Source organism: Crotalus tigris, unplaced genomic scaffold, assembly GCF_016545835.1.
Source record: "Crotalus tigris isolate CLP2741 ecotype Arizona unplaced genomic scaffold, ASM1654583v1 scf7180000024366.1712601, whole genome shotgun sequence".
Lineage (NCBI taxonomy): Eukaryota > Metazoa > Chordata > Lepidosauria > Squamata > Viperidae > Crotalus > Crotalus tigris.
Window position 1 is genome coordinate 607,285 of NW_024100534.1, and position 144,179 is coordinate 751,463.

The 144,179-nt window shown below is 38.3% G+C and overlaps 4 protein-coding genes across 18 annotated transcripts; 2 read left to right on the plus strand and 2 right to left on the minus strand.

Annotated features, from left to right (window-relative positions):
* Positions 1–13,723: 13,723 nt before the first annotated feature.
* TGFBRAP1 (transforming growth factor beta receptor associated protein 1) lies at positions 13,724–44,070 on the minus strand. 4 transcript variants are annotated; one of them, XR_005554806.1, is made up of 13 exons: positions 41,011–41,695; positions 39,247–39,441; positions 38,177–38,331; positions 35,408–35,490; positions 33,221–33,562; positions 31,022–31,079; positions 30,064–30,207; positions 28,522–28,668; positions 27,168–27,327; positions 24,723–25,156; positions 23,794–24,197; positions 22,977–23,023; positions 13,724–15,963 (listed from the first exon to the last, which is right to left on the minus strand). XR_005554806.1 is itself a non-coding variant. In XM_039327698.1 (12 exons), the coding sequence occupies exons 2-12, from the start codon at positions 41,693–41,695 to the stop codon at positions 24,009–24,011; spliced, it is 2,592 nt and encodes an 863-aa protein (XP_039183632.1). In that variant the 5' UTR covers positions 41,696–41,715; positions 43,552–44,070; the 3' UTR covers positions 18,784–24,008. The 4 variants fall into 4 exon arrangements, 2 of the variants coding, with proteins under 2 accessions (XP_039183632.1, XP_039183634.1); XR_005554805.1 differs by lacking the exon at positions 13,724–15,963 and having other exon boundaries at positions 18,784–23,023; XM_039327698.1 differs by lacking the exon at positions 13,724–15,963 and adding an exon at positions 43,552–44,070 and having other exon boundaries at positions 18,784–24,197; positions 41,011–41,715.
* GPR45 (G protein-coupled receptor 45) lies at positions 15,955–18,276 on the plus strand. The gene is given in 5 exon segments (XM_039327701.1): positions 15,955–17,187; positions 17,189–17,271; positions 17,273–17,463; positions 17,466–17,743; positions 17,746–18,276. Coding segments are annotated over 5 exon segments (1,161 nt in total). The 5' UTR covers positions 15,955–16,659; the 3' UTR covers positions 17,827–18,276.
* A 10,794-nt stretch (positions 44,071–54,864) lies between the features above and the next one.
* CUNH2orf49 (chromosome unknown C2orf49 homolog) lies at positions 54,865–63,748 on the plus strand. 2 transcript variants are annotated; one of them, XM_039327731.1, is made up of 4 exons: positions 54,865–55,015; positions 56,092–56,258; positions 60,732–61,068; positions 62,240–63,748. In XM_039327731.1, the coding sequence occupies exons 1-4, from the start codon at positions 54,887–54,889 to the stop codon at positions 62,285–62,287; spliced, it is 681 nt and encodes a 226-aa protein (XP_039183665.1). In that variant the 5' UTR covers positions 54,865–54,886; the 3' UTR covers positions 62,288–63,748. The 2 variants fall into 2 exon arrangements, with proteins under 2 accessions (XP_039183665.1, XP_039183666.1); XM_039327732.1 differs by having other exon boundaries at positions 56,095–56,258.
* A 2,103-nt stretch (positions 63,749–65,851) lies between these two features.
* Positions 65,852–96,703, minus strand: FHL2 (four and a half LIM domains 2). Of its 11 annotated transcripts, none has more exons than XM_039327727.1 (8): positions 96,577–96,644; positions 86,054–86,131; positions 81,629–81,819; positions 78,487–78,666; positions 74,092–74,266; positions 72,897–73,066; positions 70,905–71,091; positions 65,852–67,288 (listed from the first exon to the last, which is right to left on the minus strand). In XM_039327727.1, exons 4-8 carry the CDS (start codon positions 78,640–78,642, stop codon positions 67,137–67,139), a joined length of 840 nt encoding a protein of 279 aa, XP_039183661.1. In that variant the 5' UTR covers positions 78,643–78,666; positions 81,629–81,819; positions 86,054–86,131; positions 96,577–96,644; the 3' UTR covers positions 65,852–67,136. The 11 variants fall into 11 exon arrangements, with proteins under 11 accessions (XP_039183661.1, XP_039183662.1, XP_039183659.1 ...); XM_039327728.1 differs by lacking the exon at positions 96,577–96,644 and adding an exon at positions 86,360–86,558 and having other exon boundaries at positions 86,054–86,128; XM_039327725.1 differs by lacking the exon at positions 96,577–96,644 and adding an exon at positions 86,360–86,558.
* Between the last annotated feature and the right edge of the window lie 47,476 nt (positions 96,704–144,179).

Sequence of the window (144,179 nt, forward strand, 5' to 3'; positions counted from 1 at the left end):
TCTATGTGTCATCTGCTCAGTATCAATTCTTAGCAACAAATAGTTGATTTTCTCCAGAATGATCTTTTCCCACCCTGGCCCTTCAGGTCTTCCAGCTGTAATTCAGCCCATCCACCAAGAAGCCCATCCACCAACAAGACAAATCTTATTGCATTCTTTGACCAAGTGACAAAATTAGTGGATCAGAGGAATGCTGTGGACATAATTTACTTGGACTTCAGTAAGGCATTTGATAAAGTAGATCACAACCTACTACTTGACAAGATAGAAAAATGTGGGGTAGACAGAACCACCACCAGATGGATCCGTAGCTGGCTGACCGGCCGTACTCAGCGAGTGGTCCTCAAGGAACTGCATCTATATGGAGGGAAGTGTGTAGTGGGGTGCCCCAGGGCTCTGTTCTGGGCCAGTACTCTTCAACATCTTCATCAACGATTTGGATGAAGGGATAGATGGGGAACTCATCAAATTTGCAGATGACACCAAGCTGGCAGGAATAGCCAACACTCCAGAAGACAGGTTTAAGATACAGAAGGATCTGGACAGACTTGAACACTGGGCACTAACTAACAAAATGAAATTCAATGGTGAAAAAAGCAAGGTTATACATTTAGGCAAGAAAAACCAAATGCACAAGTACAGCATAGGTGGCACTATGCTCAATAGTAGTAACTGTGAGAGGGACCTCGGAGTCCTAGTAGACAATCACCTAAATATGAGCCAGCAGTGTGCTGCAGCTGCCAAAAAGGCCAACACAGTGCTAGGCTGCATTAACAGAGGGATAGAATCAAGATCACGTGAAGTATTAATACCACTCTTCAATGCCTTGGTTAAGGCCACACTTGGAATACTGCATCCAGTTTTGGTCACCACGATGCAAAAAAGATGTTGAGACTCTAGAAAGAGTACAGAGAAGAGCAACAAAAATGATTAGGGGACTGGAGGCTAAAACATATAAGGAACGGTTGCTAGAATTGGGTATGTCTAGTTTAACGAAGAGAAGGACAAGGGGGGACATGATAGCAGTATTCCAATATCTCCGGGGCTGCCATAAAGAAGAGGGAATTAAGCTATTTTCCAAAGCACCTGAAGGCAGGACAAGAAGCAACCGGTGGAAACTAATCAAGGAGAGAAGCAACCTAGAACTAAGGAGAAACTTCCTGACAGTGAGAACAATTAATCAGTGGAACAGCCTGCCTCCCGAAGCAGTAAATGCTCCAACACTGGAAGTTTTTAAGAAGAGACTGGACAGCCATTTGTCCGAAATGGTGTAGGGTTTCCTGCCCGAGCAGGGGGTTGGACTAGATGACCTCCAAGGTCCCTTCCAACTTTACTACTATTACTATTACTATTACTATTACCTTGTTGATTATCCTTCTTTTCACCTTTCCCAGCATTACTGATTTCTCCAGAGAGCTAGGCTTTTTTTTTTTTTTTTTACAATGTGTCCAAAATAAGTTAATTTGAGCCTGGTCAGTTGTGCCTCATTTGAGAATTTTGGATTGATTGTTCAATAATCTGTTTTCTTGTCTAGCCACGGCATCCCTCGGAATCTGCTCCAGCATAAAAGTTCAGAAGTATCAATATTTATTCTGACCTGTTTCATTTCGATAGAGTATCACAGGGAAAATCATTTCCTTCACAGTTCTGATCTTTGTAGGTACAAATATATCTAGTATCTGAATATTTTTTCCTAATCTACAAGTACTAGTCTGCAGTGTATTTCTTATCTTTCCTGTTGATAGTTGATCTTAAAAGGCAGAAGCTATCTACCATTTCAGTATCTTCGTTGTCTTGGTGTACTGTTGTCATTAGTTTGCTCTTTATATTTGTATTTATCCAATTTATATGGCCAACCATCTAAGAAAATGGACAGTGAAAAAATGAAAATACAGAATTTCATTAAAACAAAAATAACAAAAAAACTTGCACTGGGGGTTAATAAAAATATGAAATTGATAGACATATATCATAATTCTCAGGCTAATAAAAGTTGGATGGCATAAAATTAATTCTTATCATCAGCATCAGCATCCTGACTTCAATTCTTGGATAAAAGCTAGGTCTTGTAAAAAAAAAAAAAAAAAATTAAAGGCTGTCCGTATTTTGGGGGGGAGAGCTTTTTTTTTTTTCTAATTCCATTTTTTCAACATGCTTAACTTTCAATAGTCAAAGTTTCAGACTGTTGCATTTTCGGTTAAGAGTTGTATCATCAAACAGTCCAGGTTATTGATGTTTCTTCTTCCTATTTAAAACAACTCATCTCCAAAAAAGCTAACCTCAATATATTTTCAGTTTATGAAAGGTCTATATTATTAACATTTAATGTGGAAGAGGACAAACATTCCTTGAAATATAACCCATTGTTAGATTAAAAACTACAAAATATTTCTCAACAACAAAATTAATATATTACATGAAAGATCTAGATCTCTATAAAATGTTTTTTCTAAGAGAATGATAAGTCATCATTATTATATAGAGTTTTAAGTAAACATGAACATAGCAATATTGTCATGTATGAAATATAATGGTATATTTTTATGACCTTCTATAAAAACTATTTTAAAAGTCATTTATGAAGTATTATCTGATTACTAGTATATATTTTGCCACAAGATGGAGCTGTTTACAACAACCAATATTAGCTTTCTGAAATGTAAAAGTAAGGAAAACTTGTAAAATTGCAATAAATCAGATTTATGTCGTTAATAAAGCATGTTTAAATGGTAGGGTTGGCTGTTATTAAAACCCAATCCAGAATTATTTACTGGCATTAGATTTTTAAAGTTTTTTGAGTTATGGATATAGATAATTCATTAGAAATATCCCTTTATACCATTTTGATAACTACAAAGGTGCCCCTATTTATTGGGCAGTAGATTTAATACAACTAGTTACAAAAGCAACAGGCACTATCTTCTAAGACAATGCATAGTTGAGGGAAGAATTATCAAACCAAAGAGTGATTTTTATTTTTTCCAATCCTATAAATGATGTAAGGCCTTGGAACTTCTGCTTGCAGAATAAATATCTAGGACAGTAGGATAGCAGATAAATGCAAACAAAAGCTTGACTTTGGAAATGGGCTAGGCTTGGGAAAAAAAACATTCCAGGAAAAAAAATGCTCCAACCTTTATTATAAGGGACACAGAATTTTCTTTTTTTTTGTAATATATTTTATTGTTTTTTTTAAAAAAAACATAAATCACTTAATAATTGGTGAACAGTGTGTTGTCTGGGTTACATTTGTAAAACAATCATTAACAATTAATTTCTATAATACATATTCCACATAATAATTTTAGTTGATTTCCTCTTTCTCCAAAATATCCTCTTCTGCAAACATTGAATTAATACAATTCTTATTATTTTGATAAATAACAATTGAACATATAATTTTTTCCAATATTCCTAAAATAATAATTATATCAGTATATTTCTTTTCTATTCAGTCATTCTGGTTGCCTTATCCTAGATCACAGGTCGGCAACCTGCGGCTCTGGAGCCGCATGCGGCTCTTTGAGTCTTTCCTTGTGGCTCCCAGCCTCCTCTGCCTCTGCAGAGAGAGACAGAGACAGAGAGAGGCAATTGCGCTTCCCTGCCTCTGTGTGTGTGTGTGTTTGTGTTTTTGTGTGTGTGTATGTGTAAAAGAGAGTGCACTCACAGTGTTCTCTGAGCAGCTGAAAAGCTTACTGAGCGGAGCTCCTCCCTTTGCTGCGTCTCTGCAGGAAGCAGGAAAGGCAGGAGAGAGCTAACTAGCCCAGCTAGGCTGACTCAGGAATTCTGGGAGTTGAAGTCCATGAGTCATAAAAGAGCCGAGGTTGCCTACTCCTGAGCTTGTGGACAACAGCTTGAAGCTTGCCAGGTGAGCAGCAGATAGGAGAGGGGGGGAGAGAAAGAGAGAGAGGGAGGGAGGGAGAGAGAGAGGAAAGAGAGAGAGAGAAAGAAAGAGTGGGGGAAGAGGAGTGGCAGACCAAGGGCAGATATAGAGGGAGGGAGAGAGAGAGACAGAGAGAGAGAGACCCTTTTGACATCTAAAATGAAGATAACACTGCGTATATCCTTCTTTTACCTGTGTGTGTGTGTGTGTGTGTGTGTGTGTGTGTATGTATGTGTGTGTGTATATATATATATATGTGTGTGTGTGTGTGTGTGTGTGTTTTCTGAGGTTTTCGCGGGTATTTGTATGTAGGTCTTTGGTTGTTCGGGTTTTCTCCCGCGTAAAATTGGAAGTGTCTTGGCAACGTTTCAACGAATGGGACTTCGTCGAAACGTCACCAAGACACTTCCAATTTTACGCGGGAGAAAACCCGAACAACCAAAGACCTACATACATACATACATACATACATACATACATACATACATACATTACATACATTACATACATACACACACACAAACACACACACCTATAATAAAGGTAAAAAAGGATATATGCAGTGTTATCTTCACTTTAGATATCAAAAGGGTTTTGCGGCTCCCGGTGTTTTGTTTTTGGTGGGAAATGGGTCCAAGTGGCTCTTTGAGTGTTTTGGGTTGCATACCCCTGTCCTAGATCCTGCAGTCCTTAGTTTATTTCTCCCATCAAATTCTAAATATTCTTAACTGGCGAAGATTTTCTCAAAAATTAATTACATTTACATTTACAAATTTAACTCTATTTTTTCCATATAAACCATATCACACTTTTACATTTCTTAAGAAATAGCTAAAACGATGAAAAGAAAAAGAAAGGAGAGCAAGAGTAAAGAAACATAAGAAATAATATATTACTTAAAATATATATCCCTCCTTGGCTAATATATATTTATTTCCTCAATTTCTTATTCTTTTTAACCATAATTAAGAATATATACTGCTCAAAAAAATAAAGGGAACACAAACATATAGGATCCTATAGGTTTGTGTTCCCTTTATTTTTTTGAGCAGTATATTTAATCTTTAATCTTTAAACATTCCATTCAATACCTCCAGTCATCTAGTCCTTTAACTCTTATTCAAAACAATTTTTTTCATAATTTTCTTAAATTCAGTCACATTTAAATATCTAAAACATTTCCTTTATTTAAATCATTTCAACTTTTTTTATTACTCATATCAAGAAAAGGACACAAAAGAGAAAAAAGCACACTATATTATTTAGAGAACTCATCCCTCTTAGAATAGCATATATGTTCCAAAGTTTTTCTATTTCGTTAACCATATTCAAACAGATGTTTCTTTTTTAAGTATTCTCTCTGATAAGTCCCATTGTCTATTTTCTTGATTTCCACCTTAGTCTTTTTCCTTTGTCCAGTATCTTTCTTGATTGATGTATTTTGCTGAATCAAAAGGTTTTTCCGTATGTTGTTGTAGATATAAAAAGTAAATCAGTATCTTTATTAAGGGCATTTACCCACTCATTTTTATTGGGAAACTTTTTCCTTTTTCTCTCTTCTTCTCTTGTCACTTTTTATCATTCCAGTTCTAGTGTCTTCTCTGGTATCTCTGTAATACATTTTATCCAGTCTTCTTTCTGGGACACAGAATTTTCCATTGATCCATCTTAAATCCCTCACCACTTTTGCCTCCTAGTCATGTGCCATAGAGATCATATGTGGCCCAACCAATGCACACATAGCATGATAGCAGAGCAGAAAGATAAGCACAGCATATGTGCCTGCCCCAATTAGTCTCAAGGAAAGAGGATGAACATACTTCATTATACAGAATAAAATAGAAATGTATCCAGTGGTCATTCTGGTGAAGATCAAAATTAATTTTCAGCAGCCGTGTTTTGCGTGCTGTTTCTGCCTTGATGTTCTGAATAATTTACTAATACATTATTAAATAAGTACATATATATTATGATTAATTACTAAGAATCATGCTATCTATTTTAGATCTTGGCAGAGTCTGGAAAGTCAAAACTAACTGGGAAGTCAAAACCATCTGGGAAGGTAGTAATAGCAAATCATTTCCATGTTGTCAAAAATAAATAAATTATATAGATACATTCATGAAGTCACTTAGGATCAAACTCAAGCAGAATGAAGACTTATAATTTTTACAAACAATTACTGCAAGAATGCAAACGATGTATGTATGTTAATGTGAAACACTTGCCAGGTTTGAAGCAATCATTGATTATTAAAAGGAAAGCCCAGCCAATCCAGACATCATTTATTTATTTAATTTGTATGCTGCCAAGTCATTACAGATTCACAGAAGTTTATAATGGATTAAAAACATTAAACTGTGGTAAATATAAGCAAGTAATTAATTATTTGTTGTTGCGAAATTGTGTCCAACCCATCGCAACCCCATGGACAACGTTCCTCCAGGCCTTCCTGTCCTCTACCATCTTCTGGAGTCCATTTAAGCTCACGCCTACTGCTTCAATGATTCCATCCAGCCACCTCATTCTCTGACGTGCCTTCTATTGCCCTCAATCTTTCCCAGCATTAGGCTCTTCTCCAGTGAGTCCTTCCTTCTCATTAGGTGGCCAAAGTACTTGAGTTTCAACTTAATCAAAATTGTAACCATTTTGCTAGATTAAATTATGATGGGAATGAAAACCAAAATAGATGATGAAGTCTCTCAATGTGCTAAACAACTTCTTGGAATGCTCTAAACATGTTCCATCTTCAGTAGCTTCAGGAAGCTGAGATAGAGCAAGCCTTAATTTTAAGGGTACCCCACAAACCCAAAGCAGCAGTAGCTGAGCAATAATGCCTTCTGGCCTCTGTTCCCCTTATTTCAAAAAAGTGGTGTATGACTAAAACTTTCTCAATTCTCCTTCCTTTCAACTCATAATATGTAATAAGGGGAGTTAGATGAAAGGTAGTGTCAGTGAAGCTCTTTACTCATTTGGAACTTTAAGAAATCAGTGATTGGTTGAAATAATACTTCAGTTAAAGAAGACTAGAAATAGTAACAGAATAATAATTAGGAATGGTTAAATTACTGGTAATCCTTGATTACAACCATTTGTTTAGTGACTAAGGTTATGAGAGCACTGAAAAAAAACATGACTTATGACTACTTCTCACAAGTATTAGAGTAGCAGCATTCCTATGATCAAAATTTGGTGTCTGGCAACCAGTATGTATTTACAACATTTACAATACACCCCCCACACCCCCATAATGTAATCAGAATTTGCAATCTTCCAAGGGGGCTTATGATGAGCAAAGTCAAGTGGGGGAAGCTGGATTTGAGAAATGATTGTGGCAAAATGGTTGTAAAATTGGGCACGACTCACTTAACAACTGCCTTACGTAGAAAATTTCCTGTCCCAATTGTGGTTGTAAGTCGAGGACTGCCAATACAATTAACAAGCTTGTGGGTAGAACAATGTTTCAGCTTGGAAGTACAGATTTTTCCTTCCCAGAAGTACAGTATCTGTTTTGTATTTCTTCAGGAATACATGTTAAATTTTTTTAGACATTTCTCTTTTGGGTAAACTAGCTACATATAGACCTGGACAACAATTGGAACCAGAACTTCCATTGCTAAGCAAGGCAATTGTTACATGAGTCACAGCTGCTTTTATTAAAGCAAAATCACTGGTGGTTAAATGAATCACATGGTGGTTAAGTGAATCTGGCTCCCCCCCACCCCGCTTTGCTTGTCAGAAGCTCTCTAGGAAGGTTGCAAATGGCAGTCATGTGACTCTAGGACTCTGCAACTGTCAAATACATGTCAATTGCCAAATGCCCATGTTTTTATTACATAACTGAGGAAGCTGTGGTGGCCAAAAGTGTGAGGATTGGGTTGTAAATCACTTTTAGTGCTGTTGTAACTTTGAATAATCACTAAGTGAATGGTCATAAATCAAGGACTACCTATCCTTCATATAATTTAGAGAAATGAATTTTACCACTTATGGTTCTACATCAAACTATTTTGTGTTTTTCCAAGCCCTTTGAGATTATCTAAAGTTTCCACAAGTTCCATTAAATCAAGTACCAGTAGTCCTCATCTTACAACAGTTGATTTAGTGACTGATCGAAATTACAAAGGCACTGAAAAAAGTGACTTACACCATTTTTCACACAACTGTTGCAGCATCTCTGTGGTCACATGATCAAAATCAAGCACTTGGCAACTGGCTCATATTTATGACGGTAGTAAAGACCTGGGGTCATGTGATTATCTTTTGCAACTTTCTGACAAGCAAAGTCAATGGGAAAGCCAGATTCATTTAACAACCATGTTACAAACTAAACTGTGGAAAGAAAGTCATAAAATGGGGCAAAATTAATGAATGTTGGGCTCAATTATAGTTGTAAGTCAAGGACTAACTGTAACTAAAAAAATTAAGTTCCCATGCTTTTGGTGCAGGCATGGCAAAAGATTCAGTTATATTGTTCTTTTACTATTACTGGTGTTTTGTAATATACTAGAAAGGTTTTATACTATTTCTAAATTTGTTTATGCAGGAGTGAGGGATTAAGTTTTTGCGGGCAAAGATCAGTCCCCTGAACCTCAAGGGACTTATCACACACGCTGGAAATTGTTCCCTCGATGGAGTCAGAGATACCCGGATTGCCACATGCTTTGCCATATAATTTTCAGATCATAAACCCAGGTTTACATCTGGACACTACCTCCTCACCTCCTTTGTTCCCTCCCACGACTCCAAAGATCGTGCACTTTACTGCTGGGGACCTGCTGGAAGGGAGCTTGGCCTCCTGCACATAGCAGAGCAATGTGCGGCTCTTTGCAGAAGCCGGTAAGTGATTGGGGAGGGCTGCGCGCCCTAACAGCCCCAGATTTTAGTGGAGCTTGCAGATGGGGCAGTAGAATTGGGGCATCTGTGTCGCCGGCATCTGCCTTGCTGGTCTCAAACCCAGCTCTGAGGCTGAGCTGCGGATCCATCCAGGCTCCAAAATCTCGGCGATGCAAAAAATGTAAGCCCTTGGCTGGCTTGGGTGAGTGGTGTTGTCGGGGTGAGGCATGGGCACGCTTGGCTCTGAGTGGGAACCATCATTTTTCTCTGTGGGGACTTCAGTGATCCACCTCTGGTGGACACTCTCGGGGCTGAGCCAGGGCAGGGTTAAATCAGCATGTGGGAATTTCCTTGAATTGCACCAAATTCTGTTAAGTTGCTGGCCAAATAATGCAGCAACGGATGAACCGGGAAGGAAGCCAGTTCTGTATTATATAATAATTGTTCTGTGGTCGTTTTCCTTTTGCCGTTACTTCATAAACTTCAGATTCTATTCTAGCACTTGATGCGGTGTGGGATATTCAAACCAAAGAGTAATGTTTTTGCTTTCTTATCAAGGTAGGATGTCTGATAGTCACCTTGATAAAGAAGGAACTTTCCTACAATTATCAATTTCCCTTGAGCTCTTGTTTTTCTACAAAATAATATAATAATAATAATCCTCAGGTCCAAACATTTTCACACACATATCCTAGATATAATTGGTGCAAAATCCTTGTTGTGATTATGGCATAAGTAACCTAACTCTACCATTGATCAATAACTCTAACCTAATCCTAATTTATAGAGGGTTTTTTTTGGGGGGGGGAGGAGAATATAAATGATTGGTGCACAAATTCCCTGGCAGGCAAAGAATTTTTGTGTGCAAAAAAAGAACAAAGACCCTCTAATAAAAAAATGATTGGTGGTCTGTGGAAAACCACTCTCTGCATTGTGATTATTATAACTACTTGGTTTCAAAAGCAAGCCAAGAGGGATAAATCCACCCCATCCACAATGCCCAAGGCCTTGTTCTTTCAATGACCTACTGTCAGTTTAATAACATCTCTGATCTCTGATAGATTTCAAAAGTGTGGATCTAGAATATTCTTCAGCAATTTCTGAGGAATGCATCAGGATAAGGGCCTTCTGTACCTTATTGTATAAGAGTGGAGCAGTTTACTTATGAAAGTTGTGGGTTCTCAAGTCTCTGGAGATTTGAATAGCTACTTCTCAGGATCGTTTAACTGATTTTCCTGAGATTGCAAAAGATAGTAATTCAGTTCTATGTGTGTGTGTGTGTATGTTCAATGTATGTTCAGAGAATATAGTAGGAACAACAAAACTGCTTTTTAGGGTGAAGAAATGTACAGGTGGAATGACTTACGCTTCATGTTCTACTATTAGGAACAGTTGTCAAAAAGCCAGTTTAATACCATAAGTAGGTCCTTGTTTTCAATGTTTCTTCATTCAGACTTCTGTGTAAAAGTTGGGTTGCTGTGGAGAAAGTTCAGTTTTCTTGCAAGAAGTTTGTTGTATGATCACCTCATGCCAATTCATATCTATTTCTTACTTGTGGAGATTTATTTATTGCTTTATTGACTCAGGCTTCTAAGCAGCTTTTATCATATGCTGAAAGGATTAAAACAACAAAAATCCAAAATCCTTTCCACAAGAAAAAAAAACTTTATTTCAGGAGAGGTATAGTCATGGAGCCAAGGGTAAGGGAGTTTCATGCCCTATAAACTGCACTAAATATAATAATAACAACAATAATAACAACAACAACAACAACCCTATACCATTTCAGGCAAGTGACTGTCCGGTCTCTTCTTAAAAACTTCCAGTGTTGGAGCATTCACCGCTTCTGGGGCAGGTTGTTCCACTGGTTAATTGTTCTGTCAGGAAATTTCTCTTAGTTCTAGGTTGCTTCTCTCCTTAATTAGTTTCCATCCATTGCTTCTTGTCCTGCCTTCAGGCGCTTTGGAGAATAGCTTGACTCCCTCTTCTTTGTGGCAGCCTCTGAGATATTGGAACACTGCTATCATGTCCCCACGCATCCTTCATTAAACTAGACATGTCCAATTCCAGCAACCGTTCCTTATATGTTTTAGCCTCCAGTACCATAATCATCTTTGTTGCTCTTCTCTGTACTCTTTTTAGAGTTTCAACATCTTTTTTACATAGTGGTGACCAAAACTGGATGCAGTATTCCAAGTGTGGCCTTACCAAGGCATTGTAAAGTGGTATTAATACTTCATGTGATTCTATCCCTCTATGTTGACTTTTTGGGCAGCTGCAGCATTCTGCTGGCTTTAAGTGATTGTCCATTAGGATTCCGAGATCCCCCTCACAGTTACTACTATTGAGTAAGGTGCCACCTATACTATTCCAGTACATTTGGTTTTTCTTGCCTAAATGTAGAACCTTACTTTTTTCACCATTGAATTTCATTTTGTTAGATAGTGCCCAGTGTTCAAGTCTGTCTAGATTCTCCTGTATCTTAATCCTATCTACTGGAGTGTTGGCTATTCCTGCCAGCTTGGTGTCATCTGCAAATTTGATGAGTTCCCCATCTATCCCCTTGTCCAAACTCTTGATAAAGATGTTGAAGAGCACTGGGCCTAGAACAGAGCCCTGGGGCATCCACTACAACTTCCCTCCATGTAGATGCAGTTCCATTGAGGACCACACACTGAGTACGGTTGGTCAGCCAGCTACGACTCCATCTGGTGGTGATGCTGTCTAACCTACATTTTTTTTTATCTTATCAAGTAATAGGTTGTGATCTACTTTATCAAATGCCTTACTGAAGTCCAAGTAAATTATGTCCACAGCATTCCTCTGGTCCACTAATTTTGTCACTTGGTCAAAGAATTCTCTATTTTTTTCTGTATGTATGAGTAGAAAAGCATTATTTGAAAAAGTGTTATTTTCTTAGTTTAATACTGGAAAAAAATCTCATGGGATTCATTTTGAAATATGTTTGGCTTCATGTCATATCAACAGCTCACTTTTTAAAGAATTTAAATATTCCTTATAGATGTGAAGTTTGACATGGGAATTCCAGGAGCAGATTATAATCAGGATTTTTTTCTTTTTAAAATATGACCTCTAGTGGCACAACTCTTATTAGCTAGAACTTCAGATTGCTGAAAATTATCCATTTGGAATTATTATAAGGATTTATTTCCCTCCCAGATTCCTTCATTTTTATTATAAACAAAAACACTGAATTCTTTCTTGGGCAACCTAAGCAGATGCAATACTTATTTTATTTCTTTTTTGATATGGCTTTTTATAAAATATTTTACAGCTCTGAGTCATTCCTTTAAAAATGGAATTAGTCCATCTTTTATTTGTGTTTTATTTATAAACAGATATTCTGATATATGAGAATCTGAATGACTTGCGATAAATTTAGCTTTTATGATAGAAGCAGAAGTAAAGATTTGAAATTTAATCTATTAAAGATCAAGCCCTTTGTGTTTGCCTAATTCATGAACTAAATAATCATGTATTATGTATAAATGGCAAAAAAAATCACAGCTAGTAGATTAATTTGTATACCTTGGCAGAACGTTTACTAAAGATGCCGAAGTGGATAAAATTTTTTAGAAGCTATGCAAATGCTGTAACCGCTGCTTAATAAGACTTCCCTAAGGTGTGTGTATTTATGTATATTTGTATCTGTCTGTGTCGGTGTCCCCCTTCAAGTCAGTTATTAATTACTGCCTGATCTAGTCCCTGCAATTTTCTTGGCAAGGTTTTTGGGATTTTTTTTTTAAACCTTCTTCCTGGGACTGTGAGTAACTGGCCAAGGTCACTCAGCAGGCTCTGTGCCAAAGGCAGGACTAGAACTGAGGGTTTCCTGGTATCTAGTCTGATGGCTTAACAACTGCCCCAATAGCCTCCCTAGACTTGTGGCAGCTGAAATCTGGATTAACCCCAAACAGCTGGATTTTGCTTCAGTTGGATTATGATTGGACTTGAATGTCCTAGTGACTAGTCAAATGCTGAACTATGGAGGAAGCACATTTTTTCTCTGAACATTCCTTGAGTGCCCAGAATAAAGAAAATATGATTATGTCTGGCTCATGTGAAGAAAATGGAGAAAGATTGACTCACAAAGCATACAAGAAAAGAGAATGGGTTGGGGGGAAAGTAGAACTGGGAAATTTTGTTGATGGTGATTTTGATGAAATCCTCAAAAACCACAAATTTGAAGAACAAAAAGGCGGAGTGAGGGCTCATATGGTAGCAGAGAAGTATGGAGATGTATAGTAGATGGTATTGATAGAAACCTGATTCTTTTTAGCCAATTCCTCTTCCTTATTATTAACTCTTTCTGCATTTTGCACGTTGCTTAACCTGGAAGGGACCAGCATGATAGACGTGTTTATATGTATTACATGATCCTACAAATTACTTTTCTTGAACATTATGGTTCCTCCTCTCTTCTTAAATTGATCTCCCAATTCCTTGGCACTGACCTAGTCACCCTTCTGGCTTTAATAAGTTGAGGGTGGGGTTTTGTTTTTTGTTTTGCTTTCTGCTTTCTCTATTCCCTTTCAACTATACATTTGCAAGGAAGGTCAAAATAATTAGTCACAATGATGTAATTGGTATGTGCATGTTAATGCATACTCAAAGAGAGCAGGACTTTGATTCCGTAGTCATGTTAGTCATCCTGCCTCTTAGACTCTTTTTCCCTGCAGGGACTCCTGCTACAGTAAGGAGACTGATGGTCCTCCAATACGCAAAATAATTTTTGCCTTACTTCTGATGCAACTTTCACCGCTGTTTGAAAAAAATGATCTAAATGAGCCGAGGTGGCGCAGCAGTTAGAGTGCAGTACTGCAGGCCACTTTAGCTGACTGTGTTCAGCAGGTCAGCGGTTCAAATCTCACCGGTCCCAGCTCAAGGTTGACTCAGCCTTCCATCCTTCCGGGGGAGGTAAAATGAGGACCCAGATTGTTGGGGGGCAATGTAAATATATATATACACTGCTTACTGGTGTACACCGCTTAGAGAGTGCTTGCACTTAAAGCGGTATATAAGTCTCATAAATAAATAAATATATAAATAAAGTGATATAAATTTCAGTGATAGCTGAAATCACTTTAGCTTGGAATGATTGGCTAAATTAAAGGAGCATAATAATTAAGAATTATGTTAAGAATAATTAACAAATATATCAACAGCTTCCTTACTTTTCAGTTGCCTCTATGTGTGTGAACTATGCAAAATTACCTTAAAATGAGAGTAGGAGTGTTTGATAGATTTTGCCCCATTTTCAACAACTCTTCTTTTGAATGGTGAACATTAGGGTGATGCTTGGAGAAAACACTCAAATCAAGTATTTACAGTTCAATTTTATGCAAGGTAACCGTGGAGCATCTGCCCTAACATTCACAAATTGCTTTGACATTTGAATGCAAAAGCAATTTGTCAACTCCACTAAAGACCTATCTGGATTTTAAAAAGCAAAAGAAAACACTCCAAGCCAGGTTTGCATATACATGTTGATTACTTCACTGCTCATCCAAATCATCATGAGATACCACATAGAGAAAATTCATACTACCATATATTAAGATAATATGGTTTTGCAATGAATTGATAAGCACATTCATTTGCAAATCAAGACAGAGAAATCAAATGGGGATGTATGTCTCAGGTAAACTAATGTCTAATTTAGGATAAATATCTCTCTGGCAAATAAATTCCATTGGTTTTTCAGTTATTAATTAAAAGTATTTTTAAAGAGGTAGAATAGGATTCAACAATAACAAAAATGGACAAGAAAATTAATAAGCATCAAAGGTAAATCAAAATACATGGTTGGAGGATATGTGGGACTGTCATTGTGACATGCACAACCATATGTTATTCGTTGCCTGACAGTTTCTGAGTGGCCTTGTGAATGAAGCCTAGCAGAGGCTTGTAGTGAACTATGCTGACTTGCACAATTGTCTTCTTTGCAGAGGTTTGCCATATTGGGATGTTCAGTTGATCAGAGATGGTCATTATTACAGGATATAAAATGAGTTTTGGTTTGGATTGTTTTAGAATGCATTAATAAGTTTTTCTTCTGTTTCAGAGGTTTATTTATTGGGGCAAGAATTTCCTGTGAGCCAGTAAAGCATTTTCGGTTTGTAGTCCCAACAACTGAAAGGCTTGGTATATATTGAAAAAACTAGACACACACATAGCAAATCTTCTTTATGGGTTATTGATTCTGGAAACAAAGCAGAAAAGATGAAAAAAAATGTAAATGGTTATTGGGTAAGCCTTCATTCTTGTTATGTGGGAGGCAAATGCTGTGGGAATGCCAACTTAGTCTGGTGGTTAAGGCACCTGGCTAGAAAACAGGAGACTATGAATTCTAGTTCTGCCTTAGCCATGAAAGCTGGTTTGGTGACTTTGAACCAGTTACTATCTTTCAACTCAACTCACCTCACAAGGTTGTTGTTGTGTGGAAAATAGGAGGAGGAAGGTATATTGGATATTGTACCTTGAGTTATTTCTAAAAATAATAAAGGGGCCGTATGAGTGCCAGGACGCTATGCTAGTCTTAGCTACAACTTTCTGATAAGCTGCCAAGCAGGCATAATATATCAGTTATGGCGTGCTGCAGTTCTAAAATTTATTTTACTTATTTGCTTATAGCCCGCCTTTATTGTTCTTACAAATAACTCAGGACAGCAAACATATACAACACACGTTCCTCCTATTTTTCCTGTAACAACAACCTTGTGAGGTGAGTTGGGCTGAGAGAGAGTGATTGGCCCAGCGGGTTTTTATGGCTAAAAGCTGATTCAGAGTTGTCCACAATTGCTACTAGTCATTGCCACATAGCTGTGCTGTGAAGGGGTTGATAGTTGATCAGACTTCCTGTTCTGTGCTTTGCTGTTTGAGGCCCCTAACCATAATGTTAAAATTCACGGATGTATAAAAGGAATGCCTGTGCCACCCTCCCCAAACAATAGATGCATATGTTCCCCTCAAGTGTAGTGCTGAAGAAGTCGGCTTGAGCCTTAAGGTGGGATTAGAACTCTCAGTTTCCCGCTTTCTAGCCTGGTGCCTTAACCACTAGACCTAAATGAGCAGATGAATTGTCGAAGAGCAGCATTTTTTGAATCACCTGATTTTGAGATTCAGTTTTCTATTGATGCATATTAACTAAGACCATTTTAAAGAGCGGTTGTTTAAATTCTTCGCAGATCTTCTGAAATAATGGATTCCCTCAGAATCTTCTTGTTCTGTGTGAAGAAATCAGGAATTGAATACAGTGGTCTTCCTGAGCATGTAGCTTCATGCAGTATGATATCAGAAGATGGAACCAGAGCAGATTGGTTGTTGGGTGAACAGAGTACAAGAAAATGGCAATACATTTAGGGAACCAACTCAGTTTGGAACTTTACTAGCAGCAGTGAAATGTCTAATTGTGCTCTCATTTGACCCCAGAGATACAGTAGGACTGATGGAAATTTTGTGTGAACTCAGGATCCTATTTCAAAAAATAAGCCATCTTTCAACAAATATGATACAAAATCAATGTGTACAATAAGTGTAGGGAAGGTTACATAAGGCTATGGGGTGTTTTCCAATCCTACATGCATGGTCTTTTATATTTATGAAGTGGAATATTTATACTTATGTTTTTTACTTTCTTACTGGGGGAGGGGAAAGAGCTTTAAAGATAGATATTGATTCCTAACAGTTGGTCACATTTTCTTGAATTTCAAACATTTTTTTGAATATTTTATCCAGTTTTCTATATCTGAAAGTCCCTGAAGAAAAGTTCTTGGCAGTGGCTTCCTTACTGTCTCTGTTCAGAAATGCAACAACTTATACAGTATGCTATGATCTGTCAGTGATTGCTGAAAATCTGTTCTACAGACATGCTGAGAGGGACTCAGTTTTGTTTAGAGTAGCGTGGCAAACACAATGGAGAAATGGCAGCAGTTGAACAGCTGGACAGAAGACTATGGTGGCCTTGCCTTTCTGATACTAGTATTTGGCTTAGAATGGCATGGAACAAGACACCTTCAGACATATTCTTTGCCTTTAATGCGACTACCCAATTCACCACCGCTGCTCATACATCCTTGCCAGTTTCACTCAGGATATTAATGGCTACAGTAATGCTCCTTATGATTGCCATTGGATTCTTAGGCAATACTATTGTCTGCTTGATTGTTTACCGGAAGCCAGCCATGTGTTCAGCAATAAATCTGCTTTTTGCTACACCGGCTTTCTCTGACATTATGTTGTCTTTACTCTGCATGCCATTTACTGCTGTCAGCATTATTACAGTAAACTAGAATTTTGGAGCTCACGTCTGCCGCATATCTGCTATGCTTTACTGGTTTTTTGTCTAGGAAGGCATCTCAATACTTTCAATCATTAGTGTGGATTAATTCCTCATCACTGTCCAGCACCAAGACAAGCTGAACCCTTGTCGTGCCAAAACCGTGATAGCTGGTTTCGTGGGTCTTCTTGTTCTGTATCTCTTTCCCTTCCATTGTCAGATGGACATTTGTGGAAGTGCCAAGCAGACTCCCCAGTGTGCCTTGGATACACTGAGTTCTCTGCAGACCGAGCTTATGCAGTGATGTTGCTTGTGGCCACTTTCTTTATCCCTTTTGGCAGTATGTTGTATTCTTACCTTTGCATCCTAAACACTGTCCGTCAGAACACAGTCCGGATCCACAACCACACTTAGAACATCTGCCTCAGCCAGGTGAGCAGGCTAAGTCTGGTGGACTGCAAAAGCCTTACCACGTTAACATAGACATGAGCTTCAAAACTAGGGCATTCACTACCATCTCTATTCTGTTTGTTGGCTTTTCCCTATGCTGGCTTCCTCACACAGTCTTCAGCCTGATGTCAGTCTTCAGCCAGTGGTTCTGTTACAGCCCCTCTTTCTATATAACTAGCACTTACATACTGTGCCTGAGTTATCTCAAGTCTGTTTTCAACCCCATCATCTGCTGCTGAAGGATCAAGAAATTCCATAAGACCTGTCTGGAATGCCAAAACACGCCAAAACATTTAAAATCTTTCCTGAAATGCCTGGATGGACAAAACAGAGAATAAGGCCAAGTACAATATATATCTAAGTTATTCCCCATCTGGAGTTTAGAGATAAACCCTGATCATTAATGTATTAGAAAGGAGAAACAACAGCCAATAGCAAGACAGGATTTGTGTGTCCAAACTCTGGAATGAATGAATTCAAGTTGTGGTTTAATGAACTCTAGGTAGTTCATCCTGGTAAAAGAAATCCTTGGTGAGTGGTTATCAGTTCTGAAATTAGAAATGTTTCTTAATACTGCCTTTAATACTGTTAATACTGTCTACAGTACTGTTGTATGTATTAGCTATGCATCATATTTGAGGTTTCTCCATCTTTCAAGTTAAATTACAGCACATTATTATGCTATGTTATCCTAATCTTACCCTCAGAATAAGAGAAAGTGTGGTTTTATCAAATATACTGCCAATAATAACACTGCCTTTGTAATTTTATTTTTTTCCAGTTAAAAGAATAAACATCAAATTTCAGTGTCTATCCTTTCTATCAAATTGGGTTGTCTTGCAAAAACAAGTATCAAATTGCTATCTGAATATCTTACAGAGAGAGCCATTTTTGCACAAGTACATTCTGACATTTTACAATTGAGGTTAGTTTAGATCTCTATCTTTTAAATAATGTAAGATAATCATGGTTCAAATTATAGAACATGGATGATTTAACCTTCTACCCCACTCCAGTCATTACCAAAATTGCTTCTCTTTGCACACAAAATCCATAACAAATTCCGTCAAATAAATATTGTGGTCATCAAGATTGTAACAGAAGGAAAACAAATCAATCTTTTACCTACACATATGCAGAACAGTTCTGATTGTAATTGTTCATCGCTGTGATTTCAAAGGAAAATATGCAACAACCATGACACAATTATTAAATTATTAAACACTGTTTAATACATGTACTCCCCGAGAGATGACAGGTCACTTAACAACCTTTTGAAGTTACAACAGGCCCTCCTCCCCCTGAAACTACATACTATCCTGTTTCAAAGTTACAAACAGCTGCAACACTCCTGCGGGTCATTCACTCTTAGGACTGACCATGGGGATGCTGCAGGGCCTCTCTGCCTCTTCCCTCATCCTACTCTGACAGGCCTGCTCCCCTGCCTCCTGGAGGGAGCCAATGTTTTCAGCACTCTCCGACAATATGAGTCAGAAATGGCAGCTGCTTTCAGAGCTTTCTGCCCTAACTGGCAGGCCATCAGGAGAATACAAACCTCTCCTGGCTTTGCTAGACTTTGGGAGACCAGACCAGGCACACTAAAGTAACATCTTCAGGACAAGCTTCCCAAAACCTTCCCTTTGCTTATCTCCCTCCCTCCCCCAGAAACCCACATTTCCTCAGGAAAGGGGGAGGGGGGAAAGCTGGCACTCCCTTTTAAAAACCTTGTTTGCTAAATTCACTGCATGCCTGGAAAAGGGTGACAAAAATTTCTAAGTTACTGACCTTGATTCCAGACTAAAGAGTAAGCAAAAAAAATATTTTTTGCAGCATGCCTGAAAATATCTAAAACACAAATGCAACAAATGGCTACAGCAGAAGCTGGGTCTTAAAGGCAGTCAGGCAGCAAAAAGCTTGGAAACCTGAAATCTATTTCCAAATTTAGCAAATAAGGTTTTTAAAGGGGATAGAGATTGGAGGACAGAGGCCTAGTTTAGTTTAGTTTAGTTTAGTTTAGTTTAGTTTAGTTTAGTTTAGTTTAGTTTAGTTTAGTTGGGTAGAGAAAGATTAATGAGCTTGTCCCTCCCAGGTTTTTTGGTTTTTTTTTCCTTTATTGAAGAAATAAAGGGGGAAGGAGGGGGGCTAAGCAAGGGAAAGGCTTTGGGGAGCTCATCCTGAAGCTGCTGCCTTTGCATAGCCATGGCTGATTTCCCCAAAGCCTGGCAAGAGTCAGCAGATGGCCAATTGATCAGACTGAAGGCCCAACTCATAAATGTGGCTTCACCTGCCAAGCACAGAGGCTTCCTTGGGAAGCCTCTCTGGTACTGGAACAGAGTGCTAAGCACTTATCTATCTAGGCTCTTCTCTCTGCTTTGCAAAGCTTTTTGCTGCTTGTCTGATTCATTATGGATACAGCTGTTATTTGGAAATTTCTCAGCTAGGCTCGTCAGGAGTGGATCTTCTCAAGAGGTCTTAATTGGAATAATGCTTTTCTAGGACAGGTTATGATAACAATAGGAAAGAAGACAGGTGACCAAATCCTATGTCCTGCTTGACCAATAGTTCTTGAAGTGCTTCATGTGCATTGTAGTCCTGTCTACATACTTCTCCATTGTAAAGACTGGGGTTTCTCCACATTAAAAATGATATTTTGGAGGGGAAATGGGAATGCTTTCTTTAGTCCCATCCTTTCTCCCAATTTCCCAGGATGAGAGGGAAGGCCATTGAAGGGTTTGCAATTAAAGTTGTACTGCTCACAATCTTATCATAGGAAGGCTAGGGATAGATGGGCATTGCCTGATTCTAGTTATTTTCATGCCTAAATCTCCCATAAAAGAATTTGAATCTGAATTATTATCTTTGCTTCAGGAAACTTCAAAATCATGAGATAGGCAATTTTCCCTCCAGCAGAGAAATGGAAGAATAGAAACCATCATGTTGGCCATAAGAAATGAGGCAGCAACATGAATTGCTATTATTGTTCTCCTGCTGCAGCCAAGCTGGTATGGAATGAACTCTCCAAAATTAGCAATGGTGTCTAATCTGAAACAGATTCTAAACTAAAACAAAAACTTATATCAAGGGTCTCTCCAATTCTGAAACTGGTCTTTTTTAAAACTAGAAGAAAGTGTTTACTACAATTAACTTTTATTTAATATGGACTACTAGTTCAAGAAATTAATTGCTGACAAATTAGCAATTCCCCTGCATTCTTTTCTGATTCTGCCAAGGAGACATGATTTGCCTTTGGCTTCCTACAAGCCTCATAGCCAAGAAGTAATTATGATTTCTCTTTTGAGCACATTCTTTCATCCCTGTGCGCTAACTCATTCTAATAGTGTTTACTGAATGAACAAATGATACACTTCACATATGCATAGTTTTGGAAGATGCTTAAAATACCACTTCCTTATGTTTCTTTCATTTGATCTCAGTCTACATCACACATAAACAAGGGGGATTTCCCCCCTCCCCCAAACTTAGCTAGGGCAACCTACCAAGCCTGAACTTAGAATGCAACATGCTAAGCCAAAAGTAAGCAAATCCAAAGATAACTTCTCAGCCAAATGTAAAAAAGAAAAAATTAACATGTACAAATGTTAATTCCAATAGACAAATCCGAGGGAATGGAATGGTGCAGCGGTCTTATCAAGCATAATAAAAAACAAAAGAACAGATTTAGACCTCAGTGAAGTTAAAAATATCACAAGTATTGAGGCTTTGTTGTGAAGCTGCATCTTCACAAGGATAGATTTTTATACACATTCATGTTATAGTACTGTTGTGAAGATTTTATTTATATGTATGTATGTATGTATGTATGTATGTATGTATGTAAAAGAAAGGGAAAAAAATCATATCCCTGCAATGCTCATTATCAAAACATTTAAAACTTCCTGGTTTAATTAAATAAAACACACATTAGGACACATACTGCAAAAATATATGAATGCTGTAAAACAGCAACACAGGTCCCCACAGACTGAGGGCACAGATAAACCTCCGTGGCCTCAACAACTCTCAGACCAGATGACTGCAAGGAATATAAATCCTTCCATTCTCTACCATTCAGTCAGAACTGAAGAATCTTTTTGGATGAGAAGAGAAATATCTTCAAGGAAAAAGAAAGTCCAATTGCCTTTTGAAAAAGCACCTTTGGAATATCAAACCTACACAACATATTTTCATTGCACAAAACCTCCCAATCCAATTGGATTTAGTTTAATTGAAGTAGATGGAAACTTGTTGTCTAGAAAACTACACAGACTTGTGCATGTTGTTACCAGGAGTCAAGAAGGACTTGAAGGAACAAGTATATATGTTAAATAATATCTTTCCTTAAACCAAGGTGATTAGTAACTTGAAGAATCCTTGGTGCTCTCTGAGCTTGTTTTCTTGCAGATTTGGATAATAAAATATCTGCAAGAAAACAAGCAAGCTCAGAGAGCACCAAGAACCCCTCATGTCAACCCTTAACTATAAATATTATCCTTTAGTAGTTATTAGTAATTGTTAGCCCTAGAAGCTGTATGAGGATATAGCTGGTGAGTTGCTTGCTAATATACATTCATAAGTATGCAGATAATACAAAGTTTATTCTTCCAAACTTTTAGTGGTACGGTGCTCATTTTCTAGACTTTAATAACCCTAATGTTCAATTAGTATGAAAATCAAAGTATCTGATTTCTAGCATCCACACTGAGCATCATCTATGGTTTCTGTTACAATGGCCTTTTAAGAAGTCAATCGTAAATGCAGATGGCCTAAAACGTCTAGCACTGGCAAAGGACCATATGTAGCTGAGGGGCCAGTTTCCTGTTCTGCTTTAAACATCTACCCAGTTTCATAAAATAACTTGCCAGTTTCTTTGGTTATGTGCCTAAGACAGCTATGAACAGCAGAGATGCTATTGTGTGCTTCTCTTTAAATAATTCTATTAAGCTGAAAAGCTGAACAGAAGAGATTCATTCTAAGACTTCCATGTGATATAGAAAATATGAAGCTGAGTGGAGAAACCTATACATTTAAGCAATAAAACAAAAGTTATGTTCAGAACTTGAAAAAAAAAATCTTATCTTAACCACCTGAATATTCTTTTCCTTTCTTCCCTATTAAGAGAACGGATTTCCTTACTACACTGTGAAGTGTGTGAACAACTCTCCACCTTAAAAGAGATAAATGGAATTCTAAAAGAAATTCCATTTGCTGAGCTTTCTGTAACTTTACCCTACTCTTGTCAGCAAAACCTGCTAAAAGACATCCTTGCTTTCAGTTGAAATGGGTCCCCAAGAATATGAGGAACAGCCTGTTCCAAATTTTAATAAAATAAATTGAAGCTGTAATTTGTAAACTAACCCAAGAACACAGTGCCTCCCTCTTTAACTTGAGTAGTAACACTGAACTGGAGAAGCAGGTATGAGTTTGGGGTATGAGAGAGAAAGAGAAGGGGAAATATAAATGAAAAAGCAACTTCACATCATCATATTTTTGATTTTGTACTTTTAAACTTACTTGCATATGTATTCAGAGTTGATTTTGACTGGATGGGCATATAATCTCTGCAGATTAAAAATGTAGAAGGCATTATAGATACCTGGCAAGTTTCAAAGAGTTTGGCACACTGTTTCAGAATCCATGAAGTAGTTTATTAACTGTTACCAAGCATACTCAGCACCTTTAGAAGTCACCTGTTGATTTGATTTTTTTCCCATTTTATTATCCCTTAGAATAAAAGTTTTCATGTCATTCCTGCAAAGGAGAGGCACTGGTTTCTTTGCTTGCAGGCAAGCTTAACAATGGCTCTTTGTAATGATAGGTACAGACTTTTAAACAAAACAAAAAACACTACCCAGGAATCGCTGATTAGTTATGTTGGTTCTAGAGAATGTTGAGATATAAAAAACCTTTTCATTCAACAGTATTTACATAACAATTGCATGGTAATAAATAAGTCATTACAATTACTACAGTCTGTTCCACCAGACCTCCCCCCAATCCCAAAGGTTATATGCTTCCCACATGAGAGACACACACATTTTGACTTATTCCTAAGGTTGGAAATAGTGAGTCAGTGGTCTTTGCATTGTCCTGCCTTGCTCATAACTAATGCAGGAATTACTAAGAGCTCAGTGCTTCCATCAGTATGTAATAGGTGAACATACAAGGCAGAGAAAGGAGGAGAACAAAGGCTCAAAAGTGCTTCAAATATTAACTGTATTGAGAGCACAGAACGTGATGCTGTCCTCTCTCATTTCAAGACCAGTTGATAACAAAGTTCAGTGCAAATTTTAATTAAAAAAAATAAGTTCTTCCATGCTGAACCACTCACCGTTCCTGTGAGGAAAGGATCCATTCTACATAAAGCCCTGTAATTTCTTGTGCCGTTACTTTTTAAAAATTCCAGTGGCTATGTTTCACATTGAGCTTGTTCCTTCCCATCTACGCCAAGCCAGCCTCTTCTTCTTGCTTTGTTCTTTTTCCAGCAGATTCTCTTTTGTGACTCCCAGGTATCCAACACTAGCACAGCCACTGACCCAATTCATTTCATGTCCGTCCACTGGAGCTGGATAAATGATGGTTTGTGTTGGAATTCATAAGTCTCTTTGTAGCACAGTGCATGTGGACCACAGTGTCATTGGGATAACGGACAAAGGCAGGTTCACTGAAAGGTTTCTGGCACACCTGGCAGAGTTTTTTGTCAGAAAGAAGGATTGGGCTTTCTCTTAGTTTCACCTAAAAGCAGCAACAACAAGAGAAACATCTGTAAGGTTGTTCGAATTTTATTTTTGCAAAAGCCACTATTGGTGAGATAGGAAGTTGACCACAGGAGGTTGAATGGCCATTTTCTTACACCAGCTTCCTGCATTCATTGAGACACAATTCTAACATTCCTTTAGGGAAATCATAATACTTAATGGGAATGATCACACTAGATCTTTGGCAGCATCCTGGAAGTGAGAGGAGACTTTGTATTTTTCTGAAAAGGCTTCTTTGAGGATTGGTTGGATCCTTGGAAAGCTTGGGAATCTAATTGCAGTGGAAGGGAGAAGCAAAGAAAAATCAAGAAAGGTAGACCCACCCACCCACTCCTGCTCACAGTTTTTAATACAGATGTAGCACAGGAAGAAGAGAGAGGAATCATAAATAAGTTGTCATGTACATATGAACCACAAAAATTAGAGTGTGTTGGTCTACGATGAATTAAAAAGGAGAAATTTGCAAGCAAAAATCCCTGTTGATTAAACCTTATAAACTTACCTTTTCATGCTTGTAAATAAGATTCTCAGCTTTTGCTAAGCTCAGTGCAATCTCAGCCATTCTTTGTGAATGGAGACTTTCCCTCATTGCACTCATCAGAAACGAGGAGAGAAGCTGTATGGACCAGCTGGCAGGAATAAACTGCAAAACCCATGCAGCATCAAATTCAGCTGCATGATTGTTCAGAAGGTCAACGGCTGCCATATTCAGTTCATGGTTGGGTGTGCTGGAATTGAAATATGTTGAGAGCAGCATATGAAAAAGCTTCTGTCTGTAGGGAAGACCCTTGCTCTCGGAATTCCATAGGCAGTAGTCCTCAGCGGCTGAGAAGTCCTTCAGTTCATGGACCAGAATACGTAGAGCTTTTTCATGCTCTTCTAACTTTCCATACAGTATTGCACACTCAGCATGAAGATCTGTGCCGGCAATTTTATCTGCCAAATGCAAATTTAAATATAAGCCTTGTGAAAAGAAGGGATGTTTATTTCTTTTGGGTTGGCCTACAATACATTTCATATCCAGATATTCTATCTCCCTCTTATTCTCCCTCCATAGATGCACAGCTCAAGATGCCTCTATACCTAGTGAAATTAATCACAGTCAATAAAATCTACAATCAATCTGTGAACTTTTAAGCTGATACAAGACTCTTGATTATTTTACACAATAAGAAGTCAACTGAAAAATACATTCAGAGCAAGATACCTACTAGACTTCTGACTTTTATAAAGCAAAAATGGGGGTGTGAATTCACATAGTTTTGTTCTGAAGATATGTGCAAAACATTACACATATAATATACATATAATTGTAGGGTATCGTGATTAGTCATCAGAAAACTCATAACACGAGCTAAAACAATATTTTTATCAGCCTTTTCAGTAGAAAGGTAAGTTGGACTGCTTGACTGAAACAAACACGAAGTACACAAACAAAATTATAGTCTACTTGCATTATGAAGATTATTTCTTTAATTTGAATCCAGGCTGATAATCTAAGAGATAATGCATCCTGATAGCAGTCATATTCACATGTCAGTGACTGCTCTTCTAGGATGATTCTTAGATGACTTCAAAATATTACTAATATGCAACACCTTAAATATTATAACAGCAATTTAAATTAAGTAATCAGCATGAACAGTATCTCTCTTACAATCTTGGTGACATGGAAGTAAGCAAAAGATTTATTATTACAATCTGCTTAACAATAAACTTCACCCAAACCTTTGCTACTTATAAATAAAAATTGTTAGGGTAAGGAAAATTCTTCCTGGCATATTTTCCCAACATGATCACAAATCATGTAGAAAAATGTAGGATTTCTTACAAGTAAGGCCCAATGCTGAAGAATTATCTACTCTATTTAATTTGAATCAACTGTTAAATCTTTTCTGATATAATAGGCAAATGGAGAACAACCTGTTTCTCTTCTAATTACACAGCTATGTCACTTCTTTAGAAACCAACTATATATTTTAGAAATGAATTTTTCAACCATATTAGTGTTTCTTCCATGGTTATCCCCCAAAATGGGAATAAGAAATGCTGACTGATGACTTTAACCTCAAAGTCTTTTCTATGTGGGAGAATAAAGCTGTCCAATTCCCAAATATTATAAACTCCGCAGATCTTTAAAACATGTAATAGATCAAATGGCACCCCCATTACACCTTCAGGGAAAGATTAGTTAAAATGGCAACACAGAATCTTGGTTTCATTTCAATTAAGGTTTAATACAACCCATTAACATTCATCCTGGAGCAGTATTCAAGTATTCTAGCTCTAATTAATGGAACCATGTTTAATGGAACAATTAATATACTCATCCTTTTCCCTTAAAAATTCAGTATTGTCTGTTTGCTAGAATTAAATTTCTCAGTATCAGATATTGTGGCAATGTACTGTATGTTTTCTAATAATTACTTGAACTGTTTCATATTGCATTTTAGCAGGGTTCAGATTTCAGTTTGTTGGATCAATTCTGAGTTATCCTGAAACCTAAGCTGACCATAAAGCAATAAAAATTGGTCTCAATACAAGATCTTAAATATAATCCCACAATAACGTAACTTCACATCACGTTGTGCCTTTCTTGGCATCATACCTTTGAGCCTCTATAATACATTTCAAACTGTAGATTCGAAAGTCTTCTGCAAGCAATCAGTTCTTATCTCTGGCAAAAGCAAACTGTTTCTTGGCAGTCCACCAGACAAGAGAAACAAAAGGAGATTTGAAATGTGTGTGTGTGTGTGTGTGTGTGTGTATGTGTGAGAGAGAGAGGGTGGGGGGGGGACATGGAGAAATAGTCTCAAACATTTTGGAGTCTGGCAGTACACATCAGCTCTGCCCAACACTGGACTCAAATGCAATAAATTAAACCCTGAAAAGAATACATTTCTTGATAGAAAAAAGCTTCTGATAAATATAGTTTGAAGTGTCTTACCTAAAATGAAATGAACTCGGTAAAGTTCAGATCTCTGCAGAAGACTGCGTAGTTTTGTCTGCATTTTGGTCAGCTTCTCCTGCCTCTCAGCACCCAGTGACTTCAGATGGAGCACATCATTGAGGTAAAGCACTGCTAGATGGGTGTGGAACTTTTCCTTCTATGAAAATAAAAGCAATCAAGCCAACATCAAAACAGTTTTCATACACCATTTTTATCAATTATTTCAATAAAACTCATATAAAGTATTAAGACACAATGTCAAAAGCTTCTATTTCTTAGGTGCGTTAAAAGTATAATACACAAACAACGAAGTCATAGTCAAAAGTAATTCTGGGAGAGCAACATTTTAATTTCTAAAGTTGTCCAAATATATACTTCTGCCAACAAAAGTGCGTATAGTCCAGGCCATGGTTTTCCCAGTTGCAATGTATAACTGTGAAAGTTGGACCATAAGAAAGGCTGAGCGCCAAAGAATTGAGGCCTTTGAACTATGGTGCTGGAGAAGACTCCTGCGAGTCCCTTGGAATGCAAGGCGTTCAAACCGGTCAGTCCTAGAAGAGATCAACCCCAACTGCTCTTTAGAAGGCCAGATCCTGAAGTTGAAACTCAAATACTTTGGCCACCTAATGAGAAGGAAGGACTCACTGGATAAGGGCCTAATGCTGGGAAAGATTGAGGGCAATAGAAGAAGGGGACGACAGAGAATGAGATGGCTGGATGGAGTCACTGAAGCAGTAGGTGTGAACTTAAATGGACTCCAGAAAATGGTAGAGGACAGGAAGACCTGGAGGAACATTGTCCATGGTCGCGATGGGTCGGACACGACTTCGCAATTAACAACAACAACAACACTTCTGAGATTAGAAGAAAATTAAAGATTCAGTCAAAATATTTATTTCATATCTGTGCTACAGTCCAGGACACAAGTACAGTATTATACACAGCTGAGAAGGATGTCTATTTTTCTGGCATTTCAGTTAGTTCTTTTTACACTTGAACTATAGCAACTAACTGAGGAAATAATGTAAAAAATAATTCTTTGTTTTTAGTTTAGCAAATGCACATAAGTACAAAAACATGTATAAAATGTGAATTTTATATCATTCCCACCATTCACTTTTACAACATCCAATTTCATTGGCAGTTCTACTTAGAATTTGAATAAACAAGGGGTGAGGATAGAGGGTTCAACCCCCAAGTTACTCTATAGAAGAGAATTAGGCAAGCATGCTGAATTCACTAAAACACAAAATGTAAATGCACAAGTACAGCTTGGAACACACAGACAAACACATTTATATAGTCCTTTTCAAAGCATTAATATTCTACAGAAGTCCTCACCCAAACTTACTTTTATTCTTTTTTCTAGAACTAAGTATTCCAAGTATTTTACTAGTGACACTGGATATTTTTTAAGGCATTTGATGACATCATCTGGGTTAAAGCTGTTTTTCTCTTGGTCTTCCACGGGCCTTTTAGTGAAAATGTATACACCAACCTAAAACAATATAACATTTAGAGATTCCAGAATTGTATAAGTACACGTGACAGTTCATAGGCCAGTTTCTGAAACGCTTTACTTTTTTCTTGCTTTATTCACATAGACATTGAAAAAAAAATATTAATTATTATTATTACTACTACTACTACCACCATTATTATGTTGGAAGGGACCTTGGAGGTCATCTAGTCCAACCCCCTGATCAGGCAGGAAACCCTATACCATTTCAGACAAATGGCTGTCCACTCTCTTCTTAAAAACTTCCAGTGTTGGAGCATTCACAGCTTCTGGAGGCAGGTTGTTCCACTAATTAACTGTTCTAACTGTCAGGAAATTTCTCCTTAGTTCTAGGTTGCTTTCCTCTTTGGTTAGTTTCCATCCATTGTTTCTTGTCCTGCCTTCAGGTGCTTTGGAGAATAGCTTGACTCCCTCTTCTCTGTGGCAGCCCCTGAAATATTGGAACACTGCTATCATGTCCCCCTCATCCTTCTGTTCATTAAATTAGACATACTGAATTCCAGCAACTGTTGCTTATATGTTTTCGCTTCCTGCCCCCTAATCATCTTTGTTGCTCTCCTCTGTATTCTTTCTAGAGTCTCAACATCTTTTTTACATCGTGGTGACCAAGTGTGGCCTTACCAAAGCATTGTAAAGTATTAATACTTCATGTGATTTTGATTCTATCCCTCTGTTAATGCAGCCTAGCACTGTGTTGGCTTTTTTGGCAGCTGCAGCATACTGCTAGCTCATATTTAAATGATTGCCCACTAGGACTCCGAGATCCCTCTCACAGTTACTACTATTGAGCAAGGTACCACCTATACTATAGCTGTGCATTTGGGTTTTCATCATTAAATTTCATCATTGTGTAGCAATGACAAAAAAACCAGGAATAAACTTATGTTACGTTTGCTAGGTATGTGTTTTTGGTTAGAAATTAGACACTGTATTACAAATGAATGTAGTGTTTGAAAAATCAAAACAAAACCTAACATATTTGCACTTCCCTCCTTAAAGTGAGGAATATAATTTAGACTTCATAAAAACTCTAACAAAAATACTGCATTTTCCAGGTATTAAATTCTATGCTCCAAATCAAGGAAAATAAACCCTGAGAAACACTGCCTTAAAAACAAGAGGAACAACAAAAATGAAGGCCCATGTTAGGCCTACACCCTGGTACCTACAACTATAATTGCACCTGAATGATAGTTTGATACTTGTTTCATAAACACCGTGACTTTTGCTTGGGAGTTATGATACTGGAATAACAAGGGAACAGAATGAAAGATTTCATGAATAAAACTCAATGTATAGGTCTAATTAATCTAGACAAGTTATCCAAGCAATAGCAATTTTTAAATCTTTTCACCAAAGGATTTAGCCACATACCTCCTCGTTATGTTCCAAGATCCATTCTGCGTACTTCCACACCAATTCATGGTCAGAACAGGAGGTTAGGAAGTCTACAATATAGTCATAAAGGTCTGTGCGTGTAGAATCCTGAATCTCCCCATTGACTATCTGTATCCATAACTAAAGTAAAGAAACAGAAGTTTCACTTCAATCTTTAAAAGGACAAATGCTATTTTTCTTAGGTTCTAGGCCAGGGGTATCAAACTCGCAACGTCACGTGACGCGACGTATTGCGACTTTTTTCCATTGCCAGCAATACGGTGGGTGCGGTTTCGCCATGACGCATCTGGCCTGCAGGCAGGCAGTTTGATACCCCTGCTCTAGGCCATCCTCCTGAAAGAACAGACCTTGAGGAATAGAGGAGAGCTTTTTAAAGCCATACATAAAAACTTAGGTCTATGCACTGTTTCACATTCAAAAGCAAGAAGAACACGGGGGTTGCCAGCAAACTACCTAGTTTCTTTCACAAGTTGCAGACAGGTTTACAAGAACAATTCCTCACTCCATATAAGAGTATCTTCTTCTTAATCCACAGGACAACTTTATATTCTCTATGTATTTATGTGCACACACTATCACACACATATACAAATTCGCTTTTATCTACCGTTATTTTAATTACACAGATCTTTCTTCCTCTCTTTGAATGTCTAAATCTTTATTTTATTATGTGTAGGTCTTAGTAAACACCCTCCATTCCTAATATTTTTGCCTCTGTCCAAAAATATATTAGAATGGCAATTATTTGTTGCAGAAACCGATGCTGATTAGGGAGGGACTGCCTTAAAGTCACTCAGCAGGCTTCCATGCCTAAGGTAGGAGTAGAACCTTTATTTCCCATCTGCAGGCTCAGGACCTAAGTCACTACACCACAAGTTTTGAACAGGCCAAAATGAGCTAAGAAAGAAAGAGCTAAGCCATTCTGCACACTAACCTGTAATGCTGCAGCATCTTGACCATTTGAGTGATACAGGAGCCCAAGTGCAAAAAATCTGTACAAGGAATATGAAATAGCAAGTGACTTAGGCAGTACAGCAGGAATAAGTATGTATTATTTTAGGGAGTTGGGACAAAGTTTGAAAGCCCTTGGTTTAGGTTTTCAATATATTCTTCCAGTTTCAGGCTAGCATAACTTTATTCCAAATTTGCCTTTATCATCTACTTCCACCACAGTAGGAGGCAAATGAGGGCTTAGCAATGAAAGTATGCAAGGAAACAAACTCTATCCACAAGATGGCCTGCTACCTGGATTTCATTTACATAGCAGAGATTTACTAGGAAGAAGTAATTTTGCTAGCTCAGCAAAATCACCCTCGACTCAGAACATGAGAGTCAGTCCTAAGCCACCACTCATGCAGTGGTTTACAGTCCTTTGAAAAATTAACTTGGGTATATCTTGAAAATCAGATTCTTTCTGATTTATGTTATCCCATCTTTATTTTTATAAATAATTCAAGGCAGCAAACATACATATTAGTTCTTTTTCCTCCTGCTTTCTCCTTAACAACAATGTGAGGTAAGTTGGGCTAAGGGAGAGTGACTGGCCCAAAATCACCAGCAGACTTCCATGCTAAGAATTCACAGACTCCTGGAATCTAGCTTGGTGCCTTAATCACTAGACCAAAGTGGCTCTTATGGTATTTATTTCTGTAAGACAGCTATATAATTTTTCTAATTCAATAAATAAATAATGACAATTCTAGCAGCAAAATAGTTTACATAAATTTTTGAATCCAGAGAATCTAGTTTGGAAACCTAAGATGATCTAATTTATGATTCTGACTCTTTGGAAACTGTGAAACATATAAATTTGAAGGAGAAGGAGGAGGAGATGAAGATGTATGTCTAAGGAGATTCTCAGTCATCCATGTCATGGTTGTCCCAAAGATGCTTTTTCAAAAGACAACTGGACTTTGTTTTTGAAGACATTTTGCTTCTCATCCAAGAAGGTTCTTCAATTCTGACTGAATGGTGGACAATGGAAGGATTTATATTCCTTGCAGGCATCTGGCCCAGTGCTTTTCAACTGGTGGTACGCGTACCACTGGTGGTACTTTAGCACCTGGCAGGTGATACACAACCCCTAGCCAAGTGTAGCTGGGGAGGGAACGATCTAAAGCACGCCATGCAGGCCTGGAGGAGATCAACTGGAGCTGCAGGGCTCGACAGAAGCCCCAAGATCTGCACATGCGGCTGCATGCTGATTGGAGCTTCCGGTACATCCGGAAGAGAAAAGGAGAAGTGTGGAGAGAGGAGAAGCTATAAAAGGAGATTTTCGCAGGAGAGGAGAGAGAAAACACACAGGAAGAAAAAGAGAGAAGAAGCTTTTGTTAGCGAAGCGATGAGGACAGAGCAAGCGAGGGGCCTTTGCGAGCGAAGGGTGAGCGAGTAAGAGAGCAAGCGAGCAGAGGGCTTTTGTGAGCAAAGTGAGTAAGAGAGAGGGGTGCTTTTATGAGCAAAGTGTGAGTGAGAGTGGAGGGGGGCTTTTGCAAGCAAAGTGTGACTGAGTGAGTGAGAGGCTTTTGAGAGCGAAGAGTGAGAAAAAAATGGAAAAGTGGGGGGGAGGAAGCATTAACATTGAACCTCAACTTTTTACTTTTCCGTAATATTATAAACTAGCCATTTCTATAGCAACAAATGAATCTAACCAGTAAAGCCCCAAATCCCCCCCCCCTTTATTTTTAGTCATCAAGTGTTTGATACCTTGCTAAGCACTGGTGATACTCGAATACTGTCATGTCTAAAAGTGGTACAATCTGTGAAAAGGCTGAAAAGCCCTGATCTGGTTGTTAGCAGTCTCTCTCTCTAAGAGTCGGAAGAACTGAAGAAGCATCTTGTATGAGAAGCAAAACGTCTTCAAGGAAAAACAAAGTCCATTTGCCTTTTGAAAAAGCACCTTTAGGAATAGTAGTAGTAGTAGCTACACAAAGGTAGTATTACAGTATCTGTTTGTAAAAGGATTATTTAAATCAATCAGTCAAATTATAACGAAAAAGGTTGCCACTGTGACTGGCTTATGTCAAAGAGTTACAGGCTTTTGGTTCAATATACCAAAAGGTGAGCGGCAAAGTTGACAGGGCTTTGGATTAGAGCTGTACAGAGCCTAGGATTATTTGGAGAATATTGTGCTTACTTTTTGTGCTTCTCCAACCATGCAGCACTGTCTGCCAGAAGGCAAGAATTCTCAGAGACCAGGAGATCCAGAAGACTTTCATGATTGGACTCTGCATAAAGTTTCAACAGGGCTGTATCAATATCCTCCTTGTAGCCATTTGTGACGTCAGTGCTGCGGACCTCACTCAGATAGGTCATGAGAAATTGCTTGCACTTGATCATTTTCTCCTGGTCCCCTTGTGTAAGTTGGTTTAAGTCAGCATATTCATGCAGAGGAGGGTGTGACCGCATGAATGAAGAGGAAGTAGGCAACAGTAAGGGGTAGAGACAAATCAACTCACGGACATCAAGCTGGCTGCTTCTGCAATTATAATATCAAATGAGATGTAATAAAAAGGAAGACAAGTATATAGAGGTGTGCACTCTTACACACACACACAATAACAACACTCATTCTTGATCATCTCTTGGTAAGATTACTGCAATGCACTCTACATGGGGCTACCCTTGAATAGTATTTGGAAGCTACAATTGGTATAGAATGTAGCAACACAGTCAGTTCTGGAAGCCCCTCAGTTGACACATATGACACTGTTGTTGCGTGAGCTACACTGGTTGCCAATTTGCTTCCAAGCCCTTTATGGACTGGTCCAGGGTATCTGAGAAACTATCTCATCCCAATGGGACTAGCCTACTCCACTCACTACAGCGGAAAAAGCTTACTTTGGATCCCGTCTGCCAAATAATTTTGACTGGCATGGTCCGGGAGAAAAGCTTTTTCTGGTGTGGTCCCTGCCCTCAGGAATATGCTCCTATTGGAGGTGAGGCCTGCCACCACATTCCTGGCCTTCTGGGAGAGCCTGAAAACTTAGCTTTGCTTCCTGGCCTGGGCCCAGAGAGAGGCTTGTTACATTGGGGTGGCTGATGAGGTAGAGAAGACACATGCCACACATTGTCTTGGTTTTTAGCTTTTCTATTTAACTCTCCTAATTTTAATTGCTTTGTACTACTTTTTTACTTATTATATTGTAAGCCATCTAGTCACTGTACAAGAGAAACAAATAAATAAAAACAACAAAAAGGATAGTACTTTCTAATTCAGAATTTCCACACTTTTGGGGGTTTTTTGTATACATCTACTGGGTGGCCATCTTTAGTCAAACTTAGTTTGTCTCAAGAAGTTATGTTTCAAAATCCTAATCCCACTGTAAACCAATATTTTAAAAAAAGAACATTATGAACAAAACAAGCTAGTTTGAAATTGTGCACACCCGCCATTTTTAACAAAATAGAAATTTGTTTTTTCCTGTTATGAACAGAACATTAAATTATCTATTTATAAATTAAAAATGCTTTCAACAAAACCAGGCAATAATTTCCTTTTTTTTTTTAGCCAAAGCAATTTAACAAAATAAATAAATCTGACAATGGCTGTAAAATACAACATATAATTGAAAAACCTGGACTGTATACATTTTAGGTTTCAGATCTAGCAAATAGTCATTTAAATAACATATTAATGTAACTGTTTCTTCTTTGAGAATAGCCTACAAAATAATTTCTGCCTGTTTTGATCCTGGCTTGCTTTTACTCTATATCTCATAAGTATGCAAAAACCTTGGACTGCAGAGCATGTAAACTTCCCAAAATTGTTATCAACCACATAACACTCAGTCCTACAGGATGTAATCTAGTTCAGTATCGGAATTTGCTTAGCCTAAATACTCTAAATCCAGCTCCCAGATTTCTCTCCCACATTCTTCCCACATATAATTATTAAGTATACACAATCTTATTTCAGTATTAACTCTCTATCCACTGTATCCAACAAGAAAAGCAAATGAATCCACTGGCAGATGAGAAAGGCAGAAACTTGGACCTGTCCCAAGCCCAATGTATATGAATCAAGATTAGTCTGTCCTTGGACATCACTTAAAGACCAGCTACAATTTCACTTGGTCCATTGACTAAATCTTGTGCTTTTTATATGTTTCAGGCCAATGTCCTAAAATTTTTAAAGCCAAATATATGAACCTAATCAAGCAATGGCGAGCTAGACCAACATTTCTCAATCTTGGTGACTTGAAAATAGGTGGATTGCAATTTCTATAATTCCCCAGGCAGCACCCACTCATTTTCAAGTCACCAAAGTGGAGAAACATTGAACTAGACTGCAAGAATATTTCTTACCCCATAGCAGCCTTACCTGAAGAGCTCTTTTGCTTCAAGGAATTGGAGCTGTGCAAACTGGATAAACCCTGCTTGCTGCAAAATTCGCTTGTACATTGTCTACAAAGGAAACAAAGAAAAAATAATTTAAGTCTAAAAGGCAACTGCTGCAAAGTGACTAATAACTTTCCTGGTTTCACTATAATAAGGAAGAAGAAAAAACTGGCCCAATTCAGAGGTCATTTGCACATTGTGTGCCTGAGATATAGAATGAAAGAGCTTGAAATGGATTGCCCTATCACCTTGGGACTGCACAACACAACAGTCAGGCACCAGCTAGTTCAAAGGGAACTCAAGTACGCTCCAAAAAATGTAGTTGCAATAGAAAGTTCTACAGGGCATTCAAATGATTTCTGTACTATAATCAAAAGTATCCTTTAAATTAAGATTCTCCTGGAGAATCACTCACATGGGAAATAGCACTAAAGTATTAGGTGCACTTACATATCTTAGAGCACTGTTTCTCAACACTGGCAACCTTAAGATGCATGGACTTCAGACCAGTGGTGGGATTCAGCCAGTTCATACCAGTTCAGAAGAACCAGTAGTTAATTTTTTGTTGCCCAGGCCCAGAATGGACTTCCAGAAGCGGCATCCAAACAGAGAACTGGTTGTTCACATATCTGAATCCCACCACTGCTTCAGACCCCAGAATTCCCCAAGCAATCTGCCAGCTGGAGAATTCTGGGAGTAGAAATCCATGCATCTTAAAGTTGCCAAGATTGAGAAACATGGAGAATGAACATGTGTTGGAAAAATTCATAGTTTCACACATGCAAAAAATGTGCATTTGCAATTTTAAGATCTGGAATGCATACTCTTCCTTATGTGAAAAGCTTGCCAAAAGTTCTATGCACTCAGAAACACACTTTATTAATGTAATCAATTCAATCAATTTATACCATCACCCATCTTTATTAATGGGAAATAGAAACAAATAATCTGAATTAAGAGCCAATATTTTAAGCTGTTCTAAGTATATTTTTGGCCATACAAAAACCATTTTCAATTATTTAGTCCTTTCACTAGTTCAAGCACAAGCTTGATTAATCCTACAAAAGATTCTTGATTCACAGCCCAGATATCCTCTACCAAATATAAAGGTAGTCAAACTATTGTAACTGAACATTTTTACACATTCAAAATGCAGACTTCCCATTTCTGGAAGAAGATAAGTGTGTTTACCTGGAACACACCAAAATTAAAGCCACAAAACTGCAATGGATATATCAAGACTTAAATTAAAATGACTAATGTCATTACAGGTAGTCCTCAACTTACAACAGTTATAATGGCACTGAAACAAGTGACTTATTACCATTTTTCACACTTATGGCCATTGCAGCATCTCCATGATCAGGTGATCAAAACTCAGATGCTTGACAATTGGTTCATATTTATGATGGTTGCAGTGTCCTGGGGTCATGTGATCATCTTTTGTGACCTGACAAGCAAAGCCAATGAGGAAACCAGATTCACTTAATAACCGGGTTACTAATTTATCAACCGCAGTAATTCACTTAACAACTGTGGCAAAAAAGGTTGTAAAATGAGGCAAAACTCACTTAATAAATGTCTCACTTAACAACAGAAATTTTGTGGTCACAAATCGAGGACTACCTGTATTTCTTTGCTGAATAGAATCTAATGTATATTTTGCCTTTTTTATCACTGTAATTATATTTGTCTAACCACGTGCACTACAAAATTGCATGCTAATTAAAAGTAATTTCTTAGTAATCATGTAGCAACTACATTATATTTAGTACTGCAGACCTACAGAATGATTTTATTAGTTCTGCTGAGATATTAACTCCATTGGGCACTTCCTCCTCAATTCCTTTAATTCAGGCTGGTTATCAGAAGAATTTCAGGAAAAACTGGTTCCCTAAGTTTGCTCGCCTCCAATTTCCATCCATTTCTCTTTTTGCATCTTTGAATTTGCAAGCTATTAGGCAGAGATCCTGTTCTTTGATTATGCTCAGGACAAAGGAGCATGATAAAATCACATACTGGAAGGCAAAGTAATTGGATGCCTTTAGCAATGCAGGAAAACCAGCTGGATATCAAAAATGTAATATCAAATATGTGAATTGTCTTTGATAAATACCTGGAGTTTTGTAAGTTTATTAAATGAATACACTACAGCGGTAAACAAGACTTGAAGTCAGTAAGTTGTCTTCAAGTAAATATATTTAAATCAAGGGTAAGGCATGCCACAAGATTTATTTTAACATTTGCTGAAATGTTCATTACACCTTACAATTCCTTAGGGTAGTTCATCACTCCTGACACAGCTAATTTAACCACAAAACTGTGGGATTCATTTGAGTGCATTCCCAGGATTACCACTGTGCAAAACATTTCAAATTTGAACCATTTAAATGTTCACAACAGTACCTCCCCCCTCATACACCCAAGCATAAAATAGTTTATGTCAAGGAGCAAAGAGACTGCTTCACACATAAAATATTTTAAAAATACTTTAAAAAACCCTTCTGAACTTGAAATAGAACTATTTGAACTCAAAGCAGGCTTGGAAGTACATATTGGAAGTATCCCATTTCATACTCAAATCAAAGTAATTTTTTTGCTTAAAACAAAAGATGCAAATTCAAAACATTTTGTAGGTCCTTACCTATATCTATCTCTTGAAGAAATAATAACAAATACACAGAAGTATATTTTTTAACTTCATAGTACAGTACAGAGTACAGTCAGAGACATTTTAAAATCAGAGGCAGACCTGAAATTTCTCCTTTGGAATATTCCTTTCGGCTCCCTTTGCTAACACTAGTGCTTCTTCAACTCTTTGGCTGCCCAAAAGGTCTTGAATTTGTCTTTCCAGAGGCAGTGGGACCAAGAAGTATACCCCTTTGGTAGTAGCTACAATTACTTTCCCTTAATTTAAAAACAAAACAAAATTTACAAAGCAAAGCATAAGAGAGAGAATAGATATACTATTTAAACCAGAGGTCCCCAACCTTTTGGGCACCAGGGACCGATTCTGTGGAGAAAAGTTTTTCTGTGGACAGGAGAGTGGGTGAGTTTGTGTGCTGCCTGTATCCCACAGATGGGGCTTTGCTTGTTTGTGTGGACCGGTTGCTGGCATGCCTCGGCCCACTACCGGTCCACGGACCAGGGTTTGGGGACCCCTGATTTAGAGGGAAAATAAATATTTCCAATACTATACAGTATGAACATACAAAAACACAACCATTTTTCTCAAATAGTGATGCAAATTGTAAAAATATAATTTCTGCTAGGGCTGAATAACTCTTTCTCTCACCATTTTCAAGAGAGAAATAGCGATCCCAGATATAAGTGCCAGCAGTTATTCAGAAGATCTTTATGGACACAACTGTTTGCTGATTTTTCATAAATAATTTTCCTTTCATCCATTTGGATGAGGAAATGAAACTCCAGTTTACAACAGCTCAGTTTTTGCTGAGGTTTTCCTATTATTTATATATGATTGCCAACAGGAACAGAAGCTTCATGCAGCAGTTAGCAAAAAGTACTTGTGATGTTTAGGGTCCTCTCAATCAAACAGTTTTGACTCCTGGAGACAAGTCCCTGCATTTTTCTGCAACATTTTTGGAAGTGACTTGCCATTATTATATTCCTAGGTCTGAGAGACAGGACTGGGCCACAGTCAACCAGCTGATTGGTTGGTTATTAAATTTATGTCACCCATTTCACTATCAAGCAACTCTGAACAGTTATTGTGCCCAAGGCAGGATAAAACTCAGTCTCCCACCTTTTAATCCAACACTTCAATCACTAGACCAGACTGATTCTCTCCCTCTTATGTACCTTCAAAATCCTGTAGGATATGCCCATCCTTAAAGGGCAAGGTTTGCTTCTGCTGCTGGTCCAGCATACTGTGCACAGTAATGAATTCTTCATCTAGAGCAATTACATACGGAAAATAGAGAGCAGCCCCAATCACCTTTTCTGACCAGCGAACAGGAGCCCGCTGGGAAATGCCATCCACTGTTGCAAACATACCTGCCAATGTATAAAGGGAAGAAATTATAACTTTTTCAGGCAATTGATGACCACCCTGAATTCCAAGCTGTTGTTCATATGAATGTATACATGCTGCAAAAGGTTACAAAGAGCATCGTGATAATTTCCAAGCACAACCCAAACATATTCTGCTATCTGAAGAAGTGCATCAAATATTCCTATTCCATTCGGTAATTTTAGGCTACAGAATTGTAGCATACTAATTATTTGAACACTGACACACAACTTTCCAAAATTATCTTGCTTCCTTGAAGGCAGGGTATTTAGGTTCCTTAAAGTATGGCTACCTCTACAGATTTATATGTTTAATGCAAGATTACAATGCAGAGACTCTATTGCCACAGTTCAATCAATTCCTCTGTGCTTTGGCTGTCCTTAATTCTTATTGCTAGAATTAAATTTCCCTTTCAAGCGCAGAGTTGGAAGGATTACTTGCTCATCCCCTGCTCAATGAAAGAATCGTGCAATTATATTATCCCTGGCAAATGGCCACCCAATTCAGCTATTAGCAATGAAGATATGCCTACATCTTCCTGAAGCAGTTCATTTCACCGTCAAAAAGATTTTTAACAACAGTTCTTACTGTCAGCATTATTTTGTCACTTAGTTTTTGTTCAGAAATAAGTGCCCTGGAGTTCACCAGTACTTACTTTTCAGGGGAACTACCGGTATTTAGCAATCAGTTAACGCAGAACTTCCTGCATCATATAAAAGACAGCAGAGCCAATAGCTATTGATAAAATCTAGGCAGTCCCATTTACCAACAGAAAGAGGACAATTGCAGATTCTCCTTTTTATAACATTATAACTATTCATCTGGTTAATACACAAGTTCACATATTTCATGTTCTAAAAATACACAAGTTTTTGCATACTTAAATAAAAAATTCATCCCAAGAATTCTTATTCAATTTATGAAGAACAGTTTCATAAAGATCGAACTGATTACCTTTCAGAAAATTCAAGCAAATCAGAAAAGATTATAAGCCAAAATTCTATTTTTAAATACCCATAGTAGAAATGCTACTGTTCTATGAAAAGAACATTAATAACATTTAGTGTTAACTTTTAGAAGATATTTAATAAAGCTTATCTATTTGTTTTTTTATATTTTACTCTATTTTACCATTGCTACCTTGATTCCTTTTTGCAGAATGCTTAGGATTTTAGATTCAGAAAATAACCAATTACAATTTAGAACTAACTACTTTATTGAATCCATTTCTTTTTTGGATGATCTTATTGTTAGAAGTCAATCGGAGAGGTGTACTTGTCACAGAAATGTGGAATGGGCACAAATAAAATCCTGCACAGGTTACTAATTCCACAGGGAGAGGTATTTCCCAAAATAAACAAACATTCACAACTAACTCTATGGATATTTTTAATGATAAGACAGCAATCCAGTTTAACATTCACCAGAATTTTGTGAATTTTGATTTTGTAATTTTTTGGGGGAAGAAGTCTTGCAAAATTATTATGCAGGCGAAGGAAGGGTTAAGAAAAGGTAGAGCAAAAATTCCCAAATAATGAGCTGAAGAAGCTTACCTAATCCCCCAGGTGCAGCCAACAGGAACTCTTCCCTGCCTATTCTTTTTACAATTGGTTGCCTCTGTTCACCAGTGTAAGGAAAGAGCTCCTGGGACGCTCCAGTATTGTAGTTCAGTATAATATATTGGTTAGTGAGAGCAAGGCATAAATAATAGCCATCCACAGCTACAGCACAAGGTTGTTCTTGAGTGCAACATTCCTTCAAAATCTGAACTTTGTCCTCATAGACCAAATATATTTGGATGGTCCTCCGTTTTACTGAAACAATACACACTTCTACACAGAATGGATCCCCATTCACAGGGTTCTCATTCAATGTGAACATCAGGGCTCCTTTGATTCTGGCCCCACTGGGGATGGGTTCCAAGGTGATCATGTTCATTAAAGTGATGGTATTGTCACAGAGCACCAGAAGTCTGTTAAGTGCAGAAGCTGCTTTCAACTCTCCCACTGCCTTCCGGCAACTGAGGTACTTATGCAACTGCTTGGAAATAGAAAAAGGTTTTTTTTCAGAAGGTGAATTTTTCTCTTCCAAGAGAAAATGGCAAATAGAACCCTCATTTGTTCCAATGTAGAGATTCCGTCCACAGCATTCCACACATTTGATATGGATTCGAGGTCTGTCACCCATCAGCATCTCCCATTTAACTGCGGGAACAAGCTTGAAGGCTTTGACACTCATTGTGCTTTCCAGATGGTCTACTAAATTAATAAATGAAAAGAAAAAATCTGGATTTCTGTACTTCTGGATTGAAAGCTACACTGTTTTTTCATCATTCAAAATGCCAGGCTTTCCGTCTCTTTAAAACTTTAATGGTATGAAATTGTCAATTTTCATAATACCTGTTCACCAAACTATTGAGAAATAAATTTCTGAAGATAACTATTTTAATATAATTGAACTCTTGCATCTGCAGCTTGCATGGCCATAGAAATTGAACCTGTAAATGTAAATAAATACATACATAAACTCTGCTCTAGAACACCAATCCCTCAAAATAATAATGCTGGAAAATAAGACAGACGTTAGTTTCATGAATGCTTAGCACCCAAAACTTTGGAGCATGCTTCCATCTTCTAAAGTCCCCAAAAAGTTATCATCATGAGACTTACCAAAACTCATGTCCAATCATAACAAGTGATTGATGTCCTATTGATGTGCTATTATTTTCATTCCAAATTTTTAGAAGCATGCTATAGGCCACTGCAAGCCAGATTATTTTTTCCCATCTCAGTTCTATTCAGATACGTATGTTCTATTTTCATGGTTGATAAATTTTGTAGAATTTAAGTTGCCAGTTTTCAGATAGAATATATTCTTGGTAATACTGTATTATTTATAAACAGTACAATCTAAGTATTCTTATTTAAAACTAACTCATCATACTAGACAGGCTCTAGTCCATTGGTGTCTGCAATTGTAAACACTGCAACAAAAAAACCATTTAGCCATTTTTCTTTTATAACAGATTTTACAAAACATGGTTATCGTCTAATTTACATTACATTTTGCAGGTACAGAATGCAAGACACTGACCCACTTTTCCTTGTATTTGAATGAAACCAACATTCTAATTAAACAAAATCTGTATGAATGTAAGTTTATACTGTATTTAGATCTAAAAACTCTAACAGATTCTAAATCACATTTGATTAAGTTGATTAACTTTACAATTTTGAATGATTGTACCTATTTTTTATTTTTTTTTAATTTACAATTTATATTTACTAACACAAATATATAAGTAACCAAAGTATGGGAAATTATGATTAAGACTATGATTAAAGAAATACATAATTTCATTCTATCTACAGATGAAGCTGACTTTCAGTCTCAGCCTCATGTACATAGGAAGAATACTGGTCTATTTTATGGGGATGTTGTAAGAATAACTAAAAATGTAAAGTGCATTTATAATCTGCATGCACTTAAATATTAATAAATCTGAAAGTAACCAATCTGCTATAATGCACAAAACAGAATAGTGGAACCATATGGAGTCCTAATAAACCTTTAAAGCAAGCATCATAATATAATTCAATTAGGAAAAATAAGGATATATGTTCAGAAATCCTGATAATCACAATGAAAGTACAGCATCTTCCTTAGGGATTCTATCATGCCTTTAAAATGACACTGCTCCACTAAGTGTTCAACACAGCCTGTCTTTAAAGCATCCCCCTCCCCCATTGGTGTCTGCTGGCCTTGCATGCGCTGAACTTCCCCTGCTATAATCAACACATCTGGAACAGATGTCCTTTTGAGCTTCTGCAGGAAAGGCAGAATATGAATCAGGCAAATAAATAAATCACCCCAAATTATTGTCATTTTTAAGAGCAACAGCCAGCCTTTGGTGGGCACAATACTTTCTCCCTCAAAAATGGAGCAATAACTCTTGCATCAACTGTCACTTCTGTTTTATTGTATCCGTGGAGGGCTTGGGCAGGCAAGAGATCATCTGCCAACTCTCATCTTCCACCTGAAGGAGATCTATCTATCTCGGCTCCCCTGGGTCTCACTGAGTGCTCCCTCCTTACCACGAGCGAAGCCTCAGCTCTTCTCCAAATCACTCTCCTTAATTCCTCCAGCCTCAAGCCAGCCTTGGCAAGGTCCCGTCCTTTCCTGTTACGGTAGTTCGCCCACGGAAGATGGGTGAGACGTGACGTTTTGCATCCTCCCGTTTTCAGCGGCACCAACCCTGGTCAGACCGGGTTTCTGCGTCCAGGCAGCGCCTCACAGCCACACGCCCCTTCCCAGGCTGGGTCCAGCGCCCAGGCGGGGGGTTGCTCCACCGGCGAGGGCCATGGGAAGAGACCAAGGCCAAGAGCGAGGAGAAGGGGAAGGCAAGCAGCAGGTCGGGCGCAGGAGTGGAAGTAGAAATGCAATCCGCCACCGCTCCTCCGCCTCTCCTACCAAGCTGTCCGCCGAGGCCTCCCCTTCGCTCAGGACAGGCCAGCCGGCGCCACAGCTTCCGCTCACACCGGATCCCCGGGAAATCCGCGGCTCCCCTGCCAGAGCAGCGCGATCCTGCAGAAGGCTCTTCCTCCGGGGGCGGCTCCCGGGCCCTTCCGGTCACAAGGCAGGCCTGATAGGCGGATTTTTTCCGCTGGCTGGTGCGGGGCGGGTTAGAGGTGGTGCGCTGGGCGGGTTTGACCGGCGCAAAGTTTCGTCAGAGTGCAATCCTGGGCTCAGTAACGGGGTGGTTCTTCGAGGCGGTGTTTGGGGTTGGCTTAGGTTGGAGGCGGGGTTTTTGCCCGTGGGAGCGCAGCTTTGGCTCCAGTGCGTCGTGAGCTGAAGTTGGTTCCTAATCCCCCGCTTTCTTGGGTGCAACTTGGAACGAGAACCCAGCCCGTAAATATTGACCTAATGCTTCTCTAATGTTGGATATAAAACTACGCTTATAATTATTTTAACAAAAGTGATCAGCATGCAAAAAAGAAAAGAAAGCCTGGAAATCCAAGAAAAGATCTGGAGAACTGTTCTCACAGTTAGTTTTGGCCCACCTCTGCTCGTACATTTAAAGGTCCAGGACAATGTCCATTATGACACGGATCTAGAGCTTGCTGTAGATGCACCACTCTATGAAGCAAACAGCAGCAGCAAAAACGAGTATATAAAAATAAGCAGTTGGCCGCCTTCCATCACAATTTGCATGCCCAAGTGAGGGTCCTCTGAAGAAAAACTAAATTATGTCAGGATCTGTCTTTGAGACATGGCTCTGCTAATCTTTCCCTTTCATATACTGTATATTGGCCCAAATGTTACCAGAAAATAAGAAATAATGTCTTTAGGCCTGTCACAGTGCAATCAAAAGAGTTAAGAGCATACAATTGAAGCTTTGCCTATTTTATGTGCAACACTTTGCTACTATCTTTTAAACTATAAGGCACAGATCCCCTGAAATCAGTCCAGATCATATCATGAGAGTATCCAGGAAAAAATCCTTGGTGATCTGGAATAGATCCATATGGTCCAAAGTTTTCCATATATGCCTCAGCCACTATAAGGAAAAACTATTCTGTTGTAATTTAGCGTGAGAAAGCAAAATGTGAATTTAAGGAATGTTTGGTTATGCCTGGCTATTGAGTCAAGGCCAAAAAGAAAAGGTGATATAAGAAGAAACATAAAGAAGGAGTAAATTTCACTTCCCATTGATCAGACATAAAAATTAAGAACAAAATTGGAAAAAGAATCCTAAAGATGAAATCCCTAAACAATTAAATACATTGATAACTTTAAATAACCTTTATGTTCTTGAAGTAACAATGGCAGTAATGTGTAAATCTCTTTATAAAAAATGAATATTTTCAATTTAAAAAATCAAGTGTTTGTTATTTTAAGTGCCTGCAGCTCTTAAGAACAATAAAAAGTATGAATAAAAGATAAATATGATAGCAGAATACCACACCTGGTGAAGGCCTAACTAAATGTTTGTCATCTTAATCTTACTCTAGTGCAGGGATCCTCAACCTTGGCAACTTTAAGACTTGTGGACTTCAACTCCCAGAAGCTGGCTGAGGAATTCTGGGAGTTGAAGTCCACAAGTCTTAAAGTTGCCAAGGTTGAGGATCCCTGCTCTAGTGGTAAATTTTAGCTCTTTCAAAGTCATTTCTGTAATTTTGACCCCATTCATTTATCTTACCTGACATCTTCTTCCTCCTCTACTTTCCTTAAACTCGCCTAGCACAGCAATTTGTAGTAAAATACTATCTGTATTACCATATAATAAGCACTTAATTACTACTATATGCAATTTATGATCATGTTTTTCTTGACATACATACATACACAGCTCCAACCTCCAGTGGGCTGGAAACAGGGAAACCAGGAGTTCTAGTGCTGCTTTAGGCACAAAGTCAGCTGTGTGACTATGGGCAAATCACTCTCGGACAAACTACTCATGAAAAATGATGGCAAGATGCATTTTTCCTGTCTAATACCTTGGAGATGGGAGCCTTTTGGTCCCTTGGGGACCAGACTGTAACTTAGGACTCACCGATTAGAAGACTTCTTTTCCTACATACTGTTCCCCATGTACCCAAGTAGCTGAGCTGTGGCAATGGGGCATCTTTAGAACAGCATCTCTGTTATACTGTTTAGATTGAATGAACTCCAGGAATTCAATTTGAATGGGATAAGCAAGATCAGAAAGCACAGCCAAATATTAACAACCAGTACATCAAGTTTGTAAGTTAATGATTTCTTTACGATATCTATTACATATCAAATATTCTAGATTTTGACATTGCACTATGAACATTCCAAAGGCCAGCATGAATTAGACTGATAAGCAACTGATTTTAGAGCCAGTGCTCTAAATTTAAGGGTAAACTCTTAATCAAAACAACATATTTCAATATTGCATCATTTCGAGCATTGTTCTGTGTCTCTTACTGTTAAGAAAAAAACCCCTGAAATATCTGTAGCTTTCAACAACTTTCTATATTCTGAAGCCAATCTAGAAATTATTTCTGCCAATCAGAAATATTCTAAAATTTAAAGTTCTGTTATTGTTTTTCACATATTTTCTGCTGTATATTGATCCATTTAAAGTTTTGTTATATTTAAAGAGAAAAATTGTGAAATGACTATGAGTGTTCCACACTGAATAAACTGTCTTGTTCATGGATTGTTCCATGCAGAATATGGACGAAATAAGGAGCATGCACGCAGCCAATTTTCTTTTTGCTTAGTTTTTTTTAATGAATGCACAAAAACAGCTTAAGTAAGGTAAACCCATAATTATGACACAATCTGTAAGGTTGGGTTTTATTATTTCTTTCCATGCCCTATTGGTATTGAAGAATATCTGCAACTGAGATGAAATTATTGATAACAAATTGGATTAATGGAATTAGAAGGTAGTCTAGGACAGGGCTTTTCAACTTTTCACCCATTGTACCACTTTTACGATATGGCAACATCCGAGTACCACCAGTCACCTAGCAAGGTGTCAAAAACTTGATGACCCAAAAAAAAAAAGGAAATAATTGATAAAGTACAGTCAGTCCTTGACTTACAACAGTTCGCTTAGTGACTGTTCAATGTTACAATGGTACTAAAAAAGTTCCCCCAAGCCACAGCCAAGCAAGACACCTGCCTGCCCGCCCGGCGGCACTCTTCCTCCTGTCCGAGGTTTTCATTGTTGTGAGCATTTCTGTTGAGGATTGGCAGTGGGTGGGGTGGGGTGGGGGGGGGTTGGTTTTTATTTCCCCCCCCACCTGTCTGCTGGGTGGTTGCAGCAGGTTTTGGTCATTTCACATGATCCTGGGACACTGTGACCATCATAAATATGAATTAGTTGCCAAGCATCTGAATGTAAATCACAAGACCCTGGAAATGCTGCAATATTCCAGCTGATCGGCGCTTCTTCTGGGCTCAGAAGAAGCACCAAGATCAGTGCTGCTTTCCAGCTGATTGGTGCTTCTTCAGGGCTCAGCAGAAGCACCAGGATCAGCGCCGAGCTCCAGCTGGATCCTGGCGCTTCCTGAGCCCTGACAGCCCCGAAAAAGCACCAATCAGCTGGAAAGTGGCACTGACAGCCCTGCAGCTCCAGCCAACTCTCACTCAGGCTTGTGCATTGCTGCCACCAGTTCAGCTCATTGCCCTGCCCTGCTACCACTTTTCTAGGATGGTCGCGTACCACCTGCCAGGTGTCAATGTACCACAAGTGGTACCCATACCACTGGTTGAAAAGCCTGGTCTAGGAGAAAACCAGGTCCAGATAAACTGAATGATCTTACCCTTAGAGAAGAGGGCTCCCATTGTCATGAACCCACATTTTAAAAGTGTGATTTGTAGGATACAGGTCAAAGTATCTTTAAATTGAGTTAGATTTCTGTTGACTTCAGAAACACATCCATGCAGATTTCCTGGCAACTGCATAAATGGTTTGCCATTGCCCTTTTGGGGATGTTTTTTTAAATACTGGTTTTCATATAAAGCCCCAGACTTTCTTGATGGTTTCCCAAACAATAACAAACAAAGACTGATTCTGTTTACTTTTTCAGGCTCAATGAGCCTCCTCCCCAAGATGGCTGCTGAACAGTAGGGAGATTTTTCTCTTCTGCTGAGGATCTGATGATTTTGCTACTAAAGCTGGTTCTTTGGCAGCCCTGCTCCCTGGATTTGAAACTGAATACTTAGGAGAGAGCCAGGATGGTTTTTGGACAACTATGGACACATCCGGGATGAGGAATCTTAAAGATTACTGTTTCTAGTGGGAGTGGCAGAAAACCAGGTCATCCATCTTTTTCCTTTTCTGTTCTCTTAAGCACATCTGGATTTCAACTACATTTTTTAAAAGTTTGTTTTGTTTCATTTCTTATGTCTAAAAATAGCAATAGCATTAAACTTATATTCTATTTCAATCCTTTACATCCCTCTCTAAGCAGTTTACAGAGTCAGCATATGGCCCCCAACAATCTGGTACTCATTTTACCAACTTCAGAAGTATGGAAGGCTGAGTCAGTGAGGATTGAACTGATAGCAGCTGGCAGAGTTAGCCTGCAATACTGCATTCTAACCAGTGCGCAACCACGATTCCTAAAAGTTGACTGTGCCACCACACTACCACGGCTCCTAAAAGTTGATTTATTTTAATTTCCTGCTGGATATAATCTGTTTCTTGTTGTTTTCCTTTGACCTTTTTGACTTTTTTGAATATCATATATCATAAGAAAAATATTGCATGCCTTGAAGTATTTGGACTTGATTTACATCTATTTTGGACTTTTACTACACTTTGAAGATTATTTTTTTAACTTGGACTGAGATATTCTTCCTGCTTCTCTATTTTGAAGAATATCCTCTCTGTCTCCAAGGAGATTTATCTCTCTTTACCAAGTTACACCAGAGTAACAGGACCTTTTGGTAATATGCAAATCCAACTTGAAAACTTTTTTTAAACAGTTTTGACAAAATAATAACGCTTCCCAAAAAACATCCAAATAAAAGTAATTGGAGTTAAATTAGATTCACAAAAGGAATTGGATTTGAAAGTGGTAGATTCGGTGAAGGTGATTAAAAGAGATACAGATGTTATAAACTTAGAACTACTGAGGGGATTATGCATGCCTTCCCGAAGTTCAGGCTTGCACTCTCTTACAACAGCAGAAAACTGACTGAATGGTCAAATGAAGGAAATTGGAGAATGGATTTATCATACTCACCGCGAAAACAATTTCAATTGGAGTTTTTGAGTGAAGATAAATCAACTTTGGTGAAGATAAATCAACTTTGGAGAATGAATCTAGTGTATATTTAACTGGACAACAATTAAAAAGAGATGGCATTAAGAAACAATCATGGATATTTAATCCAGGACAAATCAGAGCTAACCGTTGGGATGATTTGGGATAGATAAGAAGCTGTAATAAACTTCCTACAAGTTGAATATAATAAGAGTTTGTTAACAGAGGGTTCTGATATTTTACCATTGCCTTTTTTTTGTTTGTTCGCCAACTTGAGTTATTTGTAAAAATAATAAAGGCAGGAGATAAAGTAAATTAACATTATTTATAACATTTTTGGGATTACAGAGTTTGCAGATATTATGCAAGCAGTAATGAAAAAAATGAACCATTCAGTGATCCTTTAGTCAACTTTCTCGTATTGGTATTTTTCCAAGTATCACACATCCATAATTTCTAGCTAACATAGCACGATAAAATTTCAGGAGTTGTAGTTTCACACATTTAGAATCAAGTTGGTGAAAATGTATTTAAGACACACAATGGAGTTCATTTTAGAATCCATACACAATTATTTGAGATTGCCTTGAAAGGTTAGGATGTGCCATCACATCACAGTGCACTTTGTCCCTTTTACATCAGCAGCATAGTTTGTAGCAGATGTCTACAGGGAAATTAAACAATTTTTAGTTCATTACTTTAGAACTTTTTTCTTGATAATTTGCACCTGTAAAATGCATTGCTAATAGTTACAGAATGATTGTTACAAAACGTATCTATAATTAGCTAGCTAGCTAAACACATACATACACAAGCACACACAAACTTTCTATTAACATAAATAGCTTGCAAAATCCTTGTCAGCCAACAAGATTATTTTTAATACTTCTCTATAGATGACTCTCCTTGTTTTCCTCCATAGTCATTCGTGCATATTAAAGCTAAATATATCAGTATTTCAAAATACGGGAATAAATATAATTCATAACTTTTAATTAAACGATTTGGGTTAAAACCAATCGAATTTTCTAAATTTGCACTCACGACCTTTCTAACTCGGATGTTTTGAGGGGGAGAAGCTTCTTTTAAAGTGTTTCCTAATTCTCTCTTTCATCGTTTCATCTTTCATCATTTAGATCAGGGGTCCTCAACCTTGGCAACTTTAAGACTTGTGGACTTAAACTCCAGAATTCTGGGAGTTGAAGTCTTAAAGTTGCCAATGTTGAGGACCCGTGATTTAGACGCATATCTACCAGTTCTCTACCTTGCCAAAGATATAGAAAAGTGAAGAATGACACATAATGTACATCTCTGCACGTTTCCCCTTTGTGTTGTAACATAGTAGGGGGTAAAAAGACGGCTCTAGTTTGGTTTTTTGATCGAATTTATACAACTACTTTGGCCACAGGAACGGTGGGTTTTGCCAGAAAAGTTGGGTTACTGCTCCTGGGATTTCCTAGCGCCTTCTTCTCCAAGGGCTACGGAGGTCTTCTCCCGATCCGTTTCACGAGATTTGCTGGATGCTGCAGTGACCAGGCGAGCAGCTTGAACAAAATAATGTAGAAATTCAATGTTTAGTTGCTGGCAAATAGTAATATGCGGGGTTATTCCCACGCTGCAGAATAGGGAGTAAAAAAAGCTGCTCGCGAGCCGATATTTGCAGACCGTCAAAAAGAATCCAATTCTTCACCTAAAAAAGAACCTTTACAATGAGAAGCTCAAAGCGGCTAACAGAAAGTCAACATTCACTTTTTGCAAGGCGTTTAAAATTTAGCGTGCCTGCATGCCCGCATTACGAGCTTTGTAACTGAACTTTAAATGTTACAGAAGAGATGCCCCTTTCAGAGTGGTAAGAAAGAATTAGCCTGAGAGACTCTTTTCCGATGAGCCTAGAGAGAGAAGCTGCAGCTCACGAAAACGTGTGCCTTTTTAATGGGTTAGCCAGAAAAGGTACTCCCAGTGCCCCGACTGAATGTGACCGAGGGAAGGGCAAGGAAACATTTTATTTTTTATTTTAATTTTTATTTTTAACCAACAAGACAAAACAGAACAAAGTAAAACATAACACACACACACACACACACACACACACACACAAACACATTATATACTCCTTTTTTACAGCAATTACGTAATGGTAATCTAATATTTACATTTCCCCCTTATTCTTCTTTAAATATTTGTCCTTATAGCCCCATTATTTCTTATTTACATTTTTCTTCCTTCATGTTCTACTTCTAAGAATAATTGATATTATTATTATTTTACATTATTATACACATATTTTCACTTTTGATCTTTCCATATTTATTTTCCTCTATTATTTCTAGTCTCCAACCAGACATACACCTTGTTCCATACTATATAATACTCTGTGTCTTCCTTTTCTTTTATCTCTTTTGTTAATTTGTCCATCTCAGCACAGTCCAGGATTTTTCTTATTACTTCTTCCTCTGATGGTATATTCTCATTTTTCCAGCACTGTGCATATGCTATTCTTGCCGCCGTTATTATATGTAAAATTAAGTACCATATTTCTTTACTATATTTTCTATTTAAAATACCCAACAAAAAGATCTCTGGTTTCCAGTCTACAGGTTGGTCTATTATTTCTTGGATCCATTTTCTTATTGTAGACCAGTATTTTTTTGCAACTGGGCATGTCCACCATAGATGATAATATGTTCCATGTACATTTTTACATTTCCAGCATGTTGGCGAATTATTCTGAAACATCTTGGCAAGCTTTGCTGGTGGAAGATGCCATCTGTAAAACATTTTCAACTGGTTTTCCTTGAATGCTGCCGACATAGTCAATTTTATATTTATTTCCCATATTTTTTCCCATTTCTCCAATTCTATATTATATCCGAAATTTTTTACCCATCTAATCATTGTGTCTTTGACAACCTCGTCTTCCATTTTATATCTCAATAGGTATTTGTGTAAATTGCTAATTAATTTTATTTCTGTTCCATGTATAATTTTACCCAATTCTTGCGGCTCTTTTTGGATTTCATATAATTTTTTGTCCTTTGTGTAAATGTCCACCAATCAATCTCTCTGCCAATGTCTTGTTCCAATTCTTGTTTTGTTTTCAAATTTCCCTGTTCATTTACTAATTCCTTGTATCTAATTATCTTACTTATATTCAATAGGTTTGGGTATTTCAGAGCTTCTGTTGGGGATAACCACATTGGAATTCTTGTATAATGTTTTTGTTTTATTTTTTCCCAAGTCTGTAGTAATGCATTCCTAACTATGTGTCTTTGAAAATATCTGTGTATTTTATGTTTTTCGTCCCATAGGAATGCATGCCACCCTGCTTGCAAATCATGTCTTTCTATTGTTAAAACTCTAGTATTTTTCAAATCCATCCAATCTTTTAGCCAAGTTAAGCTTGATGCTTGGTAGTATATTTCCCACTCTGGTAATGCCAATCCCCCTTTATCTTTGGTATCTTGCAAGAGTTTTAATTTAATCCTGGGTTTTTTCTTTTGCCATATAAATTTAGTGATCAATTTATTTAATTCTTGAAAGAATGTTTTCCCTAATTTTATTGGAATAACCTGGAACAGAAATAATATTTTTGGCAATACATTCATTTTGACTGTAGCGGTCCTCCCTAAAATTGAAATTTGCAAATTTTCCCAATTTTCTAAATCTTTTTTTATCTGGTGTAGTATTTTATCATAATTGTCCTCCTTAATCGAGGAGCATTTCGCTGTAAGCCAGATTCCTAAATATTTTATTTTCTTGGTTATACTTATCTTTGTTTTATCTTCCAATTTCCTTTCTTGTGCCTTTGTAAGATTTTTTGTTATTAATTTGGATTTATTCTTATTAATCTTAAGTCCGGCTACCTCACCAAATTCTTCTATTTTTTGAATCAATTTAAAGCCGGTTTCTAATGGATCTTCCAAAATAAATACCAAGTCATCAGCAAAGGCCTGGACTTTATATTCTTCGCAAGGAAACATTTTAACTACTCTGATCCCTGTTGCGGTTTGAAAGCTGCTTTCTGGGGTGCACGTTTGGATGGAAATCTTCGAGTCTCATTTAAAACTTTGCTAACAGGTTTGGACTACCTGATCGTAAATCATAAATCATTTTCAGCCTAGCACCGTTATGTAACCTGGGCCGATCCTGCCTGCCTGAGGGCTGATCTCTTTTCTTCAAAACGTAAAATACTGCTGGGCTACAATTTCTCTGCCCCATTCCGAAATGCACATATAATGTAAAGATAATGGGATACCTCTGAAATGAATTTTAGATAGGTCTGTTGCTAAAGCAGTGTTTCTCGAATTTTCAGCTTTAAGATGTGTGGTCTTCAATACATACTGGCTGAGGAATTCTGGGAGTTGAAGTCAACATATCTTAAAGCTGAAAATTCGAAAAACACTGCTAATGAATAAAACCCTGCTTGAGCGGGAGACCCTTACAGAATTAGAACTGGAAGGGACCTTGGAGGTCTTCTAGCCCAGTGTTTCCCAAACTTGACAATTTTAAGGCATGTGGACTTCAACTCCCAAAATTCCACAGCCAGCAACACTGGCTGTGGAATTCTGGGAGTTGAAGTCCACATGCCTTAAAATTGTCAAGTTTGGGAAACACTGTTCTAGTCCAATCCCCTGTGCAAGCAGGAAATCTACACCATTTCAATCAAATGGTTGTCCATTATCTTCTTCAAAACCAATGATGGAGCACCCACAATTTCTGGAGGCAAGCCGTTCCACTGGTTAATTGTTCTCACTATAGGGAAATTTCTCCATAGTGCTAGGTGGAATTTCTCGATAACTTTCCGTCCATTATTTCTTGTCCTGCCCTTTGGAGAATAAGTCGACCCCCTCTTTTCTGTAATAGTTCTCAAATATTGGAAGACCCTAGTCCAGTGATGGCGAACCTTTTAGAGACCGAGTGCCCAAAAAACGCCCCCCATCCCTGCTCTGCCCTGCCCACTGGGCCACCCACCACCTCCACAACCTGCCACAAATCACCCAGGCAGCCCAGCAGCGCTATGGCAGCCACGCCCTCCGCCCATGCCCCGCAGCATCATCTGCCCGCGACGGGCGCAAGGACAGTCTTGTCTCCGCTGCCCCGCTACCATGTCCTTGACTGCGCTACTTCGCGTGGGCTGTGCCCAGGGGCAACTCTCCTGGGGAGGGGTATGCTGGTCAGTAGAGGGCAGTGGGAGGAGGCGGGGCTGGGGAGACGGTGCATATGCCCACAGAGAGGGCTCTGAGTACCGCCTCTGGCACCTGTGCCATAGGTTCGCCACCACTGCCCTAGTCCTCCTTGTTACACTAGACGTACCCAATTTCTGCAAGCATTCATCGTATGTTTTAGCCTCTAGCCCCTAATCATTATAAAACTTAAAAGGATGTTTACATAGGAAGTTCACGTTTCATTTGTTGGATCAAACATGGAAAGAGGAAAGTGAAGAATTCTGCATTTTTCCAGGGATTTTACTCAACAGCGACCATGCTGACACGCCATTAAGAAAGCGTACTCGTTAGTTCTTTCTTTTTCTGACACGGGAACCCGGAAGCATTTAAATTGGAAACGGATACCTTCACTCTTTATTTTCCTACCTCAGCGACTCTTCCTCCGAACGTCACGTCACCGGAAGGAACCACCCAAAAGAATGTTCAGGCGGCCAATCAGGATCGCGTTTGGAAAGATGGCGGCTTTCAGGGACCGTGGGTTCTCCGCGAAGGATGGAAGCGGCGACGTGGCGCGGGTGGACTCGGGTCTCCTGTTGCATCCAGAGTTGCTCTCGCAGGAGTTCTTACTGCTAACGCTGGAGCAGGTAGCGAGAATGGGAAGGGGGGGCAAGCGAAGGAGGGAGGACGCCAATTTCCAGGGTCTCCGCGGACATATTTGGCTTTCCCGTAGCCCTGGTAAAAAGGGATTGGCCTCCTGTCCCGCTTTAACACCACGTTCCTGCCTAGACTGCAGGCTGGCATTTTCCCTTGCCGTTGGTAGGAACGCAGGCATGCAACTCAGTAGAAGTTTGCTCCCTAAGTACATTGACTACACGTAGGGCAGTCCTTTATTTCAGAATTATTTTAATTATTATATGAATTAAATAATTTAATTTACTTGCTTTTTCTTTGTAAAGTAACGTTATAATCATAAACAATTTTTAAGTTGTTAATCTCTCTATCTTGCCCACTCCCCCCAGTTGATCTCCATCTTTTGCTTCCTGCTGCTTGCAAGGTGTTCCTAGCATGGAAGTAAAGTTGAGAGCAGGGTCAGGAGAACCAAGACTATTGAAACTGCCATTGTTAAGTAGTGTGATCATGTGGTATTTTGCCTAATAATTGCATTGCTTAACAATGGACATAATGATTCCAATTAGGGTCGTTAAACAAGAACTACATGTATCTCCTCTGTTATCAACATGATACCTAATCTTGCAGATGTATAACATGTAAATTTATCACAGCACATAATAGACGTCTTTTGGGTTTGGGTTTTTTCCCCTCTATGTTAACCAGCAGCATGGTGTGATGAGAATAAGGAAACATGTAGCTTCTCTTGCTTCATTTTTGTTCCATGTAAAAAATTTGCCACCTTTCTCCTAGAAGTGTAAAATGTATGGGTAGAGTAACCAGAATTTTTATATTATGGAGGCCTTCCCTCATATTTGATAACCAGCTAGTGTTATTGAAGATAGCTTCCTTCTGCTTTTGTAAGTTTGGAGTAAAACGTACATTCTGTGTGACAAAAAAAACCCTGACCTGTAAAATATGCCAGCAAACCTGTGGTGATTTTCTTTCTGTTGTATTATACAAAGTATATTGCTACACATAGAATTGCTTTCAAGCATAATATGAACCATAATATTCATAATATGAGATAATTTCTATTGTTTTTCATCAGAAGAATATCCCAGTAGAAGATGAGGTGAAAATCAGTAAAGATGGCCTTACTGACTTATATATTCAACATGTCATACCATTGCCTCAGCGTGATTTGCCTAAAACCAGATGGGGAAGAGCAGTAGAAAAGAAAAGAGGTCAGCAAGTGTTGAAACATGGCACCCAAAGGTAAATTTGTATTGTTTATAGTATTTGGATTCTCTTCAAAATCTTTCAAAGTCTGTAACATAACAGGAAACCACCTTATCTTGAGTTAGCCAATATTATTTCCTACATTTTAATTTGTTATTATTAGATTTTTGTCCTATTTTCATTATATATAACTCAAGGCCATGATATTCCTAAGAGCGAGTGACTGCCCCAAAGTTACCAGCTGGCTTTTATACTTAAAGGAGGCCTAGAACTCGCCTGCTTTCTAGAACAGCACCTTAAATCACTATACCAAACTTATTATTTGTAACCTCCCCAAATGTCTTTCAGGTAAAGAAACAATTGTAAAGTAAAATACAGTAGTAATTGATAACTAACAGAGAGCCCATTTCTGCAATCCTGAAAGGGCAGAAGAGGTAATTACCCTGTAAGTCAGAGGGGAGGAAGGGAGTCTACTTGAGCAGGCCTGAGGGGGGGGGTTACTTGGCTCTTTGAGGCCCACTTTCCATAGGATAGTTGGTTGTAATGGACTTGGACAGCGCTCAGCTAAGCAACACTCCTTAATGCTCTCTGTGATTTCAGACACTCTCAGCTTTATCTGAGAAAAAGTCTGCTAATTTATTCTTTTGACCTATTCTTTGTCAGATAAATAAAACAACTATTTTGTTGTTTGCATTGGAAGTTTAATGTTATACATCTTATTATGAAAAGAAATAGGAAGTCAACAGTCATAAATTAGCACTGGGATCAAGACAGGGACAGCATGGAACCGCTTTCACTTAACTGTACATAGTATATTTCATGCATTACCCAAGTACCTAACTTTCTCCAGGGAATTAAGTCAATAAGAGGTGTGCCATATACATTTACATATATGTAGGGATGTGGGTCTATACATATGTTGTTCATAGTATGTTTAGGTGTGTGTCATGTATGTGTTGCTCCCTTAGAACGTCATTGATTAATTGCATAAAGACTGCAGGGCCCCCTTGTAATCCAAATGGCAAGACTTTGAATTGATAGCACCCCATGGGGCAGTTAAATGCAGTCTTCCATTCGTCCCCTTCCTTGATTCTCACGCGATAGTAAGCTTCCCTTAAGTCTAGTTTAGAAAAAATTTTCCCTTTCGATAGGTGTGACAGCATGTCTTTCATGAGGGGCAGCGGGTATAGGTTGCTTTCACTGATTGTGTTCAGGGCCCTATAATCCACGCATAAACGTAAAGAGCCATCCTTCTTCTCTCTAAAAAGGACCGGGGCAGCCACTTTAGGCTTAGCTGGTTCAATGAAACCTCTCTCCAGGTTTTTTTTTATAAATCTTTCCATTTCCTCCTTCTCCTTTGGGCTCATGGAGTATAATCTGGGCTTCGGGAGTTTTGCCCCAGGCTTGAATTCAATGGTACAGTCTGTGGGTCGGTGGGGGGGAAGCTCATTCGCCCTCTCCTCACTGAAGACTTCAGCAAGGTCCCTATATTCCTCTGGTATTTCTGTTAATCTTTTTTCCTCTCCTATGGATGCTTTTTCTATTCTTGATTCTGGTAGCCTCCCTTGGGGTTTTAAGTCCATAGGGTCCCCCTTCGGGAATTTGATTTCTGTCGTCCTCCAATTTACCCAGGGGTTCCATTTTTTCAACCATTCCATCCCTAGAATCATTGGGCATTCCATACCTGGGGTCACCACAAACGTTAAGTCCTCTTCATGGTTGCCCAGGGAGAGGTGTATTGGCAGAGTGGCTAGGGTAGCTGGCACCCCCCCTGCTATGGATCCATCTAGCTGGCCAAATGAGATTGGTTGTTCCAGTCTCCTGGATGGGATGCCCAGATTCCCCACTAGTGTTGGGCTAATGAGGCAGCGGGTGCAGCCAGAGTCTATTAAGGCTTTCACCTTCACAGCTTCGGGCATGGGGGGGATTAATATAGTCACTGTTTTGAAGATGGGTGTGATGCGTCCACTTACCAGGGGTTCGCCTTCCGAGCTGTCATCTGAGGCATCCACCGTCCCTGTGGTGTAGGCTGGAGTTCTTTCCCCTTGGTGAGCAGAGGTGGGGTTTTCTGCAATTTCCATCATTTTCATGGCTGTTTCTTTTGGCTTAGCTGAATACCCTCTGGGTTTGTTGATTGGGGATCTGTCTGGGTTGTGCTGGGGGGCCTTTGAGCGGCATTCTACAGCTCGATGCCCTTCTCTTCCGCACTTGAAACACCCCATCTGCTTCTTGCTGTATCCGATGATTTCACCGGTTGGTGTGTCAGCTCAGGCGGGGGGCGGCTCCATTGTTTTCCTCGGCGATGCCTCTTCAATATGTCGATCTCTGCTTCCTCTGCCAAGACGTACCATTCCTCAAGTCGATGTGGGTCTCCTCGGGGCAGGCAAGCATCATATAGATCATAGTTTAGTCCGTCTTTGAAACGGCCAAGGAGGATGTCTTCTGGCCAATTCAGTTTGCTGGCAATGGCTCGGAATTCTTGTGTATACTCAGCCACTGGGCGTTTGCCCTGCCTCATCGTTGTTATTCTTTCACGGGCTTTGCGATCAGCCAGGGGGTCTTCAAATCGTCTTCTCAAAGAGGACATGAAACGGTTGAAGTTACTGAGTTCTGGGGCATTGGAGTCATGCAGGTTCACCACCCAATCTGCAGCTGGTCCATCCAGGGCAGATTGCACGATCCGGATGCGGGCTTTGTCGCTGGGGATGTCCTGCCCATATTCCTCCATGTAGCTGAGGACTTGGGTTAGGAAAAACCCCAAGCGTGTTGGCTCCCCTTTGAATTTCACCTCCAACGGTGGACGTCTTGGAATGGATCGGTGCCTCCATTGTGGGTGGTAGTGTCTTCCGTCCAGATTTCCATCTGTGGTCCGGTAGGGGGTGGGAGCTCCTGGATCAGTAAATGTCCCTGGGGTTGCAGGTTCCACGTCCCCCTCGGTGTCTCTCCCTTTGTGGCTCCAGGAACTGGGGCGGGCGTAGGGCTCAGGAATCTCCTCTCCTAGGGAGCTGAGAGTTCTCTTCATCAGGTCAATAGCTCTCTCTAGGATCCAGTCTGAGTACGGCATACAGCTTCCTCCCTCTTCACTTGCGTGCAGGGATTTCTCCATCTCCTGCTTCCATTCTGGTTGCTTGGTCCCCCGTCTCAGGGTCACTTTTCTTGATTCCTTTCCCCACTCGCTTTTCTTTCCAACGCCCATCGACCAGCGAGGCTTGTGGTCCTGTGTCTCCACCACTTCTTCTTCTGAGAAATCTGGCCTCTCGGATCCCAACATCTGGCAAGGTTCCAACTGGGTCAGCGGCTCTCTTTCCAGGGAGTTTTCTCCCTCTCTTGCTTCGTTGTCTGACATGGTAAATTTTTGCAAAATCCCCCGGCAAGGGTCTACCTTCCAGGTGGATTAATTTTGCAAGTCCTGTCTAATGTAAGGACCCACCCCACTTTGCATCTTAAGAAGACAGAACTCTTGGAATAATTCTTCCAACAGGAATCCTTTATTAAGAGAAAATGGTTGCAGGCATGCTAGACAGGACTTGGGGTTCAAGCTCTCCCATTCAAGGTTTTAAGGGGTTCCCCAGTAGTCCCACCCAATCAACCCCCCCTTCCAGTGATAGTTTCAAGTATCACAATTCCATCCCCTTTCTTCTTCCGTCTGGATGGAGACTTCAGATAACTACATGAAAGGCAATTACTCTTCTTTGATATGTTAACGCTTAGAGGCCACAATAAACACACATTCAGTCCTTTGAAGTGTGCTGAAGGAAGTGAGGGCCATAAAGCCCCTTTGCTCTCCCCCTTTTCTCCCTCTTATGGCAGAATCCAGAGAAGGCAGAATTGGGAGTTTCTATGTTTGATAATTAAAGATGAAATATAATTGGATTCTGACATTTGATGTGTGCCATTGTGCCCACAGTATAAAAATGACAATAAAGGTTATCTTATCTATCTTATCTTAAACTTCATTAAGCAGGCTGTTTCTCCAGTTGTAGTATCTTATCTGAAATTGGTGGTATAGATGCAAATCATAATTAAAAAGAATTCCAGAATCAGTTCTGGAAAAGAATCTTAATACACTTCTAAACAAATACATTAGTGTTCAAAAGTGATTGATGCTGAAGCAAGGAATTTAATTGTGTGGGCTCTGGAATCTTAGCCAAAATTATTGTTTATCTTTGAATTAGTCTTTAGAGAACATATGTACAGATTTGGGTTATTTCAATTTGGCTTGTCCAGTTCATTTTGTTTTGAAATGATTGGTCTCTTCTTTGTTCTTAGATTGGATTAATTGTGAAATAAATGCACATCTGAAGATACAAAAGCACTGCCATTTGTGTGAGGTTTATTCCTCATCAGTTTGGATAGCTACAATTGTGATCTGAGTATGCATAGAAGGGGCATATTGAAAAAGACTCAACTTTTTCCAAATAACTATTAAAATGGTTTATTATTTAGAATGCACTAATCATTTTTGTTTCATATCTATGATGATTTTTTATGTTACTTTTTCTTGTTCAGCATTATGGCAATGGAAAGTTTAAGAAAAAGGCCCCTCATTGTGTTTGATGGTAGTTCAACAAGTACAAGTATTAAAGTGAGGAAGACTGAGAATGGAGTTGCTGATGGTCTAAAATTCCTTACACCTGAAAGTACCAATATCACATGTAAAAGCTTGGCTGTTCCTTCAAATTCCAGATTGTGCATATCTGCTCCCACTTTCTCATATAATGAGGCTAAACAGAACAATATTGTAATTAATATGTCACCTGGTCAAAAGTTACCAGCTTTAGAGCCTCTTACAGGAACTAATGTGACATTAAAGAGAGCTGCTCCAAAAGAAGAATTGGATTCCTCAGTAAGTATATCTGTACTATTTTATGAGATCATTCTTGAATTATGTCCCAATTAATGTCTCAGTAGTTAGCAGCTGCCATTTTTAACAACAGAATTCAAAATTACAGCAGCCTTTTCCTGTCTTAATTTAGTTCAAGAAACCAGTAGACTTGTTCACTATTACCAGATTGTTGTGTTATCTTGATAGAGTTTTATTGTTGTTAAAAAATAACCCTCAGATGGCACACAAGTAATATTATTTGCTCTAAAAGTGTTTTACAAAAATCTGTAAAGATAATTATTTTAGAAATGACATAATTTGGGGGGGGGGGTATTCTGAAAATCTTGTGCCATCTGTTTTCTAAGAAAAAAAGTTTTTCTTTTGGACACTGATATATACTGAGATATATACTGAATAATCCATACTCTCCCTCCCCATGTTCCAAATTCTCATTCTCTGGGATCTTAAAATATGTTAGCTGTCAGGCGCAAGCAATTACTAGACCCACTCTATCTCCCTTAAGAAATGGCAGATGTAGACCTAAGACTTTGATCTCAGACTTTTCCTCTCTGGAAGATTCTAAGTTGGAATGTATCTTTACTCCCACTAGAGGGCCCCCCTTCCCTTCAGCTGGTGGCTCTACCACATTAGCTTAAGGAAGTTTACAGAGAGAGACTGCCTCTTCTACTTTGAAGCAGCTGTGCTGCCTCAAGTTGTGAGCTCTGTGGGATGGAGCACAGAGGTTTATAGAGAAGAATGTGAAGCCTGCTGAGGAAAGGAGACATTAGTGTGCCAAGACACCCCGTTTCACGTCTCACATAGTCTTATGTGGGATCTCTGTTCTAGAAACACTGCAACCTATGTCCCTAACACACTTTCCACACTTTTCATTGCATCTGCTTCATTGCAGTCTGATGACCGCAAAAAGTGAGAGAGAATAAATAAATAATACAGTAATGATAAACTAATTGTAATTATAAATACAATTGTAATGATAAATTAATTTGGGATAAATACTAATATTTCCTTTATTATGCTCAGTCCGGACAAGAATCTAATATGTTATGGAAAACTGAAGTCCTTTTTAAAGATTTCAAAACACCTTTGTTTTAACTACTAGATGGAAACAGAAATCAAGTTTTGGCTACTTTAACATGTCTCCTTAAATAATTTAATTCTTTTCTCCATTCAGAAGCCTCCTGAATCAAAAAAGAAGATCCAGCATGTAACCTGGCCATGAACCTACAAGAGTTTGAAATGTAAATGATGCTTAGTCTTCATTTCAGTGCAGAAGAATTGTACTAACCAGAGACGCAGATTGCAGTGGGTAGTTGCTTAGAACTTCACAGTATGAAGAAAGCACCATATGTTCACCATCAATCTGAGAAAATTTATGTTGCACTTTGAATTTCCTCTCCATTTTAGAAGCTCATTTTGGTAGAACAAAATTATTTTACCAGCCTTTCTTCTGCATTTTTAACTATAGTCTATTGATCAGGTCTTTGCATGATTTGATAGAGAAAATTTCTAACTGTTCAGTTGTACAACAATATATTTTTTAAACATATATATTTAAATAGTATGGAAGAATGTTTCCCTATTCTGCTGATTTTACTAAGATATTTGCACAGAATGGTTCTGTTGAAAGGCCTAGAAAAAATAGTTCTCATTCTTAGGTGCCAAAATTTTTTTTTAGAAACTGTTTGGGTCCTTTCCAGTTTTCTTTAGATGAAACTCTGAACTGTGTGCTGGTATTGCTTCAAATTGAAGTTTTTGTTAAAATGGAAGATCAAATGGATTTCTCTTGTCTTTAGAGATACATAGGCAGAAGGCCTCCCACCCTCAAGTTTGTGTGTTGAAAAAAAAAACTCTGAAACAGAACTGCATTTTTTTACAGTATGTGACCAGAATTTTATACTATACTTGCATTTTTAAGGAAAACTTATTTAACTACCAAATGCCTGACAAAATTCAGAAGGAAAGTAATGCTTGCTCTATTTATTTATTTATGCAACTAGAAAAAAGATGAACTTATCATACAGAGAACATTCAATGGAAGTTTGCAGGGATTAAAGTTCTGTCTGTGAATAAATTCTTTGAAACATTTTTTTTTTTTGTTATTTGAAGTACAAAGCATCCCAGAGGTTAAAAATATTAGAATTATGTTTCTATACATGAGTTTTATGTCATTAATGAAATTGCATTAGTTAAAGCAGTGGTTCTCAACCTGTGGGTCGGGACCCCATTTGGGGTCGAACGACCATTTCATGGGGGTCGCCAAACCATGTTGTCCACCATTTTGTTCCCTTTTCCCTAGCTGTCCTACTCCCTCTTATTGGTGGCCACGCCCACTTGGGGTCACCACAACATGGGGAACTGTATTATGGGGTCACGGCATTAGAAAGGTTGAGAACCACTGAGTTAAAGGCTCTGAAGATGCTGGCAGCATTTTGGTGATACAGATAATTTAGTTTCAAAACCTGTAAATTTTAGCAGTTTCTTCACAACACAAAGCAGAAGTAAAGTGAAATATAATTGCTTGTTGTATTGGGGAAGAAAAAAACAAATTACAAAACTGAATACATTTAAGTTGTGTTGATATCACTAAGGTAGATAAAATACATATCACTTCTGAACATTTGTGAGATTTAGTCCACGGTCCTGTATTCTACTGCTTCACAGTAAATTTTATTTAACTTAAGTTTAACTATTCATTCTTATGATTGCGTTCACTGACATAATTTCCATTGCCTCCATTATGCCCCAAGATCTCACAGAGCACTTCAGAATATAAAGGATGGTATATTGAAGTGTAGCTGAATTCACTTCTTAAACAATTGTGCAAGTTTTCTACTTTAGTACTGTATACAATTTAATTTTCGGTTTTTGTATTTGAATTGCTGTCATTTTATTAGCTTATCTAAATTAAATTAATTTAAGTGTGATCTCTTGTATAGATCATCTTTGTGCTATAGTTTATCTTTTTTGTTAGACTGATTCAACTGAGTTTTTTGTATAATAGAATTAAGCACCTGACAACACTGTTGCAATACTGGAAACATTTAAATATTCTTTATAAGTGGCATACAGTAGCTTTAGTCTGCGCTATAAATAACTTTTTTTTTAATTTAGCACTTTTGATCTTAGCTTTATTTTATTCTTTGAAATGCATCTTTGGTCAGTACATATATAAGGGTTTGTAATTCATTTTTTAAAATCTGGGTATGTTCTATATTATTAGGAATTGCAGTATATATTCCAAACTAGTAGCTCCCAGTCTTTATTTTTAGATTCAAGTAAAAAACAATTATGCTTACAAAGACCATAAAAGACAACTTCCTATATGGTCACCATATGTTCTTACTAAAAATAAAATAACACAATAATTGTGTTCCTGTCATGAAGGTGATAGAAAGACATAGAATTTCAGATTCCAAAGGTTTTGTTTACATGTAACTTTTAGTAATGATTATTTGGTGAAGCAGGATTAAAGATATCTGGGGAAAGGGCAGGAACTGATACAAAGATCTGAATTATTAATTATTTGTATGTTTTTAAACATACAAATATTTTCAAAACAGCAGCTGATCATTTTTGAAAAGGTACATCTTTTAGAATAGAATTGAGATAGTAAACAAAGTGGGATTATTCAGTAAACAATCCTTAAAAACAACATGAACTAATTTTGCCATCCTAATTGAAGCCCAAGGGTATTGCTAGTAACTCCTGCTATGAAATAAATGTGTAGGAGTCTCTGCCCTGAAGCCCAGGTATTAAGGGTCATGTTGGTTTTCTCAGAAATGTAATTTCATGTAGCCACCCCACTGTGCATTTTGGCTTCTCCACGTGTAGTATTTTCTTTCTGATCCAGTGTTAAGGAAAATCATGTTGACATGCACCTTGCTTCTTTTTTTCAATTTGCTCTAGATTGAGCATTGTGATATGTTAGGAAAGGGCAATGTAGCTAATGTGAAAATTGTATTTTTTGCATTTCCATCCCACATGAGATCAGAGGATAAAAGCATAGAAACAACCCTTTTACTGGTCATTATCTGATTGGTTTTAGGATGATAGTGAAAATGTTACTCTGCTGGGTTTTTTATAAAGATGTTTGGGAGTTTTTATGTATTGTTTTTATTGTGCTGTTTGTTCTGACCAGAGTCTTAGAGCAGTGTGGTTCAGACCTATGCTATAATTCATCTATCTCCAGTTGCCTTGAATTTTGGCCATGTCCGTGGCTGCCAATCACGATTGCATGGGCTCAGTGCAGCTCTCAAGGGAAAATAAGTTCTTCCTCCCTGAGCTGGGAAAGAGATTTAATCTGTGCAATAACTGACGTCCAGAGAGATGAAGCCTAATACTCCTGTTCAGCTGCATTTTAACGCACCTAATCAAAGAATCTCATTTATTTATTGATGTGTATTTCTCAATAAAACATTAACTGAGTAGATTTGTAAAGAGATTACACAGTGAATCACCTGTTAGATGAACAGCTATTACAATCAAATAAGAAAATGCATCAAATAGACATAATGCATTATCACAATTACAACAGCACAAGAAATAGAATGGAAGGTAAATTTGCATTGTGCTCTGTTATTTCAGGAGATTAGGGCAATTACATTTCTCCATATGAGGTAGTTAACTCTGTCACATATTATAGTTTGATATAGTTTGTAATGGTGAAACCAATATAAAATGCTTTGATTTTATATTGGTTTCTGAAAATCGGCTTCTTTTAGAAATCAGCAGTTCCTCTTTTTATGTAGATTCATATTTTTAAAGAGAAGGATTCTACTCAAGCTTTACCTTAATGGTTAACGTTTATTAAAATGTCCAAATTCACAAAAAATACAACACTTTGCTAGAAATACATTTATTACTTTGCAATCTCTAAGGTGCAATGAAATTTTAAAAATCTGTTAGGAATAAAAATGTATTTTGTGCAATGATCTTGAAACATCCTAAAATAATGTGTTGTATATTTGCATTTATTTGGAAAGAAGTCCCATTCAATGCTGATGAAGAAAATCACATTCTTTAATCATTCTTTTTAAGGTACGGCACAAATATTGTATTACTGATCTGTACCTAAATTAATCTACATTATTATCATCTATACATTTGTGAACTGGAAAGTTTAAATATTGATTCTTCCTCCACCAATACTTTAATTAGTGGCAATTGTAATTCTTCAGGAAGTCTTATTGTATCTGACAAAGAGAAGATTATAGTGTTATCTAAATCACCCAAATTTTGTATTGGTTGTTTGGATTGAGGAATGAGAAGTATTACTTGATAACTAATATAATAAGAATTACCTTTTCTCTGTTATATCTACTCCAATATATTTCTACAGTCTAAAAAGAGAAAAAAGTTAGGTGTAATGCCTACACAAGTTTAAGAATATGGTTCTCCCTGTTAGCCAGGCTCCATCATCCAGACCAAATCTTTTTATTCCTGATCTCAGCTAAGCTCAGATGTCTGCACAATTTAAAACCCTGCTGCAATTGCTCCATAACATCTTGAATATATTCAAGTGATGTTTTTACTTGCTTTCAAGTGAATATGAGTAAAAAAGTCTCTTTCAAATGAGTTAAACTCCTTGATGACTTAATGGAGATGGCCTTTTCTTTTCATCAATGCCAAAGTGGCTTGCCACTGCCTTCCTTCAAGATTTTGTTTTTTAAAATTCTCAGTCAAATCTATAGCCTTGGAATTTCTGGAAGTTTCCTATTCAAATATTAATTAGCTTTTCAAGATCAGCTGACATTGGCTAGATTCTGCCACCCAGCTGGTCAAACTTGAATAGATGCTCTCAGATCTGCTCTATGAAGGGAGGCTGAGGTTTGAAGTATGAGCTCTAATGTACAATAGGTGTGACCAGTGTGATCAGCAATCATGGCTCTGTTTCCTTTGTATATATTAGTATATTGTGTTCAGGCCTAGCACCCAAAAAGAGCTAGTGTTAACTATTAATATGTATTGCTGCGAAAAAAAAAATTACTTTTGATCAAAACTCATGCACATCATTATATTAGAAAACATGTATTGTAAATACAACTCTTTCCAGAAATGTTTTTCATCTTTTAAATGTCTTTCCCACACTCGGGACAGAGGATGTCATCTCTTTCTGTGAGGAAACCACGGCCCACCAATGATAGGGAACATTTCTTGCAGTTGAAACAATCATTGTGCCATTGCCGCTCCTCAAAAGAAATATACTTAGTACCACCAAGCCCTGAAAAGAGATGTCATGAGAAAAAAAAGTGAGGCACATCAGTGTGAAGTCATTGGAATTGCATCTTGGGTTATGAAGCAACCTTTTCTGATCTATCTCCCAGATATGTTTGACCATGGCTTCCAAAGAGGAAATAGCAGACTGAAGATGGCTCCAAAGAGCAGAGGCAATGACCACATTGGACTGAATAGCCAATGAGTAGATTGGTTATTCAATAATTACATAACATAGGCACGTACTATCACATTTGGTGGACATGTGGTAAGGCTAAGGCTTATTGGAGAAAGATACATATGTGGTTAGAAAAAATATTGGGTGAACAAGTTGATTTTAAACCTGAACTTTTTTTACTAGGTATGCTTGAAAAGACTAATAAGTAGAAATTATATTTAATCTTACACATCACCACAGCAGCGACAATAATTTTTGCACAATACTGGAAGTATGAAGGATTGCCATCAGAAGAAGAAATAATCAGGAAAATATTGGAATGTGCAGAGATGGACAGATTAACTATGAGGTTGAGAGATAAAGAAGATACAAACTATTATCAAACTTGGGACTTATTTTATTGTTGGCTAGAGGAAAGAATGAAGGATTAGGAATTGAACATGTATTAGCATAGCTAATTCCAGACAACTCGTTGATTGGAAAAATTAACATGTTTATGAAAAAAAACCCCAATAAAATCTTTATAAAAAATAAATAATTCCTCTCTAGATGAGAGAGGACTTGAGATTGTCCATAGTTGCTCTAGAGTAGGGGTCTTCAAACTTGGCCCTGGCTGAGGAATTCTGGGATTTGAAGTCCACAAGTCATAAAATGGCCAAGTTTGAAGACCCCTGCTCTAGACAGCTGCTTATTGTGAGAAGACTGCACGACAACAGCCTGCACCAGGTTTAGAGCCCTCAGAGACAAGGGAACAGATAGCTTGCTCAAACTGCAGTTGACATCTTTAGTTTGTATACTTCCATGCTACATTTTTGGAAATTGTTAACTGCTTTCCAGCTATTAGGAACATTTGGATCAACACGTTTCATAGAACCAGGTACATTTCCTTCAATCCTTTTGGAATTAATTATAAAAAATCCTTATGGGAATATGCCTTAATGATTAAAATTAAAAATTAAAAAAATTGGACACTAGAGGAAACTAGAAGCATTTAAAGTTTACAATCAAAGCAAAAGGATACTTAAATTTGCAATTCTAGAATGAAGCAAAATATTTTAACATTGGACATACTAAAATATATTTTTGAACAATGGACCCAGAAATTAATTTTTATAGTGTCTGCCTTTATAGAAAGACTGTCTAAAAGATATTATAGAAGAGAAACCTATATTTGACAAGAATGAGATGAATTGAAAGTGGATCGACAAATGACAGACTAAAGAATAATATGAAACTGACTGATGTCTTGATAATTAAAATCAAATAGAGAGAGAGACCTGGATAATTTTCCTATACTGCATTTATAAAAGATGCTTATTAAAATTTGGAAAAACGTTAGTGATAAGGGACACAGAAAAAATAAAAATCATGGCCTGCAACATTCTAAATTACTAAAGATTAAGATTATTAGATATAAAAGGAAGGAATATAAAACTGGCCTTTTGAATCAAAGTTAAAATAGGTACGTGGTCACCTACAGCAGCGGTTCTCAACCTATGGGTTGCAACCCCATTTGGGGTCGATCGACCATTTCACGGGGGTTGCCAAGCAAGGCTGTTCGCCATTTTTCCCCCTTTTCCGGCGGGTGCCTTACCTCCCTTGGGCTGGGCCAGTTGGTGGCCCAGCCAGTGGTCGGCCTGCTCCGTTTCTGCCGCTTGCCAGCTACGCCTCGGCCGGCGCAGGGGGCGGCACCACACATGTGCGGCGCTCCCGGGCAGGGAAAGTCCTTGACTTACGACCGGCTGGGTAGTCCTCAGCTTATGACCGGTTTAGTCCTCAACTTACAACCAGTTTAGTCCTCGACTTATGACCGGTTGGGGGTCGCGGCATTAAAAAGGTTGAGAACCACTGATCTATAGTAACCTTTAATAGACTTTTGCTTCTATGCTGCTTCTTGAATACAAAAATAGCCAATTGTATCAGAATGTAAATAATTGTTTTGATATGCTGCAGCTTATTTGGGCTACATCAGAGCTGGGTTAGGATATTTTGGGATGAGTGTTACATAACCTTGTTCCATAACCTCAGATACATGCACACACTCTTTCTCTGGCAACAAGAATGGCAATTTGTGATTGACTGTATACAACAATACCTGTTCCCAATACTATAGACACTATTCAGGAATATTTTCTCTGGCCCATTCTCTGCTCCCCACCTCCAAATAATCTTCATTGGATAAGGAATCCCCAGATATAATTTTCAAATTAAATGAATCCCCACTTCCACTGGGGATATAACCAGTGGAAGTGGAAGTTAAATAAATTGATAGAGGAAGCTTTGGAATACAACATAATAGTAATGGACTCAATGTGATGCCCTTTTTGTGACTAACCAAAATGAGGAGGTGACCAAGGAGATGTGAGGAATCCATGGACACTGCTGTGGTTGGACTGAATCATGGACACAGTAATCTTTAATTTCTCTCGTTCCTGCCCCCCCCAGCAATAGCAGTGTTTTGTGATTAGTTCTAGCCATTATTTAATTTCCTGCACTGCCTTAAGCAGGTTTTAGATAATAACTATTGTGAGCCTTAAATAGATACCAGAATGAAACTGCTAGGACTTGTGGTCCTGCCAGTTACCAAAGATGCCAGATATTAATGGTAAATAATGGCATCTGAGCAGTAACAAGAGCCCTACCCTGTTATGGTTGAAAGCATGATTTCAGCACCTCACAATCTACTGGCCATAAGGGGCAATGATATATAGAAGCAGAACTAAGGGTTTATTCTGTTTTGCTTCTGGCTACACTTTTGACAAAATTATTGATTGCACATGACTTTCCCATGCCTTATTCTTAGATTCTGCTGCTTATAGGAAATAGCTATTTAGGCACTAGTTTTCCATTTGTCTGTTGTGTATTTTTTTTATAATTCTTTTTGAGTTATAAAACCTGCTTCATCATAATGTTCAGGTTACAGTCTTTCTCTTAGGAATAGTCATCAGCAGATGCCAGTGCTTTCCTTTCAACAATTACTGCACTGTTTTTCAGCCTTGGCAGCTATAAGATGTGCAGAATTCTGGGACCTGAAGTCCATACATCTTAAAGTTGGCAAGGGTAAAAACCCTGAACTGCACTCTTCTAGGATCTGGCATTCAGAAGCATATAGTGGATATCAAAGATGGACTGTGTAAATTCTTGGAACAAGTACTTTCCCTGTCACTTAGTTCTTTGGAGACCAATCTAAACTTTAGATTTTTAAATTAAACATTGCTACAATTTTTCACCACCACTATCTCCATTGCTACCAGATCTTTCTTGTTCTTGTGGGGGGGGGATATTATTTCAGCTTCACAGCTTCAAATTCTTGATTTCATAGTGATGTCTTTTCAAACTCAATCAGAGGTTTTGTTCAGAACTCTAAACTGCATGATGATAATTTACATTTACTGCTAATAGAAATTCTTCCTATTTTCAAACAAGGCGACATCAAAGTACCTACCACTTATTGGATTAGTGCATCCTGCACACTTCTTGGCATAGAGGCTACAAAAGCAGTTTAGACAATATGCAAACTCATCTCGGGAAGTGAAACGTTGTCCAGATAGCTGTTTTTTGCATCCAGTACACACAAAACACTCTTTGTGCCATGGCTGCTCTCGGTAAGTGATTCCTCCAGTAGTGATTGGCTGTTTAATTAAAATAGAAGTCCCGAGGAGAAAAGAAAAAGAAGAGTTCATTTTTTGTTTACTATGTGCCCTCCATGTTCTTTAACTTAAATAATGTGCAAATGTTTTAGAAAGAAAGAGCACAGTAATCTTGAGCAGTAGCTCCTAATATTTTAAGATATTGTCCAATATCCAACTACTCCATAGGTTTATATTCAAGGGAAGTTTTCAAGGTTACTTGCAGTTTAAAGAAGGCAACACCTTCCTTCTCCCCCCAAAAATGTATTACACTTTCCATTTTCTCCCCAAGGTAATTTCTATTCCCAAACCAAGTTCCCAACCCAACAGGCTTCTCCAAAGGAGTCAGTATTGATCCTCAAAGCTTGATGCGGCTATCCATTGTTGTTGTTATTCACGGTTCTATTAAAGCAGTATTTATTAAATTATTTTCATATAATAAATGTTGGGGGGGGGTCAATAAATAATCTGAAACTTCATGAGAAGGTCAATGGGCTCAACACTTTGTGGACTCATGCCTTAGGCAGACTGAACTATTTTATTAAATGTAATAGCGATGAATGAGAAAGATCAGCACTGATTTTGTATCCTCCATCCTTCTGTTATATAACAACAGAATCAAATAATATTCTGGACTTTATACTGGAATAGTAATAGATCTGTAGAACTTGGACAGCAACTTGGTCTTACTTTTCTCTGTGGATCATATTGTAATAGTGTCCAAGACCATAATGTATATATAGGATAGATAGTAAGCTGGAAAGGCTTGTGGCTGTTGCATGGTTTGAAATTCTGAGCTGCTTCTGTAACTATGCAAGTTGATAATCATCCTGAGACCAGATTTCAAGTATCAGATTTGGCTTCTTCTTTATCAATTGACTCAGAGAAAGTGATGTCTTTTCCCTACTATAAAATTATATTATTCTGTACCAATGCCTGAGTCATAAAAAGTCTTCTGGCGATAAACCTCCCACCCTTGTTATTTTTCCCCCACCTCCCTCCATTGACCTTCAGTCCCAGGCACCTGAATTCCTCTCACTAAAACAAAGCTATGGCAAAACTCAACAGATTTTATACATCCTAAAGCTGACTTCAGATGGCATAGTAATAAGAAGAAAATCCTACTTGAACTGTAATCTAGCCCAAGACAGCTTAAGATTTAGAGGCTGAAGGCAAGATAAAGACAGTGTAATGGAGACAAGATAGAAAAAGGATATTGTCAGAGCATGTGGGTATTATGGTTAAATGCAAGCAAGAACAGAGTCATAGCACAGGGTGAACAATGCACTAACAAACTCTTAATCTGATTAAAGCACTCACTACAGAATTCAGGCAACTGCAACACAAATGTTTAAAGAACAGAGAGGAAGCCTCAACATAGATTCTTTCTCACAGTTCTTGAGTCTCTGTGTGGACTTCAACTCTCAGAATTGGTGGACTTTAACTCTCAGAATTCCCCAGCCAGACAAACTACTGAGTAATTCTGGGAGTGGAAATTCACCCAAATTTAAGTTACCAAGGTTGAGAAATACTACTTTGTACTATGCTTGTAATGACTAACTGAGAGAGCACAACAAAGGCACACTTTTCTCCCTGTTCCTTCCTCTGGTCTGATTCCTCTTCCACAATTATATCATGAATAAGAAAGGTTTTATTTTAAACCAATCTATCTTTCAGTATGAACTCAAACAAAAGAAAGGGCAAGTTATGGTAGGATAATAGCCTGGAACAATTGGCTTGGATAAAGAGGAGAAGCAGACAAAATACGTATTTCGGAGCCTAACATTTCACAGCATAATAAACTTTACCTTCTTGCACTGTACACACTGCATAGCAAACTGCTTCTCATAGCAGGGCACACAGAAATTCTGATTGTCCTTGGGAATAAAACTTTTTGTTCCAATGGGCTGTTGGCACCGATGGCAGATAAAACAGGTCTCATGCCAACTGCTACCCTTATATTCCATCTTCCGTGTCCCTATGGGAAGAATAAATCCAAGACCAGCCTTTAAGTTGTTATAGCACAAAAGACATAGAGATTCCATGTTTCTTTTTTTACCTATTCCATTTTTCAGTTAGTATATAAGGGAAGAATCTGAGCAGGTTACCAAAATTTAGGTTGCTAATCAGGAATAATGGCACCCTATAATCTTTAATTTTCTCAGATCTTGAGTACTAAAAATAAGTCTTGTGAAGAATAATCTTCCCCTAATTTTATGCCCTTCAGACACCACAACAGATACTGCTAACACATGCGGTGACTAGATGGCAGGAAAAGAGATGAGGTTTTTTTTCTGCCACTAGTGATTGTGTGTGTTACTGCAGTCTAGATATGGCAACCCTGGGCATTGTAGAATAGCATTTCTGACTGATGCCAAAGAGAGTCATTTATTGAATGAGTTCACACAATGGAGCTAGGACATCATGGTTGGTCGCCAACTATGGTTGGTTGAAACATGGCTGTTAAAATGTTTGGATTTTTACTCCTTTTTGAAGGGACAGGAACTGATTTTTATTGGAATGTAGATCATTTCAATTCATATACAAAAGGTACTATGAAATACTCTTTTAAAATTAACAAACATGAAAAAATGTTTCACCCTTTATAATTCATCCTTTGTAGTAATAGCAATATGGCAAAATTGGTTTATAAATAAGTTTAAGGAAGACTGAAAGGAGGAAAATATAGAACTAGTTAGAAATCATAACTCCCTAAAGAGAAACAGAAAAATCTTCTGATTGTACCTACAATATATATGTTGCATCATCGGCCCACCACTGCGCTTCTTGGCTTTTCAAAAGACATTCAGTGCAGCTCTCCCCATCCCAGCTTGACTGCCCTGCATGAAAAATGTTTTCTCCTGGCTGCAGAACATATTTATGCCTGACCATTGGAAGGCAAATAAAAATCTTGGAAAAGCATCTTGCAAAATAACCTTCCTCTGATTTTAAAAAGTATTTCACGAAAACCCCTTTGTGTCTCCAGAGCAGACAAGGTCTAACCTGGCATGATGGTCTTTTTGCACTCGCTACACTTGGAGGAGTATTCATTTGAGTAACATTCAGTACAAAGAAGGTGCTCTTCCTTCGCAGCAAAAGGTTTGTCCACCAAGGAGTTCTTGCACTGGAAGCAATGGAAACAGGTTTCATGCCAATGACGATCCTTGTAGGACAGGTCCTGTAGAAATCCCAAACCACATAAGCCCATGTGAGGAAACACTCCATAACCTTAAGACAAACTGACCACAACATTGTATGTGATGACTGATAACTAATGGAAAATATATGACCAGATATGATATTCAAATCCATCTAAATTTAATCCCTAGTTTGCCAGTTAGCATTTATTTTAAACAATTGCTTTGAATAAGCCATTGTTGCTATCCTTTTAATAAACACAACCTACATGAATGGCGAGATCCTTTGCTCCCTTTTTCCAATAAAAAATATTATGCACTGATTTGTACATGTTTTATCCTTGGATGTCATGTGTTGTATGCAGTATCCTTGCATTCTGTCCAGAGTTGTGTCCTTGTACGAATGAAGGTGAATATACATGTCCCAGAATAATGTTGCAGGATCCAATCTGGATTGGTCACCAGGACCAGAGGTTTAGTCTTTCAAGCTTTCAGACTCCATACTTCCAATGTAATCTACCAAACCCCTTGCATGGATTGCCCCTGTGACAATGTAGGACAGATGGAGAGGAAGCTAACCACCAGATTGCAAGAACATAAGCAAACAGTTCAGAAGAGGAGACCCAAACTAATTGGTAGCTTCACACTGCAATGAACAAGGACATACATTCAATTTTGAAGCCACCAAGATTGTTGCACTAGCAGACACAAAAGTAGCCAGGGAAGTGATTAAAGCCTGTCAGTCAAAAGGAGTGCTGATTTACAACCAGCTTATCAAGTCCTGGCAGCACAAGGAAACAACAGCCAACAGGCCTCCTTCAGGTCCCGTCGGCCAGACAATGTCGGCTGGCGGGCCCTCGGGGAAGGGCCTTTTCTGTGATGGCTCCGACCTGGTGGAATCAACTTCCCCCCGAGGTTCGAACTACTCCCACCCTGCCGGCCTTTAAGAAAGCCGTTAAAACTCTCCTGTTCTGGGAGGCCTGGGGCTGATGTCCCCGGGGGGGGGGGCGGGATATGATCGGACTCGTGGTATGACTGTATTATTTTATTATTTTATTGTTTTATGATTGTTTTAACTCTGTACGCCGCCCTGAGTCCTTTGGGATTGGGCGGCATATAAATAAAATTAAATACAAATACAAAAAAAAAAAAAATACAACTGAGCAGCTGGCCATCAACACCCCAATCTGAAAGCTCAGAAGACTAAGCCTCTGGTCCTGATGATCAACCCAGATTGGATCGATATCATTATATGCTGTCCAGAATCACTGTTGTGAGATAGATGGCTATACCCACACACAAACATACATATAAAGACATTTTGATGCAATTCTATGCATCTCACTGGAGCAGAAAAGACTGGGACTAGGATACTTGTGTGTTTGCTGCTAGGTCTATTCACTCTTGATGTCAACTTGAAGATTTTCCTTGCTCTCCCTCTTAGGGTTGTTTACCTAAAATCCATATTGAGATTGCTTTTTGGTCTAGTGGTTAAGGCACCAAGGTAGAAACCAGGAGGCTGTGAGTTCTACCCCTGCCTTAGAATGAAAGCTGACTGGGTGACTTTGGGCCTGTTTCTGTCTCTTAGCCCAGCTCACTTCACCTCAGAGGGTAGCTGCTGTGGGAAAAAAGTAGGAAAAGGGAGGAGTAATGGTTATGGTCATTGTGTGGGATTATTTATAGAAATAATATAAAGGTGGGATAATAAACAAACAAATCTTTATATCAAAGACATTTACAGAGAAGACTTTCAAACAAAGAACTTCACTCTATACGATCCTGAGCAATCTGAACAAATTGGTCAATTTACTAATAGAAATTTATCAGCATCATTCCTAATAACAGAAAATATATCAATGCATATTATGGGTTCATTTGAAAAAGTGGGGCATGCAGCATATTCTCCTCTTTTGTTTTTTTTTCTCTTTGCAAACACCCAATAAGTATTAGAAATTCTTTGGATGTACTGGAACAAAAAGCCAAAATGTTGCCTGGATTAGGGGAAAAAATGCCACTATATGCTTTGTCATTTCCGATAAAGCCAATTCTCATATTAAAAGAGTCCTACTCTACAAGAGGGGTTGCACTTTATACTAATAATCAAATGAATAAAATAATCAAATGAACCCATTACATAGAATTGGACCGCTGGAAACTTTTTTCTTTTTTTATTTCTCATGGAATTTTATTTCAGATTCAGTCCCACATGATTTCCTGTGTGCATCATTTTTTATTTTCCTGCTAAACCAAGTGGAAAACAAACCATAAAATATGACAGCTGCTGACCTTTGCAGAACTATGGATGTACAAATCTGTTTTCCTGGTATTTAGCTATATATATATAAATGCCTCGTTGTGATATTATTTATCATTTCATGCAAGAATGGGATCTTAAAATTGCAATTAAGGGATTATTAAAAAGAGATGATAATGAGAAACTTATATGACAAGCTTGTCTGCTGCACACTAGGCACTCAAATCATATATCATCAAGAGAACTCACATACTTGGCACTTTTCAGTAATTTTGAAAAGTACTATCTACTGAAATATTTCTCAAGCTTAGCAGCTTGAAGATGTGTGGACTTCAGTGGTGGGATTCAGCTGGTTCGCACCACTTTGGCAGAACCAGTAGCTAATTTTGTGTTGCCCAGGCCCAGAATGGACTTCCAGAAGCAGCATCCACACAGAGAACTGGTTGTTAACATATTTGAATCCCACCACTGGTGGACTTCAACTCCCGGAATTACCCAGACAGCCATTCTGGGAGTTGAAGTTCACACATTTTCAAGATGCAAAGTTTGAGAAACACTATCTACTGTATATCACTGGATGGTTAATACTGTATAACCATCAGTATAGCATACTTCGGCTTGGTCATTCTCTCCCATTAGAGTTAAAACATCAAGTTTCTCAGTCAGTGCATAAACAAGCATTTGTGAGTACACCACTTTTCACCTATATTCTTCCCAGCATTAACAAATATTTTCTTAATTGTTCACCCAGAGAAAAAGGGGCCCATCATCTTCTATGACTCACTTACTGCCCTTGAAGAAGGGCCTGTAGCAGAGATCAAGTAGCACTAAGCTTCCCCAATACCTCCATCTGAGTTGAAAAGTTCAGCTAATTCCTGCCTTGCTCTGAGAAGGCAGGCCAAGCAAAGGGATTCAGGAATATCAACACACACAAAGTACAGAAAGGATTTTATTTAAATCCTACTCAAAAAGAATTCTGGGAAGAAACAGGGTTTGTCAGCCTTTAGGAATTTCTGCATACTATCCTCTTCTTTTTTGGCTTCTGCTGGTTGCGCCCCCCCCCCAGAAGTTATAGCAAATTAAACTAATATAGATTAATCACATAAATTGTATTTTGGACACTTGACAATCAGATAACTTTTATCAACATCTGCAACATTCTGTGGTCACATCTGCAATTTTTGCTGTTTTTTGCTGTTTTGACATTTACTTCCAGTTTCTAGCAAAAAGTGCCCATTGGGTATAATGGCCTCATTTAACAACTGTGGCATTCGCCATGGTGTTCACTTAACAACCACTGCAAAAAAATTGATAAAATCAGGTCTGGTCACATGGTGACCCATTGAATGATTGCAACAATTAACAATCATAATTCTGGGCTCGAATATGATCATAAATCAAAGACTACTTGTATTATATTTTTGCAATTTAGATTGTCAGTTATATAATTTTTAACATTTTATAAAAAGGGAAGAAAGAAGGCCTATTTGTTACTTGGTTACTTTTCTGAAGTAGGACAAATGAGTCTTTGTTGCTTTTATTAGAGGGTTGTATTCTTTCCCTTCCTCCCACCTCTGTCCTCCACACAATCAAGTTGATTCCTTGGGCCTTTAAGTTGGGGAAAATCATTCAAGCATCGGGCTAGGATGGATACAGTGGTTGGGAGTGGGTACCCTCGAGTCCAGCAGCACTTCTGGTCCTTCTTGATTTTCACACTACTTACTTTAATATAGAAAAGGAAAGAAGCAGAATGTATAAAAAGGGAAAAACAAAGTCAAACAGGAAGATTGCTTATCTCAGGACAAGAGAAAAATAGCACATGGACCAGCTGTTATAAAGAAACTCTGCTTTGGCTGTTTTGAAAAGTCCCAGTTAATCAGAGCCATTCACAGGGGAGATCTTTCTTCCTTGCACACCTTGACATGGGTAGAATCCTTGGGCAACCTTTTGGAGAGACCTGATGGTGGATAAGAAAGTTTAGGCCAGGGAAAAGGCAGGGCAGCCTACCTTACAATCACAGCCGATTGGCTTCTTACATTCTTCACAGGTGTTGGAGTACAAGCTCTCATAGCACTTGATGCAGTAGGGGCTCTCCTCCTTCAAAATGTATTTCTTGCCAAACAGCGTCTCCTTACAATAGTGGCAGTCGAAACGTTCAGTCATTATGTTATCAGGGATTTGATTTGTCTGTCAATAAAAAGATGACACGTGTTAAGTTCAAAATGGGCAGAACATCAGCAGGCAGGAGGAGGGTGAAATGGTGGAGATGATTGTTTATTTTCCATGATTCCTTCTAGGAGCCTCAGGATGACATATGAAAGGACCCTTCAGATAGTCATTCATACCATGATCATCTCATGGCTTGACTACTGTAACCCAAAAGCTTCAATGGGCCCAGAATGCAGCAGCATAGGCAGTGATGGACATGTTTTGGAATGTCTATGTAACATCTCTGCTTCATAAGCTACACTGGTTGCCAGTGTGCTTCCAGGTGCAATTTAAGGTGCTGGTCACTACCTATAAAGATCTACTTGGCATAGGGCCTTGTTGCTTGAGACACCACCTGTCTGCCATAGGATTTGCCTGGCTGATTCAAGGAGTTGGCACATTCTGGTTTCCTTGAGTTAAATAATGTCATCTATCAGGATCTCAGGCCTGTGTCTTCTGTAGTAGTACCTGTTCTCTAGAACCAGGTTTCCACCCAGATTCCAATGGTCTCTATCCTACTGGTATTTCAAAGGGCCCCGAACATGTGGCTCTTCAACCAGGTCTCTCCCCCCCCCCTTTTCCTTCTTTTTCTTTCTTCTATTCTGGGTTTGCTTTCTATATCATCCTTGCTTCTTTTGTTGGGATGTTTTTGTGTGACAGATACGGTAAGGACATAATAGCCTATTACCGTAGTATACAGATTGCAAAGTGTATAGTGCAATATCCTCTCTGCTTTGAATATGAGCACAAGGCTCATATCTCCTGTAGGGAAAACAGGAGAGACTGGGAAAGCCATATTTTTTAGTTTTCATGGGGAGAATAATATCAGATAGAAAGGTTAAATGGCATCATTACGTGATCAGCCTGCTGTAAATGTCTCCTAACTTTAGAAAGTCTGAATATGTCATGTAAAACTAACCTTGGTGATTAAGCAACATTGTTAGATTTTCTCTCAGTATAAACATAGCCCAGCCTGACCCACCTCACAGGATTGTTGTGTGGAAAATAGGAGGAAGAAACTGTGTTGGATATGTTTGCTGCCTTGAGTTATTTGTAAAAATAATAAAGACAAAAACAAATAATAAATAAACACATATAACATATGAAACATTGAGATATACATATACATTTTCCATATTTAGTCCAAAATAAGGGCATCCAAGATGTTCTACAATGTATATAATTTACATATGAATGAAAAGATCCTAATTTTGTAATTAACTCTGTCCCATTGCACTAATAAGTGCTGAAGAAAAGTAATATATAAATTACCATTATAGTAAAATATTAATTTGTCCATCTTATAATACTCTGTTCCAAGTAAAGCGATATATAAAAAACATAGACACTCCATCACATATTCTATTAATTAATTCTGAAGTAAGGAGGTAATAAACAATTTGTTTATGTGAGCCCATATTTTTATATATTATGAAGAAGATTATTTATAGTCATTACTACATGGTCACTACACCAAGTTGTATTTCAAGTAAGCAGAATAGAGTTGTACTGAAATGCTCCAAGATGTTGATGCATACTCTACCATTTCCCCCCCCCCCCAAAGTCTGCCATATCTATGTGCTTCTTTAAACCAAGCATTCAACTTTGTGAACATAAAAACATCAGCAGTGCCTGTAGGAGAGAAAATAAAATAGAGACTGCACTAATTTTCCCCTTTGTCTTTTTGGATGTGACCAAAGTCAAACTCAGTTCATCTCTTTGCCTAATCCCCATCAGACCAAAATGGACCCTCCTTATCCCCAGACAAAGCCCACTGCAGGCTCATCTAGACCAAAGAATAGCTGGTCTCATCTCATCTGTCCAAAGTCTAGTCCAAGACAAGCCCTTGCAACATAAAGAAACCCCAACATTCCATCCTATATCAATTGATGACCTCAAAATTCCATCTCCATCGCAATGGATTTCCCAGCTCTGCTGCCCTCCTGAAAGGTCCATTTACCTAACAATAGAACTAACCACAGGTACACTGACCCAAGACAAGGACCTGTCTAGTTTTCCCAAACCAGCCAGCAAATCAGATCCATAGGATTTCCTACTTTGTATCAAAATCTTTGTTTTTCCATTGTTCAGAGTCCCTCTTTTTGTAAATCAGTCCCCTCAATTATCCTTGCATTAAACATGTTTTTTCCCCTCAATATTGTGCACCTTCTTTCAACTGAATCCATGACAATGGCCTGCTGGATCAGGCCCCTGCCCATCTACTTCAGCAATCTGTTCTCACAATTGCCAACCAACTACACAGGGAAGTGCACTAGTCTATCTGTAGAAGGACCTCAAGGACCTACCATCAAAACTATCAGCCATTAATTTACAGGATTTCAGTGAAATGGTATACCAATTTTTGAAGCCAGCACTATATATCATGACAGGGTTCAATTGCTTTGTGTAAAAAAATATGTCCATTTGTCTGTCCTGATTCTTCCAGTACTCAATTTCATTAGGTGGTCCTAGAATTTTGGGAAGAGGAAAATAGTTTCACCTTGTCTATTTTATCCATACTTTGCATACCTTTGTACATCTCAATCATGTGCTCTTTTATATGCCCCCTTTCTAGACTAAAAAGCCCCAAATGTCATTCCTTTTCAGCATTGATTCAAAAGACAGTAGCAGTTATCAAAATAATTCTGTAATGGAAATATTTAGTGACATTGTCTGTTAATTTAAATTCTTAGGATAGTTTTAAAATTAAGTGAAACTAGCGAAATGAGCAAATGTTGTCATGGATAATTTTAAGTTGCCTCACATAGACTGAATAAAAGCATGTTGTGATCATGACAAAGAAACAATACATCTAAACACTTACGTTAATGGACTGTGCTTTGAAGAAGCAATGGATGGAAACTAATCAAAGAGAGAATCAACCTACAACTAAAGAGAAATTTCCTGAGAGTTAGAACAATTAATCCGTGGAACAACTTGCCTCCAGAAGATGTGGTTGCTCCAACACTGGAGGCTATTAAGAAGAGATTGGACAGCCATTTGTCTGAAATGGTATAGGGTTGGCTGCTTGAGCAGGGGGTTGGATTACTAGAAGATCTCAAAGGTTCCTTCCAACTCTGTTGTTCTGTTCTGTTAAAGTAGACATGACTCTGGATTTAATCCTCTGTGGTACTGAAGGATGGCAAAAGATGTAAACACTGTCATAAATTTTCTTAACAATTCATAAGCATAGTTCACACCACTTTAATATAATGATGGGATCCCCCACTGCTATGCATCAATGAATTGTTTTTCCTAGATATTCACTATTTTAAGGCAATGTTTTATCTTCATAATCTTCCTACATTTTATAGAGAAAAATAACATATAGTAAATATTTTTTAATTTTGTCCAATATTATCAGATGTTATCTGGCAAGATTTGAACAAGATTTAAGAAATATTCAGGGTTTTGTTTTGTTTTTGGCTTGGGCATCTTGTGGACCAAACAAATTCCTTAACACTGAGTTATGTTTTCAGTTGGACTAGATCTTGGTCAGCTGGAGACAGAATAGTAATAGAAGAAAAAATATTAATATTCTATTAGGGTAACAAGAAATCCTTTACACTAAACACTTACCCAGGTCTCAAAATGATGATTTTGGGGGAGTAATGGAAAAAGAAAATAAATGGAAATGAACAGTTAATCCTTTTCAGTGTATTATCTTTGACTCTCAACAGAGTACCACTTCTCCAGTCAGAGCTGGTGAACAATTTGAGGATCCTCCTGACTTGAGGTTCCTGCTTGATGAAGACAGGTGGCAGCTGTGGCTAGTGGTGGTGGTCAGGAGGTTTTGAACAGATATATCTTGTATGCCAATTACACCCATTCCTGGATTGAGAGGCCCTGGACAGTTGGACTTTTGCAAAGAGTTCTACAATGTGTTCTTGAAGATCATCCAGAAATTACCATTGGTCCAGAATGCAGAAACTTGCACAGTGCTAAGCATCTTTCACCTATGTTGCATTTTTGCTGTGTGAACTGCACTGGCTCCCAGTTTCTGTTGGTTGTTACCTTTAAAGGCATGGGTGGTATGGGGCCAGATTACTATAGCAATAGCAATAGTAATCTGGCCCCATACCAGATTAGCAATAGCTCTTAGACTTATATATCACTTCATAGTACTTTACAGCCCTCTCTAAGCAGTTTACAGAATCAGCACTTTGCCCCCAACAATCTGGGTCCTCATTTTACCGACCTTGGAAGGATGGAAGGCTGAGCCAACCTTTAGTTGATGAAGATCGAACTCATGGCAGTGAGCTGAATTAGCCTGCAGTACTACATTCTAACAGCTCCTCTGCCTGTTCTGTCAGGTGGGGCACCTCCAGATCTCTTCCCTTAAAGGTTACCATCTAATGGGGTCTAAGAAGTATACATTCTCTGTAGCAGCCCCTGCATTGTGAAATGCACAACTCTTTAGCTTTCTGAAAAATCATGAAGGTTTGGCTTTTTCTCTAGGCACTGAGATAAAGTGAGATTGAGGCCCAAGGATTCTAAGTTTTCATAGGTTGGAAATTGTGGGTTTTCTAACATTTGGTTCTATTATTGCTATGAGCTGCCCACGGTTATGTTTTACAAGATGGGGCACCATATAAGGTGGATGTATGTATGCACAGACAAAGTATATAAATAAGAATAGTTTGGCAACTGTTGTCTTTCTTCTTTCCCCTTTTGGTGTAAAGAGATAACAAATTTAAAGAGATCAAAGGAAATCAAAAGATTATTGTCTTCGTAGTGATCTCTATAAAGATCCCAGAAGCAGACAAAATTTTGTCATCCAACAAAGAAACTAAGGGGAATAGTGCTGAAGAAATTCCTTTAATCCACAGCTTTTAATATCCATTAGTTGGAACAAACATCTCACTCTCCCTGAACCTGCACCAGAAGAAAAAAGCAGTTTACCATCTCTGTGTACAATTGCATGTCAGCTTATATTAACTGACTTCTTCTACACGGAAATCATTTTAATTGGAAGGCAACTGAGTTATGCTACATTCATAGTTTAAAATACTATGCGTGTCAAACAAGAACTTTGAATCTCCTGACGGTGTAAATTATGTCAACAATCAACTAGTGTCACTGAATTCTACACACATTTCACTTTCATTCTACTGACCCCCATCCCCTATCTCCAAATTTTCAAAACAAGAAGCGAAAGAAGGAACTGGCCAAAAGAAGGAACTGGCCAACAGAAAAGAATTACGGAGAGAAAAGAATTACGGAGAGATTATCTAGGAGTTCGCAATCTAAATAGATAAGTGAGATGCAATTAAAGAATACTGTTGGTAAGAAATACCAATCAGGTTTTGAAAAAATTTCCTTTAGTGCTTGGCTCAGAAAAAAAGAGCCACCAATTGCTTCAATTATTGTTGAATCCTGCATTTGACCACCAACCAATCCTTACGTGGTATAAAAATTTACAGTCATTCATTGGAAAAATATATTGTATTAAGAGGGTATGACTAACTTGGGAAGTATAAATGCTTATAGTTGGCAATAGACTGATGTCAGCATGTGATCATTCTTTTAGAATGTAGTTTGCTTAGATTTAACTGAGAATGTGCTCTATGAACTCTGTCAAATAATGATCTCAATTTAAGCAACACAGCAGTATGATATAAGCCAGATTAAAGTAAAATTCTATTAATATCTGAGGTTCTCTCTCCTTCTATCAGCTTTTGGAAAATAAATAAAAACTTTAAAAAGACAAAAGGATATCAAAGGATTATTGTCATGGCAATCACCAAATTGGCCAGAGACTTCTAGAAAGATCTCAGATGCATTTGTTCTTCTTCCTTCCTCTTTATACAATTAGCTTCCTTCCCCCATAAAGAATAAAAAAAAGACTAAGCAATTCTCAGCTCTACACAACAGGAAAAAGGAGACCTCATTTTAAGAATTCCTTACCCTGCTTTCTTTGGAAGGTGTGGGTGGTTTTATAATTCTATGGTGATTTATTCAATCTGGTAGAATGCAGGCCAGTTCATACTGGGTTATTAAACCTGGGGAATGTTTAGAATGTGCACTTTTCCTTCTCATGCAATGAATTAAAAAATCCTAGTTTTGATCAGCAATGAGAGCTTGACATGGGTCACAGATGTTTTCTAAGGCTGCGGATGACATATTGCTATAATTTTTCTTTTCTAAGTTCAGTGTTGAGTTTCAAACTATAGAAGAGAATCCACTCTTTCTGTCTGAAAGTAACTAAGTGGTGTCTGCACATTAGTTCAAAAGACACAATCAAACTATATTAAGACCATTTTTGAAAGCATATATCTTTATATACTATTGTTATTGATATTATAATAATTTTGTATTCAAATAAATCTCCTTGTAAATGCTAGAAAAATGAGGAAAGTACTATAGGTGTTTTTTCTATCTCCCTAATATAATCTAACAGAAGTAAATTGTGACAATATATAATTGAAATCAATGGACGTAAATGCACTGATTAAATTTTTAACCAGATTTAAATGGAGCATAAAGTCCTTTTGATAGACTGAATTTCAAACCTTCAAGCCCTGCACAAAATATATCTTGCTTCAGGGGAAGGGGGATACTAAAGAAATATAATGAATGATAAACCAAATAATAATTTCTTTTAATAGCTTTCAGAGATATTTTGAATATCGTGTGCAATAATCCAAGGATATTCTGAATAAAAAGAAAATGCAGTGGGAATAACCTACTGTGGTGGAAAGAGATACAAAGCACTCTGAATGTCTGCTTAACAAGGAAGTAAATATTAAAATAACTCACAAAACATGAAAATGGGTGTTGACTGTAGCATATATTTTGTATGTTTCACAGAAGAAATAGCAGTCAAAGGGTCAATGGAAAAAAAAAACTTTGCTCCATGCTCATATGTTAAAATGTGAATACTATAGTTTTTCTGGTGTGTAACACAGGCATCATGAGAATGCGAACAGGCAAGACACCCTTCTGCAACTGGAAAATTTAACAGTGTTCTTTGTTCCTGTAGGGAATAGGATATATTTCCAGGAAGACAAATAAACCAAGATGTCACCCGTTTCTGATCTTCTCTGGGGCTTATTCAGCATAGTATCTGCCGAAAAGAAATGTTCAAATGCACAATGACATGCTGCTATATCCCTTGGCTAACTTGTCACAAGCAAAAAAGAGCAATTTCTCTGAAGATGAAGAAGAAACACATAACTCCTACCATATCACCAGCCCTTGTCTGGAGTTTTTTGTTTTTTTAAAAAAGGGCAATCATTCCCTATTTGGATATCTTATATACCGGGTCCAACCTCACAGCACAGCCTTTGTTAATTACAGCAAAACCTCCCAGGGTTCATTGATTGGTTCAAAGACTCCTTGGGACAAAAAAGGGAGGTGTACTTACAGGCAGATAATTAGTAGCAGCCTCTGGAGCTGGGATGGAGAATCACATCCATTTATGAATGGGTAACCAGGTGCTCTGCTGGAAGAGAAGGGTTGAGCGGTTAGCCAGGGAATCCTTGCGTCTGTGCACTCTGGATTCCTTTTCCGCCATCTGTGTGATGTGGAAGCAGGCGTCTGCCTTCACAGCCTCGTGAAAAACCCCTGTGTATCATTTTACCATATATGGAGAGAAAAGCACTGAGACACTCACTCTCTGTGCTCAAAGCAGCTGGCATTATCTGAAAGAGTCGATCCTCTCCACACCTACCTCTCTCAAGTCATCACCCTGCCTTTGATCAGTTCCACTCCACAGTGCTTTCAATCATCATCATCATTGCCTCATCATCATCATCGTCGTCATCATCAGGCTCCCCAATCCTGTTCTTATTTCTTGTAGCGGATGTGCCTAAAAATTTGAAATCTTTCTTTCTAAGCAATACTCTGATTTAAACAACTGCAGTCTGCATCAGAAAGAGAGCAAGAAGTTCACAAATGAAGTTTTTCAATATTTACTTATGTGTCCACACCCTCTTCTTTATTAATCTTACACCTCTTCACCTAGTTAAGGTCATAAACAACAGGAGGACGATATTGGATTGCTCATTCTTTATTGCCCATTGCAAGATAACCTAATTTCTAGAGCAACCTTCCTTCATCCAGATGTTGGCAAAAAGTGGTGGACAGCAAGGGTGGGCAAAGGCCTCATGTTCCAAAATTCAGTGAATTAAATCTTCCTTCCCTTTCTTTTCTAAAAAAAATTAAACCTCACAATAGCTGAAGATATCTAGTTGGATTACAATAAACACTCCCCAAAAAGAAAATAAATAAGACACCATAGTGCCGTTGTAACTTCGAAATGGCACTAAATAGATTGTTGTAAGTCGAGGACTACCTGTAGTCAAAATTTAAAACAATATGAATTAAAATATGAAATGATCAAAGTATGGTTAAAAAACCTGGGAAATACAGGTAGTCTTTGATTTACAACAGTTCATTTAGTGACTGTTTGAAGGGATATCGGCACTGAAAAAAGTAACTTACATCCATTTTTCACACTTACAACTGTTGTGGCATCCTCATGATCACGTGATCAAAATTCAGATGCTTGTGAACTGAGTCGTATTTATGGCAGTTGCTGTGTCCCAGGGTTATATAATCACCTTTTGTGACCTTTTGACAAGCAAAGCCAATGGAGAAGCCATTAAGAACCATGTTACTAACTTAATTGCAGTGATTCTCTTAACAATTGTGGCAAGAAAGATTATAAAATGGGGCAAAACTCATTTAACAAATATCTCACTTAGCAACATAAATTTTGGGCTCAATTGTGGTCATTAGTTGAGGACTACCGTAGTTCCATTACAGATTAGACTGCTTTCTATTCATCATTGAGCTGGCAGATACGTCAGCATGAAATTTATTGTTCCCATTTTTCATCCTTTTTCTTTCTCTCCTATGTTTTTTCCCAAACATGGCCAATGATCTGACTTTCCTCCAAGTTAATGTGAGAACAACCCTATTCAGCTAGAAGTTGCCCTTGGAAGGCTACTTAAATACATTTTCTGATAAGAAAAATTAGCTCTTCTCTATTCTTGTCACACTGGTCCCATCATTCATGTGTATTTGATCAGTATAACATAAGGGAGAGAGGTTTCTTCTCTAGGGCTAAGAGGTTAGAATTGCAAAAATTCAGATCGTAATTAGATGGCAGGCTTACAGTATCTGTATCTCTTTCACTGCCATCTTTTTTTTAAAAAAAAAACTAGAGTGGTAGTTCAGTGCTTTTCACATTTACATTTTTCTAATTTATACAATAAAGTTTTATTCAAATGCTTTACTTTTGAGTTGCCTTCCAGATACTGTTGAATGAGGTAAAACATTAATGCTATTTTCCTATATTTTAGAGGGTTGAAAATGCCAACTAAGCCAATCAGCATGATTGGATTCTGCAGAAGGAGGAAATGAAATTGGGAGTACTTTCAGAGGAAAGGGATAATGAATTCCCCCCCCCCACTCCCTTAAACCGCATTGTTGGACTCCTGATGGAAACTGTGCAGGCAATGAAGAAGTCTGGAAATGCAAACACTGGAAGAAGTGGGTGGGGAAGCATGCTATGGTTCCTGGGCAGAGCATGCTCAATTGCTTGGCTATTGTCAGCCTTGCTCCAAGGATGGGAAAATGTGAGCACTTGTAGGGCTTAGTTGAGTCCCCCTACTGCTCTAAAAGATTTTAATTCTTGTTTTTTAGAAAAGACTGGGCTGCTATAAGGACTCCTGCCTTGGGCAGGGGGTTGGACTGTAAGACCTTCGAGGTCCCTTCCAGCCTTGTGATTCTAAAAGGAAAGAGATGATGAAAATATTTGTTTGAAACATGTTCTCCATAGATGGAGAAGCATTATGAAATATCCAGACATTTGAATAATATAAGGAACGTTGACAGTTTGTTTCAGTTTGTTTAACTACTTATTTTCCAATAAGTACTCAATGCAGTTATATTTTTAAAGCAAATTTTTTTTAAAAAAGGAAAGATTTAAATTATTCTAAAATTGATACTAAAACCAATTAACTATTGAAAGTCTAATGAGGGAAGTCAGCCTCTACAGATTTTCTGAACACCGAGAGAGTTGGGGACCATTGTGCCCTGTTAAAAGGTGGCTGAGGCAATGTAAGAGAAGATTCCCCCCAAAAGGGGAGGGCTTCTGTAGCTGGGGATTGTCACCAAACTTAACACCTGGACAGGTTCATAATGGGACAGGTAGCTCCTTGGTATCCACATTTTAACTAATAGCTAATAGAGAAACCACTCCAGATCTAGGCAACACATATTAGACTTTGCACCAGGACATGGAAAGACACAGACAAGAGGCAAAGGGAGCATTAGTTTGTTTTCTGGACAATATTGGTCTGACCAGGATGACAAGGAAGGTCAATGAACATATAGCATTCTGGTGTGGTGGTAACATCTCCAGGCACTTCCTGGTATTCAACCATTGCTTTTTAAGGAAGACTAAAATGGAAAGCAATGGACTTTGTACACTAGTAAACATTGCATTTTAGGAAAGAAGGGGGAGAGGGGAGGGGAGGGGAGCAATGTCTGTTGGCAGAAAATCTGAACAAGGTAATTATAACTGTGACCTTGACAATTTGGTACAGAGCAATGTTATGAACAAATGTAAAACAGCAGCAACAAATTTTAAACAACATCTTTTCCTAGTATCGTACCGGTAGTAGATCAAATAGATTTAAGAATTGACTATATAGTTTATGGACATAAAAATGGGCTGGGCTTCCATTACATGGTTGTAGTTGCTCTCCTACCCTTTCTGGAGGGCTCTATAGGTGCCCCTGCTTTCTTCCAATTGCTAGGCAACATAGAAAGGACTGCAGCATGTATGACTCTTCTTGTCAAACATTTTACAACTTGAAGAAGAAAGCTTTTATTTCCTTTGCATGATTCTAGCACATATGTGACATTGTTGTTGTTATATGCAAAGTTAGTTCCCCCTCCCCCCATTTTAAAAACAAAAACAGCAATAGGAGATCCAGTTGGGAAAGAGCAGAGACTGAATGATGAAAAGTTTCTTTCTACTTTTCTGTTCAACTTTCCACACTGTCACACACATTATTTTTGTTTCTCTCAAGAATATATTCCACTCCCCTTATTAACTTCCATTCAAGGAATAAAACTGCTGACAGTCTTCATCCTTTTGCTTAAATTTGCAGGGTGTTGTATGTTCTTTTTAATTTTTTTATTCAAATGTCAGCAGAAAAATGGGTATCTTCTCAAACAGTTGCATCCTACCATTCTCACAGTAACCAGATTCTTAATAATGGTATATACGTGTTTAACGTGTTGGTTTAGGATCAGTGATCAGTTTAGTTAAGAATCAGCTACAGTAATTCTGTAGCTTCCAACACAAATACATTCCACCATTTAGCAACTGGGTTGGGTGGGGAGCTCAGAACTTCTAGTATGTCAGGAGGCAGATCAAAGTTCATTCAGTAAGTGATTATTATTGGATGTAGCTCAAGTTTTTAAAGAATCAGTTATGAAGTGAGATCCTTGACAAATGTGTTGAAAATTTTCCAGGACAAACATAATAAACCTAAAAGTTCCTGAGCAAGCGCTAGTTGGTAGCACTAGGACTGTAACACATCTATGTTTGTTTTAAAACAATGGCTGCAGTGAGTTTCCTACAAATCTTGGAATAACAAATATGATGGATCATATGTCAGAGTGTACTCATAATTTTCTACAAACCTCCTTGCTGAAGGCCTAAAAGAAGCATAACTGCAAGTTTGAACAGTGGAAATGTATTTGATGGAAATTACAGAGGATGAAATAGGAATTGCTTTTCATAGGGAACCTTCTCTTCCACTCAGAAAGACATATGGGTTCCCTATGGAGTTTTGCCACTCTTTAAATGCTTTTTTCTCTACTTTGAAAAAGAATAGCTGGAAATTTAATCTCTGAGATTATATTCCTCTAGAAGGAAAGAAAAGCTATTTTAAAATCAAATACACTCTTCAAAATCTACATTAAACTATGAAAAGCGTTCAGTTTATTTCCACTTGTTTTCATTTACTAGGAATCTTACCCAAGGATGCAGCTGAAAATTACTTTTTTAAAACTAGGGGAGCCGTTAATTTTTGATTCTTCATTTCAGGAAGTTAATCAAAAATCTTCATTCAGGGCCTAACCCAAGTATGCTTGCATACTTCACCCACATACCATTTCAGACCAATATTGGATTCACACAACATGTAAACTCATGGATGGTTTTAAGCATGATTTGTTCAACAAGCCACAGTCTCATGATTCACTCATAATATCAAGCCATAAAGAAACTTTACAGATCCCAGCAACTGGGATTATCATGCTACTCTGAAATCAAATCCACCAAATTACACCTAACAGAAGAAAATATAAAGCCTTAATAAGAAATATAACTACTCATAGATGTTTCATAGATATACAAAAGGAATAGTGGTTGCATTGTGATGCCAAATCTGCCATTTTGTGGTCTAATAAATGTCTTGTAAACTGAGGAATTCAATATGCCAGACTCCTATCAGGCAGCTTATAGAAATTCTGGTCTATAGAAATCAGGCTTAGACAAGATAGAAAATGATAAAAGAATAGCAGAAAATCCTGCTTAGTTTTTCACCTTAGTGGAAGAAGAAATCTGGCAGGCCAGGAAAATGTCTGTAAAATCTGTATCTCTTGTACCCCATTCATGTAAAAAGAAGGCTGTGCTCTGCTATCTTGGATAAGGAATGCCCTGTTTGGGTTTTGACTTTGATGAATTTCATTAAGCCTGCAGAGATCCATCAAAATTGAAATGTTCAGATCTGCCTTCTGTATTTGATTATTTATACCTAATATGTAACATTTCAAATATATGATAATTTCTGCATATATTTTTTAGTGTTGACATAAAAAAATGATTTACCACACACAAGTAAAGTATCAGTAACAGTATTTGAAATCCATGCAACCTACATTTCTCCTAATATAACATAAAAAATAAGAACTACAGCATCTTTTTTAATAACTCATTTAAATAATCAAAATTAATACTGAAAATGAAACATGATGTGGTCCCATTCTAAGGTTTTAAATTTAAGTCTTAGAAACATTTTAATGGAATATCTGCAAAATATAGATAGAAAAATACATTTCATTAAAATGAAAAATATATCATAAAGAGTTTTTTTAATATATGTTATTATATCATATATAATTTTCAAAGTAAAACAATTCAAAATTATTTAATATTTCAGTACAATTTATAATCTCTTTTATTTTCTACAGTGAACAAAAGGATTAAGTTATTTTGTTTGGCCTAATACAACATATTTTAAGAGCACATTACAGATATATATTTTCTTCCTGTGGGAAGTCAGCCCCTACTCCCAAAGAAATATTTTGGGGAATATTAAAAAGGCAGAATATTATATTTCCCCAAAGTAATAATGGAAGAGAACTTAAAAGGCAGACCCCTCCCCCTCCAAGTCTCTCTGCCCCAAGGAGAAACCAGTTCTGTAGAAATGCAGATTTGATAATCCTTTCAGAAAGACTGGAGCCAGGAAGCTTAGAGCTGATGGGATTAGAAAGATAAAGATCCTTAGAACCAACAACCTCTCACCCATCCAACACAGGACATAGCCATCAGCCCAGCCCCAGGAAAGCAGGACATGACCTTTAGGACATACTAGGATTAACCCACCACCATCAGAATACCAAAAGGGCACACTGAGCCTCAGGTCAAAGTTCAACAACTCCAAACACAAAAGCCCAAGAAGGTATAAAAACCATCACTCCCAGAAACATGTGGTCAACTGCTCCAGAGCCACATGTCTTCAATAAACTACAACCTTATTTCTAAAGCAGTCTCCATTTTGTTTATTCCTGGCTTGGACTGGACCATGATGAAGATTTTTCTTTCCACACTCCATAACAAAGGAATAGATATGGTTATTTATTTGAGATGAATGAATATAATCTAAATAGGATTTTAATGGAAAAAATATGTAGATCATAAAAGAGGATGTGTCATCAAATAGAATTTCTATCCAAACAGAAACCTTAATTGATTTACAGATCAATTTACAACTTGATCTAGAGCAGGGGTGTCAAACTGCCGGCCCGTGGGCCGGACACATCACATGGAAGCCGTGCCCACCCCATTGCCAGCAATGGCAAAACCGTCCCAATACGTTGCGTGACATCACGTGATGTCGCAAGTTTGACATGTCTGATCTAGAGCAAGCGTAGATACCTAAATCTAGTAATATTTCATTTCACCTAAAAGCAAACAAGTACAATGTTTAGGGCACAGTCAGAAAGCTGCATCAAAGTGATTTTCTCCAATCATTGTGCCATTAAAAATTATATTGCTTTCATTGTCGATTTCTGTTCTACTTCATAGTTGAGCCAGTGTGTTAACTTCTCTTTATAGTAATTTATGTATTTAGTGTTTGACAAAAATGTTAAAAAGTATTTCACAATTACATTCTCAATGAGGAAATATGACATTACAAATTCAAAGATAGACTATATAGTCAATACATGATGAGTTACATGCAAAAAGTCTCTGGGGTTTCCCAGACATATTTTCCACAATACGTCACACTGTCTGCTGGTCCAATTGCAATGGTGCTTATAATTAATCGATCACAGGCAGTTACAAATTTCTCTTTATAGTTTTAATATGGGACAGGTTAAGTAAAGAGATCAATGGATCTCTAAACTTGTACCTTGCAATAAGCCATAGCTCTCCTAATCATGTGATGGTCAAGGTTTTTTATCATGAATATTTAACCAAGATTTAACAGGGTGCAGGTTACTATCAGTCAGGCTATTCCTGAACACAAAACAACCCTAAACCTTGTCCAAAAATAACTTGGTCAAAAGGTTGCACATAGAAGAAAGTTAAATGGTGAAGCAAGAGGGAGCATTGATAAAGAGCAAAATCCATCCTGGTCCTGGCAGTGAGTTAGTGTGGCTAGAAGCATCTTGACACTGCTCATGAAATAGGTAAAATGGTGCCTCCTTCTTCTAAGTAGTAAAAACAGAAAAAATGAAACCACTTGTCAGCAGAAGCAGCCAAAAAATCTTTAATGTCTTGGTAACAGCTAGCAGAACCTCATTCTCTTTCGTCATTTAAATCAAGCAATCATTAAATCAAACAGTCTCTCAATGAGAGGGGGGGAAGGCTGGTCTTGTGTTTTAATCATAGGTCTAGTGCTCTTTTAAAAGAGCCCTACACCCATGAATATGTTAGACCCGATAAGAATGTATCAGGTCTGGCATTGCCCAAGCAAATGGCTCTGCCAAAGTAAAGAGTCTCATATCTAAACAGCCATAGAGGGTCTGTATTTATTTATTTTGTGCAACTGGTTGGTGTGCAACTCCAAAATGACTCTGGGCTGTGCCAAGTACAATAAATAAAACTAAACAATAAAATAGGAGTTTCCTTCTCTAGAAGAGGGGATGCCCACAACAGATGAAGCTAGGCAGATTTCAACTCCTGAGATTTCAACCACAGCACTGAGGAAGATCCTAAACTGAGTCCAGAGAAGAGACCAAATATTACTCAAAACTGGAACTATTGAAGACTACTTTACACCATCTCAGCTGTAGCCTGGGATGCGATGAAGACAAGATCTTAACAGAGAATGTTTATGCTGCAGTTAGGCCAGTGTTTCTCAACCTTGACAATTTTAAGGCATGTGGACTTCAACTCCCAGAATTCCACAGCCAGCATTGCTGGCTGTGGAATTCTGGGAGTTGAAGTCCACATGCCTTAAAATTGTCAAGGTTGAGAAACACTGAGTTAGGCTAATGTGAAAGCGAACTCTAAAAAATAATACTTCTCTCTTCCCTATAAATTCTGGTATATAGAAAACTCAAACTCTCATAGATTTGAAATTCAATGTTCTAGACATAATCCCGTACAAGGACATTTGCTGTAGAGATCATATGCACAAATAACACTGTGCAATAGAATTAGTTTGTGAGACTTACAGAGAAGGGTCTCATTTTTTAAGCATCAAACATTCTGGTGAAAAATTTACCCAGTAATCAGTATGTTTTTACTTTCATTTATTATAACGGAATTAAATCCGTAAAATGTCAGTGTTGACTTTTCCTGTATTTTTAGCTATAGGAATGCTACACATAATGTACAAAAAATCATTGCCACGTTCATTTTACACTGTCAAAAAATACACATAAATAACCATGCTAAATTCCCATACAGTATAAACATACTTAACAAATTAAACATAGTAGTCTCTTGAGATCACTTTAAAAGGCCATGTGCTATGCAAAAGCACTTCATCATGGATTTTGGCAGCTCTGGGTGCTTTTTTTGCACAGTGATAGCACAAAGTCTTTTTTTAAAAAATCTCACAGAAACCAGTGGTGGAAGCTTTTCTTGGCAAACATGTTTTCTTTCCAACACAAGAATGTTGGAATGCCAATCACTTTTGCAGGACATTGGGAAATAGCATTGGAAAACATATATCAAAGTGCTAAAATTAGATGTGTTACCTTTTTATTTCATAATTTGAAAAATATTGGCAAACCTTTCCAGTCTAACAAATGCTCAGCTGCAAAGGAAAAATTCAAAGTGTCCCTCCCCCAAGAATATTGTTCCATATCATACAATCAAAAGCAAGCACTTTTTCTTTTCTATATTTTAATTAATGTGAAGAAATTTGCTAAGTTTCCAAAAGAATGGATCCCCTTAAACAACCATTTGTAGAGGTACAGTAGGATTTATTAGATAAGGCATCTAATACCCTAGAGGATTTTTTTTTAAATACTTTAGATCAGAGTTGTCCAGCTTTGGCAACCTTAAGACAGTGGTCTGAACAAGTCCATGCATTTTTCTAGGTAACATTTTTCAGAAACGGCTTGCCTTTGCTTCCTTCAGAGAGCTGAGAGTGACTAGTCTAAAATCTCCAAGCTGATTTTCTGGATTGGAGTAGAACTCACAATCTTCCATTTCCTAGCCTTATGCCTTTAACTACTGCATTTAAACTGCAATGTAAAAGAACATACCATTTATTAAACGTTACCTGGATTCAGTGTTGAATCCAGGTAACCATACAGTCCACACAGTTTTCTTGGTAACATTTTCAGAAGTAGTTTTCATTGCCTTCTTTTGAGATGTTTTTCAAAATCCCAGGCTAGAATGACTGGTTCAAAATCACCCCCTTGGACCAGAACTCATGATCTCCTTGCTCCTAGTAAAGCACATTTAATGCTACACAAGACTGTCTCTCATTAAATGGGCCCTCCCTTTGGGTGAGATAGACAGTGTAGAAATATGAGAAATAAATGTTCAGATTTTTCCTTTATTGTGCAAAAACAAACACCACATAATACAGGAGAAGTTGGATTTGGAGTAGAGAATGACCAGCCACTTTGAAGGAAAATTATTTTTGAAAGCTGAGTTAGAAAAACACAATAACTAGACATAGATGAAACATTTTTCCTTGTATTTCAAGGACTACAGTTTTTTCAAGCAGCCTTATTAAAAGGGCACTTCTGTTTATGTTTATGACCATTGAAAGTCCCTAACAGGAATAAAAACTGTACTCCTCTGCACCTCTGCATACTTAAGTGCCATTTACTGTAACTGAAAAGGTCTTGTTTCTGAGTAGATACATATTGGATTGCATTATAAGACTGCAGTCTATTACCTGGGAGTTCATGATCTGAATCCATGTGCATAGTTAGCCTTTGATTACTCCATAACTATGGTAAAAATATAGCTGTGCTGAGATACAACTTATGCACTACAACCATTACCTATTCAGAAATGCAAAGATCCCGTGGCTTCTCCAGGAAGGGGAAAATATATCCTGCATTTTCATGTTTCTCACAGACTGTGGAGTTGGGTTAGGGAGACTTTGCTTGCCTGTAGCTGCATTGCTAGGTGGAAAACACATACACAACACTTTTAGCTCTTACCTTCAGATATCTGCAAATTCACTTGGAGAAGGAAGAAAGAAAAAGAGAGGCAGACTAATTGTGTTATTGGGTAACCCAAACTGTGTATTTAACCATCTGACTGTCAAGGGTTCATTTGCCATATGAGCTATAAATACAATAACTCTAAAGAAAGAGCCATCCAAGTAGATAAGAACCTTCAACATCATTACATGTTCCAACCTTTTAAGGTATCACTGAAGAGGAAAACCCAGATTGGCAATGGAAGAGAGCCACTGGTCAGGATTTTCCACTGTGCTAGTCAGTTTATATCCAAGTGTACATTGTGATAAGCAATACTTTGAAAACCAGCAAGTTTATTGTGGCAGATACTTTCATGACTTGCAATCCATGTCATCAGATGGCATCAATAAGTCCATTTCTATGTTCCATCTCGTAGTTTTAAAGTATATTTGCACATTATTATACTGCTTTGAATTGTGCTTTGCTGAACAAACAAGGAACAAATCACAATCAGTTCTGAAGAAAAGTCAAAGTAATCATGGCTATTTCAGGCATTACTTCTGCTTATAATCAAAAGAAATCAGTAGAGCAAACAAACCTGGAATAAGCCAGTATTATACATTCAGATATAATGGCAAGTGGTGACCAAAGTAAGCCAGAATTTATAAAATAGCAATACTTCATGTTTTTTATTCAAAATCAACCATAATTTCCTTATTGGAATGGGTTTATACATTACAGTGAGTAAAAAAATTGTTTGAATTCAACTTTATTAAGTAAATAAATTGCTGTACCAAATACAAACTGACTATGCGATGATCATTGCAGTGTGGAAATACAGCCTATACTGTATATCTGATCTATTTACCCATGGTTAAGTGAATCATGGTTTATTAAACTAATTCAATGTTCTGGGTTTGAATAAGACATCAGACTAACTGCACAGGCTAGGCATAACATGCTGGCCTAAACATGTGCATTGCCAATTTGTTGTTCAGTATAATGCACAAACACAGTATTTTATGTCTTAGGTCTAGTTCGACTTTTAAACAACATGAAAACCTACATATGTTAATATCTTATCATTATAGGAGACCAAACAAAGGAGAAGCACTTGTAAAACAAACAAGTCTTCTCATCAGGGTAAGGAATGAATTAAGTGTCACTTCAAGCCATATGTGGCACATTTCTATAAGTCTCAGATATTTTGAGAAAGAAAACCCTATTAAGAGATATCTCCAAGTTCAAGAGTTTGTGATACTTAGTGGTCTTAGCAGTATCAGGTGTATTTTCTTTTCAGTCATATGCCAAAGTTTTACAACTTTTTGACAAAGATGTAGCCCTGTTTTGATGTGAGGTGAACCTAGTCTATACCATGTTTTTGAGTATTGGCATCTTTAAGGGGTATGGTTTTCAACTCCCATTATTTCTTGGACAATCATTCTAGGAGAATATGGCAGTCAAAGTCTATACCTCTTAAACTTGCAGGGGTGTCAAATTGCTGGCCTGCGGGCTGGATGTGTCACACCAAAACTGCACCCACCCCATTGCCGGCAATGAGAAAAAAGTCATGATATGTCGCGACATGTCACATGACATTGCGAGTTTGACACCCGTGTCTTAAAGTTTCTGAGAGTGAGAAACTCTGCTGTAGATGACCAAATGATATCATAACTATGAGTTTGCAACTGAATGGAATTTTGATGTATCCGCATTGTTTTCATGGATGTGGACTGTCCTCTGCAAGGCAGTTACTCACTCCAAAATGGACAGAGCATGTAGCCCAGCTGACTGGTTCCCTGTGGAAGAAAAGGGCCTTTTCCTGTCTAGCCTACTGAGAGGAAAGACAATTTCAGCTGGTCTATTCCTACTTTATTCTGGTCAATTTAATCCCTGCTTGCTTTGCCTCCACTCTTACTACCAGGAAAAATGGCAAGGAAGGAAAGAAGGAGAACTGATCTACAAACAATCAAAACAGCATTAAAGTGGAGTTTATATTTGAAGCATTAAAGTGGAGTTTATATTTGAATTAGAAAAGTTGCTAGATGCAGAAGCAAATTATTCCTAAATTCTATTTTGTCATTTTTTTTCTGACACATTAAGGGCTTGACATTACCAAAGAGGATGAGGGAACAATAATAAATCTTATTTTAAACATTTATGTTCAATGTTGTGTGGATTTCTGTCTGTCTGTCTGTCTGTCTGTCTCTCTTCATATCCTTGATACATTAAACCTGAGGCTTAGTACAACTATTTGCAATTTTAAAAATGTGGATTTCAGCAATCTGATTTCACATTTTGGCAGCACAATTGCAGGATGGGCTCTATGGTCTACAAAAAAAAAAAGGAGTTGGCTGGGTAGCAATATATAATATGTGCATAGATGTTTCACATTCTGGTCTTAGTGTGTTGGACAGAAATTTAGATTGTAGGTTTTATGGCTGAATGAGGATCTGAGGTAAATAAAGTTGACCATGGACTAGCTAAAGTTGTGAGAATAAAATGAATGCTACCTTGTATGCTATCTTAAACATAATAAAAATGGTGATTTTTATAATATGGGTAACTTAGTGTTCATTAAAATCACATTTCAGGCATATTTGGCAATGCATTTTATTATTATTCTAAGATATTTAAATCAGAAAGCAAGAAAGCGTTTATCGTTTTAGTTCCAGGATTGATGATAGGAAATAGCCTTTTGCGTCAACAGGAGAAGGAACAAGTAGCAGATTCCTCCATAGCTGGTCTGGAGAAAGAGAACACTTTGACCTGTGTAGCTCTGACAAGTTCATATCAGAATGCATTGACAGCATGGCACATTCCTCATCTAGGAGAAGAGCTTGCCAGATAGATACTCTTGATAAATTGACATCACTCTTCTGCTGCTGCTGAGAGCTCATTAGGTTAAAATCTTCACTGAAGTATTTTAATGTGAGTTTAAAAAGAGGATCTTCAAAAATAATAGTACTGTAAGGAACTATTCCTTACAGAGGAGGTAGCAGTAGAGGATGTAGCACAAAAACACTGAAGCACAGGAAGATCTTATGGCTTAGGCCAGGGGTGTCCAACCTTGGCACCTTTAAGACTTGTGGATTTCAACTTCCAAAATTCCACAGCCAGCCATGGAAGCTGAAGTCCACAAGTCTTAAAGTTATCAAGGTTGGATGCTAATCAGTCACTAAAGAATATATTGGCCCTGGACTCGCAACATAAATGTCCCAATCATCTGCTCCCCCAGTTTTGCCATTTTATATTGGCAGCAAAATGGGAATGTTTAAAATAAGATTTATTATTGTTCACTCATCCTCTTTGGTAATGTCAAGCCCCTAATGTGTCAGAAAAAAAATGACAAAACAGAATATTAATGAGTTTAAAAGCCCATTCAAAAGGATGTTTTCCAATTAGCTTGGTAAAAAAAGGACATATTATACAGTATGCATTTAAGAAACACACATGAAAAGCAATAGTATAAATCTTTTGGAATACAAATATCTTGGTGGAATATCTGTCGCGTGGACAGATTGAAAAAAACGTAGTAGTATATGTAATTATTTTATTATGAACTTTGGACAAACAAACCAAGAAAAGAAGGATTTCTAATATTATATTTTCAGACTGAAACAGCCTTACTATTAAATACATTTCCCCTCCCTGCCTCCCTTAAGGGCTAAGTTTCATGGATTACTCTGTGCAGAATGTTTATGCCTTGGAGATTTTGGTCTGGTAGACTCTGTTTTTCCCTGAAAGAACTGCTAAGCATAGCTGAAAGTTCAGTTGGTTTACTGTCAATTTACATAACCAAAAAATGTAGCATTAAACTAAGTTTAAAATACACAGCAGGACATCCTTTGTATAAAGTAACACAATGCAGTAGCTATGCAATCCCAAGCCAAACTGCATTGGCAATCATACTAAATTTTGCAACCATCCTAGATGCCATTGTTAACTTTTCAGCAAGAAGGAGAATAGAGTCTTTATCTTTTAAGTTTCTATGATAAAAAAGATTTGGTCTGTTTATCAAAATAAATAAAAGGAACAATGAAGAAGAATTAGACATAGATAAAGACGTTCCTGCAGAAGAGTATGAAAACAATTCTTCTAGTAGGATGCCAATCTTATTCTAATAGGATATCAGTCATAACTCAAATGCAAACTCTTCTGTTTAAGCAATTCTTTTAAAAATTAGTAAATGAAGCAAAAGTTAAATGAAATATCATAAAATGTCTGCTGCTGTCTCAGCTTTTATTTTTTTAAAAAAAATCTTAAGAAGATAAGTACACAGAATATTGCATGCTGAAAGTCTTCACACACTGAAAGTAGACTTTAGCCAAGAACCCTGAAACATAGTAAGATAAGATAACATGATAAGATAACCTTTATTGTTATTTTTTTTACTGTGGGCACAATGGCATACATCAAAATTGAAATTTAGTATTTTGGGTGTTCCATGCAAAGATCCAGTGAAACTTTGATGAAATAGCCAGATCCTCTCCACAATATGGAAAATAAGAACATAGAGAACATGGAGATAGAAATTTTAGATTTAAGATAATAGTAGTTGATATAGTTTTATTATTACAGCCATAGGCCAACACATAAATTAAACATTCAAATAAAACAAAACTAAACAGAACTGCACACAAGAAGTCATAGCAATATATTATAAATTAATGATGTAATTAGTGGGTGACCAAGGTCTGCCTAGTTTTACAGACAGTATAACAAAACCTAGCTACCATCAGAAAAACTGAATCATACTGACCTAACAATAAAAATACATTGAATATAATCTAATGCTGGATAAGAAACATGTAATAAAATTAATTATAAAAGAATATTAAAAAGATCTAAAATATTTATTTATGTTTCTGGTGAATCCCCAATGCTGCTGCACAGAATCTAGCCACCTATGCTGTGATCACTGCCTACTCGTCCTTAAGCAGCCACTGGAGATAAATACTTTACGACCGACAAGGATACCCTATCAATTATGCGGAGGATTGATTTTTTTTGAATAGCTCTATAGAAGGAACATCGAAGGAGTATGTGTCCAGTGGTCTCCACCTCTCCTGAGTCACAGGAGCAGAGTCTTTCACTCAATGGAGTCTTTTTATACTTACCCTATAGGACAGCTGATGGAAATGCATGGCACCGTGCAAGCGAAAATGCTTTCCGACGGTTTACTGACTCCAACTGACTAAGATAACTGGCAGGTGTAACAACATATTTAATAGAGTCTGGAGCCAGAAACATCAGAGCTATACCTAAGTCCGCTTGCCTCTCGATGTGCTCTACCCTTTGTCACAAGGTTTGTTTTGCTTGGTCATAATCCAATCTGAGAAGCCTAGTTTGGCAAGATTGGACTCGACTGCCTTGATCCATGAAGACGAGAATTTATCTTGAAGAATTAATGGAGCAAGGCCTTGTGGAAAGCAATTAAGCCTTAGCCAGATATTTAAGGAAGCTATACAGATTCTTGCTCTGGATAACAGTAGTTGTAAACTCATAGTAAAGGAAGACTCTAGGTTATGATAGATAGTAGGAAATTAAGTAGAATAAGCACACAAAGGATGCCCACACGTGCACCTCCATGTTTGATGAATAGCATGAGTCACAAGAACTGGGTGGCTTAGCCACTATAGTCATATATTTTAAATTTGATGTAATTTAACTGCACATCTTTCATGCACTGAAAGATCACATTTGTGCTTTGTAATTGGGCAACAATGGTCAGGGTACAGATGCTATATATGGGGAAATATCTTGCTTGGAATAGGTTACAAAGAAACCTGGTGGGTAATGATAATACTGAAGCAAATGAAGTTTCTTTTAGAGCAGACATGTCAAACACAAGGCCCGGGGGCCGGATGCAGCCCGCAAAGTGATTTCATGTGGCCCGCAAAGCCATCCTGGAAACAGTGTGGGAATGGCCCCCTCTGCCCAGGCCGGCCAGGAGCCAATGTACAATTTTGTGGTGGCCATCTATGCTGAAACGCATTCAGTCTTAACTCCACAAGGCCGTCTGGAAACAGCGAGGAACCAGGCCCTGCCGCTTCGGCCCTGCCCCCTGGGTGCATGCTGGGGAAGTGTCACCCTTTGTGAGGAATGAAGAAATACACCATCGCCTGGAAGTGGCCAGCAAATGACCCTTGCCTACTTCATCTATCCGGCTTGATGGGCTCTGGGGGAGGGGTTTCGGCAGGCAGCGGGGCACTCTCCTCACAGCGCTGAGAAGCTGAGCCAGGCAGCGTGAATCCAAAAAGAAGTGCGATACTGCCCAGCTCCCAGCCTGCCCGGTTTCGGCAGGCAGCAGTGCGCTTTCCTTACAGCACCAAGAGTTGAGCCAAGTGGCGCGAATCTGATGAGAAGTGCAATGCTGCCTAGCCCCTAGTCTGCCCAGTTTCAGCAGGCAGCAAGATGCAAAGCTGACGAGCTTCGCACTGCCCAGCTCAACCTCTCGGCACTGTGAGGAGATCGCCCCGCTGCCTGCTGAAACTGGACAGGCTGGGGGCTGGGCGGCCTTATGCTTGTTTTTGGATTTGCACTGCCTGGCTCAGCCTCTCGGCGCTGTGAGGAGAGAACCCCACTGCCTGCCAAGATCAGGCAGGCTGAGGGCTGGGCGTTATTGCGCAGATAATGTTGACTCTCACACTGCTCATGGCATCCCCTCTCCCAAAGCCCACAAGCCAGATATGTGAAGTAGGTGAGGGTCATGTGCTGATTACTTCCAGGTGATGGTGCATTTCTTCATTCCTCACAAAGGGTGACACCTCCCCAGCTGCGTTTCTTGCCTGTTTTTCTCCCTCTCTCATCTCAGATATTTTCCCACCACTCTGTACTTAGGAAGGAAGGAAGAAAGGAAAGAAGGAGAGGGAGGGTCTGAGGGAACTCCTGCCTTAGTCCTGCCCTGCTGCCCTTTCACCATCCCCTTGCCCCCTCCTCCTGGCCTATCCTGGGGGTCTCCCATCCTATTGCTAAGGAAGCTTTGGATACAAAGCCGGGTCTACTCCCATGGAGAGGGAATGGGTCTCCCTCTGACTTTGCCCTCGTACCCATCACGAGCAACCTGGCTGAGGAGAGCAAGCACAACAGCAGCAGCCTTGAGGAGGAGATAAGTGCAGCTGGGTGCCCCCTTGGGGAAGTGGGGCTGGGCTTGGTGCCATGGGTGCTCGAGTGCCAGGCTGGGCACTTGACCTTTGCTGCCCAGGGCTCCAAGCAGCCCGCACCACTATCCAGCCCCCCCCACATGGCCTGAGAGGAACAATGAGGCTCCTCCAGTGGACCATGCCTTGGCACTTCCCCTGGTCCCATCCCCTTCTGCCAGAGACCCTCAGATCTGTCCCACTCCTGCCCAGGCCCCCACAGGCCCCCTTGATGCAAACGATGTAGATTTGACCATGCCCACCCAGTAGGCCACACCCATTCCATCCATGCCCACCCAGTAGGCCACACCGACCCTGGCCACACCTACCCGGCCCCCCAAGGACAATCACAATGCTGATGCAGCCCTCAATGAAATTGAGTTTGACACCCCTGTTTTAGAGCAATGTTTCTCAATTTGGCACAGAGATGTGGATTTGTTTTATTATTAAAAATGTTTATTCTAAACTGTTTTAGAATCCAGCCTCTACAAGAAAATATCTAAGAAAAAGAAAATGCTGCTCAGGTAAGCAAGTAATACATAGGATGATTCATGATGATTCACCACAGCTAGGTTTGCATAGACCTGTGCTGGTTTCTGCAACAAAGATCAAGGGAATTTCCTGTCCTTCATCCAATTGTTTCTGATATCCAATTAGCCTATTTATAGCACTAGCAAAAAATGGATAATCAGCTAGAATTTGTTGGCCATTCACGAACTAGAGGTGGAAAGTATTTCCGTTCTTCTGTGCATGGCCATATTTACAAATCTAGGTACAGTTGATCTCCAGGGCTGTATTCTAAAGACTGATTTTGCACTGCCTGCAACTTCCTTTAGCCATTGCCACATACATATGCTGTGAAGGGTAAGCATAGGTTGCAGATGGCTGCAGACAGGCCAATGCAAACACCTCCCAAATCCAAACTGCGTGTTATATGTGCATCCTGCATTCTTTGATTGACCTAATTTCCTGTTCTGTGCATTACTGTTTGAGTGTCTCCTAGCCAGAACATTACATTTTCAGAAATATAAATGGAATACCAATGCCACAATCCCCGAATGACAGACACATACGTTCCCTTCCAGGCAGTGTCACAGAAGTCTGCTCGACCACTGATCATCTTTCAGAAATGCTATTCAGTTGCAAATGGAAATAAAAGTCATCTGTTTCCAATTCAGGAATATTAGCTTCTTTCCTGAACAATCTCTGTAAAATGACTTAGGCAAGAAGTAATGCCCAATCCTAGCAATTTTGTATATCACTGGCAGAGGAGATATTTCAACTATACCCACAAAGTTTCTGATATTTTTATACTGTATCTAGCAAGCCCTACTTGAAATTTGTTTGATGTGCTATCCCAGCATCTTTGTTTTCTTTTAAAAACTTTTTGAAATACCAGTTAATATTTGAAAAAGCTATACACACTACTGAAAAGACATTTAGGAATCTAAATAGTAACTTTGAAAGGAAAAGGAAGGGGGCAGAAGAGTGAGAGAAAGTAAACATTGTAGCTTGTGGTTTTAGTGATGTATGAACTCTAATCAAAACCAGCAATACTTTCATTTTGGCCAAAAGAAAGTTAAAAGCTGGTCAAAATATTTTCTAATTCAGTGATTTTATTTACTCTTTCAAGTGGTTTTTACCAAATAGCTTTCTGAATTAAGTCCACTCTGTTCTATTAAGCCAGTTGCTTCCATTTTTGTTCTCCACAAGAACAATAAACACAATTGCATTTGTGTACTGTGATACAATCAGCTGCTCTGTTCGGGATATTAGGTTAATGAGGACAAGATGTCTCAGGTTTTTTGGGCTCCCTAGATTTGTGGCCTCTGAGTACTTGGTATTTAATCATGCTCTGATTTGTGAAACAATCACTTTATAATTTTCCTATTCTGGCTGTAAGTTGAATGCATGTGGATGTACCTGTGACTGTAGGATTATAGAAAAGATCCAAAATTTCACAAGACATTGCACAGCTATTTGATCTTACCAGATCAAGAAAAAACAGAGGGCCCAAAGGGGATAAAACTCACCTGATGTTTCCTAAGTATTAAATCTAGGCTGATATAGATTACTTTAATGAAATACAACAAAACATTATCATTAGGAATATGTAATGTAGTGGAATACAAAGAAACAAGGTTAAAAGAAGGAAGTGGACCTATTTGCTATCCTTTATATATTAATTTTTGAAGCAGTAGGTGTGAATTTAAATGGACTCCAGAAGATAGTAGAGGACAGGAAGACCTGGAGGAACGTTGTCCATGGGTCGCGATGGGTCAGACACGACTTCTCAATTAACAACAACAACATATATTAATTTTATTGTTAAAATATGAATTTCTATTTTCCACATTTAAAGCAAACTAATTTCTCACAGAAGCAGTCATGTACCCAGATTTGGGTTTCACTTAGTTTTAAAGGAGCCCTGAATAAGTGTGGTACTGTACAATGACCAGCCTTTCTGTTGAGCAGCTGATCCTAGCACTCAGATCATGGCCAGACATAAACAGTAAGGCTCCTCATGATCATCTCAGCAGAATAGCCTTCTAAAATTACATGCTTCTTTTTCCTACCCCCATCAGATAAGAGACGGGCGTTCTATGCTCGGGATTGGTAAAGTTAAGTCTTTTCATTAAGTAATCCTATTCTTGGACATACTTGGCAAAATATGTTCTACAGAAAATGAATAAATATTGTTTCTCATTGTTTGCTGCATCTGTGCACTACTACAGGACCTATGTTTGTTAACATGATTGAATACTGCTTGATCCAGTTGCATTTGTTTCCTATCAGAAGGAACATTATAATTATTTCAGTATGAGAGGTAAAGGATTACAGCTTTTACTTTTTAGTTATAACTGCACTGCAGATAACTTTTATATGCAATTTATACATCACATAGTATCAGGTCCTTCCAAAGGTATTTATTGTTGCTCAGTGAATGAATTAGAACCAAATTTTAATTTTCACTGAAAAGTGAAACATGCCCTGTTGATAACATGCCCTGTTGACTGAATCAGGGTCAGTCTTTCCATGGCACTTAATGAAAACTTGCTTCAGGAAACACTATAGTGGGGTATAAAAATCACAAAAGATGAAGGGACTCACTTTTAATTTTGTATTGCATATTCTCTTCCTTCTCTAACACAGAAAAGGAACAAGATGACAGCAATTTTGTAGTTATACTTATGTTAATAAATAGTGAATTAAAGTTTAGAGTCTTTTTTCTATGCAGTGATCAGTAAACTTTTGACATATGAGGGTTGTTGTCCCTTTTAAGTCAATGTGCAGCAGTGTTGCTTATCAGAGTCACATTTGAACATGGGCCTAAACTTAGAAATTGTTGTACTGCTGCTATCCAAAGTGTCACGTCTCACAGTTGCACCCTGCCCAATTTCCTCTTCCCATCTTTATATGTAAGAAAAAAAATTCCGAGAACAGAACTGTTTGCTGCATTCACTGATTCATCTTTAGAGGTGATGAATTGCTACTGATGTGTGACTGGGACTGAAGTAGCTTGTATCTTTTTGCTGCTTTGCTGTTTTACTCATCAAGGCTTTCTGGAATATCAGAAATATCATACTGAATATACTGACTCAGTGCTGAGCTCAACCAACCAACACCTCAACCAGTGCCGTACAAAATTACTTTTGTCAAATCATTAAAATATCAACTTTCTATTTATTTATTTATATTCAGAGGCCAAAAATAAAAAATGCACATAAAACAGATTAAATTAAAAATGTACAATTGAATAAATTATATACATACACATGGACTGCAAAATATTAAAATAGTGATAAGCAGTAAGGCAGTAACTGATATAAGAGAAGTATAATTTTAGTCCTTTAAATGTAGCTACATGATCCAGCCTGGGCACGTTTAAGCCGATTGATTTCTGAAGGCAGTTGCAGAACCAAACCATTCTCTTAGATGTTTCTGCAAGTAAGTAGTGTATAATCTTAGATTCAGTCCTTTCTTTCACCACACCAACCAAGGAGTGGAAGGGGTAATGTAGGTTGCCACTCCTGATATAATTGGCAATCTAGTAGGGCGTGGGCTATTGTTTTCATGGCTGTGTCCCAGCATGTGCACCAGTGATCTAGATAGGGTGTGGTATTACATTTCCTCTCCATTAGGTTCAAGATTAGAGCATTTAGCTAAACATATTTCTGTTAAAAGGGAAAGTATGTTATAATTTTTATTTTTAATAAATGAATAACCAACAAAGAAAATTTTCTCCATTATCAGCTTCCTATCTTTAAAACAAATTGAGTAAATCATGAAAAGCTCCGGGAGTTTTTGAAGAAATGCAATATTTTTTAGGAAGTCTCCACAGCCAAAGGGCTATCAAAAAATCAAATGAGTCAGATAGTGGAGAGCAAGTGAGCACAGAAAGTGGAAAGTTGTTGAGACCTTTTATTCCTCAAGCTAGTCTGCTGCCTTCAGATATAATGAAGATACTCTTCTCTTACTGTATTTTAGTTTGACTAGATTCTTTAGAGGAAATCTTCTCCTTTGACCTTAAAATGTTTTGCTTTTTAAGGGAGAGAAGCTCCTAGGCCACTGTTTCTTAACCTTGGCAACTTTAAGACATGTGGACTTCAACTTCCAGATGTGCTGGGTGGGAATTCTGGGAACTGAAGTCAACACAGCTTAAAGTTGCCAAGGTTGAGAAACACTGACCTAGGTTAATGAAGACCAAGAACAATCTCACTCCTGCTCCTGTTGCCTGCTTGGAAAGAAATCAGCAGACATAAGGGGCTTTCTTCTTTCACTTTTGAAGTCTTACAGACAAATAAAACTTGGAGAGAGATAGGAACAGGGATCAAAACCCTGGGTGCCTACACAGATCTCCTACATGATTGCTGTGAAGTTAAACAAAACAATAACCTGTGAAATTTCAGATGATTAATGTGGTATAGGTGATATATATTAAATAGCGTTGTTAGAGAAATTCCTTTTGGTAATCCATGGACAACAATATAAAATGTTTTATTCTTGTTTTGTCTCTCTTTTTCATGTCTTCCTGAAAACCAGACTTCTACTTCCCATATCTTTGAGTTAATATAGCTGACATGAGTCTCTCATTCAGGCCTTGATCAACTCCTGCTTAGCCACAATTGTATTCATTATGGCATCAACAAATTTCCAAGAATTCTGCAATTTATAATGACTCATTCTTATGCCTTGAAGTACTTGTCTTCCAAAACACATATGTAGTTGATATCTTCCCCAAATAGGGAGGCTACGTTCACTATAAACACCAATGACAAAACATTTGCAAATGGTTACAAGAAATGATGACTGAGAAAACAAGGAATCATTGGATGTGAAAAATTATAGAGTTCCTCAAATTGCTGTTATTTCTAATACAAATACAATTATTCAGCTTTTTAGTAATCAGTTAAATGCCCTCTCTTGTTGAACTATAGCTCCCCTAGAAAGTCTATCCCATGATAAGCAATAGTTTAACTAGAACTCTAAACCCATAGGTTTCTCTTTCCATGTTGTAGCCTTTCAAAACTACAACCCTAAAATCACAATTTGCATATCCTGATTGCTTGATTGTCTAACCAGTGTGAAGTCAAAAAGCCAAGAATTGAAGGAAAGAGTTGTAACATCTTATGAGCCAGAAAGAAATGCTATAATGGAAAAGTGCAAACTGGACATTGAGAAGGCCCCAGTTTCAATCACAAATTGGAGATGAAAAATATTTCTGCCTCTTGCCAATCTATTTCAGCTGGGATTAAACAGTCTAGGATTATTGTCCTCTATATTTTGGATCACAAATTCCACAATTCCATGCCATTGGGCCTGCTGGCTGGGATCGAAGGGAGTTCAGGTTACCCATTTTTAGTTTTGACAACATTGCGTGGGTTATGATCAACCATCAGGCTCTGTTCTATGTTCTTATGAATTCCACTGTTCATAGAGGACACCATCAGGACCTGGCATTTCTAGCACTAGCATCCATAACATTATTCGTGAGATTGGTGCTGATAGGCAAACACATATCTAAATACTTCCTCACTTGTTTTTGATTCTGAATGCTTTAAGTAAGCATTCTTCTAGACCATGTTTCTCAAATTTGCAGCTTTAAGATATATGCATTCCCCAGAATTCCATGCTCGCTGGGGAATTTTGGTAGTTGAAGTCCACAGATCTTAAAGTTGCTGGAGTTGAGAAACACTGTTCTAGACTGTGTCTCCTACCTTTTGTGGCATTTCATAAACCATTCTAATAAGTTGACCAACTTTTTTACAATGAAAAGGAGGACACAAATAAATTGAAGAAAAAAATATCGTAAATAAAAGAAACATTTTATTCATTGCAACAATAATACAGACAACTTGCATGTGCAAAGTTTGCCAGTCGAGTGTTTTGGCACGCTCCGCAGCAATTCCTATTGGCTTTTGAAAGCCAACAGGGGGAGTAGCACAGTTCATGCAAAAGTTGAAAAAAACCATCAAAAAAAGGTGTCGGAGCGCTGTTCTGAGCGTTCTATGAGAAAAAAAAGCCCTGCAGATTAGTCTTCAAATATCAAAAAGGAGGACATGTAGGAAGACACTTTTCGAGGGAGGACAGAACTTACAAAAGGAGGATTGTCCTCCCTAAAGGAGGATGATTGGTCACCTTAATTCTAATATCTGACATAACAGTATTTTGAATAAACAATAATCTTGTCCATACTGCTGTTCATTGAAATAAAATGTGCCTAAAATTGACACCATTTCACTTGGGAATTTGTCAGATGCTGCTGTTTATACATAGATAAATGTCTGACATACGTGGTCTAAACATATTACTTCACAAAAGTTTACAGGCTGGATTTAAAGCTGATTCTAGAGTTTCTGGCTCCAAAGAAGTCCTATGTGCAGACATTTGTCAGTTAGACAACACTACAATGTCAAGTGAATAAGAGTCAGTCCAACTTGTATTTGACAAGCAAACTACAAAGAGTCCAAAGCTCAGTTAATAGCCCTTCAAGTTAAGGGATTAGCCAGCTGCAGAAGACAGACCTCCTCACTGGAATCCAGACATTCTTTATGAATGGAAGGAACATCCGAAAGGAAATACATCCAGATGTATTTCCAGAGAGAAACAAACAACAAAAAATGCCTCATGGGAATTTTCACTGATCTCTTTGGAAGAGATTTCTCCCAATGCATTTTTTCCTTTTTTAATGAATGCAAATGCATTTAGTTGAGAAATGCACATAAAAACGGATGGAGCTTCAACTGCATCATTACAACCAGTTTCTTGACAATTTTTTTTTACCTCATTCCGTAGGCACCTCTAAATTCTGTTATGAATTATACTAAATAATCTTATGCCAGATGGTACCTCTTAGCTTAAAATTCTTGCCAGAACTGTCAGGAGCAGGGATTATATGCAATTCCCGCGCTAGAAGGGAAAAGTATAAATATACTCTTTAGTGTTGCAGGACTTTTCTGGGAAGAATAGTTTTAAAATGTTTTTGTAAAATAATCAATCCCCCATCTCTCACCCCCCAAAAATCTATCCTAAACATTGGGGGAAAGTTTTCCAATGACCTAACATTAGCCAAATTCTATATCATGTTTTACAACAAAAAATCTTGTGCAATCATAAAGGATAATAAATTTATAAAGATATAAACTCTGATAGAACACAGTCCACCTTTTCTAAATTTTAAGAATCATATTGTTGATCCAAGTTTGGCTCTTGAAAGCAATAAATCTTTTTTGAGATGTATACCTTTGTTTTAAAGTAGCAAAGTTTAACTCATTTTTTTAAATGCATACCAGACATTCAGCTTAACTTAGATTTAATTCAAGTTTTGTAGTCCTAAAGGCCCTCAACTGGCCTTACAACCAGATACAAGAAACTATTGTTTGGTGAAGAAAAAAAAGCCTTCACTGGTATCAAGAAAATATCCCCCCCTCCAGATGCTACCAAATGTAGATATGAACAACAAAGGTAAAGATGCAGAAGACATGGATATTATACATCAAATGTGGAGCAGCTGCAGTCGCCAAGCCTTGGCCCAATCCCAGCCCCTTTTATTATGGCACCCAGAACAATTTGCAAACATGTCTTCTGAAATTAAAACAGTTTAAGCACTTTCGAAGGGGAAATATAGAAAACAAAATATAAATTACTATGGGAAATTAGCACCAGCTGTAAAATAGGCATAAAATAGAAACAAAAATATCTGCCCAAAAAACTCAGGAAGGATACGTGCATTGGTGGGATTCAGTCAGTTTGCACCAGTTTGGCAGAACCAGCAGCTAATTTTTTGTTACCAAGGCCCAGAATGGACTTCCGGAAATGGCATCCACACAGAGAACCAGTTGTTCACATATTTGAATCCCACCACCAAAAGTTGCTTTTGAATAGGGATAAATAGAAAGGGAATGATCTACATAATTATTGACATGACATAAAAACCAGAAGCAGCAAAATTAAGCCATTTATTACTTTACCATGTATTGTATTTTTTCAAAGACTTTGCCCCTTTTGGTGTCATGCAATATAATTAGCAACTTATTTAACATGAGCCCATGATCTAAGAGGATGATAATCATATAAAATGGCTTGTAAATATTCTCATATAACAGAATGTGGAATGAAGCATATTTGCTGATTGACAGGATCAGATTCAGCCATGGGGACGAAGAAGTAAGTGAGAATACAAGATGAGTTATGGCTAAGGTTGAATGGCTAAACTATGGACAAGTCATATATAAATATTATCAGGTAAATATTGACAAAGTACAGGCAGAGCAATTTGGGGGCAGAGAGGGTTAGGCAAACACTCTCCTTCACCTTTGTACTACAGGAGCAACAACAGTGATATGGTGACACTAAGGGATTGAAATTTTAGGGCTCTGAAAGGAAAGTTAAGGTGAAAAAGTGACTCTTATAGAGGTGAGGATCAAGCAACATGGGCTTTCTTTTACTTTTTTATTTTTAATATTTTCTCATAACCTCATAATGTAGAATAGAATGCAGAAGTCTTTTGCTCTTGCAGCAATAAAATCTCTGTAATTTTCTAGCTGCAGGAGAAGAACTTTCTCAAGCTGAATAACAAACAGTTATTCAATTGTACATGCTAACTCTTTCAACCGATTGCAACTATATTGTTTCACAACAGATTCTATGTGACTCTGACGCCTTTTCACATGCTAACATTTTATTTTTTTTCTACTTTTAATACTATGTTCATGCTTCCCATTATGGGAGGTTTAACTAACCGTCCATGCCTCTGATGTAACTGGGCAGTTACATCCCATCAACTTTTCTTTTGTACTTCTTTCTTCTTTACTGATTATAAAGCGAAATCAGAGGCTTTGCCCAAGGTTCCCTCTTTTTCATAAAGAGACCCCTTTTGTCAAAATACAGTAATAAATTGTATAAATAATCTTCCAATATGATTGCTTATTGGAGAGAGTGTACTGAGGCAGAATCTACAGCCAATTTGGCCGTTTTTATTCACTGGAAGAAGAGAAGGGGAGGAGAGTGGAGGGAAGGGGAGGGCAGAGGAGGGAAGGGAATGGGAGGGGAGGGGAGGATACCAAAGACACTTTGGATATCTTGACAAACCTGCAAGGATATCTGCAAGGCACTAAAGAAATCAAGATGGCAGCCACAACACATGATCGAAGTTGCGCACCTTACTGATGAGCATAACACATCTAGATTTTCTTACCCTGCCTGCCTTCCCCTCACCTGATATCTCTTTCCTTGAGTGCGAACAAATGGAGCCATATAAGGTAAGTGGCTTGTAAGCTGTGGTCATCTTCTGGTGGAGCCACAGATAGAAAAGAAGAAGTAGGAAACAAATGTGATCATGAGGAAGTAGCTCAGGCTGTCCTTAACAGTGACCTTTTAAAGAACATTCCACACTATAAAATTAGAAAGTTTCACAGCACTTAAAATGTTCCCTGTGCCAACACATTGTGATATGCATGCTTGGCATAAGATTATCATTTTCCATCAGTGTAATTAACACACACTTGTATCAGTTGGCTTTTAAGGGTTAGAGCAGCTTGGAATCTAGGTAGAAAAGTACAAAATGGACATACATTCCACGAATTTCAGCAGTTCTTGATAAGGCACTACTTCTAGGTACCCTGCAACTGGAATAAACAAATCATTGGGAAGTATAGGAAACCTTGCTATTACAAAAATAGAATGATTAGCATTGCTATTGTGTTTTATCTCTAATAAAACAGTGTATGGACCAATAAGTATCCAGAGAATTCTAGGTTTAATCTCACAATTCTGAACTTTGAAGTGACACTGAGCTGCTCAATTAAAGAAACCTCAAGTTAGAAATTTAAGCTCAACCTACCTAGATGTGTGGAATTAAATCTGCCTCTATTCTCCAGCCTGTCTACATCCTTGCTGGCTAGAAGTAATCAGGATTGTACTTCAAAAAGTACAAAAGTACCAGATAAAACTTAAGGACTTCCATGGACCTACCGCTCTCTTGTTCTCTCAGTGGTTTCATAGCATTGAGGGCATTATATTCCCATGTTGCCAGGCAATGCTCCATTCAGCTGGGCAGTGGGAAGGCACAAACTAATTAGCCAGATGGCATTCCATTATCCTATCTTTCATGGCCAGAAGGAGTGGGAAAGGAGACAATAAATCCACATCAACTACTTTCTGAAAGTGCTGGCTCAAAGTGCATTGGCCTTCCGACACATGAAGACACTTTGGGATGCAGGGTGAGGCAGGAATTCCCACCAATAATAAACTAACCAAACCCACAGCTATAGAGGAAATGTCTACAACATTATTTTATCGAGTTTCTTCCCTAGCAGGAAAGATAATTTGAGCTGAGTGACAATTGAGTACAGAGATAATTGATTAGCTTTCAAAGTGTTTCAGAAGCCACACAATATCATGTGGACACAGAAAAGCAGTAACAATCTTAGATTGGTCCATACTAGTGTAGAGAAGGGCCTTCACTTGGAAAAGAATGCTATAAGGTAAAGTTTCTCCTTTATATAATGTGCTGGGATCCATTAAGGTTGCTGTTAAGAAAAATCAAGCTTTCAATGGTGTGTGCCACACCATGTGCACTAATCAAAGAAGTAGTAAGGAAGGCGGGGAACTCAAACACAAAAAAAGGTTATGTAGAAAACAAAGACAGGACCAATAAAAAAAGACTCAAATGCCTATACACCAATACACAAAATATGAGGAATAAAGAGGGTGAACAAGAAATCCAAGTAATGAGGGCAGATACAATATTGTTACCAAAACTTGATGAAATGAATATATAGCTAGAGTGACTTAAATTATTTTAAAGATACAGATCTAATAAGGAGGTGGAATCGTACCATAAATAAGAAATTGCTACATCTCTACAGAAATACAGCAGAACAATGATGAAAACCATCTTGAATGCATTTGGGTCAATATAAAATGAAAAAAGAATGACATTCCCATAGGTATGTACTACAGGCCATCCAACAAAACAGAGGAAATAGATGACCTATTTAATGTTAATGTAGGAAGCACACCACAATAGTAAAGGGGGACTTTAACTACCCTGACATCAGCTGAGAAACAAACATGGCATCTAGTGGAAAATTAAACAGATTCTTGACAAACCTACAAACAACTTTGTCTCCCAAAAGGTAGAGAAAGGAACTAGAGGGTCAACCATATTGGACTTAATTTTCACTAACAGAGATGAAAAGATAGAAAAGGTTCAAATAACAGGAACTTTGGGGAAAGATGACCATGCAATATTGGAATTCAACATATTTCTTCTATGAAGAAATAGAAAAAAGTCAAACTAGAGTCTTGGACTGATTTCAAGAAACTTAGAGCTTGAGAAGGATTCCATGGATAAAAATCTTCAAGGGGAAAACAACTCAAGAAGCTTGGGTAACTTTGAAAAGTGAGATTATGAAAGCCCATTCTAGCACAATATCAATGAAAAAGAAAAATAATACATATTAAAAAAAACTCAGAATGGCTGCACAAAGAACTCTCTGATAAACTGAAAGACAAAAAGGACAAGTATAAAAAGTGGAAAGAGGAGCACATAACTAAGGGAGCAAATTAGCAAATAGCCTGAACCTGCAAAGACGAAGTCAGGAAAGCTAAGGCTCAAAATGAACTAAAGCTTGCAACAAATGTCAAAAATAACAACAACAAAAAAGCTTCTTTCAACATGCAAAAAACAAAAACAAGGAAAAAGTCAAGGAAACAATTGGGAGAAAATGGCAAGAAGGTGGCAAGCAGCAGGGATAAAGGAGAAGTGCTTAATCATTTTTTGTGTCTGTCTTTACACTAAAGGAAAAAACAGTTCAACCTCCCCGCCCCCCCAAAAAACCCACACATCATGAAATGCAGATTAGGAATGCAAGTCAAAATAAGCAAGAGAATGGTTAGAGAACAACTATCCACTCCAGATGAGTTTGAATCAGCAGGACCAGATGGATTACATCCCAGCATTCTGAAGGAACTGATAGATGTGATCTCAGAACCACTGAACCATATCTTTCAAAGATTCTGGGGTACCTGGGAACTACCAGATAACCATCTTCAAAAAAGGAAAAAAATTAACCATCAGCCTGACATTAATAACATGGAAGATTCTGGAAAAGATAATCAAGCAATGAATCTGTGAACACTTTGAGGCAAGCAAAGTTATAATCAGAAGCCAACATGGGTTTGTCCAAAACAGACTGTGCAGACAAATCTTATTGCATTCTTTGACAATGTGACAAAATTAGTAGACCAATGGAATGCTGTGGACACATTATACCTTGAGTTCAGGAAGGCATTTGATAAAGTAGACCACAACCTACTATTTGATAAGATAGAAAAATGTGAGTTAGAGAGCATCACCGCCAGATGGATTCATAACTGGTTGATCAACTTCACTCAGCATGTCGTCCTTAATGAAACTGAATCTACATGGAGGGATGGGATACCTCAAGGTTATGTCTTAGGCCCAGTACTCTTCAATATCTTCATAAACAATTTAGATAAGGAGATAGAAGGGGAATACATCCAATTTGCAGATGATCGGAATAAACACTCCAGAAGATAGACTTAAGATACAGAAGGAACGGTTGCTAGAATTGGGTATGTCTAGTTTAGCGAAGAGAATGACAAGGGGGGACATGATAGCAGTATTCCAATATCTCAGGGGCTGCCATAAAGAAGAGGGAATTAAGCTATTTTCCAAAGCACCTGAAGGCAGGACAAGAAGCAATGGGTGGAAACTAATCAAGGAGAGAAGCAACCTAGAACTAAGGAGAAACTTCCTGACAGTGAGAACAATTAATCAGTGGAACAGCCTGCCTCCAGAAGCAGTAAATGCTCCAACACTGGAAGTTTTTAAGAAGAGACTGGATAGCCATTTGTCCAAAATGGTGTAGGGTTTCCTGCCTGAGCAGGGGGTTGGACTAGATGACCTCCAAGGTCTCTTCCAACTTTACTACTATTACTATTAGGGTCTTGACAGACTTGAACAGTGGGTCCTATCTAACAAAATGAAATTCAATGTAGAGAAAAGTAAGGTTCTACATTTAGGCAATTAAAAACAAATGTACAGGAATAGTACATTTGGCTCAATAGTCATAACTGCGAGAGGGATCTAGGAGTCCTTGTGGACAATGACTTAAATATGACCCAGCCTTGTACTGCAGTGGCCAAAAAAGCTAATGCAGTCCAAGAGTACATTAACAGAGGGATAGAATTAATATCACATGAAGTGTTAGTGCCACTTTATAATGTCTTGGAAAGACCACACTTGGAATATTGCATTCAGTTTTGGTTGCCATGATATAAGAAAGATGTTGAGATTCTAGAAAGAGTTCAGAGAAAAGCAACAAAGGTGATTAGGAAACTGGAAGCTAAAATGTATGAAGAATGGTTGTAGGAATTGAATATGTCTAGTTTAATGAAAAGAAGGACTGGGTGACATGATAACAGTATTCCAATATCTAAGTGGCTGCCACAAAGAGGGGGTCAACCTATTCTCCAAAGCACATGAAGGCAGAACAAGAAGCAATGGAAACTAATCAAGAAGAGAACCAACCTAGAAGTAAGAAGAAATGTCCTGACAATGAGAATAATTAACCAGTGAAATGGCTTGGAATGATTGTAAGTGCCCCATTATTGGAGATTTTTAAGAAGAAACTGGACAATCATTTGTCTGAAATGGTATAGAGTCTCCTACTTGAGCAAGGGGTTGGAATAGAAGACTTCCACGGTCTCTTCCAACTCTGTATTCTGTTATTTACAGATACCAGCACATTATACAGATATATTGTAATATGCTGGTATTAGTATCCTGTGAACACATCAGTAGCACAAGCTCTGATAAATGCATAGCATTTGTACTAGGTTTATATCAATAGCTTCCTAAGTCAACTCTGAAATATCGTGGATAAACAGTGCTTGGATGCAAGATTTTTACCCATTGTCACATGATCAATCTGCTCACAAAGAATAACAATGCAGCTTCACAAGTATAGATAACATATATGGGATTTGAATGTATGTTTTATAAGAGAATTATGGAGAATGTCAGCTCACTAGATGTCCATATGGTTTGTAATATATTGGCAAAAGTTTTTGATTCCTGTTTTTATTCTTTCCCACATAGCATAATGTCAGAAAGAAATTAGGGAAAGGGGCTGACAATCTATCCATCCACTTGCCCATCAGCAAGATTACTCTCCAAACAGTGAACAGAGTAGGACCAAGTTTGGTGGAAGCAAGATGTCAGCAAAATGAAAATTGAGTTTGAAAATGGGCCAGATCAGGTGGGAATTGTAAAGCAAAAAAAAAGTAGAGAAAAACATCCCCCATTCATCCCTATGAGAAAAGCTTTGAACATGGATTGGGAAGATTGATGACTCTTCTAGGCCTTAGACTAGTCACATGAGCCAGGTCAAGTGTATGCAGCCATATAAACAAAGATATCTAAGTATCTTTTGCTGGTAAAGGGACAGGAAATAATTCCAGAAGCTGTGCTCTGCATACTTTCTCTACCTGCTGTTTTTAAGCAGAAAAAGACCATCACACCTAAATTAGAAAGTTATCATCTTTCCTCTTGCTTAGATGTTTAGTTATGAGTGCAAGCCTTATAGATGTGATTCATGGGAAAGAGTAATATTGCCTGAGCTCTATAAATCATCAAGTTATACCGGGTTCCAGATAGTGAACTTAGAATGTACAAAGCTCCATCTAGTGTACCAGTGTGGCTCCTTCTTGAACAGGCAGCCCTATGTGCAGTTACTCAATGCCTTGGTGACTTCTCAATTTGACTATTGCAATGTGCTCTATATGAGGCTGCTCTTGAAGAGCACTCAGAAACTAAGCTGGACACTTCTAATATAACACTACTGCTTTGAAAGATGCACTGGTTATGGTTGGTTTTCAGGTGCTGCCATCTCATAATATAATCTGTCTGCATGGTAAAAACCAGTATATGCATGCCCTTGTTTAGGGATTGTCACTTGCAGGGGCAGGGCCCATGGAAGAGTGCCTTTTTGTATCTCTGCTTCTTCCTTTGGACATCTGAACAGGTCTCCTCTTTTAGTAGGCTGCAGAGTTGCTTGTTATAACAGGTCTTAGGGACTGGAATGACATTATCAGTCTCTAGTAATGAAAAGTGCTTTAATTCGTATTGGATTGTTGGATATTATGAATTTACATAAATTTTCGACTTAATGACCAAAACTGAGCCCAAAATTTCGGGTGCTAAGTGAAACAGGTGCTAAGTGAGTTTTGTCCCATTTTACCACAGTTGTTTGTTAATTGAATCACTTAACAGTTGCTAAGTTAGTAACACAGTTGCTAAATGAGTCTGGTTTTCCAGCCTCAATGGCAAACCACTTCTGAAAGCTTGACAAGAAAACGGTAGGGACTCATCCAGGCAGTTGCTGAGAGTCAAGAATGACTTAAAGGCATTGAAAAAATACACATTGTATGTGAACAAATGCTATCCTGCAAAATAATTGATATGGTATTGACTAGATGGTGAATTATGCAACTGATATTTTACAAGGCTGGAGTGTTACATCAGTGTTCTATATCAGTTGTTCATCCTTTGGTATGCATGGGGCATACTTCTTCACCTTTTCCCACATCAAACTTAACTATCATGTCAAAAGCAGGACTGCCCTCTTGTGTCCACATATTTTCTCAAAATTGATCCAGCAATTTTGCCCTTCTCCCCATTTCAAATAATAAACAAATGCAACTGTTGTATGGGCACAAGATAGCTTGGACTTGGATTCATCTAAAAACAAAAAATATCTTCAGGTATTCATAATTTTAATCCTGGATACAATATTGGGATAAATACCTTATCCCCAGCCTTTCCACTCTGGATCTTCTCATGATTATGCTGACATTTGTAAACTGCTCATAGTACAACACTATGGAGCTTTACAGTCTAAGTGCTATTGCTATTGCGATTAAGAAAAATCTCATGATTCAGGTTTTCCATAAATGCTTGAGAATTATCCCCCCTACCTAGAAGAAAGAGGGGGGCACAGATATAGAATAAACTATATCTGCTTAATTTAATTTTTGCAAAAAGTGTGCAGGAATACAATAAGATAGATAAACTGTAGATCTGCTATCTCCTTGTCCTCCTATATATTATAGCTCAGAGATCATGATCAGAGCAAAAGAACCATATTCTTCTTAAAACTGATGGCTATCATTGTTTGAGAAAATCCTTCCCAAGTCTAGACTGTTTTTCTGTGGGCGTATCTTAAAGTCTCAGTCCTTTAAGATGTTGATTTCACAGTCAAACTGCTAGTAACTCGTATGTCAATTTATTTTCTGGCATATTTTAATAATGATGCTCTCCTACACCATTTTTCCAATGGACCCATCAGATGCAGTATAAAATAGATAAAACAAATTGGTATCAAAGAAACATCAGGCTTGTAGAGAAAAATATATTCAAATAACAATAAACCTCTCATATCTGCACTGAACTCTTATAGAGCACGTAAGTGATTCATCATTAAAAGATAGGTCTACCAGCACCTGTCAAATCACCAGAGGTAATATTCATTTAGCAACCTTAATTGGGGTGGGCAACATGGTCGTTAAGCAAAGTGATCACTAAATAAAACTGTGACTGTGCTTATGATCCTACTTCAGCTTTACAGAGCTGAAAAGATCATAAATGTGAGGATGGAATATAAAGTTATTTTTCATCTCTGTTGTAAATGCAAACAGTCACTAAATCAAGCAGTTACTAAATGACAATTACCTCTATAGTTTTTCTGCCCTGCATGCTGTAGTTGTTTCCTCATGTGCAGACATAACTTCTCTTTTATTCAGTTGAGAAAAGGCCATCTGAATGGTTACATGGCTCTTTGTAAGAGAGAGGGGGAACCTCTTGTTGTGTCCTCCTTATAACCTGATCACATTAGGTCACATGATAAGGAACTTGTTTGTTTGAAACAACAATTCATTTCAAAGCAATAGAGCTGACAATGCAAGTTTAGAACATGATTTTCAATGTATATTAAATCAGGTATCATCAAGTCTTGTTTGACTTCTGGTGATTGTATGGAAAATTCTTCAGTAATAATTCACAGATCTAAGAACACTCCACTAATCTGTTTAATCTCAAGAATTGGTTTTATCTGTTGTCTTCTTCTTCTCCTCCTCCTCCTCTTCTCAGTCTTGGCAAACATAATAAGCTTTTTCCAGTCCATCATTCACATGGTTACCATGCTCAAAATATGTGAGTTTCTGCTTGTTGATCATTATCTAAAGAAAGCAATGTCTTCATTTAGTTCAGGACTGAGGGTTTGGTTCTTCATGCAGTCCATGATACATTTAGTAACCATTTTAGATATAAGAGCATTCAAATATTGAAGCTCACTTATAAAATAATACAATGAATGCTTCTTATTAAACATAATTAACTCAGCACTTTTGCATAAAACCTTATAATGAGTGACATGGCTCTATATATTTTAGTGTATACATATAGCGGCTCATGTTCCTTCAAAGTCTGAACCAGCACTAATAATCTTACTTTCAGCTGGCCAGTTCACAGTGATTAACTTCAACAGCAATAAATAAAGGTTAATACAGATTATGTCCAGCAGGGGGCAAGAAAAGCTTGAAATAGAAATAGAATATTGAGAGGTCTTAGAGAAATTCCTTCAGAGTATTTATCAAATTATGGTAATAGCCATCAGATATGCTAGGACTACAACTCCCAGGATTCATAGTGCCCATGCAAGGCATTGCAATCTATAAGTTGTCTCTATGCCGTGTGGTTGCTCTAATACACATCATACTGAATTTTAAAGTGAAAATAGTTAATATCAACATATCTGTTTTATAAAATATAGATTAGCTCCAAAAATACTGTGGAAGTAGTAGTAAATTACTTAGATAGTCCAAATGCAAACAGATTTTTATAATTCTGTTTATAATTATAATTTATAAATTTCATTTATAATCTACTTCTGTAACACAAGTTTGATTTTGGAATTCTAAATCTATCCCAAAAATTGTGTTTCTGCAAAGCCAGGAGTAAATTCATTCTATTTCAGCTGCTTAATCCTTTTCCAAGGGAGAAATTGTTTAATTATTAAAGTACAGATAGTCCTCGAGTTACAACCGTAACAAAGCCTGCCCATTACAGTCATAAGTTGTGACAGTCATAAAGCAGATCAGTCATGTAACTGATCCAATTTTATGATTCAGGTTGCGGCAGTCATAAAGCAAAAAACATTAAGTGAACCCATGGTTCGTTACAGGGTGGTTTTGCTGAAAACCAGAAGTAAAACATGGTCACATGACTGCAGGATGCTACAAAAGCCATAAGTGTGACCTAGTAGCCGAGGTGAAGGGCTTGAGAGATGCAGCCTGGTCTCAGGTCAGTTATCTGTGATGAGTGAGTTTGTTAGGCATGAAGGAGGATCCTGGAGTTATAAGAATGTTTTAGATGTATGTCCCTCCAAGGGATTTTTGGAAGTGACATGCAATTGGATCCCTACGGTGGTTAATACAGCCTTGGGAGAGGGGTTAATTTGACTCCTGCTGAAAAGCCAGTGGCAGTCTTTGCACATCTCTGTCTCTTGTACCAATTGTACCTGTTTCAGGATCAGAGGGCTCTCTGCCCATGGTCACTCATCTCTTAATCACCTACAGTTTCTGCAATATGCTCTGTTTGTGCCACCCTCAAAGACTATCTGTAACTGTTAGAATGGAGGAATATGGGCAGTAATGGGCCTACCTGATTACTCACAGTAACACCAGCACTCTGAGCTGCACTGACTCCCAGTGGGCTTCCAGGTGCAATTCAAGGTGCTTGGCTGTCATTCTTGAAACTATACGTGGCACAGGGCTAGGTTATTTCAGATACCCCCTATGTCCAATTATCCTACGTATATGTGGTTGATTGTAGTTATTTTATTATTTTTGTTTGATTTTGATTGTTTTTTTAAAATTTGTATTAATGTATACTATCTGGAATGATAAACTCTTCATTTACAAGGAAAATATCAGGAATTGCTCTGAAGCCCTGAACCTCATTGATCAGAGATCTGAAGAACTATAGAATGAAATTCAAGGTGTTGTCAAGGTTGAGTGTGAAAAGAGACTGCCAAAACAACAGAAGAAATGAGTAGAAATTGCCTATAAGAGAAAAAAAGCTAATGCCAAGAAAGAAAGACAAAGATTTCAGTAAGGAACAGAACAAAGAATTTTAGAGAGCTGTTTGAAGAGATAAGAAACAATGTTATGATGACGTCTGTAAAGAAATTGAAAATGGAAGCAAATATGAAAAAGCAAGACAAGGCTTAAAAAATATCTCCAAATTCAGAAGAGGTTCTATCCTCAAACTGATGTTTGATGGAATAGATACTGGTTCAAAGAAATTAAAGAAAGATGGGGTGTATGGAAATAGTGATGTCAACAACCAACAATCCTTAGAAGATATTATCTACTTAGAAGAACCTCTAGCATTAGAAGATAAGATTATATCAACTCTCTGATCATTACCAAGTCAGGAGGTTTCAGGAATTTATGGAATATTTAAAGAAATATGGCAAAAAAGGAAGAATATGGAAAGGTTATCACCAAACGATGCATACAAATCTAGAGAACCACACAATGGCCAATATACCAATACCAAAGAAAAGAGACTTAACAGGTACTATTGTGTTGATCGTACCAAGCTTAAGAAAAAGGGAATCCTAGAATATCTCATTGTTTTCATGCAAAATCTATACACGGGATAACATGCCACAGTCCAGACAAGGCATACAGCCTGTTTTAGGCCAGTGATCATTGCTAGAAAATATCAGATACATTAACATTTTTTAAAAGAAAATACAATTTGCTATTCAATGATCAAGGAAAGGTGGCCTCTGTATGCCCTTAGCTTATTTTTGGATTTCATGTCTTTCTCTGCATACAGGTAGTCCTCAACTTACAACTAAAATTTCTGCTGCTAAGCAAGATAGCTGTCAAGTGAATTGCAAGCTGTTTTACAACCTGTTTATGGCATGTTAAGCAAATCACAGCAGTTGTTAAATTAATCATTTGTTAAACAAATCCAGCTTCCTTCCATTGACTTTGCTTGTTGGAAGCCAGCTGAGAAAGTTTCAAATGACCCTGGGATGCTGCAACCATTGTAAAAACATGCCAGTTACCAAGTGGCCAAATTTGGATCACATCACCATGGAGAGCTGTGATACCCCTAAGCGCAAGGACTGGTCATAAGTCATTTTTTTCAATGTAACTATTGTAACATTGAATGGTCTCTATATGAATGCTTGTAAGACGTCAGGGGCTACCCATATGCATTCAACCCTGAGCTATGTATATTATCTTATATTGTAATGATTTGTGGAGCTGACTGTACTGTTAGCCTGATAATAGATCATTTCATGGCACAGATTCATTTCATGAATGCTACTATATAAACATGTCTCAAACAGATAATCATCGCCTTGCATTGGACACTTAACATATGTCCAGTACACATTGTTTCCAGTTTCTACTCTACTCCCTAGTATCTGTTTACTTGTTCAACAGAAACTTCCTATAATAGAATTTAAATCATTTGTCAGGTTACAATAGCTATCCAACAAAAGTAGAAAAGCAGAATAACAAGTAACTGGCAATGACAGGGCAAAACCCTATTAATTCAAACTGTATCATTATTACTAATATGCATTCTGCCTCACGTAGAATAAACACCACCACTTAGTTTCAGTGGAAAGTAATGATCATTCACACTTTTTTCCTGCCAGAAATAGGAATATTCATAAATCAAAGAGGAAAGAGTTTAATCTGCAGGAATGCTCTGTTGCTGATTTTAAGTTTTTGTTGGTTGAACAATGGAACCTGAAATATGCATTTCAAAGTGAAATAGTTGAAGTCCAACTCCCTTCCTCAGACCTCAGTAGGGATATTTTTAGTAGTTATAGTATTTTTGTCGATCAATTCAAGATCATCAGCAATTTTATGAATGGTCAATACAAACCCCATGGAGCATTTTTACATAAGTAAAAAAAGTAGAAAAAGAATATAATATAGTTTGTTTTTAAATAAATGCCCTTGTTTTATTAACATACATTGATTTAGATAGTGCAAACTTATATTTGCATCTGCAGAATGCATATCTCTAGATTTGTGCTGTTTGCTTCATGTATTAATGTCTATGTAGGAATGATCAGAACCACAATATTGCTGCTAACTTTACTTTGGTAGAATAAAAGCATACTAACTTTCCCTTCCTATTATATATATACAGTACCTAATATATACCTAATGTGCATGAATACACAGAGATACACATTTTCTTCAAGTACTAATAGATATATGAATTCCCATGAAATTTATACTAGGCACTAATTTCTTTTTTACCCTTACTTTTTGCCACATATTATGTATTTCCCACATCTGACAAGAACAAAGATTTACAGTCAATCAAGAAATATCACCGGCATTTCTGTGAGATGATTGAGGTCATAAAAGAAAGCTGGCAGAAATAATGAAGGCACACTAAAACTACCTGGTTTTAGCAGACATAAAATGTTACTCTGGGCAGTCTCAGCTTAAAAGATTTAAAATAATTAGAGTTGGAAGAAAGGTGACCAAGATCCCTAGTGCTTAATTGTTCTTCTCCTTGGGAATAACATCCTACTTTTTATTCTAGTGGTAGACTCTGGCTCAGGGATACAGCACATAACTATACCTATAGCATTTTAATTGAACCAGAAGGATTTTGTTGAGGAAAGTTACTTATAAATAGTGTAAACCCTCTGATTGAGATCAAAAGAGTGATTTCATATGAAGTTCAGTTATAAATTTCAATTAGTTTGGATGCACCATAAAATACTTTAAAATTGCTCAAAAAATATTTTTAGACAAAATGAGGTTTCTATGATACCTCTCTATTCATTTATTTTTTTGGTGACTGGCCAGCTATAAATTGTGACTAACATAGGATTAAAAGCCATAAACAAAGCCAACAAGGAAAAAAAACAATACAATAGCCCACAACCAATTCAGTTTCAAACTTCTATAGATGTGCTTATCTATCACTCTGGGCCAATGCCTAGGGAAAAAGCCAGTTCTTATACACAATCTAGGATGGTGATCAGATGGGAGTAATTGTAAGTAGCATCTTCCAGTTCAGGAATGGATGCATTTGGTGCAAAAGACAGAATTGTGCAAAGATTCTCCAGGCTATAAATGCCACCTGCTCTCTCCAATAGTGTGTACATTGTATATCAGTTGTGCTTAACGGAGTGCAACTTCATCTAGAAGTGAGTTCTCCAGATCCAGGGAACCCGTTAACACCCAGCATCATATTATCTTGCTCAAGTCAAGTGGGAGCCTCTTCTTCCCCCACTGGGTCCCACAGCCTTCCAGACATTCCAGGGGAAAAAAATCCTTGATGACATCAGGTGATTGGCCAAGGATAGAGATGTACAGCTAATGTATATCGTTGTCTTGAGTCCATCGAAGCAGTAATAATTTTTGAAAGTTGAAGAGAACTTCTGGTAGTTTCTTCACCTTAAACACCTGCTATTTGGCTTTTAGTCTTGATACTATTGCAGCTTTTGAAATTCCTTAGTTGTTAAAGATTTGAGAGATTATTATCAGATGTTCCTAAGTCAGCAACTCATCTTTACCAGAAGCTGAAAGACATAGAGCAAATTGATATTAATATGAAATAATGGATGTTCTAGCACTGTAAATCCCTGGCAGATGTTTTTTTTTAAAAAAAAAACTCCAATGCTTTGTCGCTGAAGACAAGTGAAGGACAAAAGCTTTTAAAAATCTTTAATATCTAGGTTGGTTCGACATCATTTGAACTGATACAGTTCCACAGAGAATCCTACAGCGCAGACGTGCCATAAATGATGGTTGCTACAGCAACACATTGCTGGTTCTGAAATGACAAACGTGCTTTATTTTGTGATATCCATTTCACTCACAGAAAAAGCAGCCCTCTTGCAAAGGTGTCCATCTGATCTGGAACAGTGATGGATAATTTGCACCTGCAACAAAAAATTGTGCATGAGAAATGGCCAAGGGCAAACAGATAGAAAACTATGCAAAAGAAAGATGTCAGATCAACACACCTAGGAATGATGGAATTCAAAAACTGGCATTTAGAATACAATTATCAGAAAATTTCTAAAGATATTAAACATTGAGAAGTGAGTTCTCTAAGAAATAAGCCTCCCTGCTCCTTTTTCTGTTTCCCCATTTGGCTGGTGTGACAGGGGGTCCCAAACTGTTCAGTAAATTTGTAAGTGACAGCTTGAACAGGGGAAGGAGAAAGCCTGCTCTTAAGATACTAAGCTGAGTTGATGTACTAAAACAAGAGCCTTAGGGTATTTGAGTCTGATTCATGAATTTGACATGCACTCCCTGTCTGACCTTGAACAAATCACTTAGACCATGTTTATACACGATGCTTTGAGTGACCTTTAGCTCAACAGCAATCAGAGCTGGAAGCTTGCATTTTCCATCCGGCAGGATCTCCTTTGTTCTCCTGGCAGTGTGCTGGAATAAGAGAGGGCTTGGTAGTTCTTCCCGTGGGGCTTAGCAATGGGCAGGTTTCTTCTACTTTTCCATTAATCATCGCAGTGAAAATGATAGAGGTGCGTGGAGGGGGGAGGGGGAGGAGGACAAGGACACCAAACTTCCAGCAAGGCTCTGAATTTCAGCTGAATTCACAATTGCAGGAAATGTTAGATGTAAACTTAACTTTAGGCCTTTTAAAAAAACAACTTGCATGTTCTTAAAATTCATTATGGCTACTATGCATTGTTCCAGTAAAATCAAGAAAAATTACAAAACACCAAGTTACTACAGAAGCTACAACTACAGAAGCTGTAATTGTGACCCATTTTTTCCCCCCGACGACTAACTTCTTTGGGCAAGTTTGCAAACAATAAGAATAGATCAAGATTTCAGCATAATAGAAGAATAATTAAATTATTTTACATATATTATTTAAATTATATGTAGTAAAGAAATAATTAAAAATTAAATAAAGGTGGGATGGGGGAAAAACCATCACTAATAAAAATCTTCCTTTTGAAAAGAAATACTTTGGTCAGACTGATCACACCCCACAAAATTCTGCTTATAAATTATTTCTGAATTAAATAGGGTTATGGATTTGGGAATAAATATGCAGATTTCAGCCAGCAATGAATTATTGTTACACTTCTGAAAGTGGGGTTTATTACTGCTAAAATGACAGATCATTAAATATATTGTTATGAAAGGAAGTGGAATAACAAATTGTCTGCCACTTATCATCCTTACTGCAAAGCCAAGGTAAAACAAACCAGCTATTTGTTTCTCACATACATTATATGCTGCATTGATTAAATGCCATCTGCTATTCCTAATGCAGGATCTCAAAGTTCACTGAAGATATAGCATAATATTTTCATTGTTACCCTTTCAGTCCAACAGACTTTGTACTCTGCGATAATCACCTGGACATTGCAATAATTATCTACAGTTTTTTAAAAAGGATTTTGAATTCTAAAGCTACCAATATGGGTATACATCTCAGCTGCAAATTATTAGTCTGCCATGTGATAATGATACAATTGTTTGTTTATTTGTGTCAGAAGCACCACTATTAAAATAAGGCATATATATGACATAAAATTTAAAGTATAAAAATTATACAATTAAAAATATAAAAATGACCTTGGATTCATGATTAGTTCAATTTCAGTACATACAATGGATTAATGTTCATGATAGATTCACTATTCAGTATGAGAAGAAGTCCACGGGTCATTGAAATTCAGTTTTAGTTTTATAATTAATCCCACATTATATACACAGATTTGCTTATTCAGTAAAAATAAGCTTACATTTTATTTGTTTTATTTGCTAATGAGAGAATATTTTCAGAATATGAATTTTATTTCTGAATTTGCTCTTCTCATCCAGTTGGCAAATATGTACTAAATGCAAGTTGACATAGCTGCCTGAACAGATATACACTCCTTATACCAAGGGAAATTGGTATTAAAGTAAACTTTGGAACAAACATGTTTATTGAGTTCTACCTAGGATTTTCCTTCATAATGCTTTACATTTCAGTCTACTTACTCTTACATAAAATCCATAAATTGCAACAGGTTATTCTTAACCCAGAAGTTAGAAAGCAAATATTGCGCTAAAGAAAATCAAATTGCTCAGTCTAATACATGCTAATTTTAGAAAAGTAATAAGGATTAGAAAATTGATTGCTTTTCTGATTTTCTTCTTCTGAAATTCTTGTTTGTTATCTAAAGAAACAAAGAGGTAGCAGAGGACATGGCCCAAAGTTCCCTCTAGCTTCTGATATTTCATGTATCTTACTTTATAATGGAAAAGAACCATAAGACAATACTTGGGAGCAACTGATCAATAGTGTGCACCTGGCCAACAGATGAGGCAGTCATTCAGATATTACTTCCCCAACTATGTCTCTATGTATCCCTTCAAAAATTTTTAGATTGTTTACCAAGCCACAAACACTTATTATGGGAGAATAATGTAATAAATACTAACTAATTGTAGTATGAAATATCAACAACTATAGTACTATAAAATATAAACAACTACAACAATAACAATAACCACTTGGAAAGTCCGCATAGTAGCTTCTATTTTAATCCACAATACTAGTTGCTCCATTAACAGTGTGTTATTTATGAAATCATAAAATGCATGTAATTGTCTGCATATAAAACATTTTCAGATATATGTGGATATTTTACTATATTTTACTATCTTTCAAATGTGTTCAAATTCTTCCAGGTTAGTTGAGAATCTTAGGAACTGTAATCCCTGAACATCTGGAAGACAATTTTCTGCATGCCCATGTGTCTGTGATTCTCTTACTGTATGTTGTTATGTGTGAAAAAAATAGTTTTATAGATTTTCTGTGTCAGTTGAAAGAGTTCTGCTGCATCAGAACAATCAATATTTTTCCTTAACAATGGCAAAGCTGGTCATCCTGGAATACATATAATCCCATGAATATTGTCCAGTAGCACAGTCATCTATGGCAATGTTTCTCAATCTTGGCAACTTCAAGATGTGTGGATTTCAATTTCCAGAGTTCCTCAGTCAGAATTCTCAGAAAGTGTCATATTTAGTGACCATATTTACCTTGCCACCACTGACCACTAGTGTGAAATTAGGCAAAGAATCATAATAATTCTGGACTTGGAATTTATGGATAATGTTCATTTATTTATTATCCCAGCTATTAAAAGTATGATTAGTATCCATTTGCTGAGGAAGTGGGGAATAGAATAGAATAGAATAGAATAGAATAGAATAGAATAGAATAGAATAGCATAGCATAGCATAGAATAGAATAGAATAGAATTCTTATTGGCCAAGTGTGATTGGACACACAAGGAATGTGATGGTTAAAATAAGTCTAAATGTGATGGTTAAAATAAGAATCATGCCAAAACCAAGGATGGAATTTTTAGTTTCTAAATCTTGGCCAGTTTTGAATATATGCTAAATATATAAAAGCACTAACACTGTGGATACATCTGCAAGGCTATTTTTCTGCTGAACAAAAAAACAGGAATATAAGCTTTCCCTGGAGATCATATGGGTAGTTACTTGAAATTTAATGAACCAGGGCTGTAGCATTAGATGATATGAGTAGCACAATCATCAGTAGGCGAACTGATTAAACAGATTAAAGATCAGAAGAAAGTGCATTTATTTTTCCTGCTTATTTTCTCCACTAGACCTTTCACCTGGAGTAACAGCTTGGAGCTTATTTGGAGTTCTGGGTAATACTATCTTATTTTCCCCTGCCCCAACCAATTATGTGGATGGGCAAAAATCATTTAGTTATATGTATCTCTGGCACAACAAAGATTAATCATCTACTTTTTTGCTGACTATTCAAACTGCAGCTTTCTACTCCATGTTGGAAAGTGACTTTAGTTTTCTTTCACTACAGTTTACATAGATTTTGTAACCCTTAAACCACTGATATAGATGAGCAGTTCCGGGCATTTTACAGCCTGCAAGCCACACTCTGCAAAGAGTGGAGGGTGAGAGTCAGCGGCAGCAGGGGCCCTCCACAACTGTCCCCTTGGGTTTCTCATGTGACCCTTGGGAAAATTAATTCCTCCCCCTGTACATAAGGCAGAAGTAGATAAGACTCTGTGTTCTATTCTGTACGTAGATTGTGCCAAAAATATCACCTATAATTGTTTATTGTTTGTAATTATGTTGAATAATTCTTGACATGGCAAAGACAAGGTCATTTCAGAATCTGTTTTTAATACTCAAGATTAAAAGGAAGTATATAATCAGAAACTTAAAAAGCAATGAGTCAATCACAAAAGCTGGGCAATAATTAATGTAATATATTCTAGGATAAACAAATGCATGGGAATGTTGTCATAGATTTTTATGAAAAGCAGATTGGATTACTTATACCTTGTTCAGACACTAAATACTTATTAGCTATTAAAATCTAGCAGTACAAAATACATTTTATGTTTAAGCTTGCCTGATATCTTAAAGTTTAGTTTTTTAATGTCTAACAAATGGGTCAGGAATATAAAAAGTGTATACAGGCAGTCCTCAACTTACAGCCACAATTGAGCCCAACATTTATGCTGTTAAGTGAAAAAATTGTTAAGTGAGTTTAGCTCCATTTTATGACTTTTCTTGCCACATTTGTTAAGTGAATCACTGCAGTTGTTAAATTAATAACATGGTTGTTAAGTGAATCTGGTTTCTCCATTGACTTTGCTTGTCAGAAGGTCGCAAAAGGGGATCACATGACTTTTGAACACTGCAACCATCATAAATATGAGTCATCTGTCAAGTATCCAAATGTAAATCATGTGACCATGGAAATGCTGTATCAGTCATAAGTGTGAAAAATGGTCATAACTCAGTATTTCCATTGCCATTGTAACTTCAAATGGTCACTAAATTAATTGTTGTAAGTCAGGGACTACCTGTATTCTATATAAGCAAAATGATCTATCTATTATTTCAAATTTTTCACTCAGAATAAAAGGCTTGATCATCTGTATGCAATGTTTTTTTTAACTAAAACATAAGGATTTTTTGCCTATGTGTAACATTCATGGACAGATAGGAGAACTTGGATGATACCAAAGAAAATACACACAATGCTATGTTAAACAAAAATACGTCTTACTTTATCGCATAGAACATGACTAGGATCATGTCAACATTAGAGTGTGCATGAGTTCAAGATTATTCCTATAAAATCCACTCATAAAATGATATACTTTTCCCCCCAAGAAGTATTATCATTCCAAAGAAGTTAAAAACAGAATATTTTATCTCTGTTGTATATGTGATTCTAACATTTGCGTTTCAAATGCCATATTAATAAAAGGGCCAAATGTTACTAGACTGTCAGAATACTGTACAAGTCTTCCAAATAACAAATGTCTTGGAAATTCAGGTTGACACAGACTGATGGAATTTGCACCGAGGGAACAATGATTTACAAGTTCCATATTCAACAAGACATTTGAAAGACAATTAAAAAAAATTATTTGTCGAAAGGTATTTGGTCGTAACTAAAACTCTTTTAAGCCAATAAAAAGCAGGTACAAATTGTGAAGAACCAATCCTATATACATTGAGCTTGGAAAATTGACCTCTCAATCCCACCCACAAAAAACTCTCCCATAGAATTTATAACAATCTCAATTCTGAGTTTGATCATACTCTTTTGTATTTTGTAATAAACATTAGACCAATAACTAATCTTGGGAAAAGCAATATTTACCAGCATTTCTCACACCTTTTTTGAAGTCATATTGAATAATGGATGTTGGAAAGGGAAACAGATTAGTGTTACTCTCACTGCTAGAAAAGTTGGGTGTCAAAATTTTTCTTCTAAGATGGAAGAGTGTTGATTCAGAATAGATATATGGATCTGTTATTATTTAAATGATACAACCAAAAGCTTCCATAGGGATGAATTGTAAGATCTGTATCAGCAATAAAGACTTCTTAATTTGTAATTATTTTTGGCTCTTGAGTTTCATCACAGTTGGAAAACATACTTGTTCTCCAGCATGATTGGATGGAGAATCCACAAATGGGTTGTCTTAATCTTCCTGCTCCAATAAGACTAAGTCTGAAGAATAGATACGCCTCTGCTGTGCCATAGCACCCCAGTTTTCGACTTAGTCTCTTGCTCCTCAGACACATTTCTCCAGATTCAAATTATTTGACTAGCCTTAGAAAATATTTTTCCCCTTTTTTTGCTGGGAAGGTCCTACCTGGTCTTCCCTGCAACTTGCTAATAGCTTTCCCTTCCTCTGACTCTTCTTCGAAGATATCAGCTGGATTCTCTGTCTGCCCTGCAACCTACAGGCTTGCCTTCCAGCCGATCCCCTTAGGCTCCTGTGAGTCAATGAGGCTCGTGAGTTCGATTGGCCCAAGGAGCCAGGGCACTGAAGGCCAGCTGATCAGCAGAGGACCGCCTAATTGCCTTCCGACAGCCAGCTGATCATTGCAGCGTCGGTGGAGGCATCTGATCGTCGGAGGCCTCCCAGATTGTTTAAGGCCTCCCCAAGCAACTGTAAGCTTGCCGGATGTCCGGAGCAGCAGGGAAGTGGCCCAACAGCCAGCTGATCAGCGGAGGTCCGCCTAATTGCCTACCGACAGCCAGCTGATCATCTCAACGTCGGTGGAGGCAACTAATCATCGGAGGCCTCCCTAAGCAATTGGAGGCTCGTCGGAGGTCCGGATCAGCAGGAAAGTGGCGTGACAGCCAGCTTATCGTCAGAGCCTTAATAGCTCCACTGGAGGCCTCCCGGCAGGTCAGGACACAACAAAGGCTCGATTCTTCGCTCTTTGAGGAGCCCAAGAGCTTCCTACAGGAACCAGGGCTCGTCCTTAGATGCCTCAGCTAGGCTGTTTCATAGTCTCAGAGGCAGATTGACCGTTATTTTTGGCGTGCTTTGCTTGCGGCCGCCATTTTGTTTGCAGCCTCCATCTTGTTTTTGGGCCTACATCATTGCTGACAAGTTTCAGCCTGGGGAGGGCAAGCTCGTCCCTACAAGGATGCACTGCCTATTCAGATTACCCCACCACCACCACCACCCCGTCGCCTGAGTGCAACTCTTTATCCGGTTTGGGTCTTCAGTGGCTGATTACAATGCTTGAGGGGGGGGCGCTTCACCACTGAATCGATCCTCCAGAGGCCTGTTACTTCAGTTATTGGATGGTAAGTAGTGACAGTTAAAGGACATATATATATATATATATATATATATATATATATATATATATATATATATATATATTAGTAAGATAATTTTTTCCCAATAGTTATGGCAGATAATTCCCTCCCCTCATCCTTAGAGGACACCACAGAGCCCCCGCCAAAAAGAAGCACAAGGCCTCTACTGAGGCGACAGGGAGGAACACATTGAAGCCCAAGACACAGTCCTTCAAGAGGCCTAGGGCAGGTAGCAGAGATTGGGGAGGAGGACATTACACCTGGAGAGGAGGACATTACACCTGGAGAATCCATATTTGAGCCCTGTCTGCCTACTACAATTCATTCTAGGGGCTTGGTCCCCGCCTAGGAAAGTGGCGCAGACTGAACCTAATGTGTCAGCCTTGGACTTAAGACCTGCTGTTCAAGGCTTATCTGGGCCTTTGGCCACCCTTATGCCCACTGCAGCAGGACTTCGCTCCCCTGAGGCTCAGGAGCAACTTCAGCCTATGATAGCTCAGGCCTTTGCCCCCACCGCACCTCCACAGTCCCTACTTCGCCCTGAATCACCTGACCTCACAGAGGACATTTCTTCGGAACAGAATTGGCTGACTACGACACTTCAGGCCTGATCCTGCCGGCCCCAATCCACCGTATGCTGAACCGGTGGCACCAGAGAAGCATGTCCCTTGCCCCCCGTTCTTCTGCAACACAGTGCAGAAGCAGTGGGACAACCTCGGTTCTATTCCCAATCTGGGATCTACAGAGAAAAATTTGTTCAGTGTGGCTCCCTCCTTTGCCTCCTTGTTGGAGTTTCCTCAAGTTGACGAGCCTCTGAATTCTCTGTTTTCCAACATAAATATCGCAGGGGACATAACCGAGGCGCTTAAGGCAGAGGACAAAAGGATTGAAGCTGCCTTGTGCAGATCACATTAGGCATCGGCCTGGGCGATCAAGGCCTCCACATCCATGGCCTTCTTCACTAGGGCTTCAGTACTGTGGCTGCATGAACTCCAGGACATGATTCCCCCTGACCAGATTCACGTTCACCAAAACCTGGGTAAGTTGGTGGCCACATCCCAGTACATGGCTGAGGCCGCCCTACATGCCGCCAGATACCTTTCACGGGCCACAGCGGCGGACATTCAGCCCGAAGACTTCTGTGGCTTAAGAGCTGGTGGGCAGACCTCAAAGCAAAGTGGTGCCTCGCTACCAAACCGTATGCGGGGGGGCATCTTTTTGGTGCGGCCCTAGATCCTTACCTGGTAGAGAGTAAGGACAAGCGCAAGACTTTCATTAACACCACCAAAAAGGGAGATAAGCGCTCAGCGTCTTGGCTATCTCACAACTACTATCGTAGGCAGTCCTTTTGCCCGGCCTCACACTGAGACTGGGGCCAGGTGGCTCGTTCCTTCTACCAGAGGCTGGAGTGACAGCAGGACTGTTCCACATCCAGATCCTGTCCAAGGGACCAGGGCAAGCGGCCCTTTCAAGGCTTAGGAGGACGTTCCTTCAAGCGAGGCAAGTGATTCCTCGGAAACCCTTCCCATAAGAGGCCGGCTGTCCCTTTACTCTGACACATGGGCAGCCACCACCACTGATTCATGGGTCTTGAATACCATATCACAGGGCCTGGTGCTAGAATTTTGGTATAGCCCACCGGATCGATTCCGGACTTGTCCCACCCCCACGAACATAAACAGGGCGGTCCTCATGTCAGAGGCCATTTCTTACCTGTTACAGATAAGGGCCATAGAACCAGTGCCACAAGATAAGGAAAGACGGGGGTTCTACTTAACTCTGTTTGTCATTCCCAAGTCTTCGGGGGGGTTGGAGGACAATCCTAGATTTGAAAGGGCTAAATTGCTATCTGATGTACAGGAAGTTCAAGATACAGTCGCTACGATCAATCTTGGCCAGCATCCAAAACAGGGGACTTCCTGACATCAATAGACTTGACAGAGGCATATTTACATATTCCTATTCTCCCTGGGCATCGCAAATTTCTCAGGTTTTGCTATGCCCACCAGCACTACCAGTACAGGGCCTCTCCGCAGCCCCCAGAGTATTTACGAAGATACTGGCAGTGCTGGCCGCCCACTTGAGTCAGGCCCCAATCAGAGTCCAGTGTTATCTGGACAATTTACTAATACAGTCTTCCTCTTTTCAGAGGGCCCAGTCAGATATCACCCTCGCTGTCAGAACCTTCAAGAGCACGGGGTTTCTATCAATTTCCAGAAAAGCCATACTGTACCCTCAACCTGGCTCCTACACTTAGGGGCAGTCATAGACACTAGCAATTGCACGGTCTATTTGTCACAGGACCGACAGGACAGCATTCGGGTCCTTGTACATCAGATACGGAGGGACTAGGTAGTCACCTTAGCCTTGTTATCACAACTCCTAGGGAAGACAGTTCATTCCGTGGGCACGACTTCATGCCCGGGAGCGGCAGTGACTTCTTCCATTTCAGAGGCTACGCATCAGCGCTTCCAGCCAGAAGGTTTGAGTTCTGTGGGTGGCGTTGAACTCCCTTTGATGGTGGGCTTCCCCAGCACTGTCATGGGGCACAGAATTCAGAGAACCAACCAGAATCACCTTCACCACAGATGCCAGCCTATTCGGCTGGGGAGCACACCTCCAGTTGTATTGGGCTCAGGGTCAGTGGTCCTGGGAGGATTTGAAAAACAAGATAAGCTGGCTGGACATTAAGGGCCATACATCTGGCCCTACAACATGTCTGCAGCATAGTAGCGGATAGCATGTCTTGGTACTTACCGTCAGCATTGCTGCCAAGGCCCACATCAGCAGACGGGGGGACAGGTCCATGCCCTTCATGCAGGGGGTCCAATTGTTGGGGTCTTGGGTAGAATTGAATCTTGCATCCATCAGGGCGGAGCACATACCCGGAGTGACCAATCAACAGGTGAACTCACTAAGCAGAGTCACTCTGGACCATGCCGAATGACAACTGGACCTGGGAGTATTCAGGGAGATCGTGAACAGGTTTGGTTCCCCAACCTTAGACCTTTTTGCTTCCCCAACCAACTCCCAACTCCCAAGATTCTTTTCCAGGTTCCCATCTCCGACAGCAGAGGGGAAGGATGCCCTCCGCAGCCCCTGGCCCAAGGAACTGCTTTATGCCTTTCCTCCCTTGCCACTCCTTTCCGCTACGATCCGCAAGACCTTGCACGAACAGGTGGAGACCCTCCTGATTGCACCACATTGGTCAAGACGACCGTGGTTCACCAACCTGATGGAGCTCTCTGTCTCCACTCCGTGGAAGATCCGAGCAGGTCGTATTTCCCTCACTCAGCACCCGGACCCGCATTGGCTCCAGCTAACCATTTGGCACTTGAGAGGCAGGCCTTGAGCCAGGACTCGTATTTGTCGAGGGTGATAGCCATGATTCAACAATCCAGGCACCCTTCGACGGATAGGATATAGGATGCCACATGGAAGAATTTCTACACTTGGTGCTCAAGTCATAAGGTGGAGCTCTCGGGTATTTCTTTTCCAATTGTGTTGGAATTTCTGATGGATGGGTTAGACAAAGGGCTATCCCCGAACACCATCCGTAGACAGGTTGCAGTCTTGCCACAGTAATCACGTGTGACAATGCCGTCCCCTGGCACATCATCTCAGGGTTCGTTCCTTCTTAAAGGGAACAACCAATGCCAGGCCACCGACGGTACACCGATACCCCTTGTGGGACCTTCACCAGGTCTTACAGGCACTTGTTTCATTGCCCTTCGAGTCTATTGTCACATGCTCGCTTAAACTGTTATCTATGAAAGTGGCATTCTGAAAGTGGCATTCCTTGTGGCGGTCACGTCGGCCAGATGTATTTCATAACTGGCTGCTTTTTCCATCAGAGAGGATCTGTGCATTTTCTATGCAGACAAGGTAACCCTCAGACTAGACCCTTCCCTTATTCCCAAGGTAAATTCCTTGTACCATAGATCCCAGGAAGTGTTTTACCACATTTCTGTCCTAACCTGTCCCATCACTTTGAGAAGCAGTGGAACACACTTGACATTCGCAGGGCTCTGCAATGTTACATTAAATGGACTTCGGCCTTCCACAGATCCGAAGCATTGTTTGCATCCTTCCAACCTTCATCCATGGACCAGAAGGTCTCTTCCTCGACAATAGGGAGATGGCTTAGGGCCTGTATCGCCCTAGCATACAGCACATAATCACTGACAGTTCCTAGGCATATCATGGCCCATTCCACCCACGGCGCTGCTACTTCGGCAGCTTGGTCGACCCAGGCATCTATAGGGGAGATTTGCAGGACGACTACATGGTCCTCACCCTCGTTCTTTGTCCATCACTATAAGATTGACAAATATGCCTCTTCAGATGCCTCCTTTGGTCGCAGGGTGTTGCAACATGTATTGTCGTCTAGCAGGACCCAGGCCCAAACTAATTCCCTCCCTTAGGGTCACAGGGCTTTGGTATGTCCCATTTGTGGATTCTCCATCCAATCATGCTGGAGAAGGGGCATTGTCTTACCTGAACGCCTTTTCTCAGCATGATGATGGAGAATCCACTCCCTCCCATTTAGGGTCAGTTTGTCTCTGGTTCCGATATTAGGGAAGCACACGCGTCAGACTAACATCTGTGTATCACCTTAGTCTCAAACTAGGGTGCTATGGCACAGCAGAGGCGTATCTATTCTTCAGACTTAGTCTTATTGGAGCAGGAAGATTAAGACAACCCATTTGTGGATTCTCCATCATCATGCTGAGAAAAGGCGTTCAGGTAAGACAATGCCCCTTCTCTTTAGTCCCTCTCTCTGTTTTACTGAACTCTGTATTTTAATTGCAACTGTGTTTTAATTTTATTTCAAATATAGTCAAATTCTTTACTACAAATTAGTAATCCAGACTAAATAAAATTTACTAAAATGAAATACAAAAAAGCTACAAAATAAAATATACAAAATTAAATAAAGTAAGGCATAAAAGATATAAAATGTGCAATCATGCCTGCACTATTTTGCTATTAGCAAAAACAATCTGCAAAAACAAAATGTAGTATTAAAAATTACCTTGGGGCATTTATATGCCAGCAAAAATTGAATATAAAAATTTTCAGTCCATTCTTGAAATGGGGTTAGAAGAGGCATTAGTAGCTCTTTATGTACATCTCAATAGATGTTATAGTACAACAGAATATGAGTTCATGTTTTAATATTAGCATCTTTACAAGGTAGATCCTTTCCAAATATGGAATTTTACAAGATTTTCCATTCGGATCTGCTGATGGTATAATATTGAACTGTAATAATATAAATATTATTTCAAGATGTATCCTCTTTAGGTGAGAAGAATTCAAAAATTCTTTTAGTTCATTTTTATTTTAGTATTATTTGGTTCTTATTAAAATAATTATCACTAATATTTTATCAATGTTTACAATTTTTATTGCTTTATTGTATGTATGTATTATTATTATAAATTGTTTTTGTATACTCAAAGTTGATCTGAATAATTTAAATCAATCAATTAAACTTAGGAGGAAGAATTTTTTTTAAACAACCGTGTAAAAAAATCATGAAATACTTTTTGCATGAAAACCTGTTGCATATCCAATATTGAATATTGGATATGCAACAGAGAAAGATTCTTAACTCTTATGTGATTCCTTTAATATTTTAATTTGTCATGCTTTTTAAAAATAAAAATGTAGTATTTTTGGCAAGCTGTAGCACTTCTTCCAGATTTAAGTGTTAATCTTAATTCTTCTCTATCCCCACCTAGCATGTATTTATATTTATAATTGGATCCTCTCTGAATGATGAGTAATATACACATAAGTAGGTTGCTGGCTTCAAGGTGTGTTTCTTTACATTAAACCAGGAAATGGGAAGGGAAACATAGATGTAAGATTAGATTTGTTATAGGCTTTGTGAGTGTGGATGAATAATGCATTGTGAAATGGCAGCTCTGCCTTCGTTGTTGGAATGTGCATAGTTAATAAGGTATGAAGTGTTGCCAACACACACACTTAAAAAAAAATAGCTGAAAAGTCCTTTCAATCTAGTTTTAAGATGTGCAAGGAATATTCTGTTGACCAGGAAAGGTTTCATCAGCAGGCTTTATGGTTACAGCAGACCTATGAGAATCATTGACTTCATTCAACTAGGGCAGGGGTAGGCAACCCAAAACACTCAAAGAGCCACTTGGACCCGTTTCCCACCAAAAACAAAACACTGGGAGCCGCAAAACCCTTTTGATATCTAAAATGAAGATAACACTGCATATATCCTTTTTTACCTTTATTATAGGTGTGTTATGTGTATGTGTGTGTGTGTGTGTGTATGTGTATATGTGTATATATACACACACACACACACACACACACACACATATACACATTAAAAATAAAAGTAAAAATATGACTCTTGGGAATATCCATACTATTAAAACAATGATCACCAAGAGAATGCTTTAAGAGAATAAAATTACATACACACACAGGTAAAAAAAGGATATATGCAGCGTTATCTTCATTTTAGATGTCAAAAGGGTCTCTCTCTCCCTCCCTCTCTATCTTGGTCTGCCACTCCTCTTCTCCCACTCTCTCTCTCTCTCCCTCTCTCTCTCTTTCTCTCTCTCTCTTTCTCCCCCCCCTCCTATCTGCTGCTCACCTGGCAAGCTTCAAGCTGTTGTCCAACAACCTCCGGAGTAGGCAACCTCGTCTCTTTTATGACTCATGGACTTCAACTCCCAGAATTCCTGAGTCAGCCTAGCTGGGCTAGCTAGCTCTCTCCTGCCCTTCCTGCTTCCTGCTTCCTGCAGAGACGCAGCAAAGGGAGGAGCTCCGCCCAGAAAGCTTTTCAGCTCCTCGGAGAAAACTGTGAGTGCACTCTCTTTTACACATACACACACACACACACACAACACACACACACAAACACACACAGAGAGAGAGAAGCAGGGAAGTGCAATTGCCTCTCTCTGTCTCTGTCTCTCTCTGCAAAGGCAGAGGAGGCTGGGAGCCACAGGGGAAGGCTCAAAGAGCCGCATGCGGCTCCAGAGCCGCAGGTTGCCGACCTGTGAACTAGGGCAAGTTGAGAGAAGGCAGGAACTGGTTTGAATATAACTGCCTCCTACAGGAATATACTATTTATCTATAGTTTTTATGATTTAATTCAATTTAATCCAATCAAGTGGAATTTAAAAAAAATCATTGTTTTCCCAACTCTTTGTTGAATATCATTTGACCAACCTGGGGCTTTGGGTTATTAAATTACTGAATTGGGATAATGAAGATTGTAGATCAACACATCTGGATGATTAAATCTGTGAAAGGTGTGGTGCATAATTTGTGATTCTTATTTTTTGTAACATATGCTAATATGGAGTATTGCACTTATGCTGATTTAGTGACTCTTATGTTAGCTTTGCAGTTGTGCAAAAAAGGAAGACAATTTTTCAATGCTTTCTTTAGCCTCCAAAGAAACTAATATTTGATTGTTACGGGCATAACTTGATGATGTCAGTAATGTAAATTGAGGGAAAAATTCAGCCAATGGAAGAAATATTCTATTATTATATTCTACATTCCCAGATTTTAGTACACAGGATAAATGCATTTACATTGTAACTGTTAATTAGGAACATTTCTGTTTTTAGTCATTAGGGGGACATTTTTCCAAGCTAATTTCCAGACTAGGGAGTACTGTAGAAGATTCTAGACCAGCGGTTTTCAACCTGTGGGTTGCGACCCTTTTGGGGGTCGCATGAGCCTTTCACAGGGGTCGCCTAAGACCATCGGAAAACACATATTTCCGATGGTCTTAGGCAGGGCTTGTCAACCGCCTTCTCTCCCTCACCCCCCCGTCTGCTCCACCTCACTTGTTTGGTGGCAGTCTGCACGAACTCTACCAAATGTGTATACTATAGGGTGGCCTATAGTATACACCTATGGCAATGTCATTTTTTCCCTTTTTATACTGATCCAAATGCATTCAAGACAGTTTCCATCATTGTTGTGCCCTAATTCTGTAGATATGTAGTTATTTCTTATATAGAGAGAAACTCTGCCTCCTCTTTTATTTGGTCTGTTTCTTTTAAACAATTGAAATCCCTCTAGTTGAGTGTCCCATTTGTGGGTTTTATCCCACCATGTTTCTATAATGACAACTATATCATATTTGCCCTCATTCTTTATGACTGACACCTATGCGTTAGTCCACTTTGTGTGATACTCACTATTAAAAGCTTGATTTTGCTTGATAGCAAGATTGATATTCTTGTCCACACACATCTGTGTTACTTGCACTGCTAACCCCGTAATTTTTGATTGCCAGGGACAGGGATGTTCTGTATCAATTAACTCACTGTCCCTTGTTTAAATATTCCTCCAGTCCTCCTTGTATTTGCCAAGTTATTTCCTCTTTGGAGTGAGGAGGGGGTGTCCTGCCCCCAAGCTCTGGAAAATCATTCTGCAATATGTTGTAAATGAATTTGTGTTCTAAATGGGTTTTATCTATCTATCCTTTTCCTGAAAAATGTTTGTCTATCTACAAGAGCCTTTTGAAGTTCAAGTCTGCTTGTTTGGGGGAATAATTTTCTTAAGTTACTTTTCTTATCCTATCACTAATTGGTGAAGCTACTATGAAACTTTTCTGAAACAAATAAGCATTTTCCAATCTCTAAAATAATGTGATCTATTTTAGAATAAATGTTAAAGGCAGATTTTGTTTGCCTGTTTCTTTGACCATTGCAATATTGATGTCTTTTCAAACTGCCTGCAAGCTACCCCCCCTTCCAATTCTTTTCTTGCCCTTTGTTCTCCGTACTCCTGTGAGAGTCCACCCAGAAAGTGGGGGAGACTTTGCTCTTGTATCTTTCAGCCCTCCCCCAAATCTTTCCTCCCCCAAATCTTTGGAAGCAGAACACACATACCCAGATGCTGCCTCCATCCATTTGAGCCATGGAATTGGGTTTTGAATCCAGCCATCCACTAAAAAGCCACCATGCAATCTGAGTGGAACATCTTCCCAAGTCCTACCATTCCCCAGATGCCTGTGAGAGCTGCAGAAGGAAGGAGTCCTGGAGCCACTGGTGCCATGTGAAGCCTCAGAAGAGAAAATTAGACTGTGGGGGGAGGGTGGAAACTCATTGTAAACTTTTCTTTCTTGCCTCATTTGTATTGTAACAAGCCAGTTGAATGTATTAATGGAGAGATGGCATTTGGGAATAGTTGGCAGAACAAGTACTGAACACCTTGGACTTCTATCTGGTGGGAGGGAAAAATTATCCAGAATGTTTGTATTGCCTGTTTGTATTAGTAGTTGCACACAACACACACCATTCACACCATTAAGAGTCTATCCCCTCCACCTACCTTTAGTAAAGTTCCCCAGGCTGATTTTTTTGCTCTATTGCACCACAACTTCCTGAAAATTCCAAGGGGGAGGGAACTAGGCCCCCTCAGGTGATTTGCAATTCTTATGCCCTAACTAAGGAAGCAACAGGAAAGAGATCCCACACCTCAGCCCTGAATATCTTGCACTGTTGGGCTCAGACTGGGATTCCTAGAGCTCATTATGTGCAATTTAAAGAAAAATTTAATAGCCTGGCATATTGGCTAACCTCAACTGGACATTACAAACCTGGATGCACTGAACTAAGAGCTAAGGCAGGAAACAACCCTTGAAAATGGGCAGCCAGTGGTCATATGCTAAGGAAAACCATGGCTGTGAAGAA

Excerpts from the sequence above, each read along its gene's own strand:
- FHL2 (XM_039327720.1), bottom strand. The coding sequence starts at position 78,642 with ATGACTGAACGTTTCGACTGCCACTATTGTAAGGAGACGCTGTTTGGC. Across the intron at positions 73,067-74,091 it reads CAAAAAGACCATCATGCCAG|GGACACGGAAGATGGAATAT; the intron begins GTTAGACCTTGT and ends TTCTTCCCATAG. Across the intron at positions 67,289-70,904 it reads ATGCACTAATCCAATAAGTG|GGCTTGGTGGTACTAAGTAT; the intron begins GTAGGTACTTTG and ends ATCTCTTTTCAG.
- TGFBRAP1 (XM_039327698.1), bottom strand. The coding sequence starts at position 41,695 with ATGAGTGTCAAAGCCTTCAAGCTTGTTCCCGCAGTTAAATGGGAGATG. Across the intron at positions 38,332-39,246 it reads TATCCTACAGGATTTTGAAG|GGAAAGTAATTGTAGCTACT; the intron begins GTACATAAGAGG and ends TTTTAAATTAAG. Across the intron at positions 24,198-24,722 it reads TTATTTACAAGCATGAAAAG|GTGAAACTAAGAGAAAGCCC; the intron begins GTAAGTTTATAA and ends TGCTGCTTTTAG.
- CUNH2orf49 (XM_039327731.1), top strand. The coding sequence starts at position 54,887 with ATGGCGGCTTTCAGGGACCGTGGGTTCTCCGCGAAGGATGGAAGCGGC. Across the intron at positions 55,016-56,091 it reads TACTGCTAACGCTGGAGCAG|AAGAATATCCCAGTAGAAGA; the intron begins GTAGCGAGAATG and ends GTTTTTCATCAG. Across the intron at positions 61,069-62,239 it reads AAGAAGAATTGGATTCCTCA|AAGCCTCCTGAATCAAAAAA; the intron begins GTAAGTATATCT and ends TTCTCCATTCAG.